Source organism: Heterodontus francisci, chromosome 12 (genome assembly GCF_036365525.1).
Source record: "Heterodontus francisci isolate sHetFra1 chromosome 12, sHetFra1.hap1, whole genome shotgun sequence".
Lineage (NCBI taxonomy): Eukaryota > Metazoa > Chordata > Chondrichthyes > Heterodontiformes > Heterodontidae > Heterodontus > Heterodontus francisci.
The window spans coordinates 109376172-109518519 of NC_090382.1; the positions used below are offsets into that span (position 1 = coordinate 109376172).

The 142348-nt window shown below is 43.8% G+C and overlaps 3 protein-coding genes across 4 annotated transcripts; 2 read left to right on the top strand and 1 right to left on the bottom strand.

The window, feature by feature from the left end:
* The first annotated feature begins 293 nt into the window (after window positions 1-293).
* tmco6 (transmembrane and coiled-coil domains 6) lies at window positions 294-38235 on the top strand. 2 transcript variants are annotated; one of them, XM_068044075.1, is made up of 13 exons: window positions 294-415; window positions 3126-3238; window positions 3367-3476; window positions 5000-5183; window positions 5660-5764; window positions 9671-9756; window positions 12593-12709; window positions 16102-16216; window positions 17258-17438; window positions 19822-19916; window positions 21889-22059; window positions 28580-28699; window positions 31300-38232. In XM_068044075.1, exons 1-13 carry the CDS (start codon window positions 325-327, stop codon window positions 31306-31308), a joined length of 1497 nt encoding a protein of 498 aa, XP_067900176.1. In that variant the 5' UTR covers window positions 294-324; the 3' UTR covers window positions 31309-38232. The 2 variants fall into 2 exon arrangements, with proteins under 2 accessions (XP_067900176.1, XP_067900177.1); XM_068044076.1 differs by lacking the exon at window positions 28580-28699 and having other exon boundaries at window positions 31300-38235.
* A 1541-nt stretch (window positions 38236-39776) lies between these two features.
* ndufa2 (NADH:ubiquinone oxidoreductase subunit A2) lies at window positions 39777-44133 on the bottom strand. Its single transcript, XM_068043056.1, has 3 exons — window positions 43988-44133; window positions 41160-41266; window positions 39777-40008 (listed from the first exon to the last, which is right to left on the bottom strand). Exons 1-3 carry the CDS (start codon window positions 44098-44100, stop codon window positions 39920-39922), a joined length of 309 nt encoding a protein of 102 aa, XP_067899157.1. The 5' UTR covers window positions 44101-44133; the 3' UTR covers window positions 39777-39919.
* A 255-nt stretch (window positions 44134-44388) lies between these two features.
* On the top strand, window positions 44389-106880 carry ik (IK cytokine). Its single transcript, XM_068044077.1, has 20 exons — window positions 44389-44532; window positions 50926-50992; window positions 54618-54710; window positions 55985-56044; window positions 60610-60777; window positions 61802-61916; window positions 66803-66873; window positions 69935-69981; window positions 70830-70993; window positions 71494-71602; window positions 80327-80372; window positions 83790-84012; window positions 90150-90168; window positions 91443-91521; window positions 94558-94638; window positions 95246-95303; window positions 96077-96165; window positions 100769-100877; window positions 103062-103096; window positions 106439-106880. The coding sequence occupies exons 1-20, from the start codon at window positions 44517-44519 to the stop codon at window positions 106464-106466; spliced, it is 1677 nt and encodes a 558-aa protein (XP_067900178.1). The 5' UTR covers window positions 44389-44516; the 3' UTR covers window positions 106467-106880.
* Window positions 106881-142348: the final 35468 nt, after the last annotated feature.

The following is a 142348-nucleotide window of genomic DNA, read 5'->3' on the forward strand; positions in this document are numbered from 1 at the left end:
GGGTGAGGATGTTTGAGGGTGGGGTTTGGGGTTGCGGATGTTTGAGGGTGAGGATGTTTGAGGTTTGGGGTTGCTGAGGTTTGGGGTTGCGGATGTTTGAGGGTGAGGGTGTTTGAGGGTGGGGGATGTTTGAGGTTTGGGGTTGCTGAGGTTTGAGGGTGAGGGTGTTTGAGGGTGGGGGATGTTTGAGGGTTGGGGCTGACCTGCGATGGAGCCTCCAGGGCTGCGGGGGGCGCAGCAGCGGGAGGTCAGGAATACCGACTAGTGCGTCATCACTGCACGACGGTGGGAGCGGGAGGAAGGCGGAGACCGGGGACCGGGGACATGCTGCGGGGGAGAGGATTCGAAATTCGGAGCCGAAACCGAGCGTCTGGCGTGGAGGAAATTAAAGCCAGGAGGCGGCAGCAGGAGAGGGGTGAGAGAGGGAGCCAGGGCCGGGGGGCGCCGATGGTGGTAAACCGCCCCCTGTCAGCGGGGAGGGGGGAACTCCCCTGCCGGGGAGGGTGATGTGTCCTTCATCAGAGGGAGAGTAAGGGCACTGGGATGGTGTTGGGGGTCCCTCAAATGTTATGGTATGCAGACTAGATTGTCATTTTTTCTACTTCCAGTTGCTGAACTTGACCCAGCTTCCAGTGAGAAAATAATAAAATTCTGCAAATTCTTAGTGATTGCTGCTCAGTGGGTATTACAGGGGTCAAAAGTAGCTGTTTTTTAAATATGCTCAGTGTTGGAAGCATTAAATGTTCACACGGTTGCTGTGATTCTGTTGCCAGTGAGGACTACTCACAGGACCCTGTCTGTACGATGTAAAACCAATGTGATTAATTCCCAATTCTTTATAAATATGTAACTGTAATTCAGTGTATGGGGACTTGCATCATCATAACATCAGCAGCAACTTGTATTTACATCGCACCTTTCAGCACTTCACAGGAGTGATTATGAAACAATTCAGAACTGAGTCATTTAAGGAGATATTAGGACGTGGCTAAACATTTGGCCCAAGAAGAAGGAGGATTGAAGCAACTTCTAAAAGGAGGAAAGAGTAAGGCGGAGATGTTTAGGCAGGGAATTCTCGAGCCCAGCTAGCTGAAGCATAGCTACCAGTGCTGGAGTGCTTAAATTCACATTCGAACAACTGTGCCGATGGCTGTTGAATAAATTTTCCTTAAATCCAGTTCGCCATAATGTGAAACACAGTTCCTATGAGATGGTCTGAACTCATTGCCTTAAACTGTTCCAACACTACACCCTCGCCAGTGACGGACTAAAGCTGTTTAGTAAAGGACACCTCATGAAGAGGGACTGGATGGAGCAGTGAGTTGGGCAATGGCCTACTCACCTTAAGGATTCAAGGAGCAGGAAAGTTGATTGGCTGTAAGGGTCCTGAAGGACAAACTCATACCAGTTCAGCCCAAAGAAGTTCATTCCACCAACTACGTTGTTACATCTGGTTATATTTTGAAGAACATCAGGATTATTATTTCAAACTTTTTATCGTTCTTGATGTTTTTGTCATATCTGTCTGAAAAGAGAGACTGAGGATAACCTATTAGAAATCCAGATAGGTGAAAGAGATTCGGAAAGGGTTTTAATATGCTAGACATAAGACATTTTCCCTTTTGGGCGAGACCAGAACTAGGGGCCATAAATATAAAATAGGTGCTAATAAAATCCAATAGGGAATTCAGGAGAAACTTTTTTAATCAGTGAGCAGTTTGAATGTGGAACCTGTGACCACAGGAATTAGTTGAGGTGAATAGCAGAGATACATTTTTGGGAAGGTGGATAAATACATGTGGGAGAAAGAAATAGAAGGACACGAAGGATGGGGTTAGATGAAGTAAATGGGGTAGGAGGAGGCTCGTGTAGAACACAAACCTCAGCATTGGGCTGAATGGCCTGTTTCTGTGCTTTAAATTCCATGCTAATTGATCTTTCACTCAGTTCTATTTGCTTTGTTTATTCTTATGTTCTTGCTGTACTTTGAAGTTGTAATCTGCATTTATTTTATCTGTACTACAATACGCAGTGTTTGTTGGCACAAGTGCGAATGTTTCCTCTTGTATTGGTGCCAGTATGTTAAATAAACTTGCATAATTACTCTGCAAGCTGTTAGGAACAGGTGAAAAAGGTGTCATTGGGTCTTTCTTAGCCTTTACCTGGACTTATTGTAACAAGGTTTTGTTTTAAACACACTGTGTTTTGATCTCCCCTTGGTGAACCCTTGCTTTCCGATTATAAGGCAAAGGAATGAGCACAAATAGGGTTTCTTAGGTTTAAAGAAGAAAAGTGAAATTTATTAAAACTTAACTGCTAATTCGGTTAACGCCTACGGATGCACGCCGTGCCCACGCTAGCATGCATATGCAATACGCACATGCAAATAGAGACAGAAAAGAGCAGAAGAAAAATAAAGTAGGGGTTTGAGGCAATCTCTGAAGAGGTGTTTTTGTTACTGTTCTTCGGGCTCGCTATAGTCCTTGCTTGTAAGTAGATCTTGCTTTTCGTTGGGGCCCAGTATTCGTCTTAAACCTTGTTCACTGTAGGAGACTTTTCTGTCTTGGGGTTCATATGTCTTCAATGGATTCCGAAGCTCTGAGAACGAGATGAGAGCAGACAGGAGAGAGGTCTTTTCCAGTCCAGGAGCAAACAGCTTTCTGCTAGTTTAAAACTCTGTGGCAAGTTCAAAATTCAAAAAAGCTCGAGCCAGTTAGTCATGTGACTAAACTGGTCTCACCACGTCTGTTTTTGTATTTGGCCATCTTAACAGTTAACCTAAAATGTGAGCTCCTCCACGCTCAAAGTCTGGTAATCAGAAGTCCATTGTGGATTAAATTGGAGCAGGGAGTGGCCCCTTTGTCCTTTCCTAGTACTGTCTGTTACTATGCAAATGTCTTTCCAGTCAAGGGTCTTTTTTTTAAGCAAGTTCTTTCTTTACTCCAGTAACAGTTTAAAAATAAATGTCATGTGGTGAAATTAATGTGCCTTATTCTTGGCAGGTGGGGGCCTGCATGACAAAGCTTTTAATGTGATCCTAAATTACTATTTTACTGACTATTTTCCTAAATGACTGCATGGCATTGCAACTTAAAAGTTACTCGTAATTTCCCTTTTGTGTACAGCTCTGAGGAAAGCACGGAAGGAGAAGCAGCTAGTTAGCAAGAGAGTGCCCAGGGGTCTGCAGGGCGATGGAGAGGAAATGGAGATCAGAGAGACCTCAGTCACTCAGGAGGAGGTGAGACATAATCAGTCCACACATACATCAGGCTGTGTTCCTGAGAAACGTTTTAAAAGAGCATTTTTAATTTTAAAGTGTGATTGCTTATTAACATATCCAGCCCGACTTGTCTTGTGTACCCGTAGGTTTCGCAGCTGTACCAGAGGATTCAGCACGGATCAGATGATCGTCTTGCTGCTTTACGCTCTCTACGCCAATTGCTCCAACTGAAGGAGGTACAACAGATGTTTGTCAGGTACCAGCAGTTTAATGACATGTTTGCTTTCTCCGGCAGTCCACTCACTTTCACTGTCAGCTAACTACAATTTCTTCATCTGCCTCCTTTTCCTTTTTGCTTTCAATTTGTTCTCTTTTGATGTGGGCAGAATCACATTTATTGTCCATCTTGAGTTGGGCTGAGGAGAGGCTGGTGGGCAGTCGCCTTCATGCAACTGAGTGTCTTGCTAAGCCAATTCAGGGAACCTTGGGCCAACCATGCAGTATGGGACTGGGGTCATGATTAGAATAGACCACGTTGTGGTGTTAAATTCCCTTCCCTGAAGAACATCAATTGGCTTTCCAACAACAGTCTTTCCCTCCCCCAGTGCCAGCCCACAAATGAACAGACTTATGGAATTCATTTTCACAGTTTGCTGCTGTCCAGCACTCTGCGTTTTGCCTACCAGTGGGTTTATCAGTTCACTCTTCCATCTAGCTTTACGGAACTATCGAGCGGAATGTGACAGCTGTCCACCAGGGGCAAGCAGAGATGGGTGGCCCATTGGGTTAAACATTGACCTTTCACTTCACGAATCTGAGATTCAAATTCAGTCCAGACTTTGAGGCAGCCGTATACATTGAGTTTGTGTACTTCAAATTTAACTCTTAGTGGATGGTTAGCTCTTAATTGGATAGCTTTTTCAAAGAGCTGGTGTAGGTACGATTAGCCGCTTCCTGAGCTGTATAGGATGCAGATTTTAAAAGTCTAATTCTTGTTTTTAAATCCTTTCATGGTCTCGTTCCTCCCTATTCCTGAACCTCATACAACACTCTCAGAACTCTGCGCTCTGCCAATTCTGGCCTCTTGTGCATTTTCTTTGCTCCACTATTGGTGGATCTAGAATTCCCTCCCTAAATCCCTCTACCTCTGTGTCTCCTTTAAGATGCTCCTTAAAACCTACCTCTTTGACCAAGCTTTTGGTCACCTGTCCTAATATCCTTATGTGGCCCCGTGTCAAATGTTGTTTGATCACTTCTGTGAAGTGCCTTGAGATGTTTTATCATATTAAAATGCTATATAACTGCAGGTTGTTGATTGGCCCACAGCACAAAACTGTTGTCTGTGATGCACAAATTGGCACCAAATTGTTCCTCCTGCTCTGAGGCTGCTGGCTGACCAGTGGTATGAAAGCAGGAACAGGTTAGTGAATTGGATGATCAGCCATGATCAATATGAATGGCAGAGCAGGCTCGAAGGGCTGAATGGCCTACTCCTGCTCCTATTTTCTATGTTTCTGTGAATAAAGTAGTTCTGGTTGAGTGGGTCTCCCTTTTGAAGTTGGGGGAAGCTGTATTTTGTAACTGTTCCTGACCTGAATGTTCGATATTGAGAATGGGTCCTTGAGGGAAAGAATTCAATTCCTTACAGCACCTGCAACCCTCACCTTGTGGGTATATAAGCTACACAAATAATTGGAGCAACTGTACAGTCTGTTAGCCTGATAAAATCAAAGCTTCTTTGAAAGTGACCAGCTCCATGCTATTTTCTCCCCCGTGTAGATTTGAGAACAGTATGCACATCCTCATCAGCCTCTTCACCAGCAACCTCGCATCGGTTCAGCTTGAGGCTGCGCAGTGTTTGCTCCAACTTTCCCACTCGGACAACCCCAGCATCTCGCTTGTGTGTTTGCCAGCAACGCCCTATCTCCTGACGTACCTCTCGGGCCAGAGTGCAAAGTTCACGGTGAGCAATCGATTGTAGAACGGAATTCTGTAAAATGCTGTTTACGATATTTTTTAGGTGTCAGCCGTGGCTCAGTGGGAAATGCTCTCGTCTCCGAAGCCCCACTCCAGAGCACGTAATCCAGGCTAGCATTTCAGGTGCTGAATGGCCTCCTCCTTAAGTTCTCTATGTACCAATTGCCTCTATTACTGTTACCCACATGGCCAGTTGAACCCCACAATGTCTCATAAACATCCCCAATCTGGGTACATCTGCCCCTGATAGTTCATGGTCTGCTTCGTGACCAGTGCTTGAACTGGGTACCCTGTTAATTGGTTCAGTACCACACCAGGGATTGAATTTACCAAGTGATCCATCGGAGGGCTGGAGCAGAATTCATGATCGGTCTCTGAGCTGATATTTGCAAATTACATTGACGCCGTAAGGCACCAATAAGATGAATTCCTTTATTTTTTTTTGGAAACACTTTGTTTCAGGAGCTGTGTCTGTACATACTGGGGAACCTGGCAGCTGAGAATGAAGCTGTTCGGAATCAGCTTCTTGTACAAGGTGTGATCCGAGCATTGGCAATCTGTTTACAGGTGAGCCATAATTGCCAAAACTTACTCGTGAGCATAACTGCAAATGAAAATATTTTTAATTCATTTGGAACTGCATTACCAAAATATTTAGCCATGTACTTGGATTGGGGTCTATGGGTAGGGGTGGCGGGGTGCTGAAAGACTGTCGGATTTCAGTCTCTTTGAGGCTGGCTTTCTTACGTGCCCGGTGCCTCAAGAATTCTGCATTCTATATATTTTTTCTGTATATTTTAATTGACTTACTGACAATGTTATTCTCTTGTATTCTATTAAAAGATTTTTGCCCTAGCTGCATTGCTTTCCTTCTGACCATATATTTTTGGAGTTGGGACAGGGAGCTTTGGGAGTGTGATAGTTTTCACAGATGATCAGCTCCCATGCAGGGAGGTTTGAAAACCATTGCCTTAGGCTGTCTCCATCATTGTATTGTTAAAAAGAAAGACTTTATTTCACGACCATAGGACGTCCCAAAGTGCTCTAATGCCAATTAAGTACTTTTGGAGTGTAGTCACTGTTGTAATGTAGGAAATGCAATTTGCACACAGCAAGCTCCCACAAATAGAAATGTGATAATGACTAGATAATCTGTTTAATTTTTTTTATTATTCATTCATGGGATATAGGTGTCGCTGGCTAGGTCAGCATTTATTGCCCATCCCTAATTGCCCTTGAGAAGGTGGTGGTGAGCTGCCTTCTTGAACCGCTGCAGTCCATGTGAGGTAGGTACACCCACGGTGCTGTTAGGAAGGGAGTTCCAGGATTTTGATGCAGTGACAGTGAAGCAACAGCAATTTAGTTCTAAGTCAGGATGGTGTGTGACTTAGAGGGGAACTTGCAGGTGGTGGTGTTCCCATGCATTTGCTGTCTTTGTCCTTCCAGGTGGTAGAGGGTTTGGAAGGTGCTGTCTAAGGAGCCTTGGTGCTTTGCTGCAGTGCATCTTGCAGATGGTACACACTGCTGCCACTTGTGCGTCTGTGCTGGAGGGAGTGAATGTTTGTAGATGGGGTGCCAGTCAAGTGGCTGCTTTGTCCTGGATGGTGTCGAGCTGCACCCATCCAGGCAAGTGGAGAGTATTCCATCACACTCCTGACTTGTGCCTTGTAGATGGTGACAGGCTTTGGGGAGTCAGGAGGTGAGTTACTGGCCACAGGATTCCTAGCCTTTGAGCTGCTCTTGTAGTCATGGTATTTATATGGCTACTCCAGTTCAGTTTACGGTCAATGGTAACCCCTAGGGTGTTGATAGTGGGGGATTCAGCAATAGTAATGCCATTGAATGTCAAAGGGAGATGGTTAGGTTCTCTCTTGTTGGAGATGGTCATTGCCTGGCACTTGTGTGACAAAAATGTTACTTGCCACTTATCAGCCCAAGCCTGAATATTGTCCAGGTCTTGCTGCATTTCTACACGGACTGCTTCAGTATCAGGGGTTGCAACTGGTGCTAAACATTGTGTAAACATCAGCGAACATCCCACTTCTGACCTTATGATTGAAGGAATGTCATTGATGAAGCAGCTGAAGATTGGGCCTAGGACACTACTCTGAGGATCTCCTGTGATGTCCTGGAGCTCGGATGATTGACCTCCAACAACCGCAACTATCATCCTTTGCGCTAGGTACGACTCCAACCAGCGGAGAGTTTTCCCCATGATTCCCATTGACTCCAGTTTTGCTAGGCCCCTTGATGCCATACTCGTTCAAATGCTGCCATGATGTCAAGGGCAGTCACTCTCACCTCACCTCGAGTTCAGCTCTTTTGTCCATGTTTGAACCAAGGCTGTAATGAGGTCAGGAACTGAGTGGCCCTGGAGGAACCCAAACTGAGCGTCAGTGAGCAGGTTATGACTAAGCAAGTGCCGCTTGATGGCATTGTTGATGACACCTTCCATCACTTTATTGATGATTGAGAGTAGACTGATGGGGTGGTAATTGGCCGGGTTGGACTTGTTCTGCTTTTTGTGTACAGGACATACCTGGGCACTGTTGGCAATTTTCCACATTAGTTGAAGAATAAACATTGTCCAGCGCACTGGGGAGAACTCCCCTGCTCTTTGTCAATATATTTATTTATTTAGAGATACAGCACTGAAACTGGCCCTTCGGCCCACCGAGTCTGTGCCGACCAACAACCACCCAGTTATACTAACCCTGCGGTCATCCCATATTCCCTACCACCTACCTACACGAGGGACATTTTACAATGGCCAATTTACCTATCAAGTCTTCGGCTGTGGGAGGAAACCGGAGCACCCGGCGAAAACCCACGCAGTCACAGGGAGAACTTGCAAACTCCGCACAGACAGTACCCAGAATCGAACCCAGGTCCCTGGAGCTGTGAGGCTGCAGTGCTAACCACTGCGCCACCATAGTGCCATGGGATTTTTTTTGGTCCATTTGAGATGAGGCCCCAGTTTAACGTCTCATCCGAAAGACGGCACCTCCAACAGTGCAGCAGTCTCTCAGTACTACATTGGGAGTGTCAGCCTAGGTTTTGTGCTCAAGTCTCTAGAGTGGACTTGAACCCAGAACCGAGGTGAGAGCATTGCCAACTGAGCCACAGCTGACACATCTGGTTGAATCTGTTTTCTGGTTAAATGAGTAACATGGGAAAAGAGCCTCCTTTTGTATTAGATTAATACATGCAATTGGTAGCAGCCTTGTCTCTGAGCTAGCAGGTTGTGGCCTCAAGCCCTACTATGGATTTCAATGCATACTTTAGGCTGATACTCCATGGAGTACTGATCAATACTGTGGCCGCACAGCAACCTGCGCAGGCTGTGCACGTCAGCCCCTTTAAGTTACCGTGCAAAAAATTTTAAAGGGCCCATACACTTAAACAAATTGTCCACACACTGCAAAAAACAAATTAGAGTGTACGTCGGTACTGATGAAATGCTGCACTGTCGGAAGTCGCACCTTTTCTGGTTGAATGTGCATTAAAGGGGGTCAGTGTCCTGTTAAACTGTTAAAAGATCCCATGTCACTATTGGAGGCAGAGTAGGAGAGCTCTCCCAACGTTTTGCTCAAAGTTTTACTGGAAAGTGCATTAAAAGTATATTACTTTCATTTGCGGTTTGTGTACTATTTGGCTGCTGTGAAGCTGAACGGCAGAGGGCAGTTCAGAAATAATTCAAAAGGCAAAACCTGACATATAATCAGGAACTGCTGAGCTCAGCAGGTCAGGCAACATCTGTGGAGAGGGAAACAGTTAATATTTCAGGTTGATGACCGTTCCTCGAGTGGAAAATGTTAGAGATGTAACAGGTTTTCAGAAAGTACAGAGGCAGGGAGAGGGGTGAGGTGAGAAACAAACAAAAGGGAAGATCTGTGATACAGTGAACTCGATTCAACAATTTCAGACTATAACCACTGCTCTAACTTTTTTGGAGAGCAGCTTTGGTAATGATTCTGCTCTTCCCATTTACACCTCTGGACCCATCTTTTGTTTCTTTACTTGTCCCATTTCCATCTCAGTTTGATTTGCACCATCATTCTTTTTGCCATTTAATCTCTCCTGCCTCCCATTCTGTCACAGCCCTTTCCTTTTGTTCTACTTTCCCCTTCCCACCCTTTCCCTGCGTCTGTACTTGCATAAAACACATTGCCCCTAACATTGTTCAGTGATTATACTTCTGAAGTACTTCATTAGCTGTAAAATGCTTCGGGACATCCCAAGGTTGTGAAAAGTTCTATATAAATGCAAGTGAATTTTCCTCCTCCTTTAATGCTCATTGACCTGGTGTTTCACTCCTGCTTCAAAATCTTCTTAAAAGGTAACTCCTTTGACTGTGTATACCCTACTGCCGTAACTTCGGCCTTTCTGAGTGCCAAGTGCCTTGGGCCATTTGTTTTTAAGAGCCAGTATGTAAATGTAATGAGTTCCTAAAGCATTGTCTGTCTTTTCCAGTCACCTCATGGAGCTGTGGTGGAGGCTGCGGCCTATTCACTTTCCCAAATGCTGCAGGCCAAGGAAGCAGGAGAGAAGATCATACCGTAAGTTAACGTACAGGCACTGTACTCAGTCTGCATGTATCTGGGTGCAGAATGAATGCATGTCTGTTCCAATTTGAGGTGAATAGCGTAGATACATTTAGCTAGATAAACACATGGGGGAGAAAGGAATAGAAGGATTTGCTGATCGGGTGAGGCTTGTGTGGAGCATAAACACTGACATGGACCAACTGGGCTGAATGACCTGTTTCTGTGCTGTGCATTCTGTGTAAAAAAAAAATAAATTGTCTTTGGTTTATAAGGAATACTATACAATGGATTTATACTGACTCAAAGCCTCTGCTCCCCTGTAATGCTTGCATCTCTTTGCAGACGGATCTCTGATGTGAGCTCAAGTCATGCAGCATGACCCCCAACACTTTCCTCCACTGGGATCTTTCCTCGCTTCATGTCTGGGTCTGTTATAGACTAATTGATAGAGATTCATTGCTACGATTAGTCAACATTATTGTCTCGTGCCGCTACCTGGATGGTAGAAAGTGAACTAGATGGACCTTGGTCGTTTTTCGTCAAACTGTTCCTATGTCACGTTCCAGTTTCAAACTCTTGAAACTTCTTACCCACTTCAGTTTCTCCATCTTGCTGCAATCTACGCAACTTCTCAATTCATCTCACCCTCTTTTCTGCATTTTAGAGCCTTGGTGCTGCCTTGCTCTAGATCGGTCTCGGTGGTTACATTGGTGATGGTATTAGGTAGTGAAGCAGAGGTTTCAAACTCAAAGCCAACATGGCATGTTGTGAAACAAGAGTTCTATAAATCTGGTCATTTGTGGATTGTGAAAGCTGCCGATTGTCAACAGAAACCTGGCTGATCCGTGCATGTCCTTCAGGAAGTGGAACTTGTCACCTCCATGTGGTCTGGCTCACAAGTAACTCCAGTCACACAACACAGTTGACTTCTAATGCCCCTTTAAAGTGACTGAGCAAACCAATCATTTGCTTTAAAACATATAATTCCTATTAAAAAGCCTGCTTTAATCCACCTTATGTTCCCAGGGCAACTAATGATGGGCTATAAATGAAACCTTTGCTGCATTTGTGCATTTTTAAGTTTCCTTTTTGTTTGTGTCAGCTGGACTCGTGCCTTTTTACTCTTCAATTATATGCCAGTTTTTAAAATTTTACCTTTCAGTCATCACTCTGATGACCTGTTCTTTACTGAGTAGTTTGTGCAGCATTCAACCCATTAACTCCCTCTGATTGGAGTTTGTCTTGTTTCTGTTCCTATCTGTTCCCTCTCCTTCTTCCGATGTTGCTGCTTATGGTGAGAACCATGTCAGCCAGGATTCAGCGGGTTACGATGTCTCGCCTCTGAGTCAGTAGGTTGTGGGTTCAAACCCCACTTCAGAGACTTGAGCAAAACATCTAGGTTGATGCTCCTAATGCAGTATCGAGGGAGTGCTGCACTGTTGGAGCTGCTGTCTTTCAGATGCGATATTAAACCGCGGGCCTGTCTGCCTTCTCGGAGATGATGCAAGCCCCCCCCCCCCCTCCACCCAGTGGTGGCAAACTTTGGGAACGATAGTTCCAAAGTCACCTGTTCCGACAAGCACGCTATACTCACCACAGGGCATATCTGTGACGATCTCACATTAGAGATCTGTGTGTGCAAAGAGTATGAGACATTGCAGGAGAGCGGAGGCTTTGAGTAAGTGTAACATCATTGTATAATGTTTCTTAAGGACAGAAGACAATTTGTTTTTAAATAGAATATAAGATTGCTGAAAATAGAGACATGTTGTCGAAGCTTTTCGTCTTGCACTCATCAGGACAATACGCAAGAATAACCAATGTGAGGGAAAACAACAACTTATACTGCGTGAGAAGAGAGTGCTGATTGGTTGGCAAGTGAACTCTGATTGGTAGAGGCGTTGCCATGGAGCATGCACCAGTTTATGGTGACCGACAGTTAACTACCAAGCTTTGTTTGAAATTTAAACCAGGCAACTTGACTCTGATTGGTCAAGGCAATGCCCTGAGGAATTTTCTGGCCTTTTCTCTTTTAAGACACTGACCTTTTTTGCAGCCTTTTCTGTTGTTATTTCATGTTTTCAGCATTTGCAGTTTCTTTTTTGCTTTTCATTTGGAATGAGTTCTTTGTCATTTAGTTGCTGTGCTGATTTCCTGTCACTAGAGGGTGATGTTGCACTGTCTGGACGACGCTGAGGTTCCGACAGACACACAGAATAGTAAAAGCGCGAGAACGAAAACCTGGCTGTTTTTGTTAGTTAATAAGGGCTCTAGCCAGAGGAACAGCAATAAACATTGATGAATATTTCAGGTATGACCCATCAGTACTATCGAAGGGTCTCACTTTAAACATCTGTCTTGTTCACTACCTTGCTTCTGAATCAGAAAGTTGTGCATTCAAGTTGCACTTCAGAGACTTGAGCACAAAATCTAGGCTGAAATTTCATTGCAGTACTGAGGGAGTGCTGTACTATCATTTGCCCTCTTAGCTGCATGTAAAAGATCCCTCGGCCACTATTTCAAAGAAAATCTGGTGAGTTCTCCCTGGTGCCCTGGCCCAACATCATTAAAACAAATTATCTGATCATTCATCAGATTGCTTTGTGCGGGAGCTTGCTGTGCGCAAATTGGCTGCCGCATTTCCTACATTATAACAGTGACTATGCTTTAAAAGTACTTCATTGTCTGTAGAGTGCTTTGTGACTCCCTGAGGTTGTGAAGGTCCTATGTAAATGCAAGCTCATTCTATCGGATACTGGCCCAGTGGCTGTGGATTTTCTAGAAATTCATGTTTTTGTCATTCACAGTCTTCTTTTGCTTCTGTCGCTAACATTTTGTTTCTCGGCAGTGCTGTTCTGGAAGCTAACCTAACTCCACATTTGATTCGTTTGTTGGATCTGGATTCTGAATTTGGGATGCAGACAGCTGTGGAATGCGCCTGGTGCCTGCATTACATCGTGAGTAGGTAAAAAGCCAGTGGTCTTTTCAACTGGGCCGCACACCCCTATCACACGCACTGTCCTGTTTTACCCACTATAACATAAAGGGGATATGAGGATAGTGTGGGAAAAAGGCTTGAAGTGGGTGATCAGCCATGATCATATTGAATGGCGGGGCAGGCTCAATGGGCTGAATGGCCTACTCCTACTCGTATGTGTGCTGGTGTTCCGACTGACTTAGATTCTCAATAACCGTGTCATTGAATCTTCAACACATCATCAATGCAAAGTCCAGATCACAGCTATCTGTGCTAATCCTACCCCCCCCCAATCTTTCAATATTTTTCAAATTATGTTGGATCCCATTAGTTGCACAAAGAGAGACGGAGTCCGACAGTAGCTTTAAGAAACTTTATTGCAGTACGAAATTGTTACAACATCATCAAAGCGAGCATACATACACCTCTGCTTCCACCTGCTTGTGCAGGGAAATCAAGCCTTTCTTATAGTTCTTCATACAAATCAGTGACACCCCCTTTATGTTCCCAATTGGTTTACAAACTTTGCAGTTTCTTGGTGTCAGGGCCTGATTGGGGTACTGCCTTGTCACCTTCCTACTCCAGCAGTTTCTCATCCCCCTATCTCCTTGGACCGTTAGGCTGATTGTTGTACAATAGGCTACTATTAAGCAGTCTGCAGCTGTCCTGTTAGTTTCTGCTTGTTAGTTACTTTATTATTTCTGATAAGCTGTCTGCTGAAGCTCTAAGGTTAGTTTGTTAGTAGTCTATAATTAATTGATTAGCTGTCCTTAAATGTCCCCAATTATTCTGTCCCCACAAATTACTTAAATGTAATTTTAAAAACAACATTCTTGGGATGTGGGTCTCGCCAGCAAGCCTGGCAATTATTTCCCAAACCTTGTTGCCCTGTACAACTCAGTGACTGGCCTGGCCACGTCCAGAGGGCAGTTAAGAGTCAACCATGTTGGTGTGAGACTGAAATCACGTCTAGGTCCAGACCAGGTAAGAACGGCAGGTTTCCTTTTCTAAACAGATGTTTGTGAACCAGTTGGGTTTCTACAGCTGCATGGTCACTTGCACTAATAGCGCTTTTTATTTCCAAATGCTTTAAAACTGAATTTACATTATTGATTTAGATGTGAATATAGGAGGTATGATCAGTAAGTTCGTAGATGACACGAAAATTGGTGGTGTAGTAGATAGTGAGGAGAAAAGCATTAGATTACAGGACAATATAGATGGGCTGGTAAGATGGGCAGAGCAGTGGTAAATGGAATTTAATCCTGAGAAGTGAGAGGTGATGCATTTTGGGAGGACTAACAAGGCAAGGGAATAGACAATGGATGGCAGGACCCTAGGAAGTACAGAAGGTCAGAGGGACCTTAATGTACTTCTCAATAGATCACTGAAGGCAGCAGCACAGGTAGATAAGGTGGTTAGGAAGGCATATGGGATACTTGCCTTTATTAGCCGAAGTATAGAATATAAGAGCGGGGAGGTTATGATGGAGCTGTATGAAACGCTAGTTAGGCCACAGCTGGAGTACTGTGTACAGTTCTGGTCACCACACTATGGGAAGGATGTGATTGCACTGGAGGGGATGTTGCCTGGGTTGGAGCATTTCAGTTATGAAGAGAGACTGGATAGGCTACGGTTGTTTTCCTTAGAGCAGAGAGGCTGAGCGGGGACCTGATTGAGGTATACAAAATTATGAGGGGCATAGATAGGAAGAAACTTTTTCCCTAAGCAGAGCTATCAATAACCAGAGGGCATACATTTAAGGTAAGGGGCAGGAGTTTAGAAGGGATTTGAGGGAAAATGTTTTCACTCAGAGGGTGGTTAGAATCTGGAACACACTACCTGAAGGGGTGGTAGAGGCAGGGACCCTCGCAACATTTAAGAAGTATTTAGATGAGCACTTGAAACACCATTACATACAAGGTTACAGGCCAAGTGCTGGAAAATGGGATTCGAATATTAGGTGCTTGATGCCCAGCGTGGACACGATGGGCTGAAGGGCCTATTTCTGTGCTGTATAACTCTATGACTCTATGAATTAAAATTCTCAAAGTTCTTTTGGTGGGATTTGAACTAACGTTCTCTGGATTTCTAGCCCAAGATTCTGGATTGCTCATCCAGTAATATGACTGCACAACACTACCACAGTTGTAGTCTTTGAATCAAATCCAATAGTTGCTTGTGTTGTTCGATGATCTAATAACCCTTGGTGTGATGAAAATCTTATACCTTTTCTCTTATCCTGAGTTTATGCCCCTTTATTCACTAGTCAGTGAACATAATCTTTCGCTATTTACTTTCTCAAGCCCTTTATATAATTTTCCATATTCCAATTCCTTCCAGAAGCAGAATCATAGGCCATTCGGCCCATCTTGGCTCTGCTGGCTCTTCGAAAGAGCTATCTACTTGGTTCCAGCTAACTCTTTTCTGCAAACACAGCCAAAATATTTTTAAAATTTTCTTACCATAACTGTGCCTTCCCATTTCTGGTACCATCCTAATGAATCTACATTGCATCTTTTCCAGTATCATTTCTGTTATACAATACCAAAACTTATCATGCTACTCCAACTGTGGCTGAGCCAAATCTTATACAAATGCATCATCAGCATCTACAATCAGTGTCCCTGATGCAAAACCCGGATTCTTATTTGCTTTTCCTGCCTGAAATCCTGCTTTTAAAGACCAGTGCGCCTGCATCCCTGTGTGCGTGTGCCTGAGCTGAGTAGATGGGTAATTTGAAATTACTGTTTTCTCCAAGAACGAGTACAGTTCAAGGTCTGAAATGATGAGCGGAGCAGTATTCCTAGACTGCGCTAAAATTGATTGGTAGACGATGGCCTTTTACTAACTGATGACTGAAACCATTCCCCATTGCTTTGCAGGTTTGACCTTAACCTGTTGTTCACTGTCACCCTCTTCACTTTGGGCAATTCTGTAATGTTGCATTCACATTACAGGTTTAGCAATGGTGCAGAACTGTGCAAACACTGAACATCGGGTGCGAAGACTCAGAGTGGCTCCAAAGCAAAGTTCAGCGAGGCTCCATCAGCCAGGAGAGTCTTGCTTCTCTTCCCTTGAATTACTGTTAGGGCCGTGACTCCAGATTCAGGCTGTATTTACACAATAACTGCACAAAGCACAAAGTAAAATGACTCAGCACACATGCTGCAATTGTACTTTGGATGCGTGGTGAAGGGGTATCTGTAGCTGAGGCATTAACATGTGAGGCACTGATGCCTTGTTCTCTCTCTGTATCTTTATTGCCCTGCTACCTGCTCCTATTCTGCACTTTCGTGAACTAAGTTTCACTCTGCTTTGTCCATAAGGAAAGCCGGGGAGGATTGGTTAATCAAAACAGTCTGTTGTCTCTCTTGCAGTGGTGTGAACTGTGAGTGCATGATCTCCCAGGGCCTCGTACGCCAAGCTGTAATACTGCTGATAGCACTGGGCAGAGCTGTTGATTCAGGCACAACAACAGATGGCATGGAATTGGTAAGTAAAGCTGGGAGATCATTAATTTATCCCCTCATGCCCATTGTCAACGGCTGTTCAATGTGGGACAAAGTCCATGTATAATAGGAAGAAAAAAAGAAAGGCTCAAATTTATATTGTGTCTTTTGCAACCTCAGGACATCCCAAAACAGCCAATTAAATACTTTTATTTTTCCTCATGCGTAACCATGGTATCTGACATTAGCTCAGTTGGTAGCACTGTCACCTCTGAGTCAGAGGATTGTGGGTTCAAGTCCCACTCCAGAACTTGCGCACAAAGATCTAGGCTGATGCTAGTGCAGTACTGAGGGGGCGCTGCACTGTCAGAGGTGCCGTCTTTCAGATGAGATAGTAAGCTGAGGCCCTGCCAGCCCTCTCAGGTGAACCTAAAAGGTCCCATGGCGCTATTTCAAAGAAGAGCAGGGCTGCTGCATTTCCTGCGTTACAACAGTGACTCCATTTCAAAAGTGCTTAATTGGCTTTAAAGCACTTTGGGACGTCCAATGGTCATGAAAGGCGACACATAAATGCAAGTCTTTCTTTCATTGTTGTAGAGAAAGTAAACAGACATTTTCCTCACAGCAAGCTCCCACAAACAGCAGTGTAATAATGACCAGATAATTTCTCATAGTGGTGTTGATGGATAAATATTGGTCCAGGAGACTAGGAGACAGCTCCCCATCTCTTCTTTGAAATAATGCCCATCTTTTACATCCACCTGAGAGCACAGACAAGGCCTCTGTTTAATCTCTCAGCTGAAAGACAACATCTCAGACAGTGCAGCACTCCCTCAGTACTAGGAATGTCACTCTAGACTTTGTGCTCACGTCACTGGAATGGGATTTAGAAACAGAGGAGGACATCAGACCCAAATAATCCCATTTCATATGTTGTGGAAACTGATGCTTTCTGTGTGCTGAGAAAAGTATCTAGACAAAGCAGAGTAGACCATCCATTTCAGCTGATTTAAAACGTTCCCTGTGGTTGCGGAACATCTACCTCTCTTGAATTCTAAATCCCACATTTTTCTTTCCATTTCAGCTGATTTACCCTGTGGCCCGTTGCTTGGGAAACTTAATCGCGAGTGATGAAGGGACCCAGTGCAAAGTCCAGTTCCATGACAGTGACATGCTGCAGGCACTGAGCATGTTCATCAGAGAGTTTCTGCAGTCACGGCCGTTTGTGACTCGGGAATGTCTCTGGCTTCTTAACAACCTCACTGGTGAGTCTTGGCCCGTGTCGAAATAATTAACAGAAAATAAAGTTGCAGCACTGATTGAAGCCAGCTGCTTTAAATAAAAACAGGATCTGCTGAAAACACTCAGCCAGTGGCGAAAGAGAGAGAACCAGCGTTAACGTTCCAGGTTGAAGACCTTTCGTCAGAACTGATGTTTCTCTCTCCACGGATGCTGTCTGACCTGCTGAGCATTTACGACATTTGATATGTGCTCTTAGCTTTAAAGAATTCTGTGATAATATCTGTGTAGTGCATCATTCTTGAGTCAGGTGGGTTCCATATCATTGTATTTGGATGAAATTTTTATTTCAGTACATAGGAACAGGACCGAGACGCTCAGCCCCTGGAATCTGTTCCATTCAGTTCAGGCTGACCTGCATGGTACCAGGATGAGGGACTTTAGTTATGAGGAGCGGTTGGACAAGTTAGGATTGTTCTCTGTGAAAACACAGATGGTTAAGGGTGACAGAGATTTTCAAGATGATAGGTTTTGATAGAGAAAAACTATTCATTCTGGCGAGTGGGTCAATAACCAGAGGTCATGGATTTAGAATCATTGGCCAAAATTCTAAAGGGGAAATAAGAATTTCTTTTCACTCAGAGTTATCGGGATCTGGAATACACTACCTGAAAAGGGGTGGCAGCTAATTCCATAAATAATTTTCAAAGAGAGTTGCATAAGAACTTGAGGATAAGGAACTTGCTGGGTTACAGACAAAAAGTGGGGGACGTGAGACTAAGCACGACTGCTCTTTCAAAGAGCCAGCATAGGCATGACGACCCTAATGGCCGCCTCCTGTAAATTTCTATGATCTGTACCTCAACTCCATTTATAGAGTCATAGACTCCATTTGCAAGCATTTGTTCCACATCCTTTACCTAATCAAAATTAATTAATCTCAGTCTTGAAATTTTCAACGGCTTTTTGGTGGGGGCGAGAGAGTTCCAGATTTCCCGCTATCCTTTGTGTGAAGAAATGCTTCCTGACATCACCCCTGAACATCTCCAATAGGAAGCTAGTGCCAGGAGAGGGAAGCTCTGCAACTGAGTGTCAGCCATGGTTCAGTTGGTAACACGCTTGCCTCTAAGTCAGAAGATCAAGGGTTCAAACCCACTCGAGAGACTTGAGCACAAAATTCAGGCTAACATTTCAGTACTGAGGGAATGCTGCACTGTCGGAGGTGCTGTCTTTTAAACCAAAGCTCTCTGCACTCTTGGCTGGATGTAAAAGATCCCATAACACTGTTTAAAAGAACAGGTGACTTCTCCCCAGTGTCCCAGCCAATATTTACCCAACACTAAAACAGGTTATCTGGTCATTATCACATTTTGTTTGTGGGACCTTGCTGTGTGCTAATTGGCTGCCAGGTTTCCTTTTCATGTCCCTCAAACATCTTGCATTGCGATGACGTTGGTTATGAAGTTATATTGTGGTATTGACCACACAATGCTGTTCAACAGATTGCTGTGAACATTTTGTGAGGTCCTGACCTGAACACCTGAAGATTATGTTTGAGGTCATGGAGTAACATAGAATTTAGAGCACAGGGATAGGCCATTCAGCCCAGCTGGTCCATGGTGTACACAGGTCTCCTGCCCTGCTTCATCTCAGTCTCAGAATATGAGGCAGGCCATTTAAGACTGAAATGAGGAGGAATTTCTTTACTCAGATGGTGGTGAATCTGTGGAATTCTATGCCCCAGAGGCCTGTGGAAGCTCAGTCGTTGAGCATGTTCAAGACAGAAAGCAATAGATTCTGGATACTAATGACATCAAGGGATATGGGGATAATGGGGTAAAATGGCGTAGAGGTAGATGATCAGCCATGATCTGTTTGAATGGCGGAGCAGGCTCGACAGGCCAAATGGCCTACTCCTGCTCCTATTTCCTATGATCTCACCCTATCAGCATATACTTCTCTTCCATTCTCCCTCCTGTGCTTATCTAGCTTCCCTTTAAATGCATCGACGCTAATCGCCTCAATTACTCCATGTGGTAGTGAGTTCTAACTGCTGTCTGGGTAAAGAAGTTTCTCCTGAATTTCCCATTGGATTTATTAGTGACTGTCTTATATTTGTGAGCCCTAGTTTTTAGTCCCCCCAAAAGTCTTCTCTATGTTAACTCTGTCGAACCCTTTCATAATTTTAAAGACCTCAATCAGGTTACCCCTTAGCCGCCTTCTTTTAAAGAAAAGGACTCCAGCCTGTTCATCCTTTCCTTGTAAGTATAGCCCCTCAGTTCTGGTATTGTGTCTCAGTTTTTTAAATTCTTTTGGTGTTGTGCAGCATGTGGTGGAAAAAATCTACCGAATGTGTATGTGTATTGTTAATGACAATGTTCTAAACTGCCCAATAATTACTCTCTGCAGCTGGTGATGGACAATTCTGCTCAGCCATCTTCTGCCTTAATCTGGTGCCTGTATTCCTCCAGCTGATCCCTTTCTCTGGTGGGATAAATACACTGGTAAGTTTTCACCTCGCTGTATATTTGGATTTGACACAAGACCGCACATTATTTATATATCCTTGTTTTCCAAACATTCCCAACCTAATTACAACCTTCAGATTTCTGCGCTCCTCCAATTCTGGCCCCTTGCACATCCCCAATTGTCATTGCTCTACCATTGGCAGCCGTGCCTTCAGCCAATTAGGTCCCACACTCTCAAATTACTTTGGAAGGGTAAGGTATGTCAAAACTTTGAGCAACAGGTGAAGCTAGCTGTTTCACGCTGCTACAATGCAATAGCAACATGAGTGGTATTTTCCACTAACAGAATGCTGCCGTCAAGCCAAAAAGATGTTCTGCCTACCACATAGATCAGTAATGTGATATATGTATTTCACTGCCAGTGCAATGCCAGGTACATAGGCCGTACGTCCCAAAGACGGGTGGACTGTATCAAACAGCACGTTCCTTCAGCGTTTCCCAATAGGCAGAGTACTGACTGTACTTAACCAGCCTGTACTTGCAAAACTCAGAACATAATGTCCAATGTGAGATGTGATTCCGCAATTGGACAGCACTTGCCGAACAATCCCAAATGTGCTAAGAATTACACTAACAACCATTTTAGGATTATCAGTCACACTCACAATGTGGCTCACTTAGGCTTGCTCGAAGCTACATATGTTCACACGCAGGGACCTGTCCTCTGCAGACAAAAGGAACATGTCCAGGCTTTCCGCATTTTTTGAATTAAACAAAAACCTGAGGGACAATAGTCTGCTGGTGCATTCTCCATGGCAACACCTCAACTAGAGTCAACTTGCCAACCAATCAGCATCCTTTTCCCATGCAGTATAAATTGTTGCTCCCTTTGAAATTTGGCATTCTTGCATCTGTCCTGATGAGTGTAAGACGAAGAACTTCGACAGCATGTCTTTTTTTCAGCAATACTCAAGATCACCTTATGTGGCTCGGTGTCACGTTTTGTTTGATAACTGCTGCTGTGAAGTGCCTTGGGTTGTTTCACTATATTAAAGGTGCTATATAAATTCTTCCTTCTTTGGCCTCCTTATCTCGAGAGAAATGGATAAGCGCCTGGAGGTGGTCAGTGGTTTGTGAAGCAGCGCCTGGAGTGGCCATAAAGGCCAATTCTAGAGTGACGGGCTCTTCCACAGGTGCTGCAGAAAAATTTGTTTGTCGGGGCTGTTACACAGTTGGCTCTCCCCTTGCGCCTCTGTCTTTTTTCCTGCCAACTACTAAGTATCTTCGACTCGCCACACTTTAGCCCCGCCTTTATGGCTGCCCGCCAGCTCTGGCGGACGCTGGCAAATGACTCCCACGACTTGTGATCAATGTCACAGGACTTCATGTCGCGTTTGCAGACGTCTTTGATGCCAAGTATTCTCCGGAGGCAGCAAAGATGGAATGAATTGAGACGTCGCTCTTGGCTGACATACGCTGTCCAGGCTATATATAAATGCACCTTGTATATGTGTATATTACAAAAGGACAAGGAAAGATCATTCAGCCCTAATTGCTCTAGTACCCTTACTCTCCCAGTCTCTCACCCAATTACATTTTGAATATCTTTACAGAGAAATTACAATATGGAAACATCCATTTAGCCTAACCAGTCCGCGTTGATGTTTATCTCACACATAAGCAATAATCCTCATCATTTGCCATAAATCCAATAGGGAATTCAGCAGAAACTTCTTTACCCACAGGTGGTTAGAATGTGGAACTCACTACCAGTAGAGTGGTTGATGTGAATGGCATAGGGGAAGCTGGATAAACACATGAGGGAGAAAGTAGTAGATGGATGTGCAGATAGGGTGAGATGAAGTAGGGATGGGAGGAAACTCATGTGGAGCATAAACACTGGCATTGGTCACTTAGGCTGAATGGCTTATTTCTGTGCTGTTGATTCTATGCAATCATAGTTACCTTAATATTTGATTGTGTGTGTGATTGTGTGTTCTTAATGCAGGTTCTGATGCTGTTGGGGAACATTGCAGAGATGGGGCTTGAGTACTGCGAGAAGCTGCAGCAACAAAAGGACTTATTTTCTGCCCTTTGCACCACCCTCAGGACGGCTGACCCGGAAGTAGTGCGTCTGACACTGGAAGTACTGAATATGATCCTTTCATGCTGTCAGCAGGTTAGTTCATTTCTTGTTTGAAACGTAAACCTGTTCTTAGTGCTGGCACTGCACTTGTTTAATAACATGCGTTATTGTAGTTTAATTGCCAGAAATTTACATTTTGCATTTTTTTTGCATGCTAAATTTGAAATCTTAAACCAGTCTCTGCTTTGCAGTATCAACAGACTCACTATACTATCCCTTCTGCCATTCCTTGTAATGTCTGGCAGTGACTTGCACAGAGTTCACTCGTGGCTATTAGGAACCACACTTGAGTTTTTTTTTATTTGTGAGGTATGGGCATTGCTGGCAAGGCCAGCATTTATTGCCCATCCCTAATTGCCCTTGAGAAGGTGGTGGTGAGCTACCAGCTTGAACCACTGCAGTCCATGCGGTGTAGGTACACCCACAGTGCTGTTAGGGGGATAGCTTTTAAGATTTTGATCCAGCGATGATGAAGGAACAGTGATATCATTCCAAGTCGAGATGATATGTGACTTGAACTTGCAGGTGGTGGTGTTGCCATGCATCTGCTGCCCTTGTCCTTGTAGGTGATAGGGATCATGGGTTTGGAAGGTACTGTCGAAGGAGGTTTGGCGAATTGCTGCAGTGCATCTTGTAGATGGTACTCACTGCTGCGCTGGTGGTGGAGGGAGTGAATGTTTAATGTGAAGGATGGGGTGCCAATTAAGCTGGCTGCTTTGTCCTGGATGGTGTCGAGCTTGTGTGATATTGAGGCCTACAAACTGGGATGGTCCCAGGTTCAATCTGATAGGTGCTGAGTGAGGTATTGGTTGATAACTGGGGCACTACAATCACGGTCCGTTATACCAGGCTACAAAGGAGAAAAATTAAGCTGAATTCCAACCCCTGGTTGGGATCAAATGCCCTGCTGTTGGAGAGTGCAGTCGTGTGAGCAGAAATGTTGTGAGACCCCATGTAATTGAATATCCTGCTGTCAGTCACTGAGTAACAGCAACAGCCTACCTTTATATAGCACCTTTAATGTAGTAAAACATCCCAAAACACTTCAAGGAGTGTGATCAAACAACCTTAGACACCAAGCCGCATAAAATATTAGGACAGCTGACCAAAAGCTTGGTTAAATTTAGGGATCTTGAAAGAGAAAAGAGAGAGGCAGAGAGGTTTAAGGAAGGAATGGTTGTGCTCAACTTCCCTTCTTGCTCCCATCTTCCCAATTTTCCAGAGCTTAGACATAAGGAATGCCCATCTGTGAGCTATGGGTAGGTTGCAGACACATGTGGAGCACTATCTCATTGAAGAGTATCCCATGGGGAGCCATATCCCATCCGTGACTTCAGGACAGGAGTGGGGTGTTTCTAGGTCCTCCACGCTGATGGTAGCTGGCACATGGGGAATCGCAAGGGTGACAAGGTAGTCTGCCCCATGGCATGGTGTGCCAAGGCATTGTGCCACCAGATTTTCTGAGCAAGATCCATACACAAAGAAAGCTCCATGCTTAACTACAGGGTAGGAGACCCTCTTGAATGGTAACTGGTGAGTCTTGTCTGTGTGGGTCCCTTAAGTGGGAAAATGAAAACAGATAATATAATCTAGGTTGTACCTTTCTTGGGCCAAGAGGTTGTTTTGTGTTCATGAAAGGGCAATGAGGGACTGTCTTGCCCGTAGGTTCTAGAGGATAATTGGGTGAAGTGAATTTGTTGTGCAGAAAATGGAGATCCCAATGTTAGCGGTGGAGGAAGATTGAGGTTTTGGTTAAATTGTTGGTATGTTCATCAAATTTGCAGGGTTTTTTTGTTTGTTTTTAAATCGACAAAAACAGTTTTTACTGTTCACTTATCAATGAATCCACAAAAAGCACTTTGCATTGTCCAAATCTTGTTTGATGCTGTGGCGGGTAGAGGCTGGATAGTCAGTGTGCCATACCATCATACATTTGAGTACCAAATCCCAGTGGGATGGGGAGCAGGCATCGGGGGAGGGGTTACTTGAAAGTGTGAAAATAGAAACTGGGACTGTGTGCGGCTGGTGAATCAGAAAGCATAAGAGATGTTTCGGGTAAGTGCCGATGAAACGTTATCCTCTCTTTCAGGTGCTGGATATTTCTGTTTATATTTCATGGGCCTGTCGATTTATGTTGTGTCACACAAATGGCTGCTCACCCTCAGCCTTCCCATTATTTATAAGAACTTGCTGGATTTGCTATTAAACTCAGCACAGAAAGTTAAGTCTGGTATGTTTTTAACAACGTGATAATTGTTGACACAATGTCAGTGAATCTCTCTGTCCCAGAAATTGAACAATTTAAACTGTGGCGTCTCCGTCCTTCAAGTTGTTCTTAGAAATTTTAAAAATGTTAAATGCTAAGTTTTTACTTTTTGTTTCATACTTTTCCTTTCTGTCTCGCTTTCTCTTTCTTAATCCAATCTTTCTTTCCCTCTCCATATTTCTCTGAGTTGACTCTAATTCACTCGATTTCCTTCTCCGTCGTTCCTCTGTTTCTTAATCTTTAAAATCTCATTGGTAAAAGGGATAGAATGTTGGTCCCAGATGCCTGTTATCAGCACTTCCAGCAAGCTATGACACCAAAATATTTAGAACTGAAGGGTGCAGAAAACAAGATGCACTGCTCCAGCAAAATTCAGCCCATATTTCAAGTATCTGTCAGGTTTTGTTCTCCCGTTGCTTTGATTGGAACTCTGCCAGTCAGTACAAGTTTTGTTATATATAAAAAGTATTCAGGGACAGACATAAATGTTCAATTTTCTGCTCCCTGTGTGCCTCCTTTAAAATTTATGAATCCCTTTCAAGTACTGCTTGAACAGATGGCAAAACTGATCATTAAATAGTGTCCCCAGTTAGACTTTGATTCAAATGCTACAAAATGCGCACTGACTTGAATCCTTAAAGATGCCCCTTGATGCTGTTGTCTGGCATTTCAACATTGAAAGGGATTGCCATGACAAGGCATCCTGATGTGAAGGGAAACAGCCATGTCAGAATATTATATAGCATTGATCATTAACTCACTGTCACGTTCCTAACAGGCACCTTACCTCCCTCATGAATGATGCACCATCAAGAGGAAGCATGATTCTACCTCCGTAACATCACCCAACTCCACCCCTGCATCAGCTCATCTGCTGATGTAATCCCTCATATGTGTTTTTGTTACCTTCAGACTTGACTGTTCCAATGCTGTCCTGGCTGGTCTCCCACCTTGCACCATCCATAAACCTGAGCTCATCCAAAACCCTGCTGCCATACTCTTAATGTGCCTTGCTCACCCTGTCGGCTTTAAGGACCGGTTTAAAGGGGAGAGGTTTAGGGAGGGGATTTGAGTTTAGGGCCCAGGGAATGTCGCCAATGGTGGAGCAATGAAAACCGATAGACCAATAACAGTAATCCAGAGGCAGAGAACAGCGAGTCTGCTTCCAGCTACAGGTTAAGTGAGACAGGCCACTCCTGGTCCTGGGCTACCTTGTGGGCACCACCACTGTAGCATAACAGTTAATTGCAGATTGTTCTGGGAATCTGGTGAGTTTCCCAATGGATTTTCAGATGGTGCCGCAGTGAGAGCATTGTTATTCCAGACTGCACAAGGGGTTTATTTATTTTCATTCATCAGCTGCGTATCTGAAATGTGCAGAAACCTGTTACTGTGCCCAAGAGCCTTCTGAGCCAAGCTGCTAAGAGATGCACAATAGGTAGATTATGCTTGGCTTGTGTGACGCGCTTAGTGTCTCCCCACAGGGACACATCGCACAAGCATGAACCTGGCAAATGTAGGTGCAAGTGGCAAGAGCTAAGGCTCAGAGACTCCCATGTGTGTATTGCTACTGCTGATATTTAACTGGCTAAAGCTATGCAGCTTTTCAGCACTGGTAAGCTTGGCACTGCTTGTCCATTTTTACATCGAATGTATAGCACAGAACAGGCCATTTAGCTGAACGTCTCCATCCTAGTGTTTATGCTCCACATGAGCCTCCTTTCACTTTACTTCATCTCACCCAGACGAAGCTGCAACACAGGACTACATGCATACTTTACAGCGTGTTATACACACGGCTAAGTGATCCCACAACCAATGGATCAGATCAAAGCTTTGCAATCCTGCCACATCCAGCCATGAATGGTGGTGGACAATTAAACAGCTAACTGGAGGAGGAGGCTCCAAAAATATCCCCGTCCTCAATGTTGGCGGAGCCCAGTACATCAGTGCGAAAGACAAGGCTGAAGTGTTTGCAACCATCGTCATCCGGAAGTGCTGAGTGGATGATCTATTTCGGCCTTCTCCTGAGATCACCACCATCACAGATGCCAGTCTTCAGCCAATTCGATAATATCAGGAAACTGCAAAGGCTATGGGCCCTGACAACATCCCAGCAGTATCACTGAAGACCTGTCCTCCAAAAATAGCTGTACCCTTAGCACAGGACTGGCATCTACTCAAAAATGTGGAAAGTTGCCCAGGTATGTCCTGTCCACTAAAAGCAGGACAAACCCAATCCGGTCAATAACCACCCATCAGCCTACTCTCGATCATCAACACAAGTGATGGAAGGTGTCGTCGACAGTGCTATCAAGTGACAATTGCTCAGCAACAACCTGCTCACCAGTGTTCAGTTTGAGTTTTGCCAGGGCTACTCGGCTCCAGACCTCAATATAGTCTTGGTCCAAACATGGACAAAAGAGCTGAATTCCAGAAATGAGGTGAGAGTGACTAAGAGCGGCGCAGTGGTTAGCACCGCAGCCTCACAGCTCCAGCGACCCGGGTTCAATTCTGGGTACTGCCTGTGTGGAGTTTGCAAGTTCTCCCTGTGTCTGCGTGGGTTTCCTCCGGGTGCTCCGGTTTCCTCCCATATGCCAAAGACTTGCAGGTTGATGGGTAAATTGGCCATTATAAATCGCCACTAGTATAGGTAGGTGGTAGGGAAATATAAGGACAGGTGGGGATGTGGTAGGAATATGGAATTGGTGTAGGATTAGTAGAGATGGGTGGTTGATGGTCGGCACAGACTCGGTGGGCCGAAGGGCCTGTTTCAGTGCTGTATCTCTAAACTAAACTAAATCCTTGACATCAAGGCAGCAATTGACTGAATGTGGCACCACGGATTCCTAGTGAAATTGAAGTTAATGGGAATTGAGGGGAAAATCTCCACTAGCACATAGGAAGAAGGTTGTGGTTGTTGGAGGCCAATCATCTCAGCCCCAGGACATCGCTGCAGGAGTTCCTGAGGGCAGTGCCCTAGAACCAAGCATCTTCAGCTGCTTCATCAAAGACCTTCCCATCATTATAAGGTCAGAAGTGGGGATATTGGCTCATGGTTGCACAGTATTCAGTCCCATTTGCAACTCTTCAGATACTGAAGCAGTCTGTGCCAAAATGCAGCACGACCTAGACAATATTCAGGCTTGGGCTGATAAGTGGCAAGTAACATTTGCACCAGATAAGTGCCAGGCAATGATCATCTCCAACAAGAGAGAAAATCTAACCATCTAACTTTGACATTCATTTAGAGATACAGCACTGAAACAGGCCCTTCAGCCCACTGAGTCTGTGCTGACCATCAAACCACCCATTTATACTAATCCTATATTAATCCCAAATTCCTACCACATCCCCACCTTCCCTCAATTCCCCTACCACCTACCTATACTAGGGGCAATTTTTACAATGGCCAATTTACCTATCAACCTGCAAGTCTTTGGCTGTGGGAGGAAACCGGAGCACGCGGCGGAAACCCACGCGGTCACAGGGAAAACTTGCAAACTCCGCACAGGCAGTACCCAGAATCGAACCCTGGAGCTGTGAGATTGCAGTGCTAACCACTGTACCACTGTGCCGCCCTTCAATGGCATTATCATTGGTAAATCCCCCACCATCAACATCTGGGGGTTAGCATTGACCAGAAATTTAACTGGACCAGCCACATAAATAGTGTGGCTACAAGAGCAGATCAACATTCACTCCCTCCACTGCCAGTGCACCATAGCTGCAGTGTGCACCGTCTACAGGATGCACTGCAGCAACTCACCAAGGCTCCTTCGACAGCACCTCCCAAGCCCATGACCTCTACCACCTAGAAGAACAAGGACAGCAAGCGCATGTGAACACCGCCATCTGCAAGTTCCCTCCAAGTTGCACACCATCCTGACTTGGAAATATATCGCTGTTCATTCAATGTCGCTCGGTCAAAATCCTGAAACTCCCTCCCTAACAGCTCTGTGGTGATACCTACACCACGCAGACTGCAGCAGTTCAAGAAGACTTGAGGGTAATTGGGGATGGACAGTAAATGTTTGCCTTGCTAGCGAGGCAAACATCCCGAGAACAACTTTAAAATAAGTGCTTTATTGGGCAGTTTGCAAGAGGATATGAGGAAAACGATCCTGAAATGTTCATATAGAATTGGAACCTGATTCCAGGTCAGATCCGCAGTCCTTTGACCATGTGCTGTATGACACAGAACTATAGCTTTTAATTAACAAATGTAATCTACCCACTTTTTAAAGCTTGTTTAATGCTTGATTTGCAAATCTCCGATTCTGACAGGCCTGTGTAACTTTTGCAAATCAAAGTGGAATCCAGGCTCTTGAGGCGATTCAGTACAACAGCAACGAGGAGATCAGAGTCCGCGCCAACTTTTTAATGGACAGATACTTTACAGACAAGGTAAGGATCCAGTACTGGCATGGGAACAGGAAGAGGTTATTTAGCCCCAGACAGTTCCACCATTCAGTGAGATTATGGCTGATCTGTGACTTAACTCCATATACTTGCCTTTGCCCCATATCCCTTAATGTCATTGGTTAACAAAAAACTATCAACCTTAGATTTAGAATTAACAATTGATCTAGCATCAATAGCCATTTGTGGAAGAGAATTCCAAGCTTTATCGTGCTTTGTGTGTAAAAATGTTTCCTAACTTCACTCCTGAAAGATCTGACTCTAATTTTTAGGCAATGTCCGCTAGTCCTAGTCTCCCAAATCAATGCAAATAGTTTTTCTCCTTAATATTTTGAAAAGTTTAATCAGATCACTCCTTAACCATTGGAGGAGGCGAAGCACAGTGAGTGTCTACGTCCAATGTTTGTAAGATTAGCCCAGGAATGGTCAACTCTTTGACTCAATGTAAGTGTTTGAACTAGGGACGCAACTCTAAGCCCAGTAATCTTAGTCAAAAGTAAAATACTGCCGATGCTGGAAATCTGAAATATAAACTGGAAATGCTGAGCAGGTTTCATCTATTCTTAATAAAAAGCAAAATACTGTGGATGCGGGAAATCTGAAATAAAAGTTCTGAAGAAGGGTCACTGACCTGAAACGTTAACTCTGCTTTTCTCTCCACAGATGCTGTCAGACCTGCTGAGTATTTCCAGCATTTCTTGTTTTTATTTCATCTATTCTTCCTCGGGAGTGGGAGGTCATTGACTTGAAATTCTAGCTCTGTTTCTCTCTCTCTTTCTCTCTCTCCACAGAGGCAGCCTGACCTGCTGAGTGTCTGCAGCATTTTGTCTTTTTTTATTCCAGCACGTTGCGAGGTTAAGGTTCACGTGGGGATATTGTTGGAATTCAACTGGCTAAAACTAGCAGGTCCGTTGGCTATGACACAGTTGGTTGCACTCTTGCCTAGGAGTCAGGAGGTTCTCTAGACTTGAGCACATAACCCTGTGCAGTACTGTACTGAGGGAATGCTGCACCATCTTTCAGATGTTCTTCAGATGAGACATTCAATTGAGGGCCTGCCCCTGCCCCTCTCAAGTTGATGTAAAAGATCCCATAGCTGTATTTTGGAAAAGAGCAGGGGCAGTCTCCCCAGTGTTCTGGCCAATATTTATCCTTCAACCAGTGTCACTGAAAAACAAATGATTTGGTCATTATCACATTGCTGTTTGTAGGAGCTTGAGTTCGTCTCCAAAAACATTCTGACCCACAGCGACTTGTTTGTCAGCTTGACAATGGGAAACACCGCAGTTGTGTAAAAGAAAATATAGTGCTTTCACCAGCTCAAGATGTGCTTGGCTGTGTGCAAATTTGACTGCCGCATTTCCTACGGGGAATTATAGACCAGTCAGCCTGACGTCGGTAGTGGGGAAAATTCTAGAGTCCATTATCAAAGATTTTATAGCAGAGCACTAAGAGAACCGTGGTAGAATCGGGCAGAGTCAGCATGGACTTACGAAAGTGAAATCATGCTTGACAATCTACTCGAATTCTTTGAGGATGTAACTAGTAGAGTTGATGAGGGGGTGCCAGTGGATGTGGTTTATTTGGACTTTCAGAAGGCTTTCAATAAAGTCCCACATAAGAGATTAGCGTGTAAAATTAAAGCGCATGGGATTGGGGGTAGTGTATTGCGATGGATAGAAGATTGGTTGGCGGACAGGAAACAAAAAGTAGGAATAAATGGGTCTTTTTCCGAATGGCAGGCAGTGACTAGTGGGGTACCGCAGGGATCAGTTTTAGGACCCCAGCTATTCACAATATACATTAATGATTTAGATGAGGGAACTAATTTGCAGATGACACAAAACTGGGTGGGAGGGTGAGTTGTGAGGAGGATGCAGAGAGGCTTCAGGGTGATTTGGACAAGTTGAGTGAGTGGGCAAATGCATGACAGATGCAGTATAATGTGGATAAATGTGAAGTTATCCACTTTGCTGGCAAAACAGGAAGGCAGATTATTATCTGAATGACTATAAACTGAAAGAGGTTAATATGCAACGAGACCTGGGTGTTCTCGTACACCTGTGGCTGAAGGTAAGCATGCAGGTGCAGCAGGCGGTAAAAAAGGCAAATGGTACATTGGCCTTCATAATGAGAAGATTCGAGTACAGAAGCAGGGATGTCCGCAAATATACTGCAATTTTGAGGGAAGTGCTGGGAGGGGTGATTTGCTGGCCGTAGTTTGGATGTCTGATCAGTTCCAGGCTGACAGATGGGGATGAAAGACTTGTCACTCTGGCAGCTGCTGAAGAAGCCTTTCATCCCATCTGTCTGGGGCTACATTTTGCTGCTGTACTGACCCCTGGTGCCATTCTACTGAAATGGTTCTGGGCAGGCTCCACTTAGTTCCTGGGAGACGGCAGCACTAAAGCACTCTCTCATATTGGAGACTAAAGGTTTTATCGAATGCCATAGATTAAAGACTTTGCTGGCGTAGCCATGGAAACCGATTATCCGATCAGAAACTCATTGATAAAGCATAAACTTCAGTCGTCTAACATCGCATTCAAATGGTTTTCGACTAATTATTTCCTTTCTCTCTCCAGGCTATTTGACATCGTCCCAAGCTGCTGTAATTGACCCGAATAGTAATGAAGCTCATTTGCTCGCAGAATATGGAAAGTGAGAGCTCTTTACCTTTCTCATTCTCTGGGGTCAATCTTCTCCTCCCCATTCCTCAAAGACGTTGAATGCATGCCTGGATCTGATTTGATGGGTAGCCTTCATCACCTCTCCCAAGTGCCCATTACTCATGCAGACTTTGACAGTGGATATTTGGTTGCAGGAGAGCATCCAAAACTATCTCCGAGTCAGCCTTTACCCGATGTCTACACATGTCTCACCAGCTGATTTTCTGCGGCCCCCATCTCCAGCACTAATTCTAGTCTCGCCAACAATCACCTCAACTTGAGATGGACAGACTGATCTTAGACCAGATGTCAAATCCAGGACCTTCCTGATTTGTATGGCTCAGCTAAACTCATCACGCTGTCAAGGAAAGCTTTACCTACTAAACTGAGTCTTCCACCTGACCTTTTAAGCACTTGTACTTGACTGTGCTTTAGACAGTAATATGTGGAATATTACGTCAGAACAGTTTACACTCAGCCTAGACCCAGTGCTGGTAAAACTCAGGGGTTTCTGATATCCCATTATACATGATTTGTCAATCCTCTGAATGAATTAGCTCCAAACTTTGTTCCCTATCTACCGACTCCGTCCCTCTTTGAACTATTTCCACCTCCATAACATCACCCAACTTCACCCCTCATCTGCTGCTGAAACCCTCATTTATGCCTTTGTTACCTCTAGACTTTCAGTGCATTCTTGGCTGGCCTCCCGCATTCTACTCTTCATAAATTTAAGGTCATCCAAATCTCTGTTGCCAGTGTCCTAACACACAGCAAGTTTCATTCCCGCTGACCTACATTGGCTCCCAGTCAAGCAATGTCTTGATTTTAAAATTCTGATCCTTGTTTTCAAATCCCTCCATGGCCTTGCCCTTCCCTATCTCTGTAATCTCCTCCAGCCCCACAACCCTCCGTGATATCTGCCCTCATTTAATTCTGGCCTCTTGAGCATCCCTAATTTTAATCGCTCCACCATTGGTGGCCATGTCTTCAGTTGCATATGCCCCAAGCTCTGGAATTCCTTCCTGACACCTCTGCATCTCACTTTCCTCCTTTAATATGCTCCTTAAAGCCTACCTCTTTGACCAAGCTTTTGTTTCTTGACCTGTGAAATGCCGTGGGATGTTTTATTATGTTAAAGGCGCTATATAAATATGTTGTTTTAATAATTGTTTACAAATTAAATACTTTTTCAATGTTCTTTCCATTGACATAAGTACTATATTAAAAGAATGAGTATCAAACTTAGTTACACCCAATAACGTCACTGCAGAGGGGAGCTTGATTTGAAAGCAGAAATATCCGTAATGTTTTGAGTCAGCTTACAGGCAGGAATCTGAACGAGGAGAACTTGGGGATCCCTTGTTGCAATGTGGCTTCCTTGGCAGCTCTGTTCACAATGGAGACCTGGAAGATTGTCACTGCCTGTGCAAGCCCCGAATCAGCTGATAAAGCTCGATCTCTGCCTGCCACTATTCAAGTGGCCAGGTGAGAGGGATGAAGTAATGCTCGTTGGATTCAAAAATGTGTCATTTGTGACTTTCCTCATTTATTACCCTTAATGCGAGTCCTGTAGCTTTCATATGCAGTAATACAGATTGATCCTAGTTCTGGCTTCTCGAGCGTCCCTGATCTTAATCGTTCTGCCATTGGCGGCCATGCCTTCAGTTGCCTGGGCCCTAAGCTCTGAATTCCTTCCCTAAACCTCTCTACCCCTCTCTCCTAATATCTCCTTGTGTAGCTTGGTTTCAAATTTTGTTTGATAAAAACACAATGTGCTTGACATACAGATATTTTCCTCCATTATATGTATGCAAGTTGTGGATCTGAAGTCTTTATTCAGCAAAACGCTTGTATATTAATTATACCGAAACATACACAAATCTTTGAAGGTGGCAGGACAAGTTGATAAAGCTCTTGAAGCATCCAGACAGTGGTGAGAATGTGGAACTCGACCACAGTTGAGGCAAATAGCATAGATGAATGTAAAGGGGAGCATGAGGGACAAAAGAATGGAACGATATGTTGATAATGTGAGATACGAACATACAAATTAGGAGCAGAAGTAGGCCATTCTGCCCCTTGAGCCTGCTCCACCGTTCAATAACTTCATGGCTGATCTGTTTGTGTTTCGAATTCCACGCTCCCATCTACCCCAGATAACCTTTGATTCCCTTGCTTAACAAGAATCTTATCTACCTCCACCGTAAAAATATTCAATGACCCCGCCTCCACCACCTTCTGAGACAGAGGTCCAAAGTCTCTCAACCCTTGCAAAAAAATTTCTCATCTCTGTCCTAAAAGGGTGACCCCTAATTTTAAAACAGTGCCTCCTAGTTCTGGACTCAGCCACAAGAGGAAGCATGTCAAGACCGTTCTGGATCTTATATACTACAATCAAGTCTCCCCGCGCTCTTCTAAACTCCAATGACTTCAGACAGGAAGGACCTGTTTCCCCTAGCGGAGAGGTCAATTACCAGGGGGCACAGATTTAAGGTGATTGGTAGAAGGACTAGAGGGGACATGAGGAAAATCTTTTTCACCCCGAGGGTGGTGGGTGTCTAGAATTCACTGCCAGGAATGGTGGTGGAGGCAGAAACCCTCAATGCTTTTAGAAGGTACCTGGACGTGCACCTGATGTGCTGTAACCTGCAAAGCTATGAACCAGGTGCTGCAAGGTAGGATTAGATTGGGCGGCTAGTTTTTTCAGCGGGCACGGACACGATGGGCTGAATGGCCGCCTTCTGTGCCGTAGTTTTTCTATGGTTTCTATGGAAAACAAGACCAGTCTGTCCAACCTTTCCTCATTAGACAACCTAGAGATGAAGTAGAGTTGGGAGGATAAACACTGGTACAGGCCAAATGGCCTGTTTCTTAGATTCATAGAAACTTACAGCATGTCCATGCCAGCCAACATGAGGCCGTCCAGCCTAATCCTTGTAGGTTACAGTACTCCAAGTGCATATCCAGGTGCTTTCTAAATGTTAGGAGTGTTGCTTCCTCTACCACCCTTTCAGGCAGAGTTCCAGATTTCCTCCACCCTGTGGGTGAAAAAAATTTCCTCAAATTCCATCTAAACCTGCCATCTCTTACCTTAAATCTATTCCCCCCTACTAGACCCTTCATAATTTTATACACTTCAATTAAATCTCCCCTCGGCCTCCTCTGTTCCAAAGAAAACAACCCCAGCCTATCCAATCTTTCCTCATAACTAAAATTCTCCAATCCAGGCAACATCCTCATAAATCTCCTCTGTACCATCTCTCGTGCAATCACGTCTTTCCTATAGTATGATGACCAGAACTGCAAGCAGTACTCCAGCTGTGGCCTAACTAGAGTTTTCTACATTCTGTGCCTCAGCTAATAAAGGCAGATATCCCCTATGCCTTCTTGACCACCTTATCTACCTGTCCAGCCACCTTCAGGGATCTGTGGACATGAAATCCAAGGTCCCTCTGTTTCTTGACACGTCTCAGTATCCTACCATTTAATGTGTATTCCCTTGCCTTGTTAGCTGTCCCCAAATGCATCACCTAAGAACATAATAAATAGGAGCAGAAGTAGACTATAGGGCCCCTCGAGCGTGCTCCTCCATTCAGTATGATCATGGCTGATCATCCGCCTCAACTACATTTTCCCGCACGCTCCCCATATCTCGATTCCCTGAGTGACCAAAAATCTGTCTATCTCAACCTTAAATATATTCAATGATGGAGCATACACAACCCTCTGGGGTAGAGAATTCCAAAGATTCGTAATCCTTTCAGTGAAGAAATTTCTCGCTCAGCTCAGTCCTAAATGATCAGTCCTTATCCTGAGACTCCCCATGTTCTAGATTCCACAGCCAAGGGAAACAACGTCTCAGTGTCTACCCTGTCGAGCCCCTTCAGAATCTTGTATGTTTCAATGAGAACACCTCCCATTCATCTAAACTTCAGAGAGTAGCAGCCCAATTTACTCAGCCTGTCATCATAGTAGAACCGTCATCCCAGGAACCTTTGCTCTACCGCCTCCAAGGCAAGTATATCCTTCCTTAGATACGGAAACCTAAACTGCGCAGTTTTCCAGGTGTGATCTCACCAAAGTCCTATATAATTGTATCAAGACTTCCTTATACTTTACTCCAGGCCCCTTGCAATAAAGGCCAACGTGACATTTGACTTCCTGATTGCTCGCTGTACCTGCATTCTAACTTTGTGTTCCTTGTACAAGTACACCCAAGTCCCTCTGAACATCAACATTAACAAGTTTTACGCCTTTTAAAAAATATTCTGCTTTTCTATTCTCACACCCAAAGTAAATAACCTCATGCTTCCCCACATTATATTCCACCTGCCACCTTGTTGTTCACTCAGTTAATCTGTATGTATCTCTTTGCAGCCTCTTTGTGTCCTCCTCACATTTCCACCTAGCTTTGTATCGTCAGCGAACGTAGATACATTATTCTCAGTCTCTTCATCTAAGCCATTAATATAGATGGTAAATAGCTGAGGCCCCAGCACTGATCCTTGTGGATCAGGATCCACTAGTCACATTCTGCCAACTTGAAAATGTCCCATTTATGCAACTCTCTGCTTCCTGTCCATTAACCAATCCTCTATCCATGCTAATATATAACCCCCAACTCCATGAGCCCTTATTTTGCACATTCACCTTTTGTGTGGCGTCTGATCGATCGCGTTTTGGAAATCCAAGTATACTACATCTACTAGTTCTCCTTTATCTACCCTATTAGTTACATTTTTTGAGGATGTAGTAAATTTGTCATACAAGATTTCCCTCATGTAAAACCATGTTGACTTTGTCTCATACTGTGATAATCTAAGTGCATTATTAACACTTCCTCAATGATAGAATCCAGCATTTTTCCGATGACTAATAGGCTAACTGGCCTGTAGTTCCCTGGATTGAACTCCATTTGTCACTGTTACACCCACCTGATTCTTTCTGCGGTCTACAGCTTTCTTCTTATCAACCACACAGCCAATTTTTGTATCATCTGCAAACTTTTTAATCTTACCCCCTACATTCAAGTCCAAATCATTGATATGTACCACAAAAAAGCAAGGGACCTAGTACTGCGCACTGCAGAACCCCACTGGAAACAGCCTTCCAGTAACAAAAACGCCCACCGACCATTACTCTTTGCTTCCTGCCTCTGAGCCAATTTTGGTTCCAACTTGCCGCTTTGCCTTGGATCCCATGGACTTTTACTTTTGTGACCAGTCTGCCATGTGGGACTTTATGAAAAGCCTTGCTAAACTCTGTACTGTTAATTCTATGTGATATGCCCCTTTGATGACCATTGCTCTGAATACCTTGTCAGAAGTGAGTTGGGGAAGGAAAGGTTACGGAACTGTTGTAGAATTTTTTGAGATTGTGTCTCTGCCAAGAGGAAGTGGGTGATCTACAGTGAGAAATTTGAAGGTGGACGCTGGGCAGTTTTCACTTGGCCATGAGAAACCTGCAGGTGTATGGGGAGCTTTTGTATTCTTGTAAATTTTAGTGTCGGAGAATGGAACACTTACCATTTCAGGAACCCAGTGTCAAAATCCAAACTCCCGTGTATAGCACTATTTGATGCAGAGTAAAGCTTCTCTTTACACCCTAACAATGCACTGCAAGCTCAGAATGGCAACACTGAGATGTTATGCCATTTCCTACACCACAATTCTATGGGCTCCAAGTGAGGCTGCCAAATTTGGATATAATACTATTTCAGGCTGCTGTAGCTTGACGATGATGATGTTGATAAAATCTGCATTTATATAGCTCCTTTAATGCAGAACAGTGCTCCAAGGTGATTCACAGAGCTGCACAGGGAACTGAGTGCAAACATTTCCTGCCTGACCCGCAAGTCTGACACTGTTGAAGTGCTTAAAAAAAAAAATGGTAGAGACGGGCGGCACAGTGGCGCAGTAATTAGCACCGCAGCCTCACAGCTCCAGTGACCCGGGTTCAATTCTGGGTACTGCCTGTGTGGAGTTTGCAAGTTCTCCCTGTGTCTGTGTGGGTTTTCGCCGGGTGCTCCGGTTTCCTCCCACATCCCAAAGACTTGCAGGTTGATAGGTTAATTGGCCATTATAAATTGCCCCTAGTATAGGTAGGTGGTAGGGGAATATAGGGACAGGTGGGGATGTGGTAGGAATGTAGGATTAGTATAAATGGGTGGTTGATGGTCGGCACAGACTCAGTGGGCCAAAGGGCCTGTTTCAGTGCTGTATCGAAATAAAAATAAAATAAATAAAATAAAAATACCACTGATTGTCAGTGAGATTTTTGCACAGTGCTATAAAATTTCAGTCTCCCTTCTGTGTAATAATCATCAAATTAACTAGTTGTGTTTCGGGGTTGCCAATGAGGTTGTTTTTAATAAGGTAAATGTTTGTAATTTTTTATTACAAGCATCAAGATGTTCAAATGTGGGAAAGTTCTTGAATCCATCACTTTCTTTTCCCTTTTGACCAGTGTTGGACTCCTGAATATTGAACCTCCTGTCATTCAAACAAGGCCCACTGTTCTGCACTGACAAGAAATTATATTTATAATAGTGATTTTCATAAACCAAAATGTCCCAAGGCACTTTAATGCAGATGCAATGGTTACCAAACAGGAAGAGAGAAATAAAGATTCTGCATTTATATCAGTGATTCTTGACAACGCAGCCGGCTGGGACATCATCCCACTGCGCCAACCTGCACACATGTGCAAACAGGCCCCTGCTCTCTGCGCGTGTGCTGCGTTCCGCATTGCAAGGACCGGTTGGCACAAGCGTGGATGACGCCATCACGTAAATTGCCAGTACTGGTACATGCATGCCCAGATGATATCATCGCATAACGTGGGAGAGAGAGCAAGCGGGGGGAGAGTGTGTGGTGTGGGGGTAAAGCAGGGGAGGGAGCGCTCTTCTGCTGCCACACCCCCCCCCCCCCCCCCCGCTCTCTCCGGCCATTCCCCCCACCTTGCTGTCTCTGGCCGTTCCACCCCACCTGCTCTCCCCGGCCATTCCACTCCCCCCGCCCGCGCTCTCCGGCTATTTCCCAGCCAGCTGATCTCTCTGGCCATGTGTTTACATTGCCTTTGTGTGATAAGGAGACCAAAACTGTACACAATACTCCAGGTGCAGTCTCACCAAGGCTTTATAGAATTGCAGCATGACATCTTTATTCCTGTGCTCAAAACCCCTTGCGATGAAGGCCAACGTACCATTTGTCTTCCTAATTGCTTGCTGCACCTGTATGCTAGTTTTTAGTGACTCATGAACCAGGACACCCAGGTCCCTTTCGACACCAACACTTCCCAACCTCTCACCATTTAAGAAATATTCTGTTTTTTCTACCAGAGTGGATAACTTCACACTTATTCACATTATATTCCATCTGCCATGTTCTTGCCCAGTCACTGAACCTGTCCAAGTCTGCTTGAAGCCTCCTCACAACTTACACAACTAGTTTTGTGTTATCAAATTTGGAAATATTGTTGAGCGATAGGGACTTGTTATGGATTGGGATTCAGGCACTGGAATTTTGGATGTGTTCAGGTTTATGGAGGATGGGGCCTGCACCGGGAGCAGCAGATTACACAGGGAGGATGGAGCAAGGTTGTGAAGGGATTTTTGAAGCTGACCTGCCGAGGACAGGAAGCTAATAGAATTCAGTCTAGAACATGAGCATCTGAATGGGTTATAATTTGTGTAGGATGGGACCAGAGAGGATTGGGTTTCAGAATAACTGAACTTTGAAGTGATGGTGGCATGGATAAGAGTCCTGGGAGAGATCTGGATTTTCACCACTCATGTTTACAGCAATAGGATACCATTCAACCTACGGATGGGAATGGGGTGATATTCCTGAACTCCCACCCAGCAAGATTAGTGTCTTCCATTACAAACCTCTAAAGACCCAAGTAATCCAGTCAAAGTAGCTTCATCTAAAGAACATTGGGTGAAAAACTGTTATTAAAAAGATGATGCTGAATAGAGATGGCAGCTTTCAAAATGAGAATCATGCAGTGGAAGAGTTAGGTCTCTGATTCAGTCTTTTCCAGTGGAATTACTTCCAAGGTTGTTGAATGAACATTTAGTTTAACTGCTTTCACATCTGGGAACCCCAGTTTCAATCCACACCAGGCAGCTGGGATGAAGATCTCTGAAACCCATTAAGGGAACTAAGCAGAATGAGGTTGAGAAATCCCAATGCAACTCTCAGCACAAATTGCCTTTAAATTTGGCACCAATAATGGGAAACCACAGCAATGAAATGGCATACGTGGAATGTGCTGTCAGGCCAGTGGGACAAGTTTAATATTTTATCCGGCTTCAGCCTGCACATGAACACGATGCTACAGCCAGTGGCATTTGGAATACGACCACAGAAACTGAGAGCACATGGGACTTGAACCCATTTTAAATTTAGATTTATTTTACAGTTGCATATCTTTCCACTGGGAAACCAGGCAAGGTAGTGGAACAGAAACAATCCCATGCCAGCATTTTGTTTATTAAACTTCTTCATTCACAGTCCACTTGCTTTACAGTTCATGGCTTGGTAATCAGAGACTCCAGTGCCTTTGCCACCTGCTCAGTGTTTAAGTTATCCAACAGTACATTTTGCTCTTTTCCAAACTCTGAAACAGAAAGGAAATAAAGAAAACTGACATCATAAGCAGCTCAATACTACTTTCTCATTTACTGCAGTATCCAGTCAAGCATATTTCAGTAAAGTGCTGTGCTTGGAAGAAATAGCAATAACACTACAGATTTTTGCCTCAGCATGTACCTGGAGGGCGTTTTCCTGTGTTTAGTATCTAGGTGGGAGAAAAAGACAGACTTCCATTTGTATATTGCCTTTCATGACCACCGGATGTCTCAAAGTGCTTTACAGCTAATGAAGTACTTTTGAAGTGTTGTCATTGTTGTAATGTAGGAAAGGGGTAATGGAATAAAAATTTTATTTCTACAGCATCTTTCACAACCTCAGGATGTCCCAAAGCACTTTTGGCTAATGAACAGTCACTACACTAGGAAACACGGCGGTGTGTGCACAATATTGCATAAAATTCAATGGGATATTAAATCAGTTCATCTGATTTCGTGATGTTGGTTGAGGGATAAATATCGGCCTCAGAACTCCCAGAGAGCACTCCCCAGCTCTTCGGTGAAATAGTGGACGAGTGATCGTTTACACCCACTTGACAGGGCAGAATGGGCCTCAGTTTAACGTCTCATCCAAAAGATAGCACCTCTGACAGTGCAGCACTCCCTGGCTTCGTGGTAAAGCAAATATAATTCACAGTAATTATCTCCCTGTTCAATAACATGCGTTTTCCAGTTTAGTTTTTTCCATCTTCTCACACTGGACAGTTCTACCAAGAGCTTTCTGTAGTACTTGAACCTTAGATGGTTACACTGCTCAGGAGAAGGAAACCTGCCCCCTACCATCTGGCTAAAAACATTATTTACACCTTTACTGTTAGTTTGCAGCTGAAAACCATATGGGGCAAGACATTTCCCCAAGCTGTTATGGGTAACACTTTAAACTGAGAGATACACCATAACAGCAACTTGTATTTATAAAAATTAAGGCATTGCCTTGAAGTGCCTTCAGGATTGTAAAACCCAAGGCGCTTTCAAGGAACATTAATAAAATCTGACACTCCCCCTCAGAATGGGCACAGATTCAAACTCAAGTCCAGGAAAATATCCTAAAGCCACATCATTCCATTCGCCCAATTTAATGTGCAATTCATACTGTGACCTGCAGTACATGGTGCCTTACCATATCGAGCCCACGCTTTCGACTGTACACCAGCACATTCTCTGATTAGAATAGGAAATTCTGGATTCGCCTTCTTCAACGCCACATAGTGCTGCTCGATGAAATCCCTGATTAAACCAAAACACTGACAGTAACTCCACAGTTTTATGGAATCATAGAATGATCTAGCACAGAAGGCCATTTGATTCATGAATGTCTGTACCAGCTATCCAATTAGTCCCACTCCCTGCTCTTTCCCCCATAGCCCTGCAAACTTCCCCCTTCAAGTATTTATCCAATTTCCTTTTGAAAATTACTATTGCATCTGCTTCCACTGCCCTTTCAGGCAGCACATTCCAGATCATAACTTGCTGCATAAATTTTTTCCATGTTGCCTCTGGTTCCTTTGCCAATCACCTTAAATCTGTGTCCTTTGTTACCAACCCATCTGGGACAGGAAACAGCTTCTCCTTGTTTACTCTATCAAAACCCTTATGTTGCAAATTAAATCAATGTTTGTGGATAGACAGGATACCAGTTAACATCAGCATAAACAGTTTCAATTCAGAATTGCACCTCAAAGTCTGCTATTTACATCACCTATTTTTAATTATTCAGTTACAGGATGTGAGCATCACTAGAAAGGGCAGCACTTATTCCCCATTCCTAGTTGCCCTGAGGCGACGGTGAACCATCATCTTGAAAGTGGTTTTGGAAAGGCAACTTCAGGGGACAGTTAAGAATCAAACACTTTGCTGTGGAACTGGAGTCACGTGTAGACCATGAGTGACAATTGTAAGACGATCTTGCTGGGAAGCTAGGATCTGCCCAATATTGTCCACCCTTTACTTGTTGCAAGTTTAAACTGGCAAACAATTCATATTTTCTATAAATGGCAGAGCAGGTGACATCAGTATGAACTGCAAAACTTACACAAAAAAAAGCCCAAAAGTGCATCAACAGAAACATTTTCTCAATCACTTTTAGCACGTGTTGGTGCATTATGTGGATTATTTGTCCCAAGTAAAAGTTTTTATGCTGCATCTTCCTTCTCCTCAACCCCTTTTTCCCCATCCAATTTGCAATACCTCATTTGGAGGAGAAATGACTCAAGTAAATCTGACCCATAATTTCCCAAAGAGATCAGTGCAGCAAACCCACAAGGAAATAGGAATAGTTATTTAGTACTACCCACTTAACAAGAACAGACATGGTAAAAGGCTACTTATAATCTGAAATAACTTACAATAAATACATGACCTTAAGCTATGTGCACCTTTGTCTCTGAACCTCAGGATTAACCCCATCACACCTTAACTGAAACACGACGGCTGCACTGTCGGAGATTCTTTTGGGCCTCCTTATCTCGAGAGACAATGGATACGCGCCTGGAGGTGGTCAGTGGTTTGTGAAGCAGCGCCTGGAGTGGCTATAAAGGCCAATTCTGGAGTGACAGGCTCTTCCACAGGTGCTGCAGAGAAATTTGTTTGTTGGGGCTGTTGCACAGTTGGCTCTCCCCTTGCGCCTCTGTCTTTTTTCCTGCCAACTACTAAGTCTCTTCGACTCGCCACAATTCAGCCCTGTCTTTATGGCTGCCCGCCAGCTCTGGCGAATGCTGGCAACTGACTCCCACGACTTGTGATCAATGTCACACGATTTCATGTCGCGTTTGCAGACGTCTTTATAACGGAGACATGGACGGCCGGTGGGTCTGATACCAGTGGCGAGCTCGCTGTACAATGTGTCTTTGGGGATCCTGCCATCTTCCATGCGGCTCACATGGCCAAGCCATCTCAAGCGCCGCTGACTCAGTAGTGTGTATAAGCTGGGGATGTTGGCCGCTTCAAGGACTTCTGTGTTGGAGATATAGTCCTGCCACCTGATGCCGGAATGTCGGAGATGCAATACTTCAAATGATACATTAACTGGAGGCCCCATCTGCCTTTTGGTGGACATATAACGACATCTTTCAGAAAAGCTGACAGTTCTGCCAGTGCCTGAAGAGGAGTCCTCCCTTAGCCAATACATCAAGTAAAGGAGATTAAGTGATCTCTTTGCTGGTCAATACTGGTGTAGAATGGCTGCTTTGTTTGTCTTTGCAACATCTGCTCCACTTCAAAAATAATCTCTCATGGGAAGCATTCACCCTCCTCCCTGCAACGCCCTCCCCCATCCACCCCCCTCCCTGCAACGCCCTCCCCCATCCACCCCCCTCCCTGCAACGCCCTCCCCCATCCACCCCCCTCCCTGCAACGCCCTCCCCCATCCACCCCCCTCCCTGCAACGCCCTCCCCCATCCACCCCCCTCCCTGCAACGCCCTCCCCCATCCACCCCCCTCCCTGCAACGCCCTCCCCCATCCACCCCACTCCCTGCAACGCCCTCCCCCATCCACCCCACTCCCTGCAACGCCCTCCCCCATCCACCCCACTCCCTGCAACGCCCTCCCCCATCCACCCCCCTCCCTGCAACGCCCTCCCCCATCCACCCCCCTCCCTGCAACGCCCTCCCCCATCCACCCCCCTCCCTGCAACGCCCTCCCCCACCCACCCCACTCCCTGCAACGCCCTCCCCCACCCACCCCACTCCCTGCAACGCCCTCCCCCATTACAAATGACATAAGGGGATATGAGAAGAGTGTGGAGAAAAGGCATCGAGGTGGACGATCAGCCATGATCATATTGAATGGCGGGGCAGGTTCGATGGGCTGAATGGCCTATTCCTGCTGCTATGTTCCTATGACTATTCACCACAGTCCTGCACTAGGGCTCCTTTACCCTCCCCACTCCTCCTTCCCACCGGCTTCCACCCTGGCCGTATCCCTGTTGTGGTGGCTCAGCTGCAACTCACCTGGTGCCCTTGCTGGCGGCCGAGCTCTGGCACAAGTGGATCCGGAGCTCCCGGAGGTTCAAGCTCAGCTTTGACCCGATTCCTCTCACCACAGAACCAGCCACCGTCGCCATTTTACTGCCCTTGGGACGTCACTGAAACTTCACCAATCCAAAACCAGCCGCCAGATTGACTGACAGCAGGCGCTGACCACTCAGCAGCGAGGCAACGCGCCGGCCAACCAATCGACATGAAGAGGCGCGAAATCACTGTTGATTGACGTCGCAGCTGACCAATCAACTTGGGAGCGGCGCCACAATTCCACCAATAGCAGCCGTTGCAATGTGGAGGCATCGGGTTGAACCAATTGGAATTAAGATTCTGAGCCCAGCTTCCCCAATTGCATCATCGGAGAGGCGGGATTCATCGCAGGGTTTTGTGGGATAGCTGCAGAGCTCGGAGGAGTCGCCGAGTCTCTCTTGTTTTGTGATTTTTGGATGATAAAAATTGCCTTTTTATTGTTAGTGAGTGGCTCGGGAACGTGTTCAAGATGCCGGAGAGAGACAGTAAGTGACTGGTGCTGCGTCGTTTGTAGGTTTGTGTAGGATCGAGGCCTGGGGCTGGAGTTTGGAGAGCGCGCCCGGCCTGTTTGATGAGACCCCGGGATAAGTAGCTGTATAGCGGCCGGTCCCGGTGTCACCCTCTCGTGCTCAGGCCCTCATTCGGATCCCACTCTAGAAAATAGAGGACAAAACCTAGGCTGACACTTCCAGTGCAGAGCTGAGGCAGTGCTACACTGTCGGAGGGGCAGTGCTGAGGGAGCGCCGCGCTGTTGGAGGGGTAGTTGCTGAGGCAGTGCTACACTATCGGAGGGGCAGTACTGAGGGAGCGACGCGCTGACAGAAGTGCTGTCTTTCAGCTGAGATACAAAGAACAAAGATAATTACAGCACAGGAACAGGCCCTTCGGCCCTCCAAGCCTGCGCCGATCCAGATCCTCTCTCTAAACATGTCGCCTATTTTCTACGTTCTGTATCTCTTTTCTTCCTGCCCATTCATGTATCTGTCTAGATACATCTTAAAAGACTCCATCGTGCCCGCATCTACCACCTCCGCAGGCAATGCGTTCCAGGTGCCCACCACCCTCTGCGTAAAGAACTTTCCACGCATATCCCCCCTAAACTTTTCCCCTTTCACTTTGAACTCGTGTCCTCTAGTAATTGAAACCCCCACTCTGGGAAAAAGCCTCTTGCTATCCACCCTGTCTATACCTCTCATGATTTTGTACACCTCAATCAGGTCCCCCCTCAACCTCCGTCTTTCTAATGAAAATAATCCTAATCTACTCAACCTCTCTTCATAGCTAGCGCCCTCCATACCAGGCAACATCCTGGTGAACCTCCTCTGCACCCTCTCCAAAGCATCCACATCCTTTTGATAATGTGGCGACCAGAACTGTACGCAGTATTCCAAATGTGGCCGAACCAAAGTCCTATACAACTGTAACATGACCTGCCAACTCTTGTACTCAATGCCCCGTCCGATGAAGGAAAGCATGCCGTATGCCTTCTTGACCACTCTATTTACCTGCGTTGCCACCTTCAGGGAACAGTGGACCTGAACACCCAAATCTCTCTGGACATCAATTTTCCCCAGGACTTTTCCATTTACTGTATAGTTCACTCTTGAATTGGATCTTCCAAAATGCATCACCTCGCATTTGCCCTGATTGAACTCCATCTGCCATTTCTCTGCCCAACTCTCTAATCTATCTATATTCTGCTGTATTCTCTGACAGTCCCCTTCACTATCTGCTACTCCACCAATCTTAGTGTCGTCTGCAAACTTGCTAATCAGTCCACCTATACTTTCCTCCAAATCATTAATGTATATCACAAACAACAGTGGTCCCAGCACGGATCCCTGTGGAACACCACTGGTCACACGTCTCCATTTTGAGAAACTCCCTTCTACTGCTACTCTCTGTCTCCTGTTGCCCAGCCAGTTCTTTATCCATCTAGCTAGTACACCTTGGACCCCAAGCGCCTTCACTTTCTCCATCAGCCTGCCATGGGGAACCTTATCAAACGCCTTACTGAAGTCCATGTATATGACATCGACAGCCCTTCCCTCATCAATCAACTTTGTCACTTCCTCAAAGAATTCTATTAAGTTGGTAAGACATGACCTTCCCTGCACAAAACCATGTTGCCTATCACTGATGAGCCCATTTTCTTCCAAATGGGAATAGATCCTATCCCTCAGTATCTTCTCCAGCAGCTTCCCTACCACTGACGTCAGGCTCACCGGTCTATAATTACCTGGATTATCCCTGCTACCCTTCTTAAACAAGGGGACAACATTAGCAATTCTCCAGTCCTCCGGGACCTCACCCGTGTTTAAGGATGCTGCAAAGATATCTGTTAAGGCCCCAGCTATTTCCTCTCTCGCTTCCCTCAGTAACCTGGGATAGATCCCATCCGGACCTGGGGACTTGTCCACCTTAATGCCCTTTAGAATACCCAACACTTCCTCCCTCCTTATGCCGACTTGACCTAGAGTAATCAAACATCTGTTCCTAACCTCAACATCCGTCATGTCCCTCTCCTCGGTGAATACCGATGCAAAGTACTCGTTTAGAATCTCACCCATTTTCTCTGAGTCCAAGCATAACATTCCTCCTTTGTCCTTTAGTGGGCCAATCCTTTCTCTAGTTACCCTCTTTCTCCTTATATATGAATAAAAGGCTTTGGGATTTTCCTTAACCCTGTTTGCTAAAGATATTTCATGACCCCTTTTAGCCCTCTTAATTCCTCGTTTCAGATTGGTCCTACATTCCCGATATTCTTTCAAAGCTTCGTCTTTCATCAGCCGCCTAGACCTTATGTATGCTTCCTTTTTCCTCTTAGCTAGTCTCACAATTTCACCTGTCATCCATGGTTCCCTAATCTTGATGCTAAATCTAGGCCCCATCTGCCCTGTCAGGAGGATTTAAAAGGCCCCAAGCCATGAAGTGATATTTGAACTATCAATGTTAGAAACACGGTGGCCAATTTGTGCGCAGTAAGGTCTCGCAAGCTGCAAAGTGATGATGGCCAGATAACCTGTTTGTGTTCTGAGATCAATCTCGGCCAGAACAACAAGGAGAAATCATCTGCAGCTTTTCCAGTGGTGCCGTGGGAACACCTATGCTAAACCCAAGAGGGCATATTGTTGGAAAAGGGGCACATCGTGTGAGGCCATGGTCAGCTCAATTGTGACCACCTTGGTTGAATGGAAAGCTGACACCAGCAATCTAGGCTTTTGCCTGAAGTTGGTTGAACAGGGTTAGGGATATGGAGAAGATATTAAATTGATACCTTTTTTTGCAGAAGAAAGCCCTGTATTTAATTTCATAGCCATGAGCTAAGTTTTGTCTAATTAAAATTGGCAGTACACTTGATTGTCATGTAAAGCACACTTAATTTATAGAATCATAGAGCACAGAAGGCGGCCTGTCGTGGTTGTGCTGGCTCTCTGTAAGAAGTACTCAGCTGGTCCCACTCCCCTGCCTTTTTCCCATAACCTGCAGTTTTCTTTTTCTTCAAATAATTATCCAATTCACTTTTGAAAGCCACAATTGAATCTGGCGCAACGACAGTCTCAGGCAGTGCATTCCCGATTCTAACCACTCGCTGCATTAAAAAGATTTTCCTCATGTCACCATTGCTTTTTTTGTCAGTCGCCTTAAATAAGTGTCCTCTGATTCTTTACCCTTCTGCCAATGGGAGCAGTTTATCCCCATCTACTCAGTCCTGCCCTCTCATGATTTTAAACACCTCTATCAAATCTCCTCTTTGCCTTCTCTAAAGACAGCAGCCCCAGCTTCGCCAACTATCCATAACTGAAGTCCCACGTCCCTGAAACCATTCCTATAAATCTTTTCTGCACTCTGTTTAAAGCCTTCACATCCTTCTTAAAGTGTGCTGCCCAGAATTGAGCGCAATACTCCAGTTGAGGCCGAACCAACGTTTTATAAAGGTTCACCATAACTTCCTTGCTCTTGTACTCTCTGCCTCTATTTATAGAACCCAGGATTTCATTTGCCTTATTAATCTTAAACATTCACTCCCTCCATCACCAGTGCACAGTGGCAGTAGTGTGTGCCATCTACAAGATGCACTGCAGCAACTCGACAAGGCTCCTTCACCAGCACCTTCCAAACCCATGACCTCTACCACCTAGAAGGACAAGGGCAGCAGACGCATGACAGCACCAATACCTGCAAGTTCCCCTCCAAGCCATACATTATGACTTGGAACTATATTGCTGCTCCTTCACTTTCCCTGGGTCAAAACCTGGAACTCCCTTACAGCACTGTGGGGGTACCTACACCAGATGGATTGCAGCAGTTCAAGAAGGCAGCTCACCACCACCTTCTCTAGGGCAGTTAGGGATGTGCGACAAATGCTGGCCTTGTCAGCAACGCCCACATCCTATGAATTGTTGGAAAGGATTAATTTCCCACCATGACCATTTGGCCTCTCTGATTTTGACAATTCAGTCTCAAATTAAGAGCAGGTATCTGTCCGAGACCCAAACCTACATGATTGTCCATATTTCCTTCCAACCAGAAAAAATGAATTTGCATTCTGTAGCATCTTTCACAACCTCAGGACATCCCAAAATGCTTTACAGCCAATGAGGTACTTTGGAAATGTTGTAATATAGGAAACTTGGCAGTCAGTTTTCCATGTAGCAAGCACCCAGGAACAGCGCTTAGATAGTGACCCGATAATCTCTGGTGATAATGATTGTTGATGATGAGGATCAATGTTGATCCCAGGATACTGAGGAGAACTCCACTGCTTCTTTGAAATGGTGCTGTGGGATCCTTTGCGTCACCTAAGAGGCAGACAGGGCCTCAATTTAATGCCTTATGCGAAAGACGTTAATCTGATAAGACTTAACAGCAAGAATGATGCAGCATAGAAAGAGGCCATTAGGCCAATCATGCCTGTGCCAGCTCTTTGAAAACTGTTCAATTAGTCCTGCTGTTTTCCCCAGCCCTGCAAATTTTCCCTTTCCAAGTAGTTACTATTGAATCTGCTTCCACTGCCCTTTCAAACAGTGCATCCCAGAGCATAACAACAATAAAAAAAATTCTTCTCATACCCCGTCCCACCACCACCACAGTTCTTTTGCCAGTTACCTTAAATCGGTATCCTCTGGCTACTGACCCTCCTGTCAGTGGAAACAGATTTTCCTCATTTGCTCTATAGAATCATATAATATTCACAGCACAGGAAGAGGCCATTTGGCCCATCGTGTCTGTGCAGGAACTACTCACCTGGTCCTGCTCTCCTGCCTTTTTTTTCTTCAGATAATTATCCAGTTCTCTTTTGAAGGCCTCAATTCAGTCCGCCCCCACCACACTCTCAGGCAGAGCATTCCAAATCCTGATCATTTGCTGCATAAAAAATGTTTTTCCTCAAAGAACAAAGAACAGTACGGCACAGGAACAGGCCATTCGGCCCTCCAAGCCTGCGCCGATCTTGATGCCTGCCTAAACTAAAACCTTCTGCACTTCCGGGATCCGTATCCCTCTATTCCCATCCTATTCATGTATTTATCAAGATGCCTCTTAAATGTGCTTCCACCACCTCCCCCGGCAACAAGTTCCAGGCACACACCACCCTCTGTGTAAAGGACTTGCCTCGCACATCCCCTCTAAACTTTGCCCCTCTCACCTTAAACCTATGTCCCCCAGTAACTTACTCTTCCACCCTGGGAAAAAGCTTCTGACTATCCACTCTGTCCATGCCGCTTATAACTTTGTAAACCTCTATCATGTCACCCCTCCACCTCCGTCGTTCCAGTGAAAACAATCCGAGTCTATCCAACCTCTCCTCATAGTAATACCTCCAGACCAGGCAACATCCTGGTAAACCTTTTCTGTACCCTCTCCAAAGCCTCCACGTCCTTCTGGTAGTGTGGTGACCAGAATTGCACACACTATTCTAAGTGTGGTCTAACTAAAGTTCTGTCCAGCTGCAGCATGACTTGCCAATTTTTATACTCTATGCCCCGACCGATGAAGGCAAGCATGCCGTATGCCTTCTTGACTACCTTATCCACCTGCGTTGCCACTTTCAGTGACCTGTGCGCCCAGATCTCTCTGCCTGTCAATACTCCTAAGGGTTCTGCCATTTCCTGTATACTTCCCACCTGCATTAGACCTTCCAAAATGCATTACCTCACATTTGTTCGGATTAAACTCCATCTGCCATTTCTCCGCCCAAGTCTCCAACCGATCTATATCCTGCTGTATCCTCTGACAATCCTCATCACTATCCGCAACTCCACCAACCTTTGTGTCGTCCGCAAACTTACTAATCAGACCAGCTACATTTTCCTCCAAATCATTTATATATACTACAAACAGCAAAGGTCCCAGCACTGATCCCTGCGGAACACCACTAGTCACATCCCTCCATTCAGAAAAGCACCTTCCACTGCTACCCTCTGTCTTCAATGACCAAGCCAGTTCTATATCCATCTTGCCAGCTCCCCTCTGATCCCATGTGACTTCACCTTTTGTACCAGTCTGCCATGAGGGACCTTGTCAAAGGCTTTACTGAAGTCCATATAGATAACATCCACTGCCCTTCCTTCATCAATCATCTTCGTCACTTCCTCAAAAAACTCAATCAAATTAGTGAGACACGACCTCCCCTTCACAAAACCATGCTGCCTCTTGCTAATAAGTCCATTTGTTTCCAAATGGGAGTAAATCCTGTCCCGAAGAATCCTCTCTAATAATTTCCCTACCACTGACGTCGGGCTCACCGGCCTATAATTATGTTGCCATTGCTTCTTTTGCCAATCGCATTAAATCACTTCTCTTCCAGATTTAGTTTCTCCATAAGCAGAACCAGAAAGGATTATTTTTTTAAATATTGACCTGATTTCTTTCCACAGGTGAACCGTTTTCAAATCCTCTGGCACCAGATTCACACGAGATGGAAGATACTCGGTCGCTGAATCAGTGAGTATTACCCATAACTAGGAAAAGGGGGTCTCAGTACTTTCATAGAGCCATTGTGCCTGTTCTTTGAACGATCTATCCAATTAGTACCACTCCCCTGCAATTTTTTCCCCTTTAAGTATTTATTGTTACAACCGACTGCTCCAGTCAAAGCCCCCAATCAAAATATACGATTCTGATTGTGGCGGGAGAAACGCACTGTTAGGCAATCTGTGGAGGGACGGGATTGAATTAACGTATCATGTTAAACTTTCCAAATTAAAGAAAGACCCAGCCAAATTGTACCATCTATTAACCACCCCCCCCCCCATCGAATGCGGCTAACCAAATCTTTAACTCAACAAATTAACTGTTTAATTAGAAAAACTAAATTATTAAACACTATGAAGATATGATCAACAATAAAATGGAAAAAATATTAGCCTCCTTGCAAATTTACAGTCCAATGTTGCTTGAAGTCCTCACAGCCGTCCGATGGGGGAAAAAGGTTCTTCCACAGTAGAACAGTCCGTAGTCTAATTCCAGCAGTAAGTGATGCTTTCCTTCCTTCAGTTTAAATTGTCAGAGGTCTCTGTTTTGGCTTCACTTTTTAGAATTTTGAGAGATAATAATTAAACAGACTAAATTTTCTTCCTTCAGTTTAAATGGCTGAGAGCTCTTCTTTCAGATGCTAACATCAGTTGTCTGTCTGTGTTCTGTTAGAACAGACAATTCAACTAAAAAGCCAGTTCAAAATTGAATTGTAACAAATGTATCACTTGATGCTCAGTCCGAGTGGCTGTATCCAAGGTAACGAGAATGCACCCTTTGAATCGCCGTCTCCAAATGGCTGTATCCAACAGCATCCAAAAATGCACTTTCTCCAACTCCTGAGGCTTGCTGTTTCTTAAAGCAGTATGACTCCTTTTCCAGGCTTAAACACACACCACATATTCCCCGGAGGAAAAAAAAGCTACAGGACCATGACATTATTAATTAGCTTTTGAAAATTACTATTGAATCTGCTTCCACCAACCTTCAGGCAGTGCATTCCAGATCAACATCATTCGCTGCATTTAAAAAAAAAAAATTCTCATCTCCCCTTTGGTTCTTTTGCCAATTATCTTAAATCTGTGTCCTCTGGTTACTGACCACCTCTGCCACTGACCGCATTTCTCCTTTGCAGTTGCAATGTGAGGAGTGCAGTGCTACTGAACCCTACTCTGCTCATTTGTAGTCAGTACTCGAGAGCATTGATTTGAAATTAACTAACCTGAACCAAGACTAGACATTAGGAGGAACATCATTTAATATAACCACTACATCACCATATCTGGATAGTAGTACAAATTTCCCTAATTAATAATCCAGAGAGAGAGAATTTAAATCCCAGCAAGACAGTTTGAGAATTTGAGTTCAGTTAGAAGTGACCATGAAGCTGTCAGATTGTCCTAAAACCCCAACAGGTTCACTAATGTCCTTTAGGAAAAGAAACCTGCTGCCTTGCCCAGTCGGGCCAGTGTGACTCTAGTTCCACACCAGTATTTTTGATTCTTAGCAAGCTACTCAGTTGAATCAAACTGCTGCAAAGGACTGCAGTAGTGTTAATTGTATATCAATTGTGTTTAATTATATGCGGATGGAGGGCATTACTTGGGGTTTTACTTGAGCATATATAAAGAGACGGTAATTGAAACTGTGGTGTGGTTGAATTTGGAGATATATGCTTGTAATATTTCACCCTGTAAATAAATGTAAGACTGAGCAAAGATTGGCTCCAGTACGATTCTTCACCAGCTGGCTTTCTGGAATAGAACAATAGTTTAAGAAGAGGGCCCACCACCACCTTCTCATGGCAACTAGAGATGGGAATAATTGCCAGCCTTGCCAGTGATGCCCACATCTGTGGCATTTTTAAAATAATTCTTTCTCTGAGGGGCAGTAAGTACGTTACTCCCTGAAAGATCGGTGGGTGATGCAATTGAATCAGAAAGGATGTGGTTGAGAACAGAATAGGATTGAGTAAGGTGATGGAAAAGCTCCCTGGCCATGGGGGTTCTGGAGGGAGTCTCATGATGTGCAGGACCCCTTTATAATAATTGTAATTCATCGAGGAAACTCAATGTGTGGAAAGCCAGGTTTAGGTATTCCACATGAATTGCAGAATTTAAAAAAACCTTCAAACCACAAGACAAGATGTATGTCTGACGATGGGATCCAATCTCACTCACAAGCTGCATAGATTTTCCATGCCCATCTGGTGCATGGATTGACAGTATTCATTCGGGGCCAAGATGTTCCCTAAAAGCTTCCCTTCATTTTAAAGAGCCAGCCCTAATGGATCTGTTTACATTGGATTTTACAGAATGCAGTAAGTTTCCCAATGATGTAGCATAGCTGGAGAGCAGTGGAAGTTGACATGTTGGGCCATAATAAACGTTATCAACTAGGTTCTGATTTGTTCCTGGTGAAGCAGCTTGCCCAACCAACCTGGTGATCTTGCACCATGTGTTGATGCCACTGGCAGGGACACCCGACAGGAGGTTTACTGTTGTACCAAAGCAGGGAGAGAGCCAACATGCCCACTGGCACTGTCAGCGCAGTGCAGGGTTCCCTCCAGCTTGCCAGAGTCAGGGGTACTACATTGCAGCTCTGGGTGCTTGTTTCTCCTTACTGGGGTGGTGGGTGGAAGGTGTGGCTGGAAGAGTGTGTATTGGAACAGTCAAGTGGAGGTTCGCTCCATGCTCAGCCAAAGGTTTTGGGGGGGCAGTCTTGTTTTAAACAGCATTGAGTGGGATGCTGAGTCGGCACATTCACAGTTTGGGAGACATGGCCTGCTTGCTGCCTTCATTAGAGAGTTGGAACAGTTTCCGGTGTATTCCTGGGTTTTCTGCCTGGTAATCTGCTTATTGAGGTCCCAGAACTGCTGAGCCTAAGATAGGAATGTGCAGCACTTGAATCATATAGGGGAAAAACTTCATGATGCTCCCTCTGCCCAGCATTGAGATGGGCGTGCTGTTCACCTGTCCCACCTGTCCATGTATGTTCTGGAAAGGGCTTTTTCCCCTAAAGGGCCAAGAATTTAAGTGTACATCATAATGAAGGGTTTAGATGGCGTGAATAGTGAAACATTAATTCCTCTAATTGGAGACTCATTGATAACGGGTTGTCAGATTTTTAATGCCAATTTTAAATTGAAGAGAAAGTTTAGGCGAAGTCACATGCAACATTTAATAGAGCATGGAATATGTTTTTCCATAGTGGGTGGTTGAGGCAGGAGCCATTGTATCCTTTTAAGGGAAAATTGGATATGTATTTGAAGCAGAGGCTTTGGGAAGAGAGTGGGGCAGTGAGCTTGGTTTGGCTTACTCTACAAAAGAGCTGGCAAAAGCACGGTGGGCTGAATGGTCACTCTCTGTGCTGTGAATTTTTTCAGTTTTATGCCCTAGATACCTAAAGCCTGTCTTTATAGGTGATGGGGTAGTTTACTTGTTTGGAGATTTACAGATCAAGAGTCTTGCCCTCTGTTTTTCGATAGTTGAGTATGGAGTTTGATAGCATGGTAATAGTATGCATGTTTGGGATGCCACCTATATGGAAGAATGTTGTCACACTGTTACTTAAATCGTAATGTTGCTTTCCATAGATCCAAGCTGACCAATGAGGACTTCCGAAAGTTGTTGATGACCCCAAGGTCAACACCATCGTCAGCTCCACCTTCAAAAACCCGCCAACATGAGTGAGTATAATGAGATGGTCAAGGATTTGAAGAAGTTTGAATTTGGGTTTGACTTGGGATTAAAAGCAGCCCTTCATTTACAATTAACTTCCAACAAAGCGTGCTTTACTTCCTTTCCTTTAGTTATCGTAATTAATTAAAACTGACACAAAGCATGAATTTAAGCTTTTGCTTTCTAGACCATGTAAGTATTGATCCTGTAAGTTTTTTTCCCTTCTGTGTGAAGCCTGGGTTGATCTTCCCCACAGAAGGAGCAATCACTTGTCCCCTCAAGGTGAAGATTCCCAATCTGTAACAAGGTGTTTGAGGGAATACCAATCGTGAGGACATGCCAACCCTTCGTGAGGAGGAAGTGGGGGAAGAGAGAGAGATATGACGAAAAGAGACAACAGTACAGCTGTCCACCCCCGCCCCACACAAATGTAGAAACCCTTCAGCTGCTTAGACCTAGTATCCCTGGGCAGTCATACCGAAGTAGATGGATCTTGCCTTGCATGCTGCATGCACGTTTTGCTTGCAACTTTCCAAGAAAGGGATCTAAATCTTGAGAATGACATAGGAACTGTTGTCTGATTAGTTGCTGGACATAGCTTGAGTCCCATCTAACTTGTTGGGCAGTCCCACTTAATATAAACTCAGTGGGGGCTAGTATTAAATAAGCATGGCAAAATTTGTGAGGATCCCAAGGTACGATCATGGGCAAACCTAGAAAGTAGTGCCGTGGACTCCCATTAAATTGTAATCTCCGGTATAGTCTCCACTTAAACTTAATAGCTGCCGAGGAAGGCTCAGTCACTGCCAGGTCCTCAAGGTATGTACAATACTCATGTATGAGCATGTCCACAGCTCTTCCAGCATGTACTCGATGGCGAGGTATTAATGTAGCCATTTAAGATTAAAGTAAGAGAAGGAATTGAGGAGAAACATCTTTACCCAGAAAGTGATTAGAATGTGGACTCTATACCACAAGACGTGGCTGTGGCGAATAGCGTAGATGCATTTAAGGGGAAGCTAGATAAACACATGTGGGAGAAAAGAACAGAAGGTTATGTTGATATGTTTAGATGAAGCAGCATGGGTGGAGGCTCATGCAGAGCATAAACACTAGAACAGGCCAGTTGGGCCAAATAGCCTGTTTCTGTTCTCTGATTTCTATGTAATGTGATGCAGGATCTTAATCTGATCATTCCCCATAGAGAAATTTTAATGATTCTTTGTTGGATAAGGTGGGCATGTACGTTTGTAATCTAATGTTTGATAATGTCTTGCTGCAGGATGCCAAGGGAATACAATGAGGAGGATGATCCAGCTGCTCGCAGGAGAAAAAAGAAAAGGTATGCTTAATGGGATTGGCTTCAAGTAGCAAAATGGTTGTGCTCTCTGACCATGGTGTGTGGTCAAAAAGTTATGTAGAGTGGAGTAAGTTATTTGAAAAGATTGACATCAGACACATTATGCTGATAGTGATTTCCCTGTTGCCCTCTTTCCTCCCCCCCCCCCCCCCCCCGCAGTTGAGTGGGTGAAGGGTCAAAGGCCAGAGTGCAGGACACCACCAAGATTGAAAAGGATTTCAACTTCCCCAATATTAACTGGGATAGTCTTCATGCAAAAGGCTTAAAGGGGGCGGAATTCTTAAAGTGCATCCAGGAGAGCTTTTTGGGCCAGCACGTAGAAAGTCCGACAAGAGAAGGGGTGGTACTGGACCTAATCTTAGGGAATTAAGCCAGACAAGTGGTAGAAGTGTCAGTGGGGGAGCATTTCTGGGATAGTGACCATAACTCTGTCAGACTTAAGGTAGTTATGGAAAAGGTCAAAGTTGGACAGGAAATAAAGGTACTGAATTGGGGGAAGGCCAATTTCAATATGATAAAACAGGATCTGGCCAAAGTGGACTGGGAGCAGCTACTTGTAGGAAAGTTTACATCAGACTAGTGGGAGTCATTCAAAAAAGAAATAGAGAGAGTTCAGGGCCAACATGTTCCCGTTAAGGTGAAGGATAGGGCCAATAAGTCCAGGGAACCCTGGATGTCAAGGGATATAGAGTATTGGATAAGGAGAAAAAAAAGGAGGCTTATGGCAGGTTCAGAGGGCTGAAAACGGCAGAGGCCCCAGAGGAATATAGAAAGTGTAGGGGGTACTTAAAAAAAAAAAGGTAATTAGGGGAGCGAAGAGGGGGCATGAAAAAACACTGGCGAACAAGATAAAGAAAAATCGCAAGGCGTCTTATAAGTATATTAAGGGCAAGAGGATAACCAGGGAAAGAGTAGGGCCCATTAGGGACCAAAATGGCAATCTGTGTGTGGAGCCGGTGGAAGTAGGTGAGGCTTTGAATGATTACTTTTCATCTGTGTTCACTATGGAGAAGGACGATGTAGGTGTAGAGATCAGGGAGGAGGATTGATATACTTGAACAAATTAGCATTGAAAGGGAGGAGGTATTACTGGTTTTAGCGGGCTGAAAAGTGGATAAATCCCCAGGCACAGATGAGATGTATCGCAGGTTGCTATGTGAGGCAAGGGAGGAGATTGTAGGGACTCTGACACAAATTTTCATATCCTCTCTGGCCACAGGAGAGGTGCCAGAGGACTGGAGGACAGCAAATGTGGTACCATTATTCAAGAAGGGTAGCAGGGATAAGCCAGGTAATTACAGGCCGGTGAATCTAAAATCAGTGGTAGGGAAACTACTGGAAAAAGTTCTGAGGGACAGGAGTAATCTCCACTTGGAGAGGCAGGGATAGTCAGCATGGCTTTGTCAGGGGAAGATCGTGTCTAACAAATTTGATTGAATTTTTCGAGGCGGTGATTAGGTGTGTAGATGAGAGTAAAGCAGTTGGTGTAGTTTACATGGACTTCAGTAAGGCTTTTGATAAGGTCCCGCATGGGTGATTGGTCAAGAAGGTAAGAGCCCATGGGATCCAGGGCAATTTGGCAAATTGGATCCAAAATTGGCTTAGTGGCAGGAGGCAGAAGGTTATGGTCGCCGATTGTTTTTGCGATTGGAAGCCTGTGACCAGTGGTGTACCGCAGGGATTGGTGCTGGGACCCTTGCTGTTTGTCATGTACGTTAATGATTTATATGTGAATATAGGAGGTATGATCAGTAAGTTCGCAGATGACACGAAAATTGGTGGTGTTGTAAATAGTGAGGAAGAAGGCCTTAGATTACAGGATGATATAGATGGGCTGGTAAGATGGGCAGAGCAGTGGCAAATGGAATTCAATCCTGAGAAGAGTGAGGTGATGCATTCTGGGAGGACTAACAAGGCAAGGGAGTATACAATGGATGGTAGGACCCTAAGAAGTACATAGGGTCAGAGGGGCCTTGGTGTACTTGTCCATAGATCACTGAAGGCAGCAGCACAGGTAGATAAGGTGGTTAGGAAGGCATATGGGATACTTGTCTTTATTAGCCGAGGCATAGAATATAAGAGCAGTGAGGTTATGATGTAGCTGTATAAAGCGCTAGTTAGGTCACAGCTGGAGTACTGTGTACAGTTCTGATCGCCACACTATAGGAAGGATGTGATTGCACTGGAGAGGGTACAGAGGAGATTCACCCGGATGTTGCTTGGGCTGGAGCATTTCAGCTATGAAGAGAGACTGGATAGGCTAGGGTTGTTTTCCTTAGAGCAGAGAAGACTGAGGGGAAACCTGATTGAGGTATACAAAATTATGAGGGGCGTAGATAGGAAGAAATTTTTTCCCTTAGCGGAGGTATCAATAACCAGGGGCATAGATTTAAGGTAAGGGGCAGGAGGTTGGGAGGGGATTTGAGGAAAAACTTTTTCACCCAGAGGGTGGTAGGAATCTGGAACTCACTGCCTGAAGGGGTAATAGTGGCAGGAACCCTCACAACATTTAAGAAGTATTTAGATGAGCACTTGAAACACCATAGCATACAAGGCTACGGGCCAAGTGCTGGAAAATGGGATCAGAATAGATAGGTGCTTGATGACCGGCACGGACACGGTGGGCTAAAGGGCCTTTTTCTGTGCTGTATAAGTCTGTGACTCTAGTCGCAGGGATGCGGATATAAATCAGAGAGCAGTGGTTAGAAAATGCCACGCTTGGGTCTTGGAAGTAGATGGAAGGAACAATTGAGGGAGGCAAGTCATTCTGAGATGTTAGGAATTGGGAGACTGGACAATAGATTTTGATTTCAATATAATGAGGTTACATAAAGAGGAGGCACAAGCATGTAGAATGGTGGTTTTGGAGATTGGGACAATGAATAGGATAATGTGCCGAGGAGCCAAGGTCACAGTAGAATCAGAGACGGGAAAAGTTAACCTGGACAGAGAGCAGTTTCAGCCAACAGGTAAGAACAGGGTCGTCTATCAGAAAGGCTTTCTCTTCTGTTCTGTGGCAATGTACGGGAGAGGTGTTGGAAGAAACTTTCACTGTTGGATTTACGTAATATCCCGGTTATGGCTTTTCTAGTCAGCATGCGCCAAAGAATGAAACTTGTATGAAAAGAAACTGCCTTCGAGAGAAGGATTGCGAGCCTTGATTGGTAATTAAAGTTTATAATAGTGAGGTTTGCTCCTTATCTCTCTCTATTTAAAGAAAAAGATCTATTTTTGTTAGCTTTGTGAGCAAGGTGAGGGATGTTGATGTTGGTGAAGGAACAGCTTTCCCATTTCAAGTACCCAGTGACTGCACCATGCAATCCCAGGTCAGCAATAGTGCAGCTAGATCATAGTCATATGGCACAGAAGATGGCCAGTTGACCCTTCGTGCCTGTGCTGGTTCTTTGAAAGAGCTATTGGTTTAATCCCGCTCACCACCTCTTTCCCTGTAGCCCTGCAATTTTCTTCCAAGAATATATCCAATTCCCATTTTAAAGTTACTATTGAATCTGCTTCCACCACCCTTTCAGGTAGTGCATTCTAGATCAAAATTTAGTGTGCATCAGGTTTAGATGAAGATTAAAGCTTTCTCGACTTGTGTCCCCATGATGTACCTTGAGTGCAATCTTCCACTAAATTATGACTTGCGCTTAGTTATGATAAGTTATGATAAACCTGTATAAAACCGTGATTCAGCCTCAATTGGAGTATTGTGTCCAGTTCTGGGCACCACACTTTAGGAAGGATGTTAAGGCATTAGAGAGTGTGCAGAAAAGATTTACACAAATGGTTCCAGGGATGGGGAACTTCAGTTATGTGGATAGGTTGGAGAAGCTGGGCCTGTTCTCCTTGGAGAAGATGAAGAGGAGATGTGATAGAGGTGTTCAAAATCATGAGGGGTCTGGGCAGAGTAGATAGGGAGAAACGGTTCCCATTGGCCGAAGGATCTAGAACCAGAGGACACTGATTAAGGTGATTGGCAAAAGAGCCAGAGGTGCATGAGGAAAATGTTTTTAAGCAGCGAGTGGTTTGGATCTGGAATTCACTGCCTGAGAGTATGGTGGAGCAAATTCAATCTAGGTTTTCAAAAGAAAATTACACAATTACCTGAAGAGAAAAAATCGGCAGGGTTACGGGGAAAAGGCCAGGGAGTGGGACTAGGTGAGTTGCTCTTGCAGAGAGCTGGCACAGACGTGACGGGCCGAATGGCCTCCTGTGCTGTAACCATTCTATGATTTATATAACGCTTTCTCGGCCACTGAACATCTCAAATCGCTTTGCAGCCAACGAAGTACTTTTTGCAGTGTAGTCACTGTTGTAATGTAGGGAACTGCACAACTCTCCAGTTTTTCGTTCCCCATTCAAGGCAGTTTTATCCTCTAGTAAGTAATTGGAGGCTGACTGAACACACTTCATTTAGGACTCTTTGTAGACAGGGTGAGGATACTTTCACCCCAGTGTTCTGAACTGAGTTTGCACCAAGATCACAGATGGAAGTCTCGGTGTGTACTGTCGTTCAACCAAAATTTTCCTCAATTCACTTTCAGCTATTATGCGAAGCTGCGACAGCAGGAGTTGGAGCGAGAGCGCGAGCTGGCAGAGAAGTACCGTGATCGAGCAAGGGAGAGGCGAGACGGCGTGAACAAAGATTATGAGGAAACCGAGCTTATCAGTACGACGGCAAACTATAGAGCAGTCGGGCCGACTGCTGAGGCGTAAGTGTAGAAGCAGGATGGGTTCCATTAAGCCTTCCATGACACTGGCACAGTCCTCATCAATGATCCTGTTAAGCTGCTCGTGTACGCGGCCATGCATCATCCTGACAGGTCCCGCGCAGCTCTTTTTCCATGTTAAATGCCTTGCAAAAAAAGTAAAAGTACTTTGCATTGAAAAAACTGGTTGTGCATGACAATAACATTTTAAAGGGAAAATTGGTCGTCACCACTTAAAACGGGCAGTCGCTTTATATCAGCCAGAAAGTGATAACCATTGTCCATTTGAAGTAATGTTAATTTCAAAGTTGACGGTTGTAGGGTCTTAAGTTCTCTGCATTTTGGGCAGAAGCAGCTGTACTTAGACCAGTAGTTCACATTCCGTTAAGAACAGTCATATGTAAATAACACTGTTAATACTCAGTTGCCTCTTGTGTACTTCAGCCCTTCTAATTTCTCATCATAAGTGGTGTGGGGTTGCAGTTAGTACTAAGCACTGACTAGTTTAACTAAAACTGCAGATCAGAGTAGAGCTGGAAACAATTGGGCACTTACTAGACTGAAGGAACATTCTTGTTCTATAGAGACCCTAGCAGGCAAATCATGTTTGCATGAACCTGCTATAAGCGGTGGGCACTGTTTACTGTGAGCATATACCTGACGCTAAGGAGAGGCCACTGTCGGCCAAGAAAATATGCATCCCATGTGGGTGGCATAGCTTCCTGGGCGTGTGGTGATGTGGACTAGTGAAGGTTAAGTGGTACTCGGGACGATTTAATATCACCCTCCTGCTGTTTAATCAGTCATTCTGGTCCATTCCCTGTAATGGATCCAGCTTTGAGCATCACTGTGGTGATAATAAAAGTGTTATTTTCTTTTCTAAAGGCACAAATATCTACTAAGACAATTATTTTCTTGATTTGAAAGTGCTTTGAGCAGACTTAATAGTCTAAATTTCTTAGTGTTCTGAAGGACATCAAGAGGTTCCTGCGGTTCATTTTTAAAATTTTGTTTCTATCCAACGCAGGGACAAGTCTGCTGCGGAGAAACGGCGCCAGCTGATCCAGGAGTCCAAGTTCTTGGGTGGTGACATGGAGCACACTCACTTGGTGAAAGGGTTGGACTTCGCGCTGCTGCAAAAGGTCAGCACCTGTCCACTTGGAGAGAAATACTGGCTAAAGCCCAGGAGAAGGAATTGTGTCCAGATATACCAAGTACACCTTCTAGGTTACTTGGGTGCAGCTGACATGCGAGATGCAGTTCTGCCATTGGCTGCAATGAAGATGTAAATGATCTGAATCACTTTGTTCCTCAAGTGTCAGCCGTGCCTTAGTCAGAAGGTTGTGAGTTCAAGTTTCACTCCAGACACTTCAGCATATAATCTAGCCTGACACTTCACTGCAGTACTGAGGGAGTGCTGCGCTGTCAAGAGGTGCCATTTTTTGGATGAGATTAGCAGCTAACATAAAAGGGAACTTAAAAGTCATCTATAGATATATAAATAGCAAAAATGTCGTAAAAGGAGGAGTGGGGCTGATTCGGGATCTAAAAGGGGATTTACACATGGAGGCAAGGGACATGGCTGCGGTACTAAATGAGTACTTTGCATCTGTCTTTACGAAGAAGAAGATACTGCTGAAGTCATAGTGAAAGACGTGGTAGTTGAGACACTGGATGGGCTAAAAATTGATAAAGAGGAGGTACTAGATAGGCTGGCTGTACTTAAAGTTGATAAGTCACCAGGACTGAATGAGATGCATCCAAGGATACTGAGAGACGTTTAGAAGGAAATTGCGGAGGCACTGGCCATAATCTTCCAATTCTCCTTAGATATAGGGGTGGTACCAGAGGACTGGAGAATTGCAATGTTATGCCCTTGTTCAAAAAACGATGCAAGGACAAACCTAGCAACTATAGGCCAGTCAGTTTAACCTCAGTGGTAGGAAAGCTTTTAGCAATGATAATTAGGGACAAAATTAAGTCATTTGGACAAATATGGATTAATTAAGCAAAGCCAGCATGGATTTGTTAAGGGCAAATCATGTTTAACCACCTTGCTTGAGTTTTTTGATGAGGTAACAGAGAGGGTTGATGTGGTGTACATGGACTTCCAAAAGTCATTTGATAAAGTGCCACATAAAAAGCTTGTCAGCAAAGTTGAAACTCATGGAATAAAAGAGACAGTGGCAGCATGGGTACAAAATTGGCTGAGTGACAGGAAACGGTAGTGGTGAACGGTTGTTTTTCAGACTGCAGGAAGGTATGTAGAGAGGTTCCCCAGAAGTCAGTGCTAGGACCCCTTTTTTTCTTGATATATATTAATGACATAAACTATAGGTATGTGAAGAGAAAAAGATTGGTGAAGACAAATGTAGGTCCCTTACAGTCAGAAACAGGGGAATTTATTATGGAGAATAAAGAAATGGCTGACCAACTAAATGCATACTTTGGCTCTGTCTTCACAAAGGAGGACACAAATATCCTACCAGAAATGTTAGGGAACCACAGAGCTTAGTGAGAGAGAGGAACTGAAAGAAATCAGTATTAGTAGAGAAATGGTTTTGGGGAAATTGATGGGATTGAAGGCCGATAAATCCCCAGGGCCTGATAGTATGCATCCCAGAGTACGTAAGGAAGTGGCCCTAGAAATAGTGGACACATTGGTGGTCATCTTCCAAGATTCTGTAGACTCTGGAATAGTTCCTACAGATTGGAGGGTAACTAATGTAACCCCACTATTTAAAAAGGGAGGTAGAGAGAAAGCAAGGAATTATAGACCAGTCAGCCTGACGTCGGTAGTGTAGAATCAGGCAGAGTCAGCATGGATTTACAAAAGGGAAATCACGCTTGACAAATCTACTAGAATTCTTCGAGGATGTAACTAGTAAAGTTGATGAGGGGTGGTTTATTAGGACTTTCAGAAGGCTTTCGACAAAGTCCCACATAAGAGATTAGCATGTAAAATTAAAGCGCATGGGTTGGGGGTAGTGTATTGCAATGGATAGAAAATTGGTTGGCGGATAGAAACAAAGAGTAGGGATCAGGGTCATTTTCCGAATGGCGGGCAGTGACTAGTGGGGTACCGCAGGGATCGGTGCTAGGACCCCAGCTATTCACATTAATGATTTAGATGAGGGAACTAAATGTAATATCTCCAAATTTGCAGATGACACAAAACTGGATGGGAGGGTGAGTTGTGAGGAGGATGCAGAGAGGCTTCAGGGTGATTTGGCCAATTTGAGTGAGTGGGCTAATGCATGGCAGATGCAGTACAATGTGGATAAATCTGAGGTTATCCACTTTGGTAGCAAAAACAGGAAGGCAGATTATTATCTGCTATAAACTGAGAGAGGGGAATATGCAGTGAGACCTGGGTGTTCTCATACACCAGTCGCTGAAGGTAAGCATGCAGGTGCAACAGGCGGTAAAAAAGGCAAATGGTATGTTGGCTTTCATAGCGAGAGGATTCGAGTACAGGAGCAGGGATGTCTTGCTGCAATTATACAGGGCCTTGGTGAGGCCACACCTGGAATATTGTGTGCAGTTTTGGTCTCCTGATCTGAGGAAGGATGTTCTTGCTATAGAGGGAGTGCAGCGAAGGTTTACCAGACTGATTCCTGGGATGGCGGGACTGACCTATGAGGAGAGGTTACATCGGTTAGGATTATATTCGCTGGAGTTCAGAAGAGTGTGGGGGGATCTCATAGAAACCTATAAAATTCTAACAGGACTTGACCGGGTAGATGCAGGAAGGATGTTCCTGATGGTGGGGGAGTCCAGAACCAGGGGTCATAGTTTAAGGATAGGGGGTAAACCTTTCAGGACTGAGATGAGGAGAAATTTCTTCACCCAGAGAGTGGTGAGCCTGTGGAATTCGCTGCCACAGAAAGCAGTTGAGGCCAAAACATTGTATGATTTCAAGAAGGAGTTAGATATAGCTCTTGCTTCTAAAGGGATCAAAGGGTATGGGGCGAAAGTGGGGACAGGCTACTGAGTTGGATGATCAGCCATGATCATAATGAATGGCAGAGCAGGCTCGAAGGGCCGAATGGCCTACTCCTGCTCCTATTTTCATTGTTAAGTGTACAGGGCACAATTTCAAAATTTGTGGTTGACACAAAATTTGAAGTATTGTGAATTGTGAGGAGGATCGAGATAAACTTCAAAAGATCATAGACAGGCTGGTGGAATGGTTGGACAATTTGCAGATGAAATTTATTGCAGAAAAGTGTCAAGTGATTCATTTTGGTAGGGAGAACGAGGAGAGGCAATATAAATCAAAGAGGGTGCAGGAGCAGAGGGACTTAGGGCACAAGTCCTTGAATATTGCTGGACTGGTTGAGAAAGCAGTTAATGAAACATGGGTTTTATAAATAGGAACATGGAGTACAAGAACAATGAAGTTATACTAAACCTGTATAAAACCCTGGTTTGGCCTCAACTGGAGTATTGTCTCCAGTTTTGGGCACTGCATTTTAGGAAGCGTTTTATAAGCATTAGAGAGGTGCAGAAAAGATTCACGAGAATCATCCCAGGAATGAGGAACTTCAGTTACTTGGGTAGGTTGCAGATACTGGGCCTGTTCTCCTTGGAGAGGCACAGATTAAGAGGGGATTTGGTAGAGGTGTTCAAAATCATGAGGGGTCTGGACAGAGTAGATAGGGAGAAACTGTTCCCATTGGCTGAAGGATCCAGAACCAGAGGACACCAATTTAAGGTGATTGGCAAAAGAACCAGAGATGACATGAGGAAAAACGTTTTTACGCAGCCAGTGGTAGGATCTAGAATGCTGTGCCTGAGAAGTATGGTGGAGGCAGATTCAGTCAAGACCTTCAAAAGAGAACTGGACAAATACCTGAAGAGAGAAAATTGTCAGGGTTACAGGGAGAAGGCTAGGGAGTGAGACTAGGTGTGTGGCTGTTGCAGAGAGCTGGCACAGACACGACAGGCCAAATGGCCTCCTGTGTTGTAACCATTCTGATTCTAAACTGGGGTCCTGTCTGCCTGACGGGTGAACGTGAAAGATTGGATGGCACTATGTGGATAAACAGCAGGGGAATTCTCCCCATTGTCCTGGCGCCAATATTTATCCCTGAACCAAGCCCTAAAAAATAATTTTCTGGTCATTGCTATTGATGGGAGCTCGCTGTGCGCAAATTGGCTGCTGCATTTCCCTTCATTATAATGGTAACTACAGTTCAAAAGTACTTAATTGGTTGTAAGATACTTTGGGACATTCTGCGGTGACGAAAGGCACTAAATAAATGCAAGTCCTGTTTGTTACTGTAACGGTGAACTGCCATGTGATCTAGTGGGTCCTCCTCTGGTTGGAACGATGCCTACTGGGAAAGTAATGTTACTGGGGGGCCTATATGGGGAAGAGTTCTTGGTCTTGCTTCTCCTACCCTCTTGGTCATCAGTGAGCCTTCACTCTATCTCCCATCCAATGCAGGAAGACTCTGCAGCATCAGATATTCACAATCCTGGCCCTCATCTGTGCTTTTTTTTTTGTCCACCACCATGTTTCCATGAGACTGGCTGCCCAAGTTATCCTGTTGGAGCACCAGACGTCAGCTGATCGGGATGCCACGGATCCTACAGGAACACATACGTCAAACCTTATAACATTAACTTCAGTGCTGTTGCTCATAGGCTGAAGGATCACCTTTTACTAATCTGGGTCCCATCTTCAGTGGGATTTAACAACAACAAAAAACTAAAATGAGAGAATAGGAAGAAAAGGGGAAGAAGGGCAGAACAAAAATTGGGATTTAAGACTTCAAAAGCAAGCTTAAAGCTCTTGCAGTAATAAACCTCCGACATCTCACTGTGCTTTAATTGGGAGAGGGATTCTCCATTTTGATGAAGCAGAGTTTCTTCAGCTACTGGGAGTGTAAGGATAAAGGCAGTCATTCACCAGCATTTTTGACCTTTGGTGCATCTGATTCTTCGTTGTTTTTATTGAGCAAAGCCTATTCAGGAAAAACTTCAGGTCAGCCTAACTAATTCCTCCTGATGTTTTTATTAGGTTCGTGCAGAAATCACCAGCAAAGAGAGGGAAGAAGAAGATATGATTGAGAAAGTGCAGAAGGAAGTGAAGTAAGTGATCTGAAATGTTACAACAGTATTGAAAGGAAGGGGTCCAGCAGTATTTGGTGTGAAGACTGATATTGCATTTTACTGAAATCGTCTTCATATGTGGATGTTGACTCGAACTGTGGAAAAACAAAATCCAAAAATGCATTTAATAGACTTGGGTTATGTAGCAAGAACATTGTAAGCAAGATAAAATGGGCTAAGGCGTTGGTAACTACTTACCTGTTACAAGTGATGCCAATAGTTGAAGACATTTGAGCTGATGAATTCAGTAATAAACTTCAGAGTACCAATTCAACTAAAAGTTTCACTTGGTGGGGGATAAAATACAAGTGAACACAAAATATGTGCTATCGACCACCGGATCAGCACAAAGAAGGAGGCAGGAAGGGTATGAGAGAGCAGGAAAGTTGTTCTAATGGGCAGCTTCAATCAACTAAATATAAATTGGAAAAACTCAGGTGATTAAAAGTCAGAGTTGATTAATGGAATGCATGACCATTTTGTGGTCTTGTACGTCAAAGAAACCATGAGAGATAGAGCGCATCTTGACCTGGTGTTTTGAAATACCTTGATTGAAGTGCAGGAAATGCAGACATGGGAGACTGTGACCATCAAATGGCCAAGATCAGCATTATTTCAGATTCAGCAATAACAAGAACCAGGAGCCAGCTATATAACTTTAAAAATGGTTAATAAAGGAATAAGGAAACAAATGAGCAAAACAAATGGGAGAAATTCACAAACGCTTCAGTGGAGCACAAGTGGAACATTTTTAAAGGCATAATGTTGAGCATACAGGATAAATACATAAACTAGTATCAAGTTCAGACGAAACAAACATGACCCTAAATGGATTAACCAAAACAAAATGAATTAGTATATAGAAAGATGCAGAAATATGTTACAGGGGCGATGAGAAGGGCAAAGAGACCCAGAGATAATGCAGAGCTGCAGAGGCAAAATGCAATAAATTCTTATAAGTACTTGTTTACAGTCGTGAGGAGGGGTCAAAGGGCTTCCCTCTTTTCCTTCTCCTTGTTTGACCACAACAGGTTTAATTCTTCCTTAAAGTGAATGTACTGGCTAGTTCTGTAGGTGTTTGATTTATTGTTATGATCAATATAAGAACCAATTGGACATGTTTTCTTGAGTTAACAAAGAAAAAGGTTAACTTAATTGTACCTAAACCAAACTATTAAAATAGTAAACAATGCGGCAACTTTCACTCACACTCGCACACTATATGTTTACACACATCTAAATAGGTTACAGAGTGGGGAAAGGTAGATTGGTTGAGTTAGAGTCCATAAAAACAAAAAGAAATACAGTCTGTGATGTTTGGTGATTCAGCTGGCTTCTAGCTGAATTCTGTGGTCCTGAGGCATTTAGTTTGAAGAGGTAGATGGCTGGTTCAGTGAGTCTCCTGGAGATAGCGATGTGGATGATTTCCTCCAATGAGGTTTTTGGTTTTAGCCAGAGTATGCAAAGGTGTCAACAAGCAGGATTTGAAAGATTTCAAAGTGGAATGGAGAGAGAGAGAGAAAGAGACCCCCACCACCACCCCCCCCCCCCACCCACTTAGGGTCTGCTCACGTCAGAGTCCAGTTACTCCTCTTCTGCAGAGAAAAATACCAGCTTAAAACCGCAGATGGAGAGGGGCTTGTCACATGACAATCACTCAATGATTCAAACATAGCAGTGAGTAATATATCTGCATGCTGAAAAGGAAAAGAACAAGCAGTTCCTTTAAACATCCTAGGTCTTGGTTCTTGCTGGAAAATGCAGCCATTTCGTCTCCCTCCTCACAGTCCTTTGCTGTGTAGGTTACAATGTAGCAAACTATTTGATAAGCTTAAGCTGCCATCAGTCATCCTTTTAAAAATGTATTTTAAATTTCTTCCAAAAAAAAGTCAGATCTCTAGTCAGTGGACCATAGAAAATTATTCAACAAAACACACTGGCATAACTTTAACAGCAAGAGGACAGTGGGAGAAGTAGTTAGAGCTATAAAAAGATATTTGAGTTGAAACTAAAGATAAGCACAAAATGGTAAATATTTTGCCTCAAGTCTTCACAAGGGATGACATGAACAATATGCCAGTGTTTCATGCTAACCGAAACTTTCAATAGCTGATTGATCAGATGATCCTCCCCAATGTGCCAATCAGATCCTGGACCTCCCCCATTAATTTTTGTTTACTTTTTTGAAAAAAAAATGCTCATCATTTCTCCTCCCAACCAAATTGTACTGAATAAAAGCAAAATACTGCGGATGCTGGAAATCTGAAATAAAAACAAGAAATGCTGGAATCACTCAGCAGGTCTGGCAGCATCTGTGGAAAGAGAAGCAGAGTTAACGTTTCGGGTCAGCGTTTCGAGTTAAATAGTAAGGTGCAGGTTACATAGACTAGGCTGTGCTGCCTTGAGTATAGACGATTAAAGGGTGATCTCTTTAAAATGATTAAAGAATTTAAAAGGGGTAGATAGAGAGAAAATTTCCTCTGGTGGGGGAGTACTGAACAAGAGGGCAGAACCTTTAATATTAGAGCTAGGCTGTTCAGTGCGATGTCAGGAAGAACGTCTTCACACAAAGGGTAGTGAAAATCTGGAACACTCTTTTTCCCGCATCTCCCATAGAGCTTCTGGGGTGGGTCAATTGAAAATGTTTTAATTGAAATTGATAGAATTTTGTTAGGCAGGGGTTATGGAACCAAAGTGAGTAGATGGAGTTAAGTTACATTGGCCATAACCTCATTGAATGGCAGAGCATGCTTGAGAGTCTAAACAGCTTACTCATGTTCCTACATACCAGGAGTTGTCTACACTGATCAGTCAGTGTTACAAATAAGTTTCAGTGTCATAATCAGTTAACCCAATCTATTGTTATAACTATGACCAGACCGAAGGGAGAGTTGCATCGAATTTCAGTGTTTTTTTTTAATGCATTTCAGTAGGAGCCAGATTTATTTTGGGATTATTTGTTTTCAAATATACATTTTTGGAATTATCGCGGAGAACTTTCAATAGGAACGATGATTAATTTTTTAAAACTCTCTTTCAGAAAAGATGAAGACCCAGAAAACAAAATTGAATTTAAGACTCGTTTAGGTAAGCAGTAATAGCTTCAGCCACCTTGGGGAGTGTATTATTAGTACTGCAAATGATTTCATAAATGACCCTGCATGGTATAAAATCTGCCAGCTGGATTTCCAAACTGCATACTTCTGAACTCATTTTAAAGAGTGTAACCTTGGTTTCCTGATTTATCGCCAGTGATAATAAATGGGACTAAAGGGTTAAATTATGAGAGGCAGGTTACATAGACTACGCTTGAATTCCCTTGAGTATAGAATATTGAGTAAATCGAGGTGTTTAACATAATTAAAGGATTTAGAAGGGATAGATAGAGAGAAACTAATTCTCTGGTGGGGAATCCAGAACACTCTTTTCCCCCAAAAAGAGATTCATGCAGTCAATGAAAAATTTCAAAACTCAGACTGATAGATTTTTGCTGGCAAGGGTATTGAGGGATACGGAGCCAAGGCAGGTAGATGGAGTTAGGATAAAGATTGGCCGTGATTTAATTGAAGGGCGGGTCTTACTGAAGGGGCTGAATGGCCTCCTCATGTTCCTAATGTCAACCCATTTGTTTTAAATAGGTTGTGTTGGGCGTTACAGTCAGGAAACCCAGGCTGTTGTCTCAACTTCGGGCACAACCCATCAGTCCACAGCAGCTTCAGTATATTCGCTATGCCGATCATATGCAGCACTGCCTGAGTGCGGTCCCCATTGCTTAAATAGTCTGCGCTCGTGACAGACAGCTGCCTACATCGGGCAGTTTGCCATCACCATTGGAGTCAATTGCAAAGTGTTATTTAAAAACCATGTTGAGCATTCAGTGCCATTCAATACTTAACAATTTAAGAACTCAGTCCTGACCTTCTGTTCCTTTCCAGGGCGTAACGCATACCGTATCCTGTTTAAAATTAAGCCTCAAGAGCGAAATGAGCTGTTTTTGCCAGGGCGCATGGCTTATGTCGTGGATCTAGACGATGAATACGCGGACACTGATGTGCCTACAACTCTAATCCGGAGCAAAGCTGACTGTCCCACGATGGAGGTGAAGATTAGCTGTGCAATAGAGGACATTTGTCATTAGTCTGGACAGTCTTTAAAGTAGCCGTGAAACCGTGGGCAGTTTTACATTAGTGACATGTTTTGGGAGAACGATGACAAACTTGCGTCTGAATCACTCTCTTGTGTTTTATATACGGCCCTGTGTCACTTGTTGGCTGATGTGAAATCCAGAGACCCATTCTTGGGCTGTGAAAATATAAGCAATAGAGACAGAATAGAACTGGTGCAGATGTATCCAGTATGCTGTTTGTCCTGTTATTTGCTAAGGTTCCAGATGCTGTGTAAGCCATTGCCAGCTTGACCTTCAGGCAAGTTACAGTGCAAGTTATATCCGTAGGGAAAAATCTTAAGGGTACACACCGCGAGATGCCACGTTGCAGCTAGATTTGCCCACGTGGAATGGTGTAATATGATTTTGTTTGCCTTGTACCATTGATGAAACTTATGTCACCTTGTTGTGATCAATCTGTGCTTTCTCTTCAGGCGCAGACAACCTTGACCACGAATGACATTGTGATCAATAAACTAACACAGATCCTGTCCTACCTGCGCCAGGGAACTCGTAACAAGAAGTTGAAGAAGAAGGATAAAGGTAACATTAAAATAAAAAGACAGATACTGCAGGCAGCCTTTTTTTTTAAAAAGCAAGCTTTTCTGAGCACTACATTTCAGAAAAGATGTAAAGGCTTAGAGGAAGTTTACTGGGATGTTACCAATGATAAGGGACTTCAGTTACGAGGAGAGATTGGAATAGTTAGGACTGTTCTCCTTCGAACAGCGACGATTGAGAGGTGACCTGATGAGAGGTTTTGATAGAGAAAAATTATTTCCTCTGGCGGCTGGGTCAATAACCGGAGGTGATAGATTTAAAATCATTGACAAAAGATTTAGAGGCGAGATGAGTAGAAAGTTTTTCACTTGAGATTGTTGTTATCATGCACACCACAAACGCGATGATACAAATGATGGACTAACTCTGGAGAGTTAAGAAAACTGACTGTCTATTTTAAAAAAAATCTACTTTAAAAGAAAAGTTAACAATAATCACCAAAATGGCTGCTGAAGGAAAGAGACTAGCCTTTGTGTATTCAAACTGTCTGATGGAGACAAAGGACAAATCTTCAAAGCTAAAAGGTGTCAATTGCACTCCATCCTAAAAACAATCAGAGTTGAATGTTTTCTTCTGAAACAAAGAAGGTGTGAAGTAGTGATGTCCTGGGCCATTGTGTGATCACAATGGGGTAGAGATGAGAATATCTCCTACCAGGAGGTGGGAGGCAGGACAGCTTTACCTTCTTAAAAAAAACAGCCAGAGAGAGAGAGAGATGCGACATCCTAACAGCTTGTGCTCCAACCAAGCCAGAAGGCACATGCCCTGCTGAAGAATCCTATATCTACATTATACAGCAGTGAGAACTAGAAGTGACCCACCGTCTTCGACTGAACCCTCAATTAAGAGAGAAATCTACAAGCACTCAGGCCTGTGCCCATTGAGAATTTGATTTCCAAGAGAATCGAACAGGTTTATCGTGACCTCTGCCCACTAAAAATCACCTTCCTTTTTCCCTTCTGTGTGTGTGCGCGCGCGCGTGCGTGCGTATGTTAGGAGGAAAGGGCGTTCTAGGTTGAAAAGGAAGACAGAGTTTCCAAAGGAAAACGAGAAAAGGGAGATGCAGTTGAAAAGGGGAATAAAGAGGAAAGAGATGAAACAGCAAGAAAGTTGGAGTGACAGAGACTGCAAACCGAAACTAAGCATGCTGCTAGTCACTCAAAACCTATCCCCAATCCTGGGTAAAACTTTGATGTGCCAAAATTTCATGAGGTTGAGTCATGTTTTATCTCATTTGAGAAAATAGCTACCAGGCTAAAATGGCTGAAAGAATTTTGGACTCTCCTCTTGCAAGGCGAGATCATGGGTGGGGCTTGGGAAGCTTTTTCCCTGTTATCTGAAGAAAGTTCCTCGGATTAAGAACGCACTAAAATTGCAATTCTAAATGCATATGAGCTAGTACCGGAAGCATCTAGACAGAAATTTCAACACACCCGGAAAGCACCCACAAAGACCTATGTTGAATTCGAACGAATTAAACATATGGCGTTCGATTGCTGGATATGATCTCTCCAGCTAGAACCCTGATGAAAATTTGAGACAAATGATGTTGCTGGAAGACTTCAAAAACAGCATCCCAAGTAGTATAAGAAACCACATCGAAGAGCAAAGAGTCAGAAGAGTAAGGGAAGCAGCTAAAAAGCCAATGACAATGAATTAATACAGAAATCCCTAACTCTGAATAAATTTGGGTCTAGTAACTCGTACAAGCTCGGGACAGATAGCATGGATGCAGAGGAAGCAGAAATAGGCTTGAGAGAAAAGAACAGCAGTGAAGGAAAACCAGACCAGTCTCCAACTTTTAAAAGAAGGAACCCAGGGGCTAAAGCAGTAGGGGTCTGCCCGACATGTTTCCAGTGTGGCAAATCTGAGCATGTCCAAGCCAATTGTTGATATGTCTGAAAACCAGCAGGAGGCACTGCAGTCAAGCCTGTGTCTGTTGAAAATGATGAGCTTGTGTTCTAATATAACACAAGAACAGAACAGATATCAAAACTTTTTGCACAAAAGAAAAATGACTCCTTTTGTGCCCTGGGCACCAGACAAGGAGAAAACCATCCTCAGGGATACCAGTTGTTTTCAAGCCCTACTAGCAACAAAGCTGACAGAAGTGCCATCAGAAAGCAGAACAAATACCCTGGTGTTACTAAAAGGGCTTGCTGGCAAATGCTTAAAAGTTCCCTTAGTTAAAATGTACCTACAAAGTAAGTTGGTCATGGGTGTAGTGACAGTCGGAATCATTCCGCACTTACCCGTGCAGGGGGCAGACCTCTTGCTGGGAAATGATTTGGCAGGAAGCACAGTATTGTACCCAAAGGGTTCAGAGCAGTCCACGGAGACTGGAAAAACTGAGGGGAGAAAAAAATACTCTGTTCAACAGCAGAGGGCTGAGGAAGTCCCAAAACTCCCACAGGAGGCGCGAGAACCTGAAGCATCTAGAAGGGCCCAGATAGAGCCAGGAAAATCTTTTGAAAAGCTAAGATTAAAGCTCGAAAGGTTAAAGGAAAAGCATCCGAAATATGGTGAACTGAAACCTTTTTTTAAAGTTTCAAATAGTGACGAGGAAAGTTCCCAAACAGGAAAGCCAAGGGTGAGGGGGATCCCTCACCTAGTTGAAGTGCCACAGGGGTGTGCAGTGGAAGCTGGACAAACACCTGAGAGCAGTAGTGTCCCAGAGGATATGGGGCAAATTAGGGAAACACCTATCTCAGAAGTAAAAGGGAAAGGGAAGGTAACTTACCTGAAAGTGAACCACACTTGTGAAAATCACAAGAAAACTAAAAGTGAGGTCACTGAATCGACCCACTGAGGAATCACATGATCAGGTTCCAAGTCCAAAACTAATCAAACCCAACAATTTAGAGTCAGAACTCAGCAAGAACAAGGGGCAGGAAGAAATCTGAGCTGCCTCGCAGGGGCTAAAAAAGCAATGTAACATCCACTATCACCCTAGAAATAAGAACTAAGAATTATCAATGTGGTAGAACCTGAATGGTTAATGCCTTTCTAAACCCAAAAAAATTAAATCCAAGGAATTTCATTTTTTTCCCTTTCGAGGGAGGTGTCTCACACACACTGGAAGTGCGATGACACAACAATCAGGGATTAACTCTGAAGAGTTATGAAAAATGGACTTTGTCTTTTAAAAAAAATGAACCTTTTGTTTAAAAAGTGAAGAATGGTCCAAAATGGCCACCAAACAAAAAGGCCTTTTGTGTATTCAAGCAATCTGACAAAGGACAAATTTTCAAAGCTAAAAGGTGTTAATGAAACCCATTTTGCACCGATCCTGAAAATATTCCAAAATTGAATGTCTTCTGACACAGGAAGTGTGAAGTAGCCATGTCCTGGGCCATTGTGCAATCACCATGGGGAATAGAGAAGAATGTCTCCTACCAAGAGGTGAGAGGCGGTACCTTTAAAAAAGGCAGTGTTTGCTGACAACGTAGCCACTAGGCGGTGCTGTACTAGCACATGCGTAAGTGCAGTCTCACACTGAAACGTCAGTGTCTGCGATGTTCAGGCAGATGCCAGGATTAAAGATGGCGCCACTCAATTTATCACAGAAAAAAACTTCAACACATGGTAGCACAGAATGGATATGTTAGATACTTGGAGAACATTGCGCTGTTTAAAGTCTCATCAGAAGAATAGGACCTCAGGACCTCTGACAATGCTGCACACCCTCCATAATTCTATGAGGTTTCAGTGCCATCCTGCTCTCTGCCCCACCCCCCCCCCAGCCCCACAATCTCTCCAGATATTAGCTGTAGGCCACGGGCCTGCCGCTTCCCTGCTCTCAGCCACTCGCTCCTACATTGCCTCGTCATTCCTCGCGGGCCCGCTTTGCTTCTTTGGGTGGTGAGCAGGGAGCGAGCGGCCGGAGAGCTGAGGGGGGAAGCGGGGAGCAAGTAGCCGGAGGGTGTGGGGGGGATTGCAGGGAGCAAGCGACCGGAGAGCAGGATTGGGGGTGGTGGGGTGGGGAGTGAGCAGCCGGAGTGCGGAGAGGGTGCAGCACTGCCAGAGGTGCTGTCGTTCTGATGAGACTTTGAACGGTGCAATGTTCTCCGAGTATCAGACATGTCCATTGTGTGCTGCCATGGGTTAAAATAGTTTTTCTGTAAAAGAAAATTGAGCGGCACCATCTTTAATCCTGGCAGCTCCCTGAACATCGCAGACAGTGACATTTCAGTTGATGAGGCTGCATTTGCACATGTGCTAGTATAGCAAACACAGCCTTTTTTAAAACCCACAAGAAAACCTGTCACTGCCTGTTTATTTGAAAAATAAAACACTGGGGCAAAACTCTAATGCAAAAACACTTGCGGCAGTCAGGTGGGGAGTTGACAGTGGGACCCACCAATGTCACACCATGTGGCTGTAACAATCCCCTTAAATAAAATGTACCTACAAAATAAGTTGGTTACCAGCGTAATGACAGTCGGAACCATTTCAGCTTTCCCATGCAGGGGGTAGACCTATTGCTGGGCAATGACTTGGCAGGAAGCACAGTATTGTACCTAGAGGGTCCAGAACAGTCCACGGAGACTGGAGAAACTGAGAGGAGAAAATAAAACTCTGTACGGCTGGGGAAATCCGAAAAATCTCATAGGGTACGATAGAGCCAGAAAATTTTTAAAGGGCACAGATAAAACCAAAAAGATTTTAAGAAGCGCAGATCAAAGCCACAAGGGTTGAGGAAAATCACCAGAGGTATGGTTAGCTGAAACCTTTTTCAAAGATTCAAATAGGGACAAGGACAGTTCCCAAGCAGGAAAGTCAAGAGTGAGGGAGATGCCTCACTTAGTTGAAGTGTCACAGGAGAGTGCAGTGGGTGCTGGACAACCACCAATGAGCAGTAGTGTCCCAGGAAACATGGGGCAAAATAGGGAAACATCTGTCTCAGAAGTGAAAGGGAAGGTAACATACCCTAAAATGAACACACTTGTGAAAATCACAAGAAAACTAAAAGTGAGGTCAACATGCATCTGCCCACTGAAGAGTCAAGTGATCAGATTCCAAATCCAAAACTAATTAGAATTAGAACATTACAGCGCAGTACAGGCCCTTCGGCCCTCGATGTTGCGCCGACCTGTGAAACCATCTGACCTACACTATTCCATTTTCATCCATATGTCTATCCAATGACCACTTAAATGCCCTTAAAGTTGGCGAGTCTACTACTGTTGCAGGCAGGGCGTTCCACGCCCCTACTACTCTCTGAGTAAAGAAACTACCTCTGACATCTGTCCTATATCTATCACCCCTCAACTTAAAGCTATGTCCCCTCGTGTTTGCCATCACCATCCGAGGAAAAAAACTCTCACTATCCACCCTATCTAACCCTCTGATTATCTTATATGTCTCTATTAAGTCACCTCTCCTCCTCCTCCTCTCCAACGAAAACAACCTCAAGTCATTCAGCCTTTCCTCGTAAGACCTTCCCTCCATACCAGGCAACATCCTAGTAAATCTCCTCTGCACCCTTTCCATAGCTTCCACATCCTTCCTATAATGCGGTGACCAGAACTGCACGCAATGCTCCAGGTGCGGTCTCACCAGAGTTTTGTACAGCTGCAGCATGACCTCGTGGCTCCGAAACTCGATCCCCCTACTAATTTTAGCTAACACACCATATGCCTTCTTAACAGCCCTATTAACCTGGGTAGCAACCTTCAGGGATTTATGCACCTGGACACCAAGATCTCTCTGTTCATCTACACTACCAAGAATCTTCCCATTAGCCCAGTACTCTGCATTCCTGTTACTCCTTCCAAAGTGAATCACCTCGCACTTTTCCGCATTAAACTCCATTTGCCATCTCTCAGCCCAGCTCTGCAGCCTATCTATGTCCCTCTGTACCCTACAACATCCTTCGGCACTATCCACAACTCCACCGACCTTAGTGTCATCCGCAAATTTACTAACCCACCCTTCTACACCCTCTTCCAGGTCATTTATAAAAATGACAAACAGCAGTGGCCCCAAAACAGATCCTTGCGGTACACCACTAGTAACTAAACTCCAGGATCAACATTTGCCATCAACCACCACCCTCTGTCTTCTTTCAGCTAGCCAATTTCTGATCCAAAGCTCTAAATCACCTTCAACCCCATACTTCCGTATTTTCTGCAATAGCCTACCGTGGGGAACCTTATCAAACGCCTTACTGAAATCCATATACACCACATCCACTGCTTTACCCTCATCCACCTGTTTGGTCACCTTCTCGAAAAACTCAATAAGGTTTGTGAGGCACGACCTACCCATCACAAAACCGTGCTGACTATCGCTAATCAAACCCAACAATTTAGAGTCAGAACTCAGCAAGAACGGGGGCAAGAAGAAATCCAAGATGCCTTTTAGGGCGAAAAATCAGTGCAACACCCACTAACAGCCTAGAAATAAGAACTGTCACTGTGCCAGAACCTGAATGGTTAATACCATATATTGTGGAAACAGTAGTTAAGGGGTTAAAGCTTGTACAAACAGGGAACCTTGCCACAAGCAGTAACAGAAATTTGCACACTGTCACCAACAATCACATGTTGCTGGCAATTAACATTCCTAAAGTAGTACAAACTGGTGTGAAAGAAACTACAACCCCATTTAACAACATGTAGCCAAAGAAAATACAATTTTTGATGGAACCTCATCCATTGGAAAGATGAAAAAAAATTAAACGTGAACCTCAAACGGTTGGTACAAGCAGTGCCAGCTGTAGCAGTTGTAAAATGGAGGAGTGAATGAAATATATGTGTACAGTGGTGTGACGCAAAACTGTCTTACTGTGCTTTCTCTTTGTAAACCACTCCCCCCCCCCCCCCCCAAAAAAACATTAAAAATGAAATTCCTTAGATTTTTTTTTTGCTTTTGGGGGAGGTGTCAAGCACACCAGAAGTGCGAAGATACAAATTTGAAGAGTTAGGAAAACTGACTTTGTCTTTAAAAAATGAACCTTTATTTGTTTTAAAATTCCGAACAATGATTCCAAAATGGCCACCAAAGGAAAGCCTTTGTGTATTCAAACTGTCTGACAGAAATGAAGGACAGATCTTCAAAGCTAAAAGTTGTCAGTTTCACCCAATCATAAAACATTCCAGAATTGAATGTCGTCTTCTGAAACAGAGAAAGTATGAAGTCGTCACGTCCTGGGCCATTGTGCGATCGTCATGTGGGAAAGATGAGAACGTCTTCTACCAGGAGGTGGGAGGTAACACAGCTTTACCTTTTTTAAAAAAAAGACAGCCAGAGAGAGAGGACCAACATCCTAACAGCTTGTGTTCCAGCCAAGCCAGAAGGCACATGCCCTGCTACACCACATTATACAGCAGTGAGAACTAGAAGTGACCCACCGTCTTCAACTGAACCTTCAATCAAGAGGGCAATCGACAGTCGTCTCACGCCTACACCCATCGAGGACTTGATTTCCAAGAGAATCTAACAGGTTTATTGTGACCTTCGCCCACTAAAGACCACCTTACTTTTTCCCTTCTCTGTCTGTCTGGTGTGCGCATATGCGTGTGTGAGAGAGAGAGCAGGAATGTGAGACTAAACACAACTCTTTTAAAGAAAACGACTCAAGTATGACGGGCAGAATGGTCTCCTCCTGTTCTGTATGATTCTGGTCACTGTTTCTGGAGCTACTGATTGCACTCTTGTTTGATTTATTTTTTTAGAGATACAGCACTGAAACAGGCCCTTTGGCCCACCGAATCTGTGCTGGCCAACAACCACCCATTTATACTAACCCTACAGTAATCCCTTATTCCCTACCACCTGCCTACACTAGGGGCAGTTTACAATGGCCAATTTACCTATCAACCTGCAAGTCTTTGGCTGTGGGAGGAAACCGGAGCACCCAGCGAAAACCCACGCAGTCACAGGGAGAACTTGCAAACTCTGCACAGGCAGTACCTAGAATCGAACCCGGGTCCCTGGAGCTGTGAGGCTGCAGTGCTAACCACTGCACCACTGTGCCTTCTTAATTGTATGAGTGGCTCTGTTGGAAATTCAAGCACCTTCGCGAAATTGAAAAACACAGCCTGCACTATTTTTTCGTGTGACTTCATATATTAAGATCTGTTCAGCTTCCTGAAAAGGCTTCATGTAAATTGTGTATATTTTATATTTAATGCACCTTTTCAAACTTGACTTACAGCATTTTATTTACTCTTTTTTTTAAATGACTAATATTTTCCTCTTTCCATGTCTGGCTCTGGATTATGTGACTTGAGCTTCCCAATTTAGCTCAAAACATAATCACTGCTAGTAATAAAAGTAACAAGCAGTACTTCACCATAGTGTTATATAGTTTAAAATGAATGCTGCAGACATGGCCATGTCTAGTTGAGCAAAAACCAGAATTGTATTAGTAGGTATTATTTACAATTAAAGAGTTGTAGTTCAAAAAAATTCACATACCCATGCTCCATTACTGTTTACAGAAACCCTAAAACAACACAATGATTGAATATTCAGCTGCAGCAGGAAGATATAAATACACGTTAATAAATGGTAATCAGCTCAATAATGTAGAGATTCAGAAAATGTCCTAACCTTATTGCTCTAGCTCACAACCTATCTCAGATCAGTGCTAGCTCGACATCGCAACGGTCCTAAATTTTGAGGGGCAAGATATTCTCAGCTGTAACGGCAATTCATTATTGATTTGATGGTACACTTTTTTTTATCTTTCTTTCTCAGGTAAATTGGGAGGTGATGAAAAGAGACCACCAGAGGCTGATATAAGGTACTTTTATATTTAAAAAAAACTCCCACAGGAAACCTTGTGTTGGGAGGGGTGAGGAGAGAACAAAGAACAGTACAGCACAGGAACAGGCCATTCGGCCCCCCAAGTCTGCGCTGATCTTGATGCCTGCCTGAACTAACACCTTCTGCACTTCCGGGGCCCATATCCCTCTATTCCCTTCCTATTCATATATTTGTCAAGAAAAGAGAGATCTTTTACGTGGCTGAGGGCCAGGTGTGAGTTAATTAGGGAGAGCCAACATGGATTTGTAAAAGGCAGATCGTGCTTGACTAATCTAATTGAATTTTTTGATGAAGTAACGAAGAAGGTTCGATGGATGTTGTCTAGTGATTTTAAGAAAGCGTGTGACAAAGTACCGCATAAAAGGCTGGTTAACAAATGTGATGCTCGTGAAATAGGACGGTCTGTGTCAGCTTGGATTAAAAAACTGGCTTAAGGACAGAAAACAGCAAGTTGTGATAAATGGTTATTTTTCAGACTGGAGAATGGTAAACAGTAGTGTTCCCCAAGGTTCAGTGCTCAGATCACTGCTTTTTTGATATGCATAACTGATTTGGATATTGGAATCCAGAGTAAAATTTCAACATCTACCAAAGGGATAGGGAGAGGCAATATAGTCTTAAAGGCACAGTTCTAAAGAGTATGCAAGGACAGAGTGACCTGAGGGTTCAAGCGCACAGATCCTTCAGAGAGTACTTAGCAAAGCATATGGATCTTGGGCTTCATAAATAGCTGTATTGAGTACAATAGCAGGGAAGTTATGCTGAACCTTTATAAAGCTCTGGTTAGACTGCAACTAGAGTATTGCATCCAGTTCTGTTCACTAGACGATGAGAAGAATTTGAGGGTCTTTGAGAGAGTGCAGAGGAGATTTACCAGAATGATTCCAGGGATGAGGGATTTTAACTACAAGGTTAAGATGTCGAAGCTGGGGTTCTCCTTGCAGCAAAGGAGATTGAGGGAGATTTGATACAGGTGTACAAGATTATGACCAATGTGGATAAAGTAGACAAAGAAAAGCTGTTCCCATTAACTGATGGTACAAGGACAAGGGGGACACAGATTTAAGGTTTTCGGCAAGAGATGCAGAGTGGGGGACATGAAGAACTTTTATGCAACGAGTGGTAATGACCTGGAGCTTGCCGCCTAGGAGGGTGGTGGAAGCAGAGGCAATTAATAATTTCAAAAGGAAATTCGATGGGCACATAAGGGAAATTAACTTGCAGGGCTGTGGAGGAATGGGACAAACCGGATTGCTGGACAGAGAACCGGCATTGACTCCATGAGCCAGATGGCTGCCTTCTGTGCTGTAATGACTCTTGACTCTGTTATTTTGAAGTCCCCAGTAACTGCCTGCAAGCCGCAATGGTGGCCATTTGTGCCACCAAATTGATCGAATGTCAATATTTGTGGGCACAAGCTGCAGCAAGACTAGTCTGACTGTATCAAGTATTGGATAAAGCAAAGAGCTTCCATTTTTGTAGAGCTTCTCTTATCCTTAGGATGTTCCAAAGTGCTTTAAAACCAAATAAAAAATAAATGACAGACTTGCATTTTTGTAGCATCTTTCACAACCTTATGACATCCCAATGCACTTTACAGCCAATGAAGTACTTTTGAAGTGTAGTCACTGTAGGAAATGCAGCAGCCAAATGTAACAGAGCAAACTCCTACAAGCAGCAAGGTGATCTATCTGTCTTTGTGATGTTGATAGAGTGATGAATATTGACTCGAACACTGGGGAGAACTCCACTGCTGTCCTTTGCAATAGTGCCATGGAATTTTTTTTTGTAAGAGGGCAAATGGGGGCTCGTCTGCCTCATCTGAAAGATAGCACGTCCTCGGTACTGCACTGGGAGCGTCAGCTTAGATTTTGTGCTTAAGTCTCTGGAGTGGGACTTAAACCTGCAACCTTCTGACTCCGAGGCAAGAATGCTACCCACCGAGCCAAGGCTGACACAGTATCTTACTTTGGAAGTGCAGTTGCTGTTGCTACAGAGGCAACTGTAGCAGCCAGGGTCCCACAAAAACCGCGATTTAGTGGGTGACCAGATAATCTGTTTTGGTGGTGTTGGCTGAAGGAAGAATGTTGGCCAAGGACACCAGGAGAACGCCCCGTTCTTCTTTGAATGGTGGCATGGGATCTTTGGGCAGACTATGCCTCTGACTAACGTCTAATCAGAAAGGTAGCACTGCTGATGGAGTAATATTCCTCAGTGCTGCCTGGATTATGTGCTCCAGTCTGACCAATACTGTCTGTCTAACCATTGGCTTGGGAAGAACTGGATTTCGCCCATCAAATGTGGGTGAGTGGTAAGGACTTGCTCATTCTTAAAAAATCTGACTTGGTTGTTTGAAAAGATTTTCACATCAAGTTAAAGTTTAGATGTTTTATGCAAATCAGAACAACATAAAAGTCCCATGAAAAGTGACGGAGAAGGATGAGAGTCAAATGACTGTGCCACATCAATAGTTTATTACTGGGCAAGCAGCTGAAGTGGAGAGCACCCAGTGCTGGCAGCATTTAAGTGTGATATGCAGTCTAACTTGAAACACTGAAACAGAAGCTCTGAGAACATTGCTGGGTTGGAGCCAATTGTAACTGACTGCTTCTTGGGCCCGAAAACAGATTCTTTAACAATTCTGGCCAGAACTAACGAGTCTTTCTACTCAATTGTGGACAATCATCCCAGTGTCATCCTGCTGCTCCACTGGTGACACTTTCACCTTTGTGTCAGAAGATCCCACGTTCAAGTCCCACTCCAGAGACTTGAGCATAAAATCAATGCTGACAGTCCCAGTGCAATGCTGAGGGAGCACTGCACTGTCGAGAGTTTTCCAGGTGAGACATTAAACTAAGGCTGCATCTGCCTACCACCGCCCCCCCCCCCCACTCCCCCCAATCAAAATCAGTGAAACTGATTATCATTATCGCATAGCTATTTGTGGAATCTTGCTGTACCCAAACTGGCTGTTCTATTTTATACATTACAATAGTGACTACAGTTCAAAATGCTTCGTTGGCTGTAAAGTGCTTTGCGACATCATGAGGATGTAAAAGGCACTATATAAATATAAGCTTTTCTCTTTCTGTCTTTCCACCTCTCTTGCACTCACACTCTCCCTTCTCTCTTTTCACCCCCTCTGTTTGTTTCCACTCCCCTCTTTTTCTCTCCTCTCTTTCCTCTCCCCCCACCTCTCACACACACACACACATTCTCTTTCTCTCTCCCCCCCACCCCCGCAAACTCTTAAGTGCAGGATATTTTCAGTAATGACATATAAGGTTGTACCAATATGTTTTTTGGGAGTAACATACTTAACATTTTACAGAACTTTTGCACTATTCTCACATTGTGACCTGCTTTGCATTTACTTTTTGATATCTACTTTCAGCATCTTTGATGACATTGGTGACTATGTGCCGACAACTGCGAAGGTTGTTCGCGAAAAGGAGCGTGAAAAGTACCGCGAGAAGGAGCGGGAACGGGAGAGAGAGCGGGAACGAGAGAGGGAAAGAGAACGGGAGAGAGAGCGAGAACGGGAGAGGGAAAGAGAAAGGGACGAGGAGAAAAAGTCTAGACACAACTACTTTGAGAAGCCGAGAGTGGATGATGAGGTAAGCTCCAATCAGTCAGTATTAAATGCGCCATGAGGACATTTCCAAAGCAGTGAAGCTTGTAATGCAGTCTGGCGGTCACTCACAGCTTAGTTGCCACTTCTCTCGTGACCCGCAGTAGACCTGATCCTCCATGTGTTTCTGGGCCTCCATTCACTGTCTGTCAGGCAGTGAGGTGTGGTTGGCAGATCTGACACTTTTCAGGGAAAACTAGGAAGGGAATTCTGTGAGCAGATGGGGCTCTCTATTCACCCCTGCACCCCCCCCCCCCCCCCCCCCCCCCACTTCCCCATGAAAGGTTTGATACTGCAATCACTCCACTGTACAGCATGTTGGCAGCATTCCTAAGGTGGGGTGCGGGGGGAAAGAAACTCATGATCAAGTCACTGGTGTCCTTGTCAGAAAGTTAGAGAGTAACAGTGTAAGTTTTGTTACAGAGCTGTGATGAAGGTTAAGGGAAATTTCTATATTTATCTTTCAAACGCAGAAACATTCAACAAAATCTGAAAGGCAGTTTCCTCTCTGCTGTGTTTTTCTAACAGCAGCACTTGTGTAGCAAAATTTGAGGCCAAATCAATCATTTAAAATGTGGCAAAGCTGTGTTTAAAAAACATGAACTATTGATACATTTGATTGAGGTGGCATTTTTTTCAAGTTAACACAGTAAAGGACACCAAGCTACCTGATCAGAAATGAATGGTCTAATTGTGAATGACAGAGAAAAAACATAATATTAAATATGGAATGAGAGAAATTCATTTGGCCCATCAACCCTTTTCCTTCCACAGCCTTTCCACATGCTGCCCTGTCATGGACTCTATCCCACCCATTTAGTCTCCTTCCGTGGTCCATGTACAGTCTACCCTATCAAAACAAAGGATTACAGCTCAGAAACAGGCCATTTACGAATTAGGAGCAGGAGTAGGCCACTTGGCCCTTCGAGCCTGCTCCACCATTCAATAGGTTCATGGCTGAACTGATTACTCCACATTTCCACCTACCCCCAATAGCCTTCCACTCCCTTGCTTATCAAGAATCTATCTACCTCTGCCTTAAACATATTCAAACACTCTGCTTCCACCACCTTTTGAGGAAGAGAATTCCAAAGACTCACGACCCCCTGAGAGAATTTCTCCTCATCTCTGTCTTAAATGGGCGATCCCTTATTTTTAAACGTGACCCCTAGTTCTAAATTCTCCCACAAGGGGAAACATCCTTTCCACATCCACCCTGTCAAGACCCCTCAGGATCTTGTGTGTTTCAATCAAGTCGCCTCTTACTCTTCTGAATTCCAACGGATACAAGCCTAGCCTGTCCAATCTTTCCTCTCAAGACAGCCCACCCATTCCAGGTATTAGTCTAGTAAGCCTTCTCTGTACTGCATCCAGCGCATTTAGTTCCTTAAATAAGGAGACCAGCACTGCACACAGTACTCCAGATGTGGTCTCACCCAACCAATCCATGGCAGCGTTTATACTGCCCTCGAGCCTCCTCCCATCTTTCCTCACCTAAATTTGCCATCATAACCCTCTATTTCCTTCTCCGTCATATGCTTATTTAGCTTCCCCTTAAATGCATCTATGCTATTTGCTTCAACCACTCCCGATACTAGCGAGTTACACATTCTCATCACTATCAAAACCTTTCATAATTTTAAAGAACTCTATTCGTGGTCACCCCTCAGCCTTTTTTTGAAAGAGACCCAGCCAGTTCATCCTTTCCTGATTTGTATGCCCTCACTCTTCTGGTATCATCCTTGCACTTTCTCCAGTGCCTCTGTGTCCTTTTTATAATAGAACTGCATGCAGTAGTCTAATTGTGATCTAACTAAGGTTCGATACAGGTTTAGCATAACTGCTTTTCAACTCTATCCCTCTAGAAATAAAGCTTATGTTTGGTTGGTGTTTTAATGGTCTTTCTAATTTGTGGTGCAACTTTTAGTGATTGGTGTATTTGTGTTCTGAGATCCCTTTGTTCATCTAGTCCACCCAGACTTGCACCTTCCAAGTAATAAGCGACCTTCCTCTTTTTCTTACCAAAATATACTACCTCACATTTATCTGTGTTGAACTTCATTTGCCAATTACTTGCCCGTTCTGCAAGTTTACTAATGTCCTCCAGTAATTTGTTGCAGTCCTCCTCAGTATTGACTACTCCCCACAATTTGGTGTCATCTGCAAATTTAGAAATTGTGTTTGATTCCAAAGTCCGGGGAGGTGGTGGTGTAGTGCTAATGTCACTGGACTAGTAATCCAGAGGTCTAGGATAATGCTCTAGGGGCATGGGTTCAAATCCCACCACGGCAGATGGTGAAATTTTAATTCAATAAATAAAAATTTAGAATTTCTTTTTAAAAAGCTGGTCTAATGGTGACCATGAAACTAATGTCGATTGTCATAAAAGAAAAAAACCCTTCTAGTTCACTAATGTCCTTTAGGGAAGGAAATCTGCTGTCCTTACCTGGTCTGGACTACATGTGATTCCAGACCCACAGCAATGTGGTTGACTCTAAATGCCCTCTGCAATGACCTAGCAAGCCACTCAGTTTAAGGACAATTAGGGATGGACAATAAATCCTGGCCTAGCCAGCAACGCCCACATCCCATGAACAAATAAAATAAAAAATCGTTAATGTAAATTGTAAATAGCAATGGTCTCAGCACTGATCCTGGTGGAACACCATTTCCCACTTTCTGCCATTCTGAAAAACTACCCTTTACTCCCACACTCTGCCTTCTGTCTTGAAGCCAGCTAGCAATCCAATCTGCCATTTGTCCCTGAATCTGCATTCTCTGACCTCATTTAATCTATTATGGGACATCTTATCGAAGGCCTTTTGAAAATCCAGATAAATCACATCTACTGCATTGCCATTGTCTACTTTCTCTGTTACCTCCTTAAAAAATTCAATAAGGTTGGTCAAACAGGATTTTCCCTTTTGAAATCTGTGCTGACTATTCATTATTGTATTTTTCTTTTCTAAATGTTCTTCTGTTCTCTCCTTTAGTAGGGATTCCATTTTTTTTTTCCTACCACCATGGAGACTCTCCCAGCTATTTAATCTTCCAAGGGAACGTTCTGTATAAATACTCAGTGATTCCCCAAAGTTAACAAACCAAAATTCTAGAGCATTCATCCATCAGCACCTCAGTACTCTCCCATCACTGTCTTCTGGTTAGACATTGACCCTGTACTAAAGAAGTACAGAGCAGGTTCAGCAGCATCTCAACTGATCAAACATTGCAGCAAAAGCAAAATACTGCAGATGCTGGAAATCTGAAATAAAAACAGAAAATGCTGGAACTACTCAGCGGGTCAGGCAGTGTCTTTGGAGAGAAACAGAGTTAACGTTTCAGGTTGATGACCTCACATCAGTTCTGATGAACCCACAATCTTCTTACACAGGCGGATTTGCTATCTGCTGAGCCACAGCCAACAAAAGGCACTATATAAGTGCACCTTGTTGCAATTGGTTATGTGTTCAAGATGGATGTGAATAAAAAAGACCATTTGGCCCAACCTAACACATCGGTTGCAGAAATCATCTAGAGCATAGCATCCTTCCCTCTACCTGCAATCGCGTTGCAGCATCAACTTTTTTTAAAAGTGGTTCAAGGGTTTACCTGCTATATCCTACCTAGAGACCATTCCAAGAGTTGGCAACTGCTCTTCACTAATTTGAATCTTGTTATACTGTTGCATTTAAGTTGAAGTAGTGACCACCAACTCCGTTCCCTTATGTTAACTCGTGGGTGGTGTTTTTTTTTATTCGTTCATGGGATATGGGCTTCGCTGACGAGGCCAACATTTGTTGCCCATCCCTAATTGCCCAGAACTAGGGGCCACAAATAAAAGATAGTCACTGATTAATCCAATCAGCTATTCAAGGGAAATTCCTTTACCCAGAGAGTGATGAGAATGTGGAACTTGCTACTGCAGGGAGCGGTTGAGGCAAATAGTAAAGCTGCATTAAAGTGGAAGCTAGATGAAGGAGGAAGAATTAGAAGGATATGCTGATAGGGTTAGATGAAGTAAGATGGAAGGAGGGTCATGTGGATCATGAATACCCAAATGGAGCTGTCGGGCTAAATGGCCTGTTTCTGTGCTGTAAGTTTTCTGAAACTCTATGTAACTCGTCGTGCTGCAGCCCATTACAAGTATTGGCCAGAACATTGTGCTGTATTCATTTGTTTCCTCCTGACTCTCATTACTAACACACCATTCAATCAGAATGCATTCTTTACCCTTGGGGCAGTTCAGTTTGGTTGCATTGTGCCTGATGGCTCTTGTCTTCTGACTGGAGCAGGATTTGCCTGTCAGCCCTTCAGCCTGGAAAAATATCTGACATTAAACTGTAATCTCCTGATACAAGAGACGAGTTAGTAGGTATGGAAGCACAAATCTTTTGAAAGTCTTCCTTTGAATTGAGATATTGCAGTGATTGATCTTATTTTAGAATGACCCATTTTGCAGCATAAGTCCGCTTAGCTGAGCACAGGATGATTGAGTTGTGGAAACAAATCAGTTATGTAACAACAAGTTCCATGGTATTTCACTGAGAAGAGACAAATCCCAAACAGAAGTTGGGCAAACAGTTAGGGAGGCAAACACAGATGTGGTAGAAGAGGTGGAGAGGCAGAAATATTTTGGTGATATGGGGGTGTGATGGGTGGAGGTGTTCCCACTGATGGGGCAAGGGGGCCACAACAGAGTGCAATAGAGTCAGCAGGACAGTAGCTATGAGCAGAGACTTCAAGATGAAGGGGGTAGGCTGGAATGAGGCAGTAGAAGGATGTGTAAGTGAAGATGAGATTAAAAGCAGAAACTTGTGTTTATGTGGCGTTGTTCATGACCACTGGACATCTCAAAACGCTTTACAGCCAATGAAGTACTTTTTGAATTGTAGTCACTGTAGTAATGTAGGAAATGTGGCAGCCAATTTGTGCACAGCAAGCTCCCACAAACAGCAATGTAATTAACGAGCAGATGATTCAGTGATGTTAGTTATGGGATAAATATTGGCCAAGTCAACAGGGCAAGCTCACCTGCTCTACTGTAAATGGGGATCTTTTTCATCCATTTGTGATCAGAGCAGACAGGGCCTCAGTTTAACCTATTTGAAAACGACACCTCTGGTGCAGCAGTCTCCACACTGATACTGGAGTGTCAGCCTAGATTTTGGTGCTTACGTTTCTGAAATTGATCTGCCTGGACACAAGGACTCAGCAGAGCTTCCTGTGTTGTGCAAAACTTAAAGTTTTTGGAGGGAAACTAATTGGCAAACTAAGCTGAAATGGATCCAATAAATGTGTTTGCTATTGCTATAGAGTGTGCAGCTATTCTGAAATAACGTATGCAAAATTTGTACCTTGCCTTACATTTGGAGATTTACAATTAAGGCAGTTATGAGATCCTCCAGTAAGAGTGAGTCCTGACATGGCGTTCTATTTCTATGTAGGACTAATATCCAAGTGTGGATTCCTTATTTAATATTCGTAATCCATAAAAGATACACTTGTAGTACAGTGAGACCACTGCCCGGAAATGCTTTCTGACCAGGCACAGCAGAGATATGTTATTGATCAACCACCAATTTTTAATGCTTGTTGACTCTTTGCTAGCAAAAAGTTTAGAAAACTGACTAACTTTTAAAGTTTTGTTGCTGTCTGGAAATATTTCAAAGAAAGCAAAAGCTGCAAAATGGAAAGGAGTAAAGATGGCTTAATGTAAGATATAGGTGCCCGGCTGGACTCAGAATGTTAAAAAATTTTGAGTAACATCATGCCATTCTAATGTTTGTGCTGTTGCTGCAAGGCATAATTTGAACTAAAAACAAGAAATGCAGGAAATACTCAGCAGGTCTGGCAGCATCTGTGCAGAGAGAAGCAGAGTTAATGTAAATAACAAAATAATTTGAACTCCTCCTTTGCCGTAGGTTAGAAAGGTGAAGCACAGCCTTCAAAGTGCCAAAGCACTTGGGAATAAGAGATCGAGAACTTTGTCACAAAATGCAGTCTTTTTCACCTTGCATTATGTTGTATTTGATTCTGTAAGTGTAGTTGATTAGTTAGCATGCGTGTACTACGTCAGTAATTATTCTGACTAATAATCCTAATTTTTCCTTTTGTTTTGAATAGCCAGCAGATTCGGAGACTGGTGAGTATTTTCTGGGGATGAATTACCATGCCTGGTCTCTCGGTATTAGTTTGTAGGTAGGGTGCAGCTCCACATCATGGCTTGTTATTTAGATTACAATGTGATGCGCTTTTAATTTTTTTTTCTCCTTTCCTATTTTTATTTTCCCCAGTCACACCCTTTCCATCATAGAAGCATAGAAGTTTAGAATCATAGACTAGTATAACAAGGCAGAGGCCATTCAGCCCATCACACCTGTGCCAGCCCTCTGACATGCATCACTGGTGGGGAGTTATTACATTTCTGTTTAGATACGAATCATGTGCATTAGACTCTGGTGCATCTTTTTTCATAATGTAAATTAGCAAGATAATTATCTACTTGTAGATCATACAGCATGTATCATTTCGTAAAACAGCAGTGAGATATTTTCCTAGCATTGGATAGTACACAGGATTTCTTTTATCAAAGGCCAAGACAGCCTTTGGGTTCACATCCAACCAAGACTGATCATCGAATGAATGGATGAATGTCCACTCTGTCTGCTGACTGTAAGGCTCTGTGCAACATGGATTTCAGCAAGTTTGATCCAGATCTCCCTGGCCATGTAAGCACAGCAGAAACCTGTTCAGAAGGAACGATAGTGTCATGGTTATGTTGCTGGACTGTTAATCCTGAGGCCTGGAGTAGTCAGAGAACATGAGTTCAAATTCCCCCCTCCACTATAACAGATAAAGAATTTGAATGCCCAAATCTGGATATCAAGTTCCTGGTCTCAGTAAAAGTGACCATGAAACTGTCAGATTGTCGTGGAAACCCAGCTGGTTCACTCATGTGCCTTTTAGGGAAGGAAAGCTGCTGTCCTTAGCTGTTCTGGTCTACGTGTGACTCCAGTCCCACTCCAATATGGTTCATTCTTAACTGCCCCTGAAGTCGCATCTCAGTTGAAGAAGTCCCACCACTTTTCTTGGGGCAATGAGGGATGCCAGCGTCCTGAGAATGTGAGCAGCCAATGCATTTTATTTATTCAGAGAGGCTGCCGGACAGCTAGTGTGGAAAATGGAGACGTTTCCTCCCTGTGCGGAAGGGGGTGTTCGTAAGGGAATGGATTGAGGCGGCACAAAATTTACAGCGGTGATAGAATTAGAACAACAGATGAGAGCAGGTTAAAGGCATATTTGACACCTCGTGTTGTCAGTGTTACATAAACCTTATTGAAAGTATCTAGCCAGAGGAAGTCAGTACTCAAAAAGGTATTATGACTTACTAATGTCTTTTTTTTTTGTTTTATCCAGGCCCTGGGTCAGCAAAGGATCTGATTAAATCAATCAATGAAAAGTTTGCTGGAGCTGGAGGATGGCAAGGGGCAGAATCATATCTTTTCTGAGACGGGGGCCCGTACTTGCACAGAACTTGCAGTTAAAGAAAGAAAGACATGCTTGAGGGTTAGGTGTTGGTTAGGACATTGAGGAGAATTCCCCGGCTCACTTTCAAAATTCTGCCATGGGATATTTAACGCCCACCTGAGAGAAGGCAGACAGGACCTTGGCTTTAACGTCTCATTCGAAAAATGGCACATCCAGTAGCACTCAGTACAGCACTGGGAATGTGTCAGCCTGGATTATGTGTTCCAGATTTCTGGAGTGAGACTTGAACCACAAGTTACGAGAATATGAGCACTTAATGTATTCTTTTGGAATTTCTCTCTGTTAGTTTAGCACAAAGCAGTGGACTTTCAGGGGAATGCGTTAAGTGATAGCTAATGTCCTATGGTTACTGGGTTTAAATTTGTATGATCGGTGCTCACTTTATACCTAACCCTATTACTTTGCAACTACCAGTCACTGGACTAGTAATCCAGAGGCCTGGTCTAATGATCTGGAGACGTGAGTTCAAATACCACCATGGCAGTTGGGATATTATAGTTTCAGTTAATAAACCTGGAATAAAAAGCTAGTCTCAGTAATGGTGACCAGGAAACTATTGGATTGTCTTTAAAAAAAAACCCATCTGGTTCACAAATGTCCTTTAGGGAAGGAAATCTGCTGTCCTTACTCTATCTGGCCTGTATGTGACTCCAGACCCACAGCAGTGTGGTTGACTCTTAACTGTCCTCTGAAATGGCCTAGCAAGCCACTTTGTTGTATAGGGATGGGCAAAAGATTCTGGTCTTACTGGCAATATCTACATCCCCTGAATGAATTTATTTGGTTTTGTTTGCTTGTCCTCTTCAAAGGGCGTTGATCTTTTTCCTGTTGTGTAGGTCCATAACCACCAGGTTTCCTCCAGTATTTCTCCATGCTGTTACTCCATGTCTGAGCCTGGATGGTGAGTGGAAGCAGGCTATTTAACAGTAAGTGGGTATCACAGCCAAACTTGTGCATCCAATGGATCCTGAGTGAATTACAGCAACCCTACTACCATCCCTATGAAATCTACTTGCTATGACATTATTATTTGGTAAGGACTGGTGGGAGGGCCATTCCTATAGATATATCCCCCATATGGCCTTGGGTTCCTTTCACTTTCAAGTTAATTCTCTCCTAAAACTTTGCCCCAGGGTTTCCTATAACAGTAGAAAAATCAGCAGCAAAGCATGTGGACAAGCTGGCTTAGGATCCCAGTTTAATAAGCAAGCATCTTTTTTTCCCCTCAATTTCCCCAATTTTCTGTCCTCTCCCAAAGTCACTAACTAGCCTGCCATCTCATTTCTCTTTCCACATTGGTCTGTTTTCTCCTTCAGAAAGGTAGTTGAGTGAAGCTTACGGAAGGACCCTCAGACAACTTGGTCTTTGCCCAATCCCAGGTATTGACTAGGGTTTGATCATTGATATCTCTCGCATTTCTTATCCAGTATTCATCTTTTTGGCCTCCCTTTTTAAGACCCTGAACTTCCAGATTTAGTCTTTTGACAATCTCAAAGGCAAAATATTGTAGATGCTGGAAATCTGAAATTATAAGCAGAAAATGCTGGAAATACTCAGCAGGTCAAGTAGCATCTGTATGGAGAGAAACAGAGTTAAAGTTTCAGTTTGGTGACCCTATGTCAGAACTGGAAAATGTTACAGATTTTAAGCAAGTACATAGGTAGGGAAAAGGGGGAGGGGGAACGAAGAACAAAATGGAAGGTCTGTGGTAGGGCGGAGGGCAAGAGAGATTAAATGAACAGCAGAATCATTACCTGCTATCTAAAAAATGAGAGCAAAGGTTATGATCTGAAATTGTTGAACACAATGTTGAGTCCAGAAGGTTGTAAAGTCCCTAATCAAAGGATGAGGTGCTGTTCCTCAAGCTTATATTAAGCTTCATTGGTAGAGTGCAGGAGGCCAAGGGCAGTGGGAAAGGGACGGAGAATTAAAATGACAAGTGACTGGAAGCTCAGGGTCATGCCTAGTGTCTAATTGGAGGTGTTCAGATAAGTAATCATCCAGTTTACATTTGATCTCCCCAATGTAGTGGAGACCATGTCAGGAACAGCGCATACAGTATACTAAATGAAAAGAAGTACAAGGAAATTGCTGTTTCACTTGGAAGGAATATTTTGTATTTTCATTCTGCTCCTCTGAACCCTCCCCAACCTACTGAACTGTAGGAACTCATTGCAAGGAGGTGAACACCAAACAATGTGCATGACATTATTCCATACCTTGCTTTATTTGGACCTGCACTGGACAGCAAGGCAATCTTAACAGAGAATGATCAACACATGGAATTAATTTCTGGATAGCGTATCTGGAAACCCTAGAGTGATTTAAGAAACAGTTGAATGCTTTGGTGGGGATAGAGAACGTTGTCGACTCCGAATAATTAAGCTGGGATGTGCTGAATGATCTTTCTCATTTCTGTCCTGATTGGACTGTGGGCAGTGGTCATTTCCAACCTGTTAATATACTTGAACAAAGATGGAATAGATTGGTGAAAATATTAAAACATGCAAGTGTTTTTTCTTTAAATTTTATTTAGAGCCACAGCGTCATTACAGTGCAGAAGGAGGCCACTTGTCCCATCGAGTCCATGTTGGCTCTCTGTAGAGCAATCCAGTCAGTCCTATTTCCCCTGCTCTATCCCCATGTCCCTGCAAGTTTATTTCCCATAAGTGTCCATCCAATTTCCTTGTGAAATCATTCATCGTCTCTACTTCCACCACCCTCCTAGGCAGCGAGTTCCAGGTCATTACCACTCACTGTGTAAAAAAATGTTCATCCACATATTTTCCCTGCATCTCTTGCCCAGAACCTTAAATCTGTGTCCCCTATTTTTGTACGATTTAAAAGAAATTATGGTGTGCTTAAGGTGTATATAGTTCTTTTCCTGTAGAATTGCACTGTTCAGTATCTCCCTCGGGATAGCCTTCCCGGGGCTGCATTCAGGCCAAGAGGCAGGATCATTGTTTCCTTAACTGAGTATCAAGGCAAAGAGGCAAGAAGAGAAGAAACGCCTTGGAGATTTCTTTGGAACATCCGACAGCTATGCAGAGTGTTACCCAGCCACGTAAGTGTTGGAAATCCTTGATCTAAAAGTATAGAGCAGTGGTGCTTTGAATTCTGGAGAAAATTTCAGCATGTGTAGTGTCATATAGCAATATAGTAGAAACTGTTTCTGCTGACAGGTGGGTTGGTAACCAAAGGACACCGATTTAAAATAATTGGCAAAAGAAACAGCGGGAGAGGAGAAATATATTTTTTTTAACGCAGCAAGTTGTTGTGATCTAGAATGTGCTACCTGAAAGGGTGGTAGAAGCAGATTCAATGGTAACTTTCAAAAGCAAATTGGTTAGATACTTGAAGGGGAAAAATTTGCAGGGCTGTGGAGAAAGGGCAGGGGGAGTGGGACTAATTGGATAGCTCTTTCAAAGAGCCAGCACAGGCACGATGGGCCAAACATCCTCATTCTGTGTGAAAAATTCGCTGATAATATAAGCCAGCCTGGTAATTCCAGAATGGGATAAATTTATAAAATGCTAATACTGTGCATACACTGTTTCCTGTGTAAGTGTTGAGCTGTCCCTCACAGGGTCACAGGTCACATGCTATTGAGGCAGTCGAGTCACTTGTATAATTGACTTCAGTATTTTCTCATCTTTCTCTGCTGTTAACAGGTTAGATGATATGGCTGTCGATAGTGATGAAGAGGTGGATTATAGTAAAATGGATCAGGTGAGAAGCTGGTGGCAAAGGTCATGCTGGAAAATCGGTGAATGAATGAAGCTGTATCCTGTGATTAACGGGTTCCTGCGGTAATGTTGCACAGTAGGATTTCAAGGCCAATAAGTTTCCATTGTGAGAACTTTAAAAGCAACCTTTCAGTACAGTGACAGTTACTTACATTGATATAATGCCTGTAATGTAGTAAAATGCCTCGAGGGGCTTCACAAGAGTGAATAGCAAGACATCAATAGCTATACAATCACAGAGCATTAACTTAGTATGTCTTAAAAACCTCCCTCTTTGACCAAGCTTTTGATCACCTGTCCTAATATCTTTGTAGTTGGCTCAGTGTCAGATTTTGGCAGACTGCATTCCTTTGAAGCGTCATGGGATGTTTTACTACATTTAAAAGGTGTTATATAATAATGTAACTTCTTGTTTGAGTAAAATTCCTGCGCTGTTTTATGAGAGGCATTAATCCGTTTAATGGGAAGTAAAATGTATAGCAGGATTTGCTGAATGGTAGTTGAGGAGGACCACCCGGCTGTTGACCCTCTTTCTGTCATTTCCCAACTTGGCTGCACTGAGGCCAGATACACCACTCCTGCCCATGTCCTGCTCCTAACTGAGGTTGGCTTACTCAGTACAGATCAAGAATCAATCAGAGATCCGTCCCTGCTCTGTGTACCTTCTGCTTCAGCTAGTGTGCTTGCAGCACAAGCTCTTCGCAAATGCTAGAGACAACTGTGTGATCTCTTAATTTTTATTCTTTTCTTTTGTAGGGTAATAAGAAAGGGCCCCTTGGGCGCTGGGATTTCGACACACAGGAGGAATACAGTGAATATATGAACAACAAAGAGGCATTGCCCAAGTAAGTACACGAAGGACGATGTAGGTGTAGAGATCAGGGAGGGGGATTGTGATATACTTGAACATATTAGTATTGAAAGGGAGGAAGTATTAGCTGTTTTAGTGGGCTTAAAAATGGACAAATCCCCAGGCCCAGATGAGATGTATCCCAGGCTGTTATGTGAGGCAAGGGAGGAGAATGCAGGGGCTCTGACACAAATTTTCAAATCCTCCCTGGCCACAGGAGAGGTACCAGAGGATTGGAGGACAGCGAATGTGGTACCATTATTTAAGAAGGGTAGCAGGGATAAACCAGGTAATTGCAGGCCGGTGAGTCTAACATCAGTGGTTGGGAAACTATTGGAAAAAATTCTGAGGGACAGGATTAATCTCCACTTGGAGAGGCAGGGATTAATCAAGGATAGTCAGCATGGCTTTGTCAGTGGGAGATTGTGTCTGACTAACCTGATTGAATTTTTTGAGGCGGTGACGAAATATGTAGATGAGGGTAAAGCAGTTGATGTAGTCTGTATGGATTTCAGTAAGGCTTTTGATAAGGTCCCGCATGGGAGATTGGTTAAGAAGGTAAGAGCCCATGGGATCCAGGGCAATTTGGCAAATTGGATCCAAAATTGGCTTAGTGGCAGGAGGCAGAAGGTAATGGTCGAGGGATGTTTTTGCGAGATGAAGTCTGTGACCAGTGGTGTGCTGCAGGGATCGGTGCTGGGACCCTTGCTGTTTGTAGTGTACATTAATGGTTTAGACGTGAATATAGGAGGTATGATCAGTAAGTTCGCAGATGACACGAAAATTGGTGGTGTCGTAAATAGTGAGCAGGAAAGCCTTAGATTACAGGACGATATAGATGGGCTGGTAAGATGGGCGGAGCTGTGGCAAATGGAATTTAATCCTGAGAAGTGAGGTGATGCATTTTGGGAGGACTAACAAGGCAAGGCAATATACAATGGATGGTAGGACCCTAGGAAGTACAGAGGGTCAGGGACCTTGGTGTACTTGTCCATAGATCACTGAAGGCAGCAGCACAGGTAGATAAGGTGGTTAGGAAGGCATCTGGGATACTTGTCTTTATTAGCCGAGGCATAGAATATAAGAGTAGGGGGGTTGTGATGGAGCTGTATAAAACACTAGTTAGGCCACAGCTGGAGTACTGTGTACAGTTCTGGTCACCACACGATAGGAAGGATGTGATTGCACTGGAGAGGGTGCAGAGGAGATTCACCAGGATGTCGCCTGGGCTGGAGCATTTCAGCTCTGAAGAGAGACTGAAAAGGCTAGGGTTGTTTTCCTTAGAGCAGAGAAGTCTGAGGGGAGATATGATTGAGGTATACAAAATTATGAGGGGCTTTGATAGGATAGATAGGAAGAAACTTTTTTCCTTAGCGGAGGTGTCAGTAACGAGGGGGCATAGATTTAAGGTAAGGGGCAGGAGGTTTAGAGGGGATTTGAGGGGAAAAAAATTTCACCCAGAGGGTGGTTGGAATCTGGAACGCCCTGCCTGAAGAGGTGATAGAGGCAGGAACCCTCACAACGTTTAAGAAGTATTTAGATGAGCACTTGAAATGCCATAGCATACAAGGCTATGGGCCAAGTGCTGGAAAATGGGATTAGAATAGTTAGGTGCTTGATGGCCGGCACGGACACGATGGGCCGAAGGGCCCGTTTCTGTGCTGTATGACTCTATGACGATGCTTTCAGAAGGTTCATCACCTTACTGATTGCTGAAGGAAGGTTGCCATCAGAGTTATAAAGTGAGTCGGAAGATTACTGAGCTGAGCATGGTAGCCATAGGGCATCCATAACTTCAGGCCATGGGTCACAGATGGCCATTGGAAGTTCATTCTGTTTGAGCTTACATTTCTCATTTCTTGTTATGTTCTGCTCAGACCCAGACACCATTTCTGACTTGATCTCATAAATAGCCAGTGACATTCATGCCAGACAATGACCATCTCCAACCATCTCCCCTTGAAATTCAATGGCCATCATCAAATCCTACACCGTCAACATCTTGGGGATTGCCATTGACCAGAAACCAAACTGGTCCAACCACGCAAATGCCATGGTGACAAGAGCGGGCCAGAGGCTGTGTACTACACGTGGCTCACCTCCTGACTCCCAAAAGCCTCTCCACTTGCCTGGATGAGTGCAGTTGCAGCAACACTCAAGCAGCTCAACACCATCTAGGACAAAACAATCTGCTTGATCAGCACTCCATTCACCACCTTAAACATTCACTACCTCCACCACTGGCATACCTTGACTGCAGTGTGTACCATCTACAGGATGCACTGAGCAACTTCAACAGCACCTTCGAAACCTGTGACCTCTACCAACTAGAAGGACAAGGTGGGCAAGTGGGTGGCAACACCATCACTTTCAAGTCACACACCATCCTGACTTGACTGTAAATTACTCTTCATTTATTGACACTGGGTCAAAATCCTCGAACACCTGGACTACAGCAGTTCAAGAAAAAGGCCCATCACCATCTGCTGAGACCAGCTAGGGTTAGGCAATAACTGCTGGCTTTGCCAGCAACACCCACAGCCCAAAAATGAATTCTAGAAAGAAAATGGGTATCTCAAGGCTTGGAAAAGCTGTTGATTCATTGACTAAATCCTGTCAGTACACAAAGGATCTGTATCAGCAGCTTGATAAATATCCAAATTCAGAGAATGCTGAATGAAGTTTTATATGGCTCATGCCCACTCGCACCCACTCCCCCCTACATCTCTGCAGCCTGTGAAGACAAAACGTTTGGACACCTCACAGCTTCTGAGGTGCAACGATTCTACCTTACCTGGGAGTTCTTCTTCAGGCAGATGTGTCAGAAATTTGAACAAGAGTCATGTTTTCTTCATGTTGGAAGCTGCTAAGTCTCAGCTTGACGTATTTGCATCCAAGCTCTCAGGCACTGAGCAAATTCATGCAAATGTCTCTGGCCTTCTCATGCTTTCCCCTTCCATATAACCATTGCCCCTCCCCGCAGTAAGCGTTGTGCCAATGTATGAAAGAAAGACTTGCATTCCTAGCACAGATTTTGTTGAAGGCAAATCATGTTTAATGAATTTGATTTTTTAATAAAATAGCAGCAAGGGTTGATGAGCGTGATGCAGTTGATGTGTACATGAACTTCCAAAAGGCATTTGATAAAGTGACACATAATAGGCTTGTCAGCAAAGTTGAATAAAAGGAAACAGAATTGTGGTGAATGGCTGTTTTTCAGACTGCAGGAAGATATACAGTGAGGTCCCCAAAGGTCAGTACTCAGACCCCTGCTTTCCTTGATAAATATGAATGACTTGAACTTGGGTGTGCAGGGCACAATTTCAAAATTTGCAGATGATGCAAAATTTGGAACTATTGTGAACTGTGAGGAGAGTAGTTATAGACTTCAACAGGACATAGACAGGCTGGTGGAATGGGCGGACACATGGCAGATGAAATTTAATGCAGAGAAGTGCAAAGTGATTCACTTTGGTAGGAAGAATGAGGAGAAGCAATATAGGGGATAATTCTAAAGGAGTGTCCAGGAACCGAGAAACCTGGGGGTATATGTGCACAAATCATTGATGTGAAGGCTTTAGAGAATGTGCAGAAAAGATTTACAAGAATGGTCCCAGGGATAAGGGACTTGAATTACGTGGATAGATTGGAGAAGCTGGGAGGAAATTTGATCGAGGTGTTCAAAATCATGAGAGGTCTAGACAATAGTTAGAGAGAAAATGTTCCCATTGGCAAATGGGTCAAGAACAAGAGGACATTGATTTATGGTGATTGGGAAAAGAACCAACAGTGATGAGAGGAAAAACTTGATTACGCAGTGAGTGGTTAGGATCTGGAATGCACTGCCTGAGAGTGTGGTGGAGGCAGGTTCAATCATGGCTTCCAAAAGAGAATTAGATCAGTACCTAAAGGGAGAAAATTTGTAGGGTTATGGGGAAAGGGTGGAAGAGTGGGACTAACCATTTGCTCTTGGAAAGTGCTACCATGGACATGATGGGCCAAATGGCCTCCTTCCATGCTGTAGCCAGTCTATGATTCCTTAACACCTTTCACCACCTCGGGATGTCCCAAAGCGCTTTATAGCCAAGGAAGTACTTTTTAAGCGTAGATGTTGCTGTAATGTAGGAAATGCAGTATCCAACCTTCGCACAGTAAGGTCCCACAAACAGCAGTGAGAGAAATGACTAGATCATCTGTTTTACTGATTTTATTTGAGGGATGTATATTGGCCACTGGGAAGAATTCTCCTGCTGTTCTTCCAGTAGTGCCGTGGGATTTTTTATGCCAACAGGGCAGTCGGGACCCTTGGTTCAACGTCTCATCCACCTCAGATGGTGCAACACTCCCTCAGTACCAAACTGGAGTGTCGGCCTGGATTCTGTGCTCCAGTCTCTGGAGTGGGAATTAAACCCACAACCTTCTAACTGAGGCGAGAGTGCTACTAACTGAACTACGGCTGACACCTCCAATATCAAGTCAGTCTTCCATGTTTGTACTGTCAGTAAGGAGGCACGCAACTGATATATTTTATTGAGTTTTGATGTATTTTTCTTTAAGCTGACTTTAATGGAAATTATTTTTTCTCTGTCTCTTTCCAGAGCTGCTTTCCAGTACGGTATCAAGATGTCTGAGGGACGTAAAACCCGACGTTTCAAAGAAACAAATGAGAAAGCAGAACTGGACCGTCAGTGGAAGAAGATCAGTGCGGTATGTGATCCCCCTCCAACCCTCCAGTGGTAGAAACCTGTAGCTCAGGTCGGCAAAACACAGGCAGAGAGCATTTCTGTTTGCAATTGGTGTGGTTGGCTCAAATATTTTGCCTCTAGAGTGAACAATGCATAAAATATTTTACCAAAATTACAATGATCTGTAATTTAATACGTGAGGAGGAGCGCTGGATAGTGTGGTGGGTTAATGAATTGCCTTTTATTGCAGTGTGGATATGAATCCAGTTTCTGGAGTGACCAGTTGTTACGGGGTTGCTGTGTGTCTCCCAGTTCTTCCATCTGTGTACATGCAGGACATTGCAAAGCCGGTCCTATAGGAAAATACTATAAAAGGATATAAAGTTACTGCACATTCCCTGTATTTTCTCAGTCCATATTTGGTTAAATGGATTTAATGCAAGTCCTTGCGTTCTTTCCTGACGGCCTTTTGTGTGACTATTTGTCCACAGTTCTGAGTGAACTCAGAATAGCATTCCAGTTTAGCTCTTCATATTTCAAGTATATACCAAACATTCTCTGCCTTTTGGTGCTGTGTGTAACCTTTCATATAGCCTCTGGCATTGGGGGTCAGCCTTGTGGCCCTTTTGCCTCGTTTTCTGGGCTTGGGTGCCTCCCATTGTGCCTCAAAATACTCTTCAGTTCTGTTCCAAATGTAACCTGACCAACGTGCCTGATGGTATCAACTTTACGCCCAGCGAGGTTGCTCGGCATTCTAAGAAAAGAAAGCGCTGGCTGGAAATCTGAAATTAATCAAAAAATAACAATAACACACTGGAAGCATCCAGGCAGCATCTGTGGAGAGGGGTGGGGGAGGGAGGGTTAATGTTTCTGGTGAATTGTTATGTCTATCTGTCATAGGCTTTTGTATTTCCTTGGTGGCTTCTTTTAGACTCGGCCATCCCATTTTCCCCTCAATTAATGAGCAGAGGTCTTTCTGTCGGTTGTTGTAGACCTCTTGTGTTCACCAATTATCCCACCTTTTGACATAATCCACAGCAACAAACTTCAGTCAAATTCCTCCACTTGTTAATCAAGTGATTGGCTCAAAGCTCCCAACTTCCAAATCACTCCATAGATTTTGCAACATCACTGATGAGTCTTTCAGATAAGAGGCTGAAGCTGCAGAAACCGTTTGCTTTTCAATACAGAGGACTGGTCTATTTAAATCACAACCATCCTCAGCAGAACTGAGACACTCACTCATATCCTGTGTGAATGGATCATTGGACCTCACAGCTCAGAAGATGGCCATTCAGCCCATTATGTCCATGCTGATTCTTTGAAAGAGTTCACTGCTCCGGCTCTTTCCCCATAGCCTTGCATTTTTTTTTCCTTTTTTCAATGGTGTATCCATCCAATTCACTTTTGAAAGTTACTGTTGAATCTGTTTCTACCACCCTTACTGGCAGCACATTCCCGATTGCAACAACTCGCGTTTTTTTTTAATTTGCATTTCTTCCCCTAGATTTTTTTTTGCCAATTATCTCAAATCTGTTTCTTCTGGTTACCAACTCTTCTGCTAGTGGAAACAATTTCTCCGTATTTTATCAAAACACTACATTATTTTGAACACCTCTTTTTCCACTGAGCGTTGTCAGGATCTGGAACTTGTTACCTGAAACATTGATTCCATTAACAATTTTAAAAGGGAGTTGGACTTGAGGATGAGAAATGGGGTTACGGCCAAAAAGCAGAGATGTGGGACTAAGCACATCTGCTCTTTAAAAGAACCAGCCCAGGCGCGATAGGCCAAATGGCCTCCTTCTGTGCTGTAAGTTTCTTTGATTCTGTGAAATCCCCCCCCATAACCTCTGTTCTATGGAGAACAATCCCAGTTTGTCCAGTCTCTCCACATAACTGAAGTCTATTATTCCTGGTAGCATTCTAGTAAATCTCTGCACCTTGGCGATCTTCCTAAAATGCAGTGCCTAGAATTGGACACAATACTCCAGCTGAGACCTAACCAATGATTTATAAAGGTTTAGCATAACTTCCTTAGTCCCTCATTCCTGTTATCGTTCTAGTAATCCCTGTGGATAAGAATAGATATGCAGGCACCAGATCAGTTCACATCAGTTGTATTTTCAATTGAAGGTGTAACGTCACCTCTTTAGAGAACGCTACAAAAAGAAAGACTACAAACATCCTTTTGTTTCACTTCCAGATCATTGAAAAGCGAAAGAAGTTGGAGGCGGATGGGTAAGTGGTGGTGTCATTCCTTAAACAATTCTATTTTTCATCACCTCATGCCCTTAAGCTGCTAACTCGTGGTGGACTCCCTTTTGTAGTTATTGTTTGTGGCAATGTTGGCGAGCTTTTCGACAATGGGTGTTAGAGAAACTTCCAAGCCTTTTTGTGAAGAAGACACTGAGACTAGGGTGCTTTGGTGGAGATTGTTTATTGTTTGTCACAGAGCTTACTTCTGCCCTCCAAACACCACCCACAGCCAGTGCTGGCTAGCTCATATACACACCTGAATACAATTAACTAATTAACACATAACACCTGTTCACCCTATTATCTTGAACTACCAGGTATTTATCATCCATTAACAGAACTTCAGACCTTAACAACGGGTGGCATCACAGTCTAGCCTGATTCCACACCGCCTGCACACGCACTTTACTGCAGCTTGCTGGATAGGACCATAGAGGTTTGCACTGCAGTTGGTGACTGTTCGGCCTGCTCATATCTGTGCCAGCTGTTTGTCAAATCAGTTGAAAACTAATTCCACTGCGTCGTGCGCTCTCGCCCCCACCCACAGTGTTCTTAGTCTGCTTCAAATAGTGTGCAACTGCAGTCACTGGATCGTGATAGAGGCAGGCACCCTGGCTGTGCTGCAGTCATTTCTGAGCCTTGGTGCTGCCCTGGCTATCTCAGCACAGCCCGAGGATTTAGTCTCAGACCTTTTGTGTTCTGTGCTATGCATTCCCATCAGCGAAAGCCTTAAAATAAGATTTAATGTGTCTGTCCTTTAAAGATGCTAGATTTGTTCCTTTTGCCAGAAGTATGTTACAAAATCCCTTTCAAAGAATCAAAAATATTTGTTTGTGTATCTAAAACACTTATTTTTTTTTTTTAAAAAAGCATTTTCAGATAATGATTTCTCAGTGTTGTATTCCTGGTAATTCATGAGTTCATCAGTAAAGAAAGGTAGAACTTACAGTAATAGTGTCTTTCACAACACACGTCCCAAAACACTTTACAGCCAATTAAGTACTTTTGAAGTGAACTTACTGTTGCAAAGTAGGAAATGCTGCAATTTGTGCACAGTAAGCTCCCAGAAACAGCAATGCGGTAATGACCAGATAATCTGTTTTGGTGGTTTAGGCTAAAGGATAATGTTCTTTTTAAATTCATCCATGGGATGTGAGCATCGCTGGCAAGGCCACCATTTGTTGTCTATCCCCAATTGCTCTTGACAAGGTGGCTCACCAGTTTCTGACAACATAGTTGCCAGTGACGCCCACATCACATGAACAAATAAAAAAAAAAATCCCTCAATAGGGCATTGCGGATATATCCCCAGCTTTTCTTCCAATAGTGCCATGGGATCTTTTACATCCATCTGAGCGGGCAGACGGCTCTTGTTTGGCGACCTTTCCGAAAGACAGCACCTCCAAAATATCAGCCTAGATTATGTGCTCAAGTCTGTGGAGTGGGTTTTGAACCCACGACTTTCTGATTCCAAGGCAAGGATGCTACCTACTGAGTCATGGCTGACACCAAACCCCTAACACTGGAAAAGTAAAAGGCATTTTATAATTTTGGCTCAGTTCTGACTCCTAGTCAGAATCGGAAAGTTGCGGATTTGAGCACATAATCTACACTGACACTCCGCTGCAGTACTAGGGGAATGCTATGTTGTCAGAAATACTGCTCTTTGGATGAAACGTTAAAGTGAGATTCCATCTCCCTGTTTCAGGTGAAAGTTAAAAATCCCATAGCATTATTTGGAGTAGGATTTCTTACTACGTCCTGGCCAACATTCATCCCCTAACCAATTCTGTTAACTAAATGTTGACATTATTCATTGCACTACTGTTTGTGGATCACTATTGGCACAAGAATGCTGCAGTTGGCTACGTGAGTCATTAGCATGCAGGTACAGCAAGTGATTAGGAAGGCAAATGGAATGTTGTAATTTATTGCAAGGGGAATGGAATTTAAAAGTGGGGAAGTTTTGCTACAGCTGTACAGGGTATTGGTGAGACCGCATCTGGAATACTGTGTGCAGTTTTGGTCTCCTTACTTAAGAAAGGATATAATTGCATTAGAAGTAGTTCAGAGAAGGTTCACTTGACTGGTTCCTGGGATGAAGGGGTTATCTTATGAGGAAACGTTGGACAGGTTGGGCCTGTATCCGTTGGAATTTAGAAGAATGAGAGGTGATCATATTGAAGTATATAAGATCCTGAGGGAACTTAACAGGGTGAATGATGAGAGGATGTTTCCCCTTATGAGAGAGGCGAGAGCCAGGGGACACAGTATAAAAATGAGGTCTCCCATGAGAAAAAAAATTTTCTCTGAAGGTCGTTAGTCTGTGGAATTCTCTCCCTCGGGGAGCAGTGGAGGCAGGGTCATTGAATATTTTTAAGGCTGAGTTAGATAGATTCTTGATTTGACAAGGGAGTCTAAGGGTGTGGGAGTAGACAGGAAAGTAGACTTGAGGCCGCAATCAGATCAGCCGTATTCTTACCCAAATGGCAGAGCAGGCTCGAGGGGCCGAATGGCCTACTCCTGCTCCTAATTCATATGTTCGTATGTACAGTTCTAATCTGATGAATATTCATTTCAATATGAAAATGTATTCTATAAAAGCAGTAGCAGGATGGTCACAGCAGAGAATGCACAGCATCAAAACGGCCATTCGGCCCAACTGGTTTATGCCAGTGTTTCCGCTCCACACAAGCCTCACCTCAACCCTCTTCAGTTTACCCTATCTGCATAATCTTCCATTCCTTTCTCCCTCATGTATTTATCCAGGTTCCCTTTGAATGCCAGTTGAATATTAATGTTTAGGAATTTCTTGAATTTTTTTAGGGCAGATAAGCCATTCAACCCATCTGATCCGTGCCTGTGTATTTATCCATTTGAGCCGCCTAATCAACTCCCACTATCCTGCTCATTGCTCGTACTCATCAATATTCAACACCAACTGGGGTGATATATCACTTGCTATTTCTGTCAGATGTCATTTTCTGATTTTGTAAAACTTGACTGTGATGATTCCTTCAAATTATTTATTATTCATCTAGATATTTAATAATTTCATTGTCTATTACATAAGAACATAAGAAATAGGCGCAGGACTAGGCCATTCGGCCCCTCAAGCCTGCTCCACCATTGAATAAGATCAATGCTGATCTGATTGTGGCCTTAACTCCACTTTCTTATATGTGGTCCCACTCATCCCCAACCCAGGGATTTTTAAGTCCATGTACTCCTGAACCATGTTATATTTTTTGGGAGATCAGTAGTTTGTGTCTTTCATTCGCTGAGATGTGGAAGATTAAACCTACTGTCTGTTTCGTTTCACAGTGTTGAGGTGAAGAGACCCAAGTACTGAGGCTGGAGTGGTGTTGCCGTTCCTACATTCCATGATTTTTGACTGCTTGACGGCAGCGATTTGTGCGTGACGTGCCAAAACACTTCTTTGACTTCTCCATCTGCATCAGTGAAAGAGCAGCAATAGTTCATTGTAACTTCCAATGTTTAAAGGGTCTTTACAAAGACTGACCACCCCATCCTGATTAAATACGGAGGAGGGAGTGATTTTTGCAAAGACGTTCATTTTGAAACAGCTGAATTTTTCTGGGGCTTGTGATGAATCTGTTTGGGAATGAGAAATTTTAAAAAAGGCTTGTAACAGAAATCCATGTGTATTGTCTGTGTAGAGTTTGAGCTCTTTACATTTGTATCTGTTCTTTGTGGGTAGAAAACCTTAAAATATTAAATTAGTCGAGATATTTAATGGATTAAAGTGTGAGTGTTGTGCAACTTTTGTGGCCAGTGTTACAAGGAACCATGGGCTACGGTTATTACCTAGAGGTTAAATTCACAGATCTACAGCACTGACTCTTGGACCCTAGTAATACAAAGAACAGTACAGCACAGGAACAGGCCATTCGGCCCTCCAAGCCTGCGCCAATCATGATGCCTGTCTAAACTAAAACCTTTTGCACATCCGGGGTCCGTATCCCTCTATTCCCATCCTATTCAATGTTGAAATCGCTGGTGTAGATCAGGGAAGGAATTCAGAAAAAATTAGAAATACTGTAGAAAGCAGACCGTCAACATCCAAGATTAATCATTTGATCGTGAGAACAGTTCTGATGAATGGTCTGCACCAAAATATTAAACCTCCCTCTCTCTTTCCAGATGCTCATGGGACTGCTGTATATTCCCCAAATTTCTATTTGTTGCAGATTTCCATTTGCAGTTTTTCCCTTTAGATATGTAGAATCCCACAGCACAGGAGGAGGCCATTCAGCCCATCTTGGCTGTGCCAGCTCATTGAAAGAACTATCCAATTAGTCCCACACCCCCTGCCCTTTGCCCATAGCCCCTTTTGAGCGTATTACACAGTTTCTCAAGTAGCCAGTTCCTCTTAGTTTAGTTGGCACAAAATAAAACATAAGGTATGTTACTGCTGAGGAACTAGTGCATAACATCAGAGAGAGAAAGATACTTCGGTCATATTAGAGCAGAAGATAGACAGACAATTATTGGAAGGAAAGATCGACGGAAGATGTGGGAGAGGAAATCAGAGGAGATAATGGATATAATGGACTGGATGCAGTTGACCTTTGTAGAATGTGTAAGGGCAGCACAGGACAGAGGTGCAGATCCATGATAGTCAACCTTCTGGGAAGGTGATGACACCAATGAACGAACATACTGTTCCCATTTCAGGCACGCAGTGTCGCCATCAAGCATTCCCAGGTCGAGCTATAACACAGGCAGATAGAGAGTGTAGCTCCCTTGTGTTCCACCCCGATAATGTGCCCCATCCCCACGCTCAAACTTAACCCGACTGTAACGTAGACTTTTTGTTTTGTTTTATGTTCCACACCAGCCATCCTGAAGCCCTTCTTGAGTGAGGATGCCAATTAGCGCTGACGGATGTGGTTATCACTATGGGCCTATACCCTCCAGTGTCCCCAGTCAGTTCCTCGTTAAATTAATTATGCTTGTTGGTAACCTTGGGCAAGATGTACAGCTGTGTAACTGCTGTGCTGTACCTTTGCCACGGAATATTAGAATCATACGCCACAGAAGGTCGTCTTTCAGTCCATCGTGTCTCTGCCAGCTTTTTGAAAGAGTTTTTCCATTTTGTCCCAATTAATCTTAAAGACTTTCATAATTTTAAATACTTCTATTAAATCTTGCCTAGTAATCTTACAACACAGAAGGAGGTCATTTGGCCCATTGCACCTGTGCTGACTCTTTGAAAGCCATCTATTAGTTTTCATTGGAAGGAAGATCAGGTAACCAGAACACACAGATTTATCATAATTGACAAAAGAACCAGAGGGAAGATGAGAAATTTTCAATGCAGCAATTTATGATCTGGACGCTTGATAAGGAAAGATTTGCAGAGCAAGGGGAAGGAGCAGGGTGGAGTGGAATTAATTGGATAGCTCTACCAAAGAGCTAGTAGTGTCACAATGGGTCAAATAGGCTCCTGTGCTGTATGATTCTAGTCAAACCATCCACCCTCTGTTTTCTCTGCCAGTATCTCTATCTCCCCCAGTTACGATGGCAAGTTAGATACACAGTAAACCTTATTGCCTTAACCTGAGCTCATTACTATTGATGAAGCTTGATATCATCTCTGGTTAAGCTGACTCGCCACTTTGCCTTTTATTCCAAGCTGTGCACAGTGCCCTGACCTGTTGGTATTGTATGTGAACAATGCTTATCTGATTTCGTGCAGCTCAGCTGATTTTCCCACAGCTGTAGCCTGGTCTCTGTTGTAGCGTGTCCAAGTTGGGCTGCTTGGGATCAACTACAGTCAGGCTAGGCAATGTTGCAACTTGAGAGAATTGATTTCTTTTCAGTGGGATTTACCATATGTTGTATACAGTAAAGAGCAGTTGTTCCACCAAGACTGACCATTACTGGAATGGTGTAACCTACGCACCATCACCCCAATTCCCCCCACTCTCTCCCAATCAGCCGTACAAATTACCTGGGGACGGCAGAGAAAAATATCCTTTAGCCAAACTCTTGGAAATTGCCTTCCAGCACCCACCACCTGCCGATCAAACAAGTTTTAGGAGGTCATTGTGCCTGTGTAACATCCCCCAGTGACCTGCATAGTTATGTTAGCCACCCTCAGAATCTTGTCCAGCTCCCTTATGAGTGTTGTTGCTATATTCTGTTTCAAAGTTAACCTCTCTCCCTTCTAAAAGGTTGTGGGTTGAAGCTACCGTCTGAGGGTGGAATTTTATTCTCTACCCCACGGCAGGTTTGGAGGCAGGGAGAGTATAAAATCGGGTGGGATGGTGGGGGGTGGGTGGGTGACTCAGCCACCAACCCGCCTCCACCGAAGTTTAGGGGGAGACCAGTGAACGGCATTCCCGCCCGCCGCCAATTGAGGCCATTAAATGGATAATTAATCCCCAATTAAAGGCCTTTTCCTGCCGCAGCTGCAGTTATCCATGCAGCGGGCAGTCCTGTTGTCACATGGGAAGCACGGCACATAAAACCGTGTGGGCTGCTTCCCGGCTCCAAGAGGGTTGTGGGGGCGGGGAGTGGGGCGGGTCCTCATTCAAAGGCACAGTGCCTGAAGGAGGGACCCAGCAATCAGGAAAGGGGAGGTGTCCTGCTGAGGGCTGCCCTCCTGCCCTTGCTGCTGACCCCCACCCCACAAGACCTTTCCTGCCCTGACCTACCATAAGCCTGTTCCCAGTGCCGCCGTCTGGTCACTACGGCTATAGCAGCAGCCACTGATTGGCCAGCAGCTTACCAAGAGTGGGACCTCCAGCGATGGAGTCCTAAATCCTATGGAAGGCCTGCCACTCTCCAGTTAAGTGCCTAATTGGCACTAAATTTGGCTGGCCTTCTGGAAAAGAGGCGATGCCATGATTTCGGCGTCTGTTTCCCACAAAGTCAAAACCTCTGCCGCCAGGATAAGATTATACCCCCCACGCCCCGCACCCTGCACTGGGCTTTGAATCATACAGCACAGAAGGAACCATTCTGCCCATCATCCGTGCCAGCTCTCTGAAAGAGGTATCCCATTAGTCCATTCGCCTTTGCTCTTTCCCTGTTACCCTGTACGTTTTCCCTTTTCAAGTATTTCTCTAATCTCCTTTTGAAAGCTACTATTGAATTTGTTTCCAATGCCCTTTCAGGCAGCACATTCCAGGTCATAACAGCTCACTAGGTAAAAAATAAATAAAATATGACTCAGTTCAGTCCAAGGTGGGATCACAGCAGGAAGTTCCATCCTTTGGATAAGGTAGTTAACCAAAGTTACATGTGTCTGGTTCAGGTGCACGTTAAAGGATTCTCTGGGAATAGGTCTCACACCTGATTGTGGGACCTTGCATATAAAGTGGCGGGTACATTTTCCAGTGTATGTACAGTCACAACAGCTCAAAGTCAACATGAAAGTATTGTTTGAGAAGAGTGCATTTATCTGCTGCCTTTCTTGCCCTCAGGACATTCCAAAGCACTTTACAACCAATGAAGTAAAGTTTGATGTGTTGTTACTGTTTTAGGAAACGTGGCAACCAATTTGCACACAGCAAGCTCCCACAAACAGCAATCTGATGATGACCATATAATCTGTTTTATCGTCATGTTGGTTGAGCAATAAATATTAGCCAGTAACACCAGAGAAACCACCTCTGCCCTCAAATAGTGCCGTGGGATCTTTTAGATCTACCTGAGGTGGCAGATGGGGTCTTGGTTTAACATGCATGTGGGGGAGAGAGAGACAAGGCAAACAAAATAAACTGCCTGTGCTGGCAGCAGAGTCTAGCGATGGAGTGGGATGGGTGGATAGAAGAATGATGATTTTAAGATCATTGGTAGATAGGTTTGCCAACTGTGGGTGTAATTTCTCATTTTCCCTGTTTCTTTTACCAATTATCTATGTCTGCTGGTTACCGAACCTCCTGCAAATGGAAAGTTTCTCCTTATTTACTATATAGAAATCTTTCATTGTTTTGAACTAACTCTGTTAAATTTTCTCAAAGGAGAACAATCCCAGTCCTCACATAACGGAAGTCCCTCAGCCCTGCTAGCATTCTAGTAATTCTCTTCTGCACCCTCTCCAGGGTCTGTCTCAAATTACTGGGGCTATCATATTCTCCAGGTCCTGTTACTTGACTAAAGCTACTCTTATATTAATACAAAGATCATTAGCTGGCTTTCTGGAGAATGAAGAGCGACATACCCAGAAAGATGTTCGTACGATATCTCCGATTGTGATTGAGGACGTGAAGGAATTTTGACTCTCTCATCAATGATGTACTCACGCATTATTGTGCCTGCTCCCAGTAGCTCACGCGTTTATCCGTTCGGCCCCTCAAGCCTCCTCAGCCATTCAGTCAGATCATGGCTAATCTGTACCTCAACTCCATTAATCCATAATCCCTTGATACCCTTACCCAACAACAACAACAAAAAATCACTCTTACATTCCACAGCCTTTGCTTTTCATGATTTGAACCTAATGGCCATTCTTCATGTGAATGAATGATTTTGGCTGAATCAGACAAGCCAAGCAGCCTCACATTTAATCTTCTGTCTCGGTGGAGTTAGCTAATCTCAGGCAGGGTATTAGTAAGTTTACAGTTAGCTTCAATGATTCCTCATTGCGGATCAGTGATGTAGATGGGTAATCTCAGGAATGGTTTTAATGTTACCACTGTATTTAAACAGCTGATTCAATGTTGAGCTGAGTTTCCTTCTCCACACACTCTTCACCACTAAAACCACCTACTTCCACCTTGGTAACATTGCCTGTCTCTGACCCGCCTCAGTTGCAACCCTCATCCCTCAACTAATCCTCCAGCCTCTGTAAACTTCATCCAAATCTGAACTATGTAATTCCTGATCCCTTCCCCAAACCCCTTGACAGTTTTCATTTTCCTTTTCTCAAAGCTATTATGGATCAGCTGTTGTTTCTAGTATGTTGTTCCATGTTCTCAGAACCTTCCCGGTTAAAAAAATATTTCTCCAAACCGCTCTTTGTTCTTTTGGTAACATTTCTTTCAAGTATCTGGCTCCTGTTCGTGTTGGCAGCGTGTTTCTGGGAATTAAAGACTAATCTCCAGGACACTTGCAGAGATTTGGATGAACTGAAGTTTATAGATGCTGGAGGATTAATCGAGGGATGAGGGTTGCAGCAACAGATGAGCTGAGGCGGAGCGGAGACCGGCGATGTTACGAAGGTGGATGTAGGTGGTTTTAGTGATGAAGAGGGTGTGGAGTCAGAAACTCAGCTCAACATTGATTCTACCGCTGAGTTTGCAATCACAGAATCATTAGTGCAGAAGGAGGCCATTGGACCCATCGTGTCCAATCTGGCTCTCCGAAAGAGCAATTCCTTTAGTTCCATTTCCCTGTCTTCTCCCCTTAATCCTGCACATTCTTCCTTGTCATATAACAGTTGAATTCCCTTTTGAATGCTTCAATTGAACCTGCCTCCACCACGTTCTCAGGCAACGCATTCCAGACATTAACCACTCGCTGCGTGAAAAAAACTTTTCCTCATGTCACTTTTGCTTCTTGCCAAATACTTTAAGTCTGTGCCCTCACATTCTCAATCCTTTCCCCAGTGGGAACAGATTCTCTCGGTCTACTTTGTCTGCTTCCAGCTGAGACAGTGGCTGGGGAGGGAGGGCGAGGTGGTCACGAATACAGAGTTTGAGAATGATGGGGCCCCAGACAAGGGATTCAGCCTTTACAATGTTTAACTGGAGGAAATTGTGGCTCATCTGAGACACAATGTCAGGCAATCAGTCTGCCAACACTGAGGTAATGGAGGGTGGGAGAGTTAGCGCTTGATGTCGTCAGCGTACATGTGGAAGTTGACTCCATATCTGAGGATGATGTCATCAAGAGGGCAGTGTTGGCAGGAAGAGGAGGGACCCAAAAATAGATGGTTAGGGAGCTGTAGGAGGGAACAGTCTGGGGAGAAGGAACAAATTTATTCACAAAGTTAAAATGACCCTCTGCCCCCACATACATATCCTCCAACCCCACAATGATTTCCTCCCTCTCAGAACAGCCGCAGTCACATCGACCATGTGATGATTTTCCATCCTTTCACTTTGATTACTTTTAATGGACATGTTGTCACAGTCTGGACACCCATGAGCTTCCGCAATGCGCCTTCCGCTGGGAGCGCCGGATTCCACTGTTGTTCCTTCACCGCGCTGCACCCATACATTATTTTCCTTCCCGTTAAACTGATACCACCTTCACTGAACTCAGCGATTTTTTTTCTCTGCCTCCTGACGAGGGGTCAGTGAGAGAATCCACCTGATGCTCTGTTACTCTCCTGTCAGGCCTCCCATCTTCCACCCTTCATAAACTTTAGCTCATTCAAAACTCTGCTGGCCTGTATCCTAACTCACATGGAGTCTCATTCACCCATCACTCCTTTTGTTTGATGACCTACATTAGCTCCCGGTCCGCCAATGTCTCAATTTTAAAATTCTCATTCTCGTTTTCAGATTCCTCCATGACGACCTCCAATCTGTCTTGTCTCTGTAACCTCCTCCAGCCCTGCTACCCTCTGAAAGCTCTGTAGTCCTCCAATTCTGGCCCCTTGTGCACCCACCACTTCTGTTGTATGTTTGGTTAGTCTGCCACCATTTGTATGTTTGATCAGTCTAGCTAGGAGAGATTACTGAGTTTTCAGTAATCTTAACATTAACTAATTTATTACATGTTAACTATATACAGCTTTAAATAAGTCTATATGATTCTCTGAAGCCCTGCTGCTGCTTCTTCAAGTCTCTTTTACATATGATCTCTTATATCATCGTGGTGGGAGGCATCCCTCACACTGTCTCAACATTAACGCTTCCTTCACCCCTTTGCCTTTAGCCCCAAGCTCTAGAAATTTCGAACCACACTTCTCCGCCTCTCCTCCTTAAAGATGTTTCTTAATACCAACCTCTTTGACCAAGCTTTTAGTTACCTGTCCTAAGAGCTCCTTCTTTGGCTTGATGTCAATTTTTGTCCGATTATGCTCCTTTGAAGAGTGTCGGGATCTTCTACCATGTTAAAGTGGCTATATAAATGTAAATTGTTGTTGTGCCGACAGGACATTCAGTTGATGCTTTCAGTTCAGGTTTTTTTTCAGCAACTGTGGTGATTAAATTCCGCGAACAATCTCACACAGGTTGTCTTGTTCAATCCATAATAGGCTTATTTAAATGGGTTTTAACTGTCGTGACTCTCCCACTGGTTTCAAAATTCCTCTCAGACTGAAATCTTGTCAAAGCAGTCACTAATTCATTGATGTCGTTTTAAACAAAAGTCAAGTCCGTACATGAAAAAAAATCAGTGGATCTAATAAAGTTATATCTTTGGCTATGATTCAAATTCATTCTTTGCCATATTCTCGATCCCCTTTGCTTCTCTCAGCCTATCCTACCTCCCACAATTTACAGCCTTTTTAAGTTGAAGTTTAGCAGCAGTTCTAGATTTTTTTAGCCGCTTGAACCTGCTCCACATTCAATGAGATCATGGCAGATCTGTACCTCAATTCTGTTTACCTAATGCTTGGGCCAGGACAGAAGGAGTGCTGCATTGACAGCGGTGCCATCTTCTAGATCAGACAATAAACCAAGGCCTGGTCTGGCTACTCAGATGCTCGTAAAAGATTCTAATGGAAGCAGAACAGAGGAATCTGCCCCGGTGTCCTGACCAATGTTCATCCCTCAATCAACGTCACAAAAACAGATTATCTGATCATTATGATGTCACGCACACCGGAAGTGCAACGATAAACAATCACGGACTAACTCTGAAGAGTTATGAAAAACGGACTTTGTCTTTAAAAAAATGAACCCTTAATTTAAAAAGTGAACAATGGTCCAAAGTGGCCACCGAAGGAAAAAAAAGGGATTGGCCTTTTGTGTATTCAAGCAGTCTGAGAAGGACAAAGGACAAATCTTCAAAGCCAAAAGGTGTTAGTGAAACCCATCTTACACCTATCCTAAAATCATTCCAGAATGAAATGGCTTCTTCTGAAACAAAGGAAGTGAGAAGTAGCCACGTCCTGGGCCATTGACCAATCACCACGGGGAAGAGAGGAGAATGTCTCCTACCAGGAGGTGAGAGGTGACACAGTTTTACCTTAAAAAAGACAGCCAGCGAAGAGAGATAGACCCAGAAGGTGAAGCAATTTGTAACAGCTTGAGTTCCAGCCAAGCCAGGAAGCCCAGTGTCCTGCTGAAAAAAATCCGATATCGACAGCATACAGCAGTGAGAGCTAAATGTAACCCACCATCTTCAACAGAGCCCTCAATCAAGAGAGAAATCTACAATCATCTCAAGCCTGCATTCATCTAGAACTTGATTCTCAAGCAAATTCAACACGTTTATTGTAACATTTTCCCCAACCTTCCGCCTTCCCTTCTCTCTCTTGTGTGTGTGTGTGTGTGTGTGTGTGCACGGGTGTGTGCGAGTGAATGTGTGAGTGGATGTGTGAGTGGATGCGGTTGTGACAATTTCGGGATAAGGCGTATTGATCAATAAAAAATTGACTTTGTTTTTTAAAACCTACAAGAAAACCTGTCGCTGTCTGTTTATTTGAGAAATAAAATACCAAGGGTCTAAACTCTAACAAAAATACATTTGCTGCAGTCAGGTGAGGAGTTGAACAGTGGAAACCCCCCTTGTTACACCACATGGCCGTAACAAATTGGGGGCTTTAGGTGGGATCTGATCCGCCAGACAATCGAGAGATTTGGAAAATGGGAGGGAAAAAACTCTAAAATTGTGGAAAAATAAACAAACAGGTTTTCCTGTATTCTTCTGTTTTTTTCTTTATAGTGCTAGAAACAAAAGAGATGGCTACATTTTAATGCTAAGGAGTTTGTAGAGCAGAAACAGATATACCTTGATAAATTAAACAAATTAAGTATTGAATATTTAACAAGCTTAACTACAGAGGTGGGAATCACTTTCAGACATAAAGCAAAGAAACCTGAACTGGTGAAAAGTCTAGCTAACCATTTTAAACTTACCCCTGAACTAGAAGAAGAAAGCCTAGAATCAGAGTCTGGAAAATAATTTTAGCTAGAATCCAGTTACAGATGAAAAAGGAAGAGAGAGAGTTTAGGAAGGAAAATGAGGAAAGGGAGATGCAAAGAGAGGAATCAGCCAGACGGTTAGAGTTACAGAGACTGCAAATCCAAACTGAAAATGCTACCAGTCACTCAAAACTTATCTCCAATTCACAGCAAAACTTTGATTGCTGAGACACTCAAGACTGGTGCCAACTTTTGAGGAGGAGGAGGTTGAGTCATATTTTATCTCGTTTGAGAAAATAGCTACCAGGCTAAAATGGTCGAAAGAATTTTGGATTCTCCTCTTCCAAGGTGAATTCCTGGGTAGGGCTCGTGAAGTTTTTTCCCTGATATCAGAAGAAAGTTCCTCTGAATATGAAGAAACTGACACTGAAATTCTAAATGCATATGAGCTGGTACCAGAAGTATAAAGACAGACATTCCGACACACCCAGAAAACACCCACAAAGACTTACATTGAATTTGAAAGAATTAAACATACGGCTTTTGATCTCTCAGAATATGATCTCTCAAACTAGAACCCTCATATGAAAATTCGAGAGAAGTGATGTTGCTGGAAGAGTTTAAAAATAACATCCCAAGTAGTATAAGAACCCACATCGAAGAACAAAGAGTCACAAGAGTAAGGGAAGCAGCTAGAATAGTCAAAGACTATGAATTAATACATAAATCCCTAACTCTGAAGAAATTTGGGTCTGGTAACTCGTACAATCTAGGGAGAGATAGCAGGGATGCAGAGGAAGCAGAAATAGGCTCGAGAGAAAAGGAGAGCAGGGAAGGAAAACCAGACCAGTCTCCAACTTTTAAAAGAAGGAACCCAGGGGATAAAGCAGTAGGGGTCTGCCCGACATGTTTCCAGTGTGGCAAATCTGGGCATATCCAGGCCAATTGTTGGTATGCTAAAAAATCAGCAGGAGGCACTGCAGTCAAGCCTGTTGAAAATGATGAGCTTGTGTTCTAATATAACACAAGAACAGAACAGATATCAGAACTTTTTGCACAAAGGAAAAATAATTCCTTTTGTGTCCTGGCCACCAGACAAAGAGAAAACCATCCTCAGGGATACCAGTTGTTCTCAAATCCTACTGGCAGCTAAACTGACAGAAATACCATCGGAAAGCAGAACAAATACCATGGTGTTAGTAAAGGGGCTTACTGGCAAATGCTTGAAGCTTCTCTTAGTTAAAATTTACCTACAGAGTATGTTGGTCACTGGGATAGTGACAGTTGGGATCATTCCGAGCTTAGCCATGCAGGGGATAGACCTATTGCTGGGAAATGACTTGGCAGGAAGCACAGTATTGTACCCAAAGGGTCCAGAGCAGTCCACAGAGACTGGGGAAACTGAGGGGAGAAAACAAAATTCTATTGAACAGCAGAGGGCTGGGGAAGTCCCAAAATATGGAGTGATAGTGCCAGAAGAACCTAAAAGGGTCCAGATAGAGCCAAAAAGATTTAAAGAAGCTAAAATAAAAGCCAAAAAAGCTAAAAGAAAAGCAACCGAGATATGGTTAGCAGAAACATTTTTTAAAGATTTAAATAGGGATGAGGAAAGTTCCCAAACAGGAAAGTCAAAAGCGATGGAGATGCCTCGCTTAAAGTGACACAGGGGTATGCAGTGGAACCTGAACAACCACCTGAGAGTAGTAGTGTCCCAGAGCACATGGGCCAGATTAGGGAAGTACCTATCTCGGAAGTAGAAGGAAAAGGGAAGGTACCTTACCCGAAAGTGAACCATACTTGTGAAAATCACAAGAAAACTATAAGTGAGGTCAGCATGATCACCCACTGAAGAATCACATGATCAGGTTCCAAATCCAAAGCTAGTGAAACTCAACAATTTAGAGTCAGAACTCAGCAAGAACAAGGGCAGGAAAAAATCACAGACACCTCACCGGGGTTAAAAAAACAATGTATCACCCATTGTCACTCTAAAAATAAAACTATCAATGTGCCAGGACCTGAAATGTTAACTCTCTGTATTGTGGAAGTCTGTAGTTAAGGGATTAAAGCTTGTACAAACAGGAAATCTTGCCCCAAGCAGTAACAAAAATTTGCATATTATAGGCTCCACCAACAATCACATGTTTCTGGAGATTAACATTCCTACAGTAGTACAAACTGGTGTGAGAGAAACTACAACCCCATTTGACAACACATAATCAAAAGAAATGCAATATTTTGATGGTACCTCATCCAGAGGAAGACTGATGAAACAAACAATATAGGCTGAAAGCCTGAGGAGTGAATGAAATGAATGTGTAAAGTTGTGTAACCCTAAACTGTCTTTTTACTCTCTTTCTAAACACAAAAATCCAAGGAATTTCATTTTTTCCCTTTTGGGGGAGGTGTTGCACACACTGGAAGTGTGATGACACAACAATCACGGACTAACTCTGAAGAGTTATGAAAAACAGACTTTATCTTTAGAAAATGAACCTTTAATTTAAAAAGTGAACAATGGTCCAAAGTGGCCACCGAACAAAAAAAGGGGATTGGCCTTTTGTGTATTCAAGCAATCTGACAAGGACAAAGGACAAATCTTCAAAGCCAAAAGGTGTTAATGAAACCCATCTTACATCTGTCCTAAAATTATTCCAGAATTTAATGTCTTCTTCTGAAACAAAGGTGGTGTGAAGTAGCCATGTCCTGGGCCATTGTGCAATCATCAGGGGGAAGAAAGGAGAATGTCTCCTACAAGGAGGTGAGAGGTGACAGCTTTACCTTAAAAAAAAGACAGCCAGAGAGAGAGAGAGAGACTGACCCACAAGGTCAGTAGCAGCTTGAGTACCAGCCAAGCCAGGAACCACAGTGCCCTCCTGAAAAATCCAACATCTACAGTATACAGCAGTGAGAGCTAGAAGTAACCCACCACCTTCAACAGAACCTTCAATCAAGAGAGAAATCTACAATCATCTCAGGTCTGCATCTATCTAGAACTTGATTCTCAAGTGAATTCAACAGGTTTATCGTAATCTTTTCCCCCACTAAAAACCACCTTTCTCCTTCCCTTCTCTATCTGTTTTTTTGTGTGTGCGTGCGTCAGTGAATGCATGAGTGAATGTAGTTGTGACAATTTTGGAGTAAGGCATATTGATCAATAAACAATTGACTTTCAGTTTTTTAAAACCTACAAGAAAACCTGTCGATGTTTATTTGAGAAATAAAACACCAAGGGGCTAAACTGTGATACAAATACACTTGCTGCGGGTCAGGGAGGGAGTTGAACAGTGGGAACCACCCATGTTGTACCACATGGCTGTAAACAATCATATTGCTGCTTGTTGGGGAGCTTACTACGAATAAATTGGCTGCTGTGCTTCCAATGTTATGACAGCGACTACACTTCAAAAAAGAAAAGCACTTTGGGATGGCCTGAGTTTGTGAAAGGTGCTATAGAAATGCAAGTCTTTGTGTGGAGAAAGTGTTTCCTGATTTCACTCCTGTATGGCCTGGCTCTAATTTAGGTACTTGATTTGCTCACCAGAGGAAATACATTTCCTGTTTCTATCCCATTGAAACCTTTAAAGATTTTAAATCCTGGTGCAATGTATTCACCATCAAAGAGGCAGGACTAGAGCCACACACTCTCATAGAGTCATGGAGAGATACAGCACTGGAACAGGCTCTTTGAGTCCACTGAGTCCGTACCAACCATCAACCACCCATTTATACTAATCCTACATTAATTCCATTTCCCTCTCCCATCCCCACCTTCCCTCAATTCTCCTACCACGTACCTACGCCAAGGGCAATTTACAATTTACCTATCAACCCACAAGTCTTTGGCATGTGGGAGGAAACCAGAGCACCCAGAGAAAACCCACACAAGTCACAGGAAGAACTTTCAAACTCCACACAGGCAGTACCCAGAACTGAACCCAGTTCACTGGAGCTGTGAGGCTGCGGTGCTAACCACTGCACCACCTGTCTCATCTCTGACATAAAAAAAAGAAAGTGTTTCTAATACTCAGCAGGTCAGGCAGCATCTGTGGAGACAGAGTTAACCTTTCAGGTCTGTGACCTTTCATCAGAACTTTCATCTGAGTCGGGAGGCTACAGGTTCAAGTCTGACTCCACAAAATCAAACTGACACTGCCAGTGCAGTGCTGAGGGTCTGCTGCACTGTCAGGAGTACTGCTTTTCAGATGAGATGTTAAACTGAGGTCTCGTCCGCCCTCTCAGGTGGACGTCAAAGTTTCCATGGCCACTATTTTGAAAAAGAGCAGGCGAGTTATCCCTCGTATTTTGGGCCATTGCCCTGACCCTCAACCAATATCACTAAAACAGATTATCTGGCCATCATTACATTGCTGTTTGTTGGATCTTGCTGTGCGAATATTGGCTGGCATGTTTCTTACACTGCAACAGTGACTACACTTCAAATGTATTTCATTGGGAGAAAAGCACTTTGAGGTTGTGTGAGCCTCTATATAAATTCTTTCTTTTCTTAGCATCAAAATGGGCTTGTTGTGTTCCTGTGGAATGTGGGCTTGACCTACACATGTGTTTCTACTGTGTCACACTAGTTTACAAGCAATACCATAAATAAAGCAGGAGCTATGAATAGGAGAGAGTTAATTAAAAAGTTCAGGCTGAAAATAGAGATGAGATTCCTTAACAGCGAGAGATGAGGCATTATGGAGGAGCAAAGGGGTTTATTTGGATGTTTATGTACACAAAACACTAGACGCTAGTGTATCAATAAAAAAAAAGTTAGCAAAAAGGTTAATGGAATGTTGCTCTTTGTCTCAAATGGATTGAAATTTAAAAAGCAAGGATGTGATGCTTCATTTGTACAGAGACTTGGCGAGATCCCATCTGGCGTAACTGTATCCAGTTGTGAGCACTGCACCTCAGGCAGGTTATATTGACCTTGAAGTTGGTGCAGAGAAGATTCACTAGAATGACACTGGTGTTAAAAGGGTTAAATTATAAGGACAGATAGCATTGAATAAGGCTCGTATTCCCGAGTTTAGAAGATTAAGGAGTGATCTAATTGAGGTGTTGAAGATTTTTAAATGATTTGGTCGGGCGAGAGGGTTAGAAACTCTTTTGTCTGCTGTGGGAGTCCTGAACAAGGGAGTATAACCTTGTAACTAGAGCTAGGCTGTTTGGGGATGGAGTGGGGAGGGGTGCGCTGTCAGGAAGGTGAATGGAAATCTGGAACTTGCTCCCCAAAAGACTGGTTACTTCAGGTCAATTGAAATGTTCAAGACTGAGAGTGATAGATTTTTATTCAGCGAAAGCATCAAGAGATGGAGAACAAAGATGGGTAAATCGAACTGAAGAACATAGAATCATAGAAATAGAATGTTTAAGAAATAGAAAGTTTAAGGCACAGAAAGAGGCCACTTGACCCATCATGTCTGTACTGGCTGAAAAACGATCCACCTATTCTAATCCCACCTTCCAGCATTATGTCCGTAGCCCTGAAGATTACGGCACTTGAGGTGCATATCCAGACTCCTTTTGAATGAGTTGAGGGTGCTTGCCTCAACTATCCTTTCAGGTAGTGAGTTCCAGACCATCACCACCCTCTGGGTGAAAAAGTTTTTCCTCATCTCCTCTCTAATTTTTCTACCAATCACTTTAAATCTATGCCCCCTCGTCACTGACCTCTCTGCTAAGATGAATACACCCTTCACCTCCACTCTTTCCAGGCCCCTCAAAATTTGGTACATTTCAATCAGATTTCCCCTCAGCCTTCTCTGTCCCAAGGCGAACAACCCCAGCCTATCCAATATTTCCTCATAGCTGCAATTTTCCGGTCCTGGCAACATCCTCGTAAATCTCCTTTATACCCTCTCTCGTGCAATTACATCCTTTCTGTAATGAAGTGACCAGAACTGCACACAATACTCAAGTTGTGGCCAAACCAATGAGTTATACAGTTCCAACATAACATCCCTGCTCTTATATTCTATACCTCAGCTCATAAAGGAAAGGATTCCATCTGCCTTTTTAACCACCTTATTGACCTGGCCTGCTACCTTCAGGGATCTGTGGATATTCACTCCAAGGTCCCTCACTTCCTCTACACTTCTCAGTATTTTCCTATTAATCGTGTATTCTTTTGCCTTGTTTGACCTCCCCAAATGCATCACCTCACACTTCTCCAGGTTGAATTCCATTTGCCACTTTTCTGCCCATCTGACCAGACCATTAATATCGTCCTGCAGTCTCCAGCTATCCACCTTGCTATCTACAGATAGTCACAATATAATTAAATGGTGGAACAGGCACGAGGGATTGATTGATCTGTTTCAATGTCACTAATGCAAATTTATTCCATCTAACTAAAACTTCATTAAATATTTTACACACTCATGGAAGTTTTTGTTTCCATTCTCTCTGGTGCTGGTGTCAGTGGCTGGCACACCATAGCAGGTATGTTAAGCGAATGGTAAAGTTGATTAAATGAGGTGTTAAACCAAGGCCCCATCTTCCCTCTCAGCTGGATGTAAACGATCCTAGGGCACTATTTCAAAGGAGAGGAGGGGAGTTCTCCCCGGTGTCCTGATCAATATTTATCTCTCAACCAACATTACTAAAAACAGATTGTCTGGTTGTCACCACAATGCTGTTTGTGGAATCTTTCTATGCGCAAATTGGCTGCCATGTTTCCAACATTACAACAGTGACTACACTTCAAAAGTACGTCATTGGTTATAAAGGGCTATGGGTCATCCTGAGGTTGTGAAAAGCTCTATAGAAATGCAAGTTCGTTCTTTTTTGAATGAGTAAACCCACAGGTTATGAATTCAAAACCCACCCCAGGATGTTGGGAAAAATAACTTTATTTTAAATGTGCTAATTTGTGAATTTAAAACCCTACATAGCAAAGACTTTACAGGTCTGCAAATCAACATGTTTGAAACCTCAAAAAACTATAGAATAATTTGATATTTCAGTCGTAAAGTCATAACCAGTTCACTAATAAGTTAATGATGCAAATTGTATAAAATAAAACATTGATTCTGTGCTAGGGGCATCTTGAATAAAGTTGTGACTCCAGATGTTTCTCCTCCCCCACTTGGAAGCAGATTCTTTGAATCAGGATCCAGAGGTCCTTTGGGACCGACAGTTGCTCTGGTTGCCTGGGAAACGAGCCCAATGGCAGGCTTGTGATTCAACAGGATAACGTAACATCTGGGAATGATTTACAGCTCACCAAGTGGTCATAGGAGGAAAGGGTTTACAGCTTGCAAATTAACATGAACTTTGACAAGGAGTCTTATGTTAGTGTTCTCTTGGACCCCTTCCAACTGGATGGAGTTACTCAGAAATTGGCTTCACTTAGGCCTAGTCCTGTGCTTGCAGGCTCAACACTGGAGAATTAGAACATCGCTAATGCTATATTTTCCATCAGAAGTCATTGCTCTATCTGCCTATTTGTCATAAACATTTTTATTGGAATTGCACAGAACTTACAGCACAGACAAAAACAGACCATTCAGCCCAACTGATCAATACTGGTGCTTAAAAACTTGTATAGAACCTAGGTTAAATTCCACTTGGAGTACTGTGCACAGTTCTGGTCTCCAAATTGTAAAAAGGATATAGAGGCATTGGGGAAGATGCAAAGAAAAGATTTACTAGAATTATACCAGAACTCAAAGAAAAAGACTTGAATTTATATAGCACCTTTCATGATCTCAGGACATCCCAAAGCACTTTACAGCCAATGCAGTACTTTTGAAGTGTGGTCATTATTGTTACGGGATATCTGAATTTCGTCTGTCTCAGGTGCTCACCCATGGGTGGGGGAGGTGGGATTTGGGACACAATCAGGATACGGGGCACTCGTGGGCTCGAAGCGTGTCAAAATATGCAAATATAACACCTCTATTCAAGAAAGGAGGGAAACAAAAAGCAGGAAACTATAAGCCGGTTTAGCCTAACATCTGTCATTGGGAAAATGCTGGAATCCATTATTAAGAATGTAGTAGCAGGACATTTAGAAAATCAGAATGCAATGAAGCAGAGTCAACATGGTTTTGTGAAAGGGAAATCATGTTTAACAAATTTATTTTAGAGTTCTTTGAGGATGTAACAAGCAGGGTGGATAAAGGGGAACCAGTAGATGTAGTGTATTTGGATTTCCAAAAGGCATTCAATAAGGTGCCGCACAAAAGGTTACTACACAAGAGCTCATTGTGTTGGGGAGAATATATGAGCATGGATAGAGGATTGGCTAACTAACAGGAAACAGGGAGTCAGGATAAATGGTTCATTTTCAGGTTGACAAACTGCAACTAGTGGAGTGCCACAGGATCAGTGCTGGGGTCTCAATTATTTACAATCTATATTAATGATTTGGATGAAGGGAGTGAGTGTACTGTAGCCAAATTAGGTAGGAAAGCAAGTTGTGAGGAGGGCACAAAGTGTCTGCAAAGGAATATAGATAGGTTAAGTGAGTGGGCAAAAATTTGGAAGATGGAATATAATGTGGGAAAATGTGAGGTTTTCCACTTGGGTGGGAAGAATCAAAAAGCAGAATATTATCTAAATGGAGAGAGACTGCAGAATGCTGCAGTACAGAGGGATCTGGGTCTCCTTGTACATGAATCACAAAAAGGTGCCATGCAGGTGAATTGAAAGGTAAATTGAATAGAGTCATATGTAATGTTGGCCTTTATTTCAAGGTGGGGGGGTGGACTATAAAAGTAGAGACGTCTTGCTACAACTGTACTGGGCATTGGTGAGACCACATCTAGAATATTGCGTACAGGTTTGGTCTCCTTATTTAAGGAGGGATATACGTGCATTGGTGACAATTCAGAAAAGGTTCACTAGGTTGATTCCTGGGATGAAGGGGTTGCTTTATGAAGAAAGTTTGAGTAGGTTTAGCTATACTCATTGGAGTTTAGAAGATTGGGAGGCAATCTTATTCCGAGGGGCTTGACAGGGTAGATGCTGGGGGAATCTAGAACTAGATTTCAAATTAAGGGGTCTCCCATTTAAGGCAGAGATGAGGAGGAATTTCTTCTCTCAGAGGGTTGTTCGTCTTTGGACTTCTCTCCCCCAGAGAACAGTGGAGGCGGGGTCATTGAATACACTCACGGCTGAGTTAGACAGATTTTTGATCTACAGGGATCAAGTGTTATGAGGGCAGGCAGGAAAGTGGAATGAAGGCCACAATCAGATCAGCCATGATCTTATTGAATGGCAGAACAGGCTCAAGGGGCCGAGTGGCCTACTCCTGCTCCTATTTCTTATGTTCTTATTGCTGTGGAGCCATTTCCACTTCTCCTGGCTCTACATCAAGGCAAGTGGAAACCGGAAAACTTACTTGGCGATCTCTAGTGATCCCTTTAAGGATCGCTAGTTAGGCCACATTAGAGACTGTGCTTACTCCACTCAGTTTTGGCCCAATTTAGCCCATTGCAGTCCCAAGATAGGTGTTAGGCCCCTGATTACCATATTCAAGGAAGGTCCCAGCCCGATTTCAGTAAATTCCTCCCTTGGTTAGTGCATGGTAAAACGAGGTTCAATTTCTCCTCCATTGACCGACACTCAGATACATTGTCCCAAGGCCAAACACAATCAGACAAATAAATTAACCCTGAGGCAAAGATTCAGATATTAGGGAACCAATGTAGGTTTCCAAGCACAGTGGATGATGGATGAATGGGATTTGGTGCAAGTTATGATTTAGGCACCAGAATTATGGATGAGTTTAAGTTTACAGATCGATTGGAGGCCGGGTATTAGAGCATTGGAATACTCAAGTCTGGAGGTAACAAAAGAATAGATGAGGGTTTCAGCAGGGAAGAATAAGATAAGAACTTACGAAATAGGAGCAGGAGTAGGCCATACGGCCCCTCGATCCTACTCAACCATTCAATAAGACCATGGCTGATCTCCTACCTCAACTCCACTTTCCTGCTCCATCCCCATATCCCTTGATCCCCTTTTTCCCCAAAAATTAATTGATGTCAGTCTTGAATATACTCAACGACTGAGCATCCACAACTCTCCAGGGTAGAGAATTCCAAAGATTCACAGCCCATTGAGTGAAGAAATATCATAGAATTATTGAATAATACAGCACAAAAAGAGGCCATTCAGCCCATCGAGTCTGTGCCAGCTCTTTCGAAGAGCAATCCAATCAGCCCCACTCCCCCGCTCTTTCCCCATATCCCTGCAATTTATTTTCTTTTTCAAGTATTTATCCAATTACCTTTTGAAAGCTACTACTGAATCTGTATCCACCACCCGATCAGGCAGTGCGTTCCAAATCCTAACCACTCGTTGCTTCAAGAAAGTTTTTCCTCTTGTTGCCTCTGGTTCTTTTGCCAATCACCTTAAATCTGTACCCTCTGGTTATAACACCTTCAGACCTTGGAAACAGTTTCTCTTTATTTACTCTTTCCAAACCCTTCTTGATTTTAAACACAGCGATCCAAATCTTGTCTTGGCTGTCTGCTCCAAAGAGAACGATATCAGCTTCTCCACTCAATTTTGCCTCATCTGATTCCTAAATGGCTGACTCTTTATCCTAGGACCTTGACCCCCTAGTTCTAGACTCACTGTGCTGGGTGTTAGCTTATGTAATCCGTAGCATAACTCAGGTACAGCAATGCCCAATTTTAAAATTTTCATTCTTGCTTCCAAGGTCTGGCCCCTCCCTATCTCTGTATTCTCCTCCAGCCCGACAACCCTACAAGATCTTTGCATTCCTCCAATTCTGGCCTCTCCCACATCCCCAATATTTATCGCTCCACCATTGGCGTGCCTTCAGCTGCCCGGGCTCTAAGCTCTAGAATTCCCTTTCTAAACCTCGCCACCTCTCTACCACTCTGTCCTCCTTTAAGCCGCTGCTTAAAACCTACCTCTTTGAACAGCATCTAGCCTAGAAGCGCCTTGAGACATTTTATTACATTAAAGGTGCTATATAAATGCAATTTGTTGTTGTTCGATATCCCAGGTTATTTACCAGCTGTTAGTTAACCATCACCGTTATAAACAAGCCCTGCATCTGTCAGTAATTAATTTCACTGAGAAGACCATTTCCCTTGCTTTTTTTTGTCAAAGTTTGACACACGGACAGCACGCTCATAGGGCCTGGAGTCACACTGTTGGAAAGAGCCTGAATAAAGCCTGTCTGTTCTTGGATTCCGCTACCCGCAGTTCCCTCTGTTTGTCTTGGCTGTTGGACCCAAGCAGTGAATGTAATTGCAGACAAGAGGCCAAACACAAGACTGTTTGAAGAGGACCAGTTCGCAGAAATGGACTAGGCTGCAGTTTGGCACACCATTTTATAGAATCACATCATCAATTTGAATCCAGCATGAATTAATATTCCTCTTATTTCTCCATCCCCTTTTTATCTTATTTCAGCCATGGCTCAGTCAGTAGCACTCCAGCCTCTGAGTCAAAATGTTGTGCATTCAAGCCCTGCTCCAGAGACTTGTGCACAAAATCCAGGCTGACACTCCAGCAGAGTGCAGAGGGAGTGCTGCACTGCCAGAGGTGCTGTCTTTCGGATGACTTGTTCAGCTGAGGCGCCACCTGCCCTCTCAGATGGATGTAAAAGATCCCATGCTGCTATTCTGTGGAAGGGCAGGGCAGTCCTCCTCGGTCTCCCAGCCAATATTTATCCCTCAACCAAAATTTAAAAATAAACAGATTATTTGGTCCTTATCACATTGTTGTTTGTGGGAGCTTGCTGTGCGCAGATTGGCTGCCACATTTCCTACATTACAAGAGTGACTATGCTTCAAAAGCACATCATTGGCTGAAATCCTCCACCAGGCCTTAGTTACCTCCAAATGTGATTATTCTAATACTTTGCAGGCTGGTATCCCAGGTTGCACCCTCTGTAAACTTGAGCTCATCTAAAACACTTTGGCCCATATCCTAACTGGCACCAAGTCCTGTTTGCCTGTCATCCTTGTGCTCACTGACGTACATTAGCTCCCAGACCCCGAACGCATTGATTTGAAAATTCTCATCCTTAAGTTCGAATCCCTCCATGGCCTCGCCCCTCCCTATCTGTAACCTCCTCCTGCCCCACCACCCTCTGAGATCTCAATGTTCCTCCATCTCTGGTCTCTTGTGCATCTGCCATGTGATGTCATTCAATGGCGGAGTGGGCTCGAAGGGCTGAATGGCCTACTTCTACTCCTATTTCTTATGTTCTTATCCTCGATTCCTTTTCCCCACTGTACCCTCAGCTGTCTGGGCCCTAAACTCCAGAATTTCCTCCCTATATTTCGCTGCCTCTCCAGATCTGTCGCTTCCTTAAAGATGCTCCTTAAAACCTACCTCTTTGACTAAGCTTTTGGAGAGGCTTTGGAGGAGGATGGTGGGTCAAGTGTGTCAAAGGCTGCAGACAGGACAAGAGGAGGAGGAGGGGAAATTTACCTTTGTCACAGTCACACAGCGAGACATCTTAGATAAGAGCCATTTTCACACTGTGGCAGGGGCAGAAACCTGATTGGAGGGAAAGGTGGGCATGGATTTAGGAGAAGACAAACACGCTCGAGGATTTTGGAGAGGGAAAGGAGGTTGGGAGATGGTGTTTGCAAGGAGAATGGGAGTCATTGAGGAGAGGGCTGATGACAGTCGATTTAAAGGAGAGAGGGAAGGCACCTGAAGAGAAGGAACCGTTAATATTGGCTAACATGCAGAGCAGGAGGGGAAGTTGGTTGGTCAGCAGTTTAATGTGAATAAGATTGAGGGAACAGGAGGTGGGTTTCATGGACAAGATAAACTTGGACAGGGCACAATGGAAGCAGCTAGAATGGCCGACGATTATGAATTAATACACATGTCCCTAACTCTGAATAAATTTGGGTCCAGTAACTCGAACAAGCTCGGGACAGATAACAGGGGATGCAGAGGAAGCAAAAATGGGATTGAGAGAAAAGGAGAGCAGGGAAGGACTGTAGCTTTGAAAGGTATAAGCCTGTGTTCTAATATAATACAAGAACAGAGCAGATATCAGAACTTCTTGCACAAAGGAAAAATGACTCCTTTTGTGTCCCAGACACCAGACAAGGAGAAAACCATCCTCAGGGATACCGGTTGTTTTCAAAGCCAAACTGACAGAAATGCCATCGGTAGAACAAATACCATGGTATTAATAAAAGGGCTTACTGGCAAATGCTTGTGGTTCCTGGAGTTAAAAATTTACCGACAGAGTAAGTTGGTCACCAGGATAGTGACAGTCGGAATCATTCTGAGGTTACCCATGCAGGAGGTAGACCTATTGCTGGGCAATCACTTGGCAGGAAGCACAGTATTATACCCAGAGGGTCCAGAACAGTCCACGGAGACTGGATAAACTGAGGGGAAAAAACAAAACTCTGTACAACTGCAGTGGGTTGGGCAATTCCCAAAAATCCCACATGGGGCAATAGAGCCTGGGCCCAGATAGAGCCAAAAAGATTTAAAGAAACTAAGATAAAAGCTGCAAAAGTTGAAGGAAACGTAAGTGAGCTATGGTTAGCTGAAACCCATTTTTAAAGATTTAAATAGGGGCGAGGAAAGTTCCCAAACTGGAAAGCCAAGAATGAGGAAGATGCCTCACCTAGTTGAAGTTCCACAGAGCAGTGCAGTGGAAGCTGGACAACCACTTGCAAGCAGTAGCGTCCCAGAGGACATGGGACAGCTTAGGGAAACACCTATCTCTGAAATAAAATGAAAAGGGAAGGTAACATACGCTATTGCGAAAATCATAAGAAAACTAAAAGTGAGGTCACTGTGGATCGACCCACTGAGGAATCACATGATCAGGTTCCAAATCCAAAACTAATCAAACCCAACAATTTAGAGTCAGAACTCAGCAAGAACAAGGGGTAGGAAGAAATCTGAGCTGTCTCGCAGGGGCTAAAAAAACAATGTATCATCCACTATCAGCCTAGAAATAAGACTCTGTTTTGCGGAAGCAGTAGTTAAGGAATTAAAGCTTTTACAAACAATAACAAGCAATAACAGAAATGTGCATACTACAGACTTCAACAATCGCATGTTCCTGGAGAGTAACATTCTTGAAGTATAACAAACTGGTGCGAGAGAAACTACAACCTGATTTGACAACATGTAATCAAAAGAAATGCTATTTTTTGATAGTACCTCGTCCAAAGGGAGGATGTTGAACCTCAAATGGATGTTACCAGCAATGCCAGCTGCAGCAGTTGTAAGATGGAGGAGTGAATGAAATGAATGTGTACAGTGGTGTGACTATAAACGTTTTTACTGTTTCCTTTTTCCATCCTTCTAAACCCAAAAAACTAAAACACAAAAATTAAATCCAAGGAATTTTAATCTTTCCCTTTTGGAGGAGGTGTCACGCACACTCGAAGTGCGATGACACAACAATCACGGACTAACTCTGAAGAGTTATGAAAAACTGAATTTGTCTTTAAAAAATGAACCTTTATTTTAAAAAGTGAACATAAGTCAAAAATGGCCACCAAAGTAAAAGGGGATTGGCCTTTTGAGTATTCTGACAAAGACAAGGGACAAATCTTCAAAGCTAAGAGGTGTCACTTGCACCCCATCCTAAAAAAATTCCAGAGTGGAATGTCTTCTCAAACAAAGAAGTTATAAAGTAGCCACGTCCTGGGCAATTGTGTGGGAACAGATGAGAATGTCTCCTACCAGGAGGTGAGAGGTGACACAGTTTTACCTTAAAAAAGACAGCCAGAGAGAGAAGCAACATCCCAACAGCCCGTGTTCCAGCCAAGCAGCAGGTATGTGCCCTGCTGCAGCATCCTACATCTACATTATACAGCAGTGAGAACTAGAAGTGACCCACCGTCTTCAACTGAACCTTCAATCGAGAGAGAAATCTACTATCATCTCACACCTGCACCCATCGAGGTCCTAATTTCCAAGAAAATCCAACAGGTTTATTGTGACTTCTCCCCCACTAAAAGTTACCTTCCTTTTTCCCTTCTCTTTCTGTCTCTTGTGTGTGTGTGCAAATGCGAGAGTGGTTAGGGCCATCAAGCACCATCTATTCTAATCCCATTTTCCAGCACTTGGCCCGTAACCTTGTATGTTATGGTGTTTCAAGTGCTTGTCTAAATACTTCTTAAATGTTGTGAGGGTTCCTGCCTCTACCACCTCTTCAGGCAGTGTGTTCCAGATTCCAACTGCCCTCTGGATGACCGCAACGTTGTCCTGCATTTCAAGACCTGTGCAAGGTGTGCGATGCAAAAGGACACTGGGCCCGGCTCTGCAAGAAATCTGGCTCCAAAGACACAGCCAGAATTCACTGTAGGACGCAAGCAAACAGATGACAGATGCAGCAACAAGGCAACAACAGCAAGGAGAGCGCCAGAGACCTGCAGAAACACATGCCTATACACAAAGTCCACAGAGAAACAAACCTGAGTCAAGACTCAGAGAAGCAATTCTCAGTCAGAAGACGAGCAGGCATTTCACATTGTGAACCTGGCACATCATATTGATGAAGTCAAACAACTGGAAGCTTTTGCTACCATTAACGTCATGTGTCCAAAGAAAGCTGGCAAACACACACTCAAGGTTAAGATTGACACCGGAGCTAGTGCAAATATCCTACCAGTCTGAATCCTAAAGGACATATACTGGAGTCATTAGAAATCAATGATACAACTGACAAATGCAAAGTTATCTGCATACAACGGGTCACCCAACATTTGCAGTGGCACACTAATAGTGCAATGCAGCTATGGCAAGTTGGCATGGAAACCACAAATATTCTACCTGGTAGACACGAGCAGACCAGCAATGGCAGGACTACCAGCGTGTAAGGACCTCAACAACATAACCATCCACGAGGTCACCAAGTACCCATTACAGCAGAAGAGATCAAGGGCATTGAGTCACTGTTCCTCCAGGATCTCAGTAGTTCTGGTTTGGAGAATATCAGCCTCTTCTCAGAGACACCACACCAAGGGAAACATAGAAAATAGGAGCAGGAGTAGGCCATTCGGCCCTTCAAGACTGCTCCGCCATTCATTATGATCATGGCTGATCATCAAACTCAGTAACCTGTTCCCGCTTTTGCCCCATACCCTTTGATCTCTTTAGACCCAAGAGCTATATTTAACTCCTTCTTGAAAACATACAATGTTTTGGCCTCAACTGCTTTCTGTGGTATCACACTCTCTGGGTGAAGAAATTTTAGAATGAAGATCCAAATTAAAATGATGAAAGTTCTTTGTCAACAGGCAGCGTTTCCTTGCGCTTCAGCGACTTGGAAGAAGAGATTGACATTATCACTACTGAGAAGCAAAGGCTGGCAATGGGGAGCATTGCCAAGGGGAAATCTCCAAGGACCAGAACCCGCTCACAGACTCTGGCCAGCATCAAACGGTGAAGAATGGAAATCCAGCAGCAGCACGACTATGCTGCACCTTCACATCTGCTCTCGAGGCCAAGTCCTCCTCCCCAACAAGTCCTTGACCTTGAACCCAAGACCTTCAGACATGGAGGATGTGGAGAAGCGAAGGACATACAATGTCCTGAAGAGGCAGAGGAGGAATGGTTTGAAGCATTAACTATTGGATCTTCAAGATGAGGTGCTGGAAGTCTCCAAGAATGACAAGACCTCAAAAGCAGTCAATATGAGAAAAGCAACAGCATATTTTAGCAGGCTGAATGCGGAGAAACAGAAACTGAATGCAGAGAGGGAGAAACTTCAGAAAAAAACAGCAACAGATGAGACGTAGATTCCCAGTGTAAGCGTAGTCAAATCACTAAAATGGTATATGGACTTTTAAGCTGGCCGAGCGCGTCTACCCTGAGGCACAGTGTGGCTTTCGTGCAGAGAGATCGACCGTCGACATGCTGTTCTCCCTTCGTCAGATACAGGAGAAATGCCGCGAACAACAGATGCCCCTCTACATTGCTTTCATTGATCTCACCAAAGCCTTTGACCTCGTCAGCAGACGTGGTTTCTTCAGACTACTAGCAAAGTATCATCACCTCATTCCATGACAATATGAAAGGCACAATTCAACATGGTGGCTCTTCATCAGACCCCTTTCCTATCCTGAGTGGTGTGAAACAGGGCTGTGTTCTTGCACCCACACTTTTTGGGATTTTCTTCTCCCTGCTGTTTTCACATGCGTTCAAATCCTCTGAAGAAGGAATTTTCCTCCACACAAGATCAGGGGGAAGGTTGTTCAACCTTGCCCGTCTAAGAGCGAAGTCCAAAGTACGGAAAGTCCTCATCAGGGAACTCCTCTTTGCTGACGATGCTGCTTTAACATCTCACACTGAAGAGTGCCTGCAGAGTCTCATTGACAGGTTTGCGGCCGCCTGCAATGAATTTGGCCAAACCATCAGCCTCAAGAAAACGAACATCATGGGGCAGGACGTCAGAAATGCTCCATCCATCAATATTGGCGACCACGCTCTGGAAGTGGTTCAAGAGTTCACCTACCTAGGCTCAACTATCACCAGTAACCTGTCTCCAGATGCAGAAATCAACAAGCGCATGGGAAAGGCTTCTACTGCTATGTCCAGACTGGCCAAGAGAGTGTGGGAAAATGGCGCACTGACACGGAACACCAAAAGTCCGAGTGTATCAGGCCTGTGTCCTCAGTACCTTGCTCTATGGTAGCGAGGCCTGGACAACGTATGTCAGCCAAGAGCGACGTCTCAATTCATTCCATCTTCGCTGCCTCCGGAGAATACTTGGCATCAGGCGGCAGGACTGTATCTCCAACACAGAAGTCCTCGAGGCGGCCAACATCCCCAGCTTATACACACTACTGAGTCAGCGGTCAGCGGCGCTTGAGATGGCTTGGCCATGTGAGCCGCATGGAAGATGGCAGGATCCCCAAAGACACATTGTACAGCGAGCTCGCCACTGGTATCAGACCCACCGGCCGTCCATGTCTCCGCTTTAAAGACGTCTGCAAACGCGACATGAAGTCCTGTGACATTGATCACAAGTCGTGGGAGTCAGTTGCCAGCATTCGCCAGAGCTGGCGGGCAGCCATAAAGGCGGAGCTAAAGTGTGGCGAGTCGAAGAGACTTAGCAGTTGGCAGGAAAAAAGACAGAGGCGCAAGGGGAGAGCCAACTGTGTAACAGCCCCGACAAACAAATTTTTCTGCAGCACCTGTGGAAGAGCCTGTCACTCTAGAATTGGCCTTTATAGCCACTCCAGGCGCTGCTCCACACACCACTGACCACCTCCAGACACTTACCATTGTCTCTCGAGACAAGGAGGCCAAAGAAGAAGACTTGTAAATTACGCAATTCCAATCCACCACCTGTAATTTTTATAGTCTCCATACTTGTAGTATATGAGACTTATCTTTGGAAAGAAAGGGGATGTTGTATGACTGCCTTTAAAAGTGATGTCCCTTTAAGATCTTCATATGCTAATGAGCTAAGTACCAGGATGTAGTCATGTGACTACAAGGCAGAGTCACTCTGCAACTGTAACACCAAAAGTAAGGTTCTCTAAATAGTTAGATCCGTACTGTATTCGCTGTAATAAACCAGTTTGAGATCTTCACTGGACTCCACGTATCTAATGTATGTTGCATCAGACAACATAAAGAACTCATTACAGTTTGTTCTTCAGCCCAGGTGAGTGAGTTTCTGAAACAAAAACAGAAAATGCTGGCAATACTCAGCAGGTCAGGCAGCATCTACAGAGAGAGAAACAGAGTTAACGTTTCAGATCTGAGACCTTTCATCAGAATTGGCAAAGGTTAGAAATGTAATGGGTTTTGAGCAAGTGAAGGAGAGGAGGGGGGGAAGAAGAACACAAGGGAAGGAATGTCTTAGGGCGGAGAGCAGGAGAAATTAAATGACAAAAGGTTTCATGGTACAAAGCCAAGTAAAGAAACAAAAGATGTGTCTGGATGAGGTGCAGATAGTATAGCAGTCGGCTGAACACAAAGTGAAGGGATTAAGAAAGAAATTGTTGGGGGGAGGGGGGTGGTGAGTAACAAACCAGAAAAAAAATGAGAAAAGGAAAAAGAAAATGGGGGCAGAGGTTATGATGTAAAATTATTAAACTCAATGTTGAGTCCTGAAGGCCATAAGGTGCCCAGTTGAAAGTTGAGGTGCTGTTCCTCGAGCTTGCATTGAGCTTCATTGGAACACTAGCAGGCCAAGGACAGAAAGGTCAGAGTGGGAGCATGGTGGGAAATTAAAATGGCAGGCGACGGGATGCTTGGGGACACACATGTGGAATGAATGCAGGTGTTTCACAAAGCAGTCACCCAGTCTGCGTTTAGTCTCCCTGGAGTAGAGGAGACCACATTGTGAGCAGCGAATACAGTATACTAAATTGAAAGAAGTACAAGTAAGTCGCTGTTTCACTTGGAAGGAGTGCTTGGGGCCTTGGATGGTAGGAAGGGAGGAGGTAAGAGGGCAGGTATTACATCTCTTGTGCTTGCATGGGAAAGTTCCATAGGAAAAGGGGAGGTGTTGGGGGTGACTGAGGAGTGGACTAGGGTGTCACCAAGAGAATGGTCCCTTCGAAATCCTGAAAGGGAAGGGAAAATGTGTTTGCTGGCATTCTACTGGAGATGGCGGAAATGGCAGAGGATGATCCGTTGAATAAGGAGGCTGGTGGGCTGGAAGGTGAGGGCAAGGGAACCGAATTATGGTTCAGGGAGGGTGAAGAAGGGGTGAGAGCATAAGTGCATGAAATAGATTGAACATAGTTGAAGACCCTGTCAACACCGGGGCGGTTGGGGGTGTGGGGGGTGCGGATCCTCGGTTGAGGAAAAAGGGAGACATATCAGAAGTGCTAGTATGGAAGGTGATTTTCTGGCAAGGTACAGGCTGAAGCTGAAAAACCAGTCTAATCAGTGGCCAGTCACAGGATCAGTAGGGGACTGAAGTGTCTCAATTACAGCAGTGGTGGGGGAAGGGCAGTAAACTGATCAAAGTTACTTTAGATATTGCAAAAGAGTAGCAGATCAGAGATAGAATTTGGGCCTCACCATATAGCCAGTGTAGTCCAGAGCAGAAACATCCTCTTGATGACGAGAAGTCCAGGAATTTGAAGCCAAGTTTGAGAGAAGATCGAGGTCTAGATTTTTTTCAGGTCTTTTCCGCAGCTCAAAGAGCAGCAGATAATAGTTCGAAGCAGAGTCTTTGTTTATTCCAATGTAGTCTAGCACAGAAACGTGGTCATGTTGTCTAGAGCAGTCCAGGATTTGTAGCAAGGTTTGACAGAAAATCCACGTCCAGGATTTGAACTATAATGAGAAACAAATACAGAAACAAAAATATTTCAAAGGAGGTGTAAACCATTGCATCAGAGGAGCAGAGGGGGATGGAGCATGGACAATCTGGCCCAGAATGTGGCTAAGAAGAACAGGGAGACCTCAGGAGCAGTTAGGATCCAGTTGTTGTGGTCCATGTCGGGACCAACAACATAGGGAAGAGTAAGCAAGAGGTCCAGTTTGGAAAGTACTAGGAGCTAAATTAGAGATCATGACCTCAAATGTTATAATCTCTGGATTATTACCTGAGCCACATGGTTTAGGGATGAGCAAATTAAGGAGGTGAACATGTGGCTGAAAGAGCTAAGAGGGGTTCCATTTCATGGGACACTGGCACTAGTATTGGGGCAGGAAGGAACTGTACCGCTGGGACTGTCTCCACCTGAACCGAGCTGGGAACAGGATCCTAGTGGAAAGGATAAGTAGAGCAGTCACAAGGAAATTAAATGAGTAAGTGAGAAGGCTTCAGGTGGAAAAGGTAGTATTAGTAATAGTTTGAAAACAAATGAAAGGGAAGAGAGTAGATTCATAGTCAGAAATTGTGCTTTAAGCTCTATAGGTAAAGGAAAAATAAAAAGACGTAAAGTGATTAAACCAGGAGAGAGAAATTAAAAAAACGCATGTCAGTAAATCTTTAGAGCAGAAGCACAGGATAGGATGTGTGGCCCAAAAACGCACCCTTTACACAAATGCACGGAACAAATTGAATGAACTAAAGACGCCAATTCAACTCGGAAGTTACAATATGGCAGCCATTACTGAGACATGGCTGTAGGACAGTTAGGACTGGGAGCTAAATATACCAGGTTATAAGGTCTACAGGAAAGATAGGGAAAATGGTAAAGAGAGTGAGGAGTAGCTTTAGTGATTCAGGATGAAATCGCTTCAATGATAAGAATGGACATATCGAGAGGTAAGCAGGCAATGGAGACTTTCTGGGTAGAATTAACATACGCGCATATGTATTAGGAGCAGGAGCAGGCCACACAGTCCCTCGAGCCTGCTCCGCCATTCAACAAGCTCATGGCTGATCTGATTGTAACCTCAACTCCACATTAAGAAATAGAAAAGGATTTAAGACTGTAGTGAGAGTTGTGTATAAGCCCCTGGTAGCAACTGTGAAGTGGTAGACTGTATAAACAGAGAGATCAGACAAGCATGTAGCAAAGGCAAAGTGGTTTCAATGGAGGGAATGGAGATTTTAACTTTCATACAGATTGGGATAAGCAGACTAGCACCTGCCAGAAAGGTAGTGAAACTCTTGTGTGTCCAGGATAGTTTCCTGCAACAATATGTCCTAGAACCAACAAGGGGCATGCCATTTTAGATTTAGTAATGAGTAATGAGCCTGATTTAGTTAATAGCTTAATGTGCATGACATTCATTCAATAGTGATCATACTATGTTGAGTCCAACATCGTGTTTGAAAGGGAGAATTGTGAAACAGCTATTAAGATTCTAGAATTAGCTCAGGCTGATGTCAATGAAATGAGACAGAGACCGTCACCAGTGAACTGGGCAAACCTGTTAATGGGTAAAATTACAGGAGATCGGGAGGGTTGGGGGGGCGGCATTCAAAAAATAATTTGAGATGCAGAACCAGTTTATACCCCCAAGGCCAAGAGCTCTTCTTGTCAGAAGAAACAGCCATGGACGTATAAAAAGGTAAGAGACAACATAAAACTAAAAGAAAAAGCAAGCAAAAATGTTTTTAACGAAGCACACCACCTGGCAAATGGGAAAAATACAAAGAAGGGCAAAGGGTGACAAAGCAGTTACTAAGAGCTACAAAAGGCACGCATGAAAAGAAACTTGTAATGGGTATCAAAATCAATACAAAATGTCTTGACAATTATATTAGGGTAAAGGTGGAGTTCAGGAGCAATGTGAGCCCTTGAAAACTGAAAATGGTGATAATGTAAGTGAAAATAAGGAAACGGTGGACATGTTAAGTAATTACTTAGCATCACTATTTACAATAAAGGAAGAAACCAGCATGCCAGACATCCCAAGAAAATTAATATATTGAATCAGGGACAAAATTAACTTAAGCAAGACAGCAGAAAATAATGGCACCAAAAGAGTGACAAATCCCCAAACCAGGTTTCCATTCCAGGGTTTTAAAAGAAGTAGGGGAGAATATTGCTGATTCCCTAGCTATAATCTTATAAAGTTCACTCGATTCGGGAACCATTCCTTTAGATTGGAAAATTGTGCATATCACTCCACAATTTAAGATAGAGGGAAACCAACGAAGTATAGACCAGTTAGCCTAATACCTTTTATCGGAAAATTTTTTTTCTTTTGGGCCTCCTTATCTCGAGAGACAATGGATACGCGCCTGGAGGTGGTCAGTGGTTTGTGAAGCAGCGCCTGGAGTGGCTATAAAGGCCAATTCTGGAGTGACAGGCTCTTCCACAGGTGCTGCAGAGAAATTTGTTTGTTGGGGCTGTTGCACAGTTGGCTCTCCCCTTGCGCCTCTGTCTTTTTTCCTGCCAACTACTAAGTCTCTTCGACTCGCCACAATTTAGCCCTGTCTTTATGGCTGCCCGCCAGCTCTGGCGAATGCTGGCAACTGACTCCCACGACTTGTGATCAATGTCACACGATTTCATGTCGCGTTTGCAGACGTCTTTATAACGGAGACATGGACGGCCGGTGGGTCTGATACCAGTGGCGAGCTCGCTGTACAATGTGTCTTTGGGGATCCTGCCATCTTCCATGCGGCTCACATGGCCAAGCCATCTCAAACGCCGCTGACTCAGCAGTGTGTATAAGCTGGGGGTGTTGGCCGCTTCAAGGACTTCTGTGTTGGAGATATAGTCCTGCCACCTGATGCCAAGTATTCTCCGAAGGCAGCGAAGATGGAATGAATTGAGACGTCGCTCTTGGCTGGCATACGTTGTCCAGGCCTCGCTGCCGTAGAGCAAGGTACTGAGGACACAGGCCTGATACACTCGGACTTTTGTGTTCCGTGTCAGTGCGCCATTTTCCCACACTCTCTTGGCCAGTCTGAACATAGCAGTGGAAGCCTTACCCATGCGCTTGTTGATTTCTGCATCTAGAGACAGGTTACTGGTGATAGTTGAGCCTAGGTAGGTGAACTCTTGAACCACTTCCAGAGCGTGGTCGCCAATATTGATGGATGGAGCATTTCTGACATCCTGCCCCATGATGTTCGTTTTCTTGAGGCTGATGGTTAGGCCAAATTCATTGCAGGCAGCCGCAAACCTGTCGATGAGACTCTGCAGGCATTCTTCAGTGTGAGATGTTAAAGCAGCATCGTCAGCAAAGAGGAGTTCTCTGATGAGGACTTTCCGTACTTTGGACTTCGCTCTTAGACGGGCAAGGTTGAACAACCTGCCCCCTGATCTTGTGTGGAGGAAAATTCCTTCTTCAGAGGATTTGAACGCATGTGAAAGCAGCAGGGAGAAGAAAATCCCAAAAAGTGTGGGTGCGAGAACACATTACTAAAATTACATTACTAAAAACACATTACGGAAAATTACTAGAGCCTTTAATTAAGCTTCTACAAGGGAGTCAAGGGTTATGGGGAGGCAGACAGGAAAGTGGAGTTAAGGCCACAATCAGATCAGCCATGATCTTATTGAATGGTGGAGCAGGCTCAAGGGGAGAGGGGGGGGGTGGGGAAATGTCTATGGATGTTGCTCAAATGGATTTCCAGAAGGCATTTATTAGAATCCCTCATAAGAGACTGTTAGCTAAAATGGAAGTTCATGGAATTGAAGGCAAAGTATTGACCTGGTTAGGAAATCCACTGAACGGCAGGAGACAGAGAGCAGGGATAATGGGAAGCTACGCTAATTGACAGGATGTGACTACTGGTGTCCCATAACAATCAATTTTGGGGCCTCAACTATTCACTATTATTATTAAAACCTCATGATGGGATAGAGAGCCACATATCCAAATTTGCCAATGACACAAAGATAGGTGGCAGCATAGATGGAATTATAAAGTTACAAAGAGAAATTGATAGATGGAGTGAATGGGCAAAACTGTGACAATTTGCTTTCAATATAGGCAAATGTAATGTCATCCACTTTGAACCAAAAAAGAATAGAACAGGGGACTTTCTAAATGGTGACAAGCCATAAAAGAGTAGAGGTCCAAAGAGACTTGGGGCTCCAGGCACATAGATCATTAAAATGTCATAAGCACTTACAGAAAATAATCCAAAAAACTAGTGGAATGTTGGCCTTTATATCTGGAGGACTAGAATAAAGGGGGTAGAGGTCATGCTTCAGGAATACAAAGCCCTGGTTAGACCATACCTGGAGTTACTGTGAGCAGTTCTGGCCACCAAACCTTAGGAAGGATATATTGGCTTTGGAGGGAGCGCAACGTAGATTTCCTAGAATGATACCTGACCTCCAAGGGTTAAATTTCGAGCAGAGATTATACAAACTACAGTTGTATTTCCTGGAATTTAGAAGGTTTAGGGTGATTTGATTGATGTTTTTAAGATATTAAGGGGAATAGATAGAGTCGATAGAGAGAAACTATTTTCACTGGTTGGGGAGTCTAGGCCTAGGGGACATAGTTTAAAAATAGGAGCCAAACCTTTCAGGATTGAAATTAGGATAGCAGGAAAGGGTGGGAGAGGTTTGGAAAGCTCTTCCACAAACAGCAATTGCTGCTAGATCTATTGTTAAATTTAAAACAGATTGATGGATTTTTGTTAACTGCAGGTATTAGGGAATATGGGGCAATATGGAGTTAGGTCGCAGATCAGCCATAATCTCATTGCATGGCGGAAAAGGCTTGAGGGGCTGAATATGCTCCTCCTCTTCCAATGTTTTTATAGGGAAAGATTGAGCAAGCGAGAGGTGGGGTGGGGTGGGGTGGGGGGGTGGGGGTGCCTGCTGTTTCTCTGGAAAAGCAAAGACTAACAGGAGACCTGATAGAGATCTTTAAAATTACAAAAGAGTTTGATAGGGTGGGTATAGCGAAACTGTGAGAAACACTTGTGGGGATTCCAGATCGAGGGATGCCCCTGCACTCCTATATGCTTTGGATACTGGGAAAATCTACAGCAGGCACCTCAAGGCACTGCAGAATTACCACCAACACTGTCTCCACAAAATCCTTCACATTCTTTGACAGAATAGGCTGTTGAATGTCAGCATCTTCTCCCAAGCCAACATGGTGGTGCTGATTTGGGGGCAGAATAGGAAGAGTGTGAGGAGACTCATGGGGAGTATCAACACTCTGCTAGACCAGTTGGGCCAAATGGCCTGTTCCTGTGCTGTAGATTCCTTGTAACAAAGAACTGTTTGTTATCTCACGAGGAAGATCTCCCCTTCCCCTCTTTTCATAGATCTTTAATGTCAACCAGAATGGGCAGAGAGGGACCTGATCGAATTGATAGGTCAGTAACCAGAGGACACAGATTGAAGATAATCGCCAAAAGAACCAGAGGGGAAATGAGGAGATTTCTTTTTTATGCAGCGGGTTATGATCCAGAATTCACTGCCTATAACCTTGTAAAACATTCTGAGGTGCTTCACAGGAGCATTATCAAACAAAATTTCACACTGAGTCACAAGGAGGTATTAGTAAAGCTGATCAAAAGCTTGGTCAAAGAGATTGGTTTCAAGGAGCAATTTTAAGGAGAGGCAGAGAGGAGAGTCTAGGTGGTGGAAGTAGATTCAGTAGTAATTTTCAAAAGGGGGGGGGAATTAATTGAAGGGCAGAAAATACAGGGCTTTGTCCACCACCGAATGTTGCAGACTGGCACATTCCAAGGTCCAGGACTACGTGCTGAGGGACTCATTAAAGCTTGGGGCAGCCGCAGCAAAGGCTCAATGGGGAAAGACCACAGTGCAAGGTTCCCCCACCAAGCTGGACTGAGGGGCTGGATCCATGGGAAACCCCTCGAACTGTATCGTTAATATTCTCAATTGCTGTAAATGTAAAACTGTAATTGACATGAAAATTG

Excerpts from the sequence above, each read along its gene's own strand:
- tmco6 (XM_068044075.1), top strand. The coding sequence starts at position 325 with ATGCTGCGGGGGAGAGGATTCGAAATTCGGAGCCGAAACCGAGCGTCT. Across the intron at positions 416-3,125 it reads GAGGCGGCAGCAGGAGAGGG|CTCTGAGGAAAGCACGGAAG; the intron begins GTGAGAGAGGGA and ends TTTTGTGTACAG. Across the intron at positions 19,917-21,888 it reads CTGGTGGGATAAATACACTG|GTTCTGATGCTGTTGGGGAA; the intron begins GTAAGTTTTCAC and ends TTCTTAATGCAG.
- ndufa2 (XM_068043056.1), bottom strand. The coding sequence starts at position 44,100 with ATGGCGACGGTGGCTGGTTCTGTGGTGAGAGGAATCGGGTCAAAGCTG. Across the intron at positions 41,267-43,987 it reads GCCGCCAGCAAGGGCACCAG|GGATTTCATCGAGCAGCACT; the intron begins GTGAGTTGCAGC and ends TGGTTTAATCAG. Across the intron at positions 40,009-41,159 it reads GAAAGCGTGGGCTCGATATG|AGTTTGGAAAAGAGCAAAAT; the intron begins GTAAGGCACCAT and ends TTTCTGTTTCAG.
- ik (XM_068044077.1), top strand. Across the intron at positions 66,874-69,934 it reads AAAGTGCAGAAGGAAGTGAA|AAAAGATGAAGACCCAGAAA; the intron begins GTAAGTGATCTG and ends ACTCTCTTTCAG. Across the intron at positions 103,097-106,438 it reads AAGAAGTTGGAGGCGGATGG|TGTTGAGGTGAAGAGACCCA; the intron begins GTAAGTGGTGGT and ends TTCGTTTCACAG.